The 121,896-nt window shown below is 42.0% G+C and overlaps 4 protein-coding genes across 6 annotated transcripts; 3 read left to right on the forward strand and 1 right to left on the reverse strand.

Moving 5' to 3' along the window:
- Nucleotides 1-19,014: 19,014 nt before the first annotated feature.
- On the forward strand, nucleotides 19,015-23,252 carry LOC128071571 (G-protein coupled receptor 183-like). The gene is made up of 2 exons (XM_052664436.1): nucleotides 19,015-19,196; nucleotides 20,060-23,252. Exon 2 carries the CDS (start codon nucleotides 20,086-20,088, stop codon nucleotides 21,139-21,141), a length of 1,056 nt encoding a protein of 351 aa, XP_052520396.1. The 5' UTR covers nucleotides 19,015-19,196; nucleotides 20,060-20,085; the 3' UTR covers nucleotides 21,142-23,252.
- Nucleotides 23,253-25,842: 2,590 nt separating this feature from the next.
- UBAC2 (UBA domain containing 2) lies at nucleotides 25,843-119,089 on the reverse strand. 3 transcript variants are annotated; one of them, XM_052664428.1, is made up of 10 exons: nucleotides 118,935-119,089; nucleotides 110,944-111,071; nucleotides 107,584-107,703; nucleotides 107,054-107,160; nucleotides 106,729-106,824; nucleotides 55,862-55,985; nucleotides 53,998-54,045; nucleotides 43,518-43,763; nucleotides 30,042-30,164; nucleotides 25,843-26,702 (listed from the first exon to the last, which is right to left on the reverse strand). In XM_052664428.1, the coding sequence occupies exons 1-10, from the start codon at nucleotides 118,963-118,965 to the stop codon at nucleotides 26,595-26,597; spliced, it is 1,131 nt and encodes a 376-aa protein (XP_052520388.1). In that variant the 5' UTR covers nucleotides 118,966-119,089; the 3' UTR covers nucleotides 25,843-26,594. The 3 variants fall into 3 exon arrangements, with proteins under 3 accessions (XP_052520388.1, XP_052520390.1, XP_052520389.1); XM_052664430.1 differs by lacking the exon at nucleotides 106,729-106,824 and having other exon boundaries at nucleotides 107,096-107,160; nucleotides 118,935-119,087; XM_052664429.1 differs by lacking the exon at nucleotides 106,729-106,824 and having other exon boundaries at nucleotides 118,935-119,086.
- LOC128071569 (G-protein coupled receptor 183-like) lies at nucleotides 64,754-76,817 on the forward strand. Its single transcript, XM_052664434.1, has 2 exons — nucleotides 64,754-64,855; nucleotides 73,843-76,817. Coding segments are annotated over exons 1-2 (1,116 nt in total). The 5' UTR covers nucleotides 64,754-64,853; the 3' UTR covers nucleotides 74,957-76,817.
- Nucleotides 101,008-105,562, forward strand: GPR18 (G protein-coupled receptor 18). The gene is made up of 2 exons (XM_052664437.1): nucleotides 101,008-101,172; nucleotides 104,501-105,562. Exons 1-2 carry the CDS (start codon nucleotides 101,131-101,133, stop codon nucleotides 105,506-105,508), a joined length of 1,050 nt encoding a protein of 349 aa, XP_052520397.1. The 5' UTR covers nucleotides 101,008-101,130; the 3' UTR covers nucleotides 105,509-105,562.
- Nucleotides 119,090-121,896: the final 2,807 nt, after the last annotated feature.

A 121,896-nucleotide genomic window follows, 5' to 3' on the forward strand; every position in this document is an offset into this window, starting at 1 on the left:
TCACAGTGAGTGCCCAGTGACAGGAGGCCGTACCTGCTGGCTTTAAGTTTGCTGCTGTCTAATGTGGGAAAACTGGTTGAAAGGCTGTTGCTGGAGGAGGGCAATCTGGGTGGAAGTGGTCACAAATCAGCTCAGCTCTTGTGCTTCAGGAGGGAAAGGAGAGAATGCAATGAAATAATGAACTTAAAACAGAAGTCTTCAACCCACTCTAAGAATTGCTAAATGCAGTCTTGTGGAAAGGAATTTTAATGGGAAAAAGAGCCCTGGAGAACTGCCGGTTCCTAAAAGAGACACTGAATATCCGATGAAAAACTGCTGTGATACAGGAGGCTCACAGCAAGCATGGGGAGAGACCGCTATGGCTGCAAAGGAAGATCTGTAATGACCTGATGATGAAAATGATGGTGCAAAAGGTGGCTTCGTTTCTGCATGCAAGCAATACGAGTAAAGCTTTTAGCAGTGTCCCTGGTGACACTCTCCTGGGTGTGCCAGGGAAGTGTGGTCTTCATTAAACTACCATTAAGTGGGAAAGAAGAGGCAAGGGATTGGCTAAGTGTGTGGGAGCAGAAGAGGAAGAAAGAGAAGGAAAACAGCACAGATCAGGGTACCTTTTTTTTTTGCTACAAGAATGATTATATGATCCAAATTAAAATGAACAAACAAACAAAAAAACCCAATATAATGTTACACATCTGGTGTTGTAGTCTCATGCACACACTGTTGTCTTCACAGCAATGCTATGTGATGGCATAATGGAACCTGATTTGTAAGACTGCTTAATACAGACCTGACCTTTGCTAATGAAAAGATTAAGACCCTTTGCATGAAGCTTTTTGTTTTCTCAGATGAGGGAGAAACCCTAGAAAAACTATTGCAACTGCTTCAATGATGAACTACACATTTACATTCTAAAGGCTGGGATCCCTGAATGCCAACATTTGAATGACTAAATAAATCACAAGGTGCATTTTTTTAATGGGTGACCTGTAGGGGTTCTGCAATAAGTAGTTTTGTCTGCTCCCACCCTCAAACGCTTTTAATAATGTTTTCGACCTCGTTTGCAACCAGACCTCTTTCATAGGTGCAGCCTTTGTCCTTTGCAAAGCAATTTGTGAGGAGTGCTTCCATGTCAGGAGAGTGCCAGGAGCAGGTGGTCCTCCTGTTCACTTCTGTGTAAGGTCTCCTCAGAACAGGGCCCAGCTGTAACTTTGCATGCTTTTAAGATTTTTATCATGATGACCCTATCAGAAATGAAATGGAGGTTCAGTCTAAAAGTTAATTAAAATATCAGCCAACGAGATTAGAATGTCAAAAATTGGTATAAAACTTCACCCAGGAGAGTTACCTTTGTTGTGTGTAACAAGTCTGTTATGAATTAGAGGAATTTATACACGAGAGACACAAATATTTACAGTTTTTTTGGTGAGCAGATACAGGTACTCTGAATGACCTTTTCTCTGATAATGGGAGGTGATCACCTGGGAGGATCACCTAACATACCTCACACGAGCACCATACAGGAGCAGAAAATGTTGTGAAAAGTATCTCACCTGATGTGTTAGTTTGCTAACAAGGCAAATCTCATGATACTTGCAAGAAAAAATCATCAGTAAACAGTCCTATGAGGTGGGTTGGTCTGTAAATGTTGCTTTGAGCTGCTTGAGAAGAGACATTTATTTGCCATTCTTTTATTTGAACAAGAAGGAGCACAGGGCAGTGCCACCATGAAGATGAAAGCTAGCACAATCCCAAAGCTTCCAGGGGCTTTGCAAGACAAAATAAGAGCAATCTGGGTGGCTTGGCCTGCGAAGCATTGGGAATCCGGAAGCAATTACAATTGGTAACTGCCCAGTGGTCTGGGCAATTTTCAAACCACTTGACAGCAACAGATATTCAGATCATCCAACAGACCTGCAGTCCAGACTTCTTCGCTTCCAAACGTATGACAGTGGCAGACAACGTCATACAGCTGTCTGCTGCTCATTCAGACCTGCTTCTTGTTTTGAATTGCCTTCTGATGCATGAGACAAGACGCAGAGACTGACGCAGCTGCTGTCATAAGGGTGTGTGGTTCATAGGCTTGATCTTTTAATGTTTCATTTATTTTTTTTTCCACAGGACACTGCTGACACTGTGATACAGCTCCAGGAACTACAAGTCTTCCAATGGCTCCAGTAGTCTCTGAGGCTGTATCTCATGATGCCATACCTACCTCAATCTCCTAGGAACATGGAAAAGCTCTATTCTGTTCTTTCTGTCTTGATTCCCCTTACCTGCCTTTGATTTTTAGGAGCCTCATATATGCATCTTCCTTCATTCTCCCTCTATCCACATATTCTTCCCTGAATGGTGCTCTCATCACGCACCACTGCTGGCCAGCCAACTCTGGCCCTCTCTCTGCCGCTGATACGAAGCATTGGGCTGGAGTTTCCAGAAAAAAGCAGCTCCCATGGGTGTGAAAATGTCTACAGGAAGGCATGGCCATGGCCCACTGCCCTCTCTCTTGCTCTTTGTTCCCGCATCAAGCCAAATAACAAAGCATTTGCTCTTGACAAGCAGATGGGTAAGAATTGGCAAGGAGCCCGGAATCCTTATAAGTTAATCTCTGTCTATTCAGCTGTAAGTAAAGAGAATTTTATCTCAAAAGAGCATCACTCCTTTGGCTTTGCCACCACATATTTGCTCACTATATCGTTTTGTCCCATACCATTCTCTCAAGGGAACACACAGAGAGTAAATATTTTTTAAATATTTCCAGGAGAAAAATTATGTGAGGGCAAAGGAGAATAAATGCGGGGCCATTCACAGATTACTTCTGATGAAGGTAGTGTGCTACTTACATGCTTTTATATCTCTGTAATACACTGTGCTGCCTCAGGTATTGTAATAGAAGGCAAACAAGTTACTTTAGATGTAGGAAGTGGGATCTTACGTTCACTTCAAGAAAATCACATTGAGAAAGGTAAGCTCAGGAGTTCCTGAGTAGAGATGGCAAAATGTCATGGGAGACTTCTCTGAGTAGTCTTGGAGACAATCCAGAGCTTTCATTGCATTGGAAAGCCTTTTTTTTTTTTTTCTTTTTTTTTGGTTATTGATGGACAATGATTGAAATCAGTAAGAAGTCATCAAGGGACATTGTGTTTCAACAAGCAAGAGACCGTAACTACATTTTTTTTACCTAAGTATGATAAAAGATCTGCAAACATCCATTTCTTTGGTGGACCAGCTGCATGTAGCACCATGTAAGTGCAAATTTACCCATCTTTTTCAACTCTTGTGTAACTAGGAAGATGGAAGGACTGGTGAAACTCCTGCAGGTGCCTTCCCTCTTTCCCATTTGCCTATTACTTTGAATGAGGAAGGGAGTGTTGGTTGAGGACTGGTGAGGAGCTCCTGACGGACCCATTCTGACAGTGAGAGAGAACAATTCCTGTTTAAGGATTCGGGTTTCGAAGTCCTGAGTTTACCCATGTTGGTGGCAGCAAGAGACCGGTTTATCTGATGTCACCTGGGCAGGAGCCTGCGTATGAATGGTTGGGAGGACTGCACAAAAACCCAGCCATCCCTTGCCTACTCTTGTCAGAGCTATAATTAGACTATCCAGTTAATGAGTAAAAGATACCTCAGAAAATAGCTGCTTGCTCCGTGCCTTGTGCCTAAGGCTACCCCAGAAAAATCAGGGGACTGTAGGTGCCCTAAGCACGGGGCTGTGCTTGTTTTCAGCTCCTGTACTGCTCCAAGCAGAGCAGACACACGCATCCTTGCTATCCTGCCAAGCAAGAGGCTGCAAATCCACTTGGGACTCTGGACCCCAAAGAGGGCTGCTAAGCTCTCCCCAGCTGTTTTCTGATAAGCTTTGGTGCTTTGCAATTCCCCTTTCCAATTACCAGCCCTGCTCCCCGCGCTGGCCAGGTCTGATGCATGCTGATGGCTCTGCAGCTACACAGGGGCTTCTGGGTTGAGTGATGGAGGAGGTGGGAGGCACGATGGTGCAGAGCAGGGACATACTCCAGGAATTCAGGTGGTGTCACCTCGCAGCTTTCTTTGGCAGAAGCCCCTAAAGTTGTCCTCGTGGCTGAGGATGGAGTCACCTGGGTGTATGGTGCAGCAATGGCCCTAATGAGAAACACCTGTCAGAAAAGACTTTAGCTGATAGAGGAGATTGAAGCATTGGAGTACTGAGTGTACTGTGGTGTGTCCATCACCAAAGTCAAATGGGAAAACAACATGTTGAAATGGCTTGAATAACTGACCTGTTTGGATACCCTTCGGTTCCCAAAGACAACATTCCCAAAGCTTCTTTTTATAGCAATATAGTTGAAGAGAACTCAAATTTAGCACTGAAATCATGATTTTGGGTATGGTGGGCTTCACACTTTCCCTTACCATAGGCACGTTCTGGTTTTTGTAAGATCTCCACAAAATTATTGGCAGCCCCTGCATCGATGTCCATCATCTCCCAGTCACCAAGAAGCTGTTCTGGTACTGCAGCCACTGGCAAGTTGCTGCCTCACCATGCTGTGGGGCCCCCTATGGGCACTGAGTGGAAACCTGGCTTCCTCTTGACGCAGGCAGAGGACAACCAGATTCCCTGCATCCCTACAGCAGGCTTTGTGCCTGAGACTGCTTTGCAAATAAGACGGCTGAGCTTGTGCTAAGTGTCTCGCGAAGGACGGATGAGCAACTGCAGAGGGCAGAGAACAAAAGTAGGGAGCTGCGGTCTTTGTTTTCCCCCTTCCCTAAATTCTCTCTTTACCCAGCCTGGTACCAAGATTTTATTGGTGTGAGACTGGAGTCAGGCTCAGGCTGCTGCTGCAGGTAACACACTGCAATTAGTTCAAAAAAGAGATCTCTGGGGAACAAAGAGCTTCTCGCCAGGAGAAAGAGCTCCCTACTGGTGTCAGCTCCAAAGCAGGTCTTGTCTGAGTTGAGAACAAAGAGGCTACAGGCTGGGTTACAATTTTTAATATTCTAGATAACTGATTTTTTACAGGTTATTATATTCTTGAAAAGCATCAGAGTGAATATGTGTGAATTGTGAAGATCTAGCCTCAGTTTTGAAAGAAAAGAGGCAACAAGCTTGACCCGACAACTATGCTGAGACCCCCGTGGAAAGTAATAATCTTGAAAAAGCCAGTGCAAGCTATGTTTTCAATTTATAAATTAAATGTATTTAAAATTTATGAACTTTGACTGCACGAGTAACTACTTCATTAGACTTTAAGGCTGCATGTTTCCTTGGCTTTTTGCGTGGTAAAGTGAAACACATTTCTAATAAACATGGAAAGAGATTTCAAGATAGAGTCACTACTTTTATGTAAAGCACCCTCCAGACTCATTAAAAAAGTTTACCACCTAAATAAAACAAGCACACTGTAATTCTTGAAGCCATAAAATTGTTAATATATACATAATATTAGTCTACTCTTGCATGTACACTGCTTGATATCAATGAACGACATACAGTAAGGGTTTTACTGTAAGGAAATTAGCATATAAAACTATGTTTTGCTAAGTCTCACACTGTAATGTGAACTTGAGAAACAAGAGAATGTAAGTTGGGTGCTGCTCTCATTTACTGAGTAGCTACAGCTAATGGCATGCACATCCTTAGGAGAGAGTGCTGTGGTGCTCTGACACCCAAGCTTCAGCTGTAAGTGACTCTGCCCTGTTTCTCCTAGTTTGTTGAACTTCATTACATTTTCATGGGGCCACTTCTGCTGCCTGTCCAGGTCACTGTGGATGGCTTCCTTTCCTTCCAAAGTATTGACTGCACTGCTCAGCTTGTTGTCATCCACAAACTTGCTGAGGGTGCACTTAATGCCACTGTCTATGTCACTGATAAAGGTGCTGAAGAGCACTGGTTCCAAGACTGAACCCTGAGGGACACTGCTTGTGACCAGCCTCCACCCTGACACAGAACCATTGATCACAACCCTTTGGCTGCGTCCAGCCAGCTGATTCCTAATCCATCAAACAGTCCATCCTTCAAATCCACACCTCTCCAATTTAGAGAGAAGGATGTGGTGACGGATCATGTCAAAGGCTTTGCAGAAGTTCAGGTAGATGACATCCATAGCCCTTCCCCCATCCACCAAAGCCGTCATTCCATCATAGAAGGCCACCAGATTGGTTAGGCACGATCTGCTGGCTGTCTTAAATCACCTCTTTATCCCATACGTGCCTTAACATAGCTTCTAGGAGGATCTGCTCCATGATCTTCCCAGACACGAAGGTGAAGCTCACCAGCCCATGCCCTTAAGGACAGTTTCCCAGGGGATCCCACTCAGCAGCCAGAAGTTCATTCTCCTAAAGTACAGGGTCCCAGCTCTGCTTTTTGCCAGGGCCACATACTTCAAGATCACAAACTCCACCAATTCGTGGTCACTACAGCCCAGGCTGCCTCCAATCTTAACCTCTCCAATGCTCTCCACTGCATTAATGAGCACCGGGTCCAGTAAGGCTTCATCTTGGGTTGGTCCATCTATTACCTGGACCAGGAAGTTGTCCTCAACAGACTCCAGGAACCTCCTGGATTGTCTGCCCCCTGCCATGCTGCTATCCCAGCAGATACCTGGGTGGTTGAAATCCCCCATCAGGACAAGAGCCTGCAAGCAAGAGCCATCAACCTGGATGCCCCTTGTTTGCCACCTTTCCTTTCCTTTTTCTGCCACTTACACGCTGCTGCATGGCATGGTGCAGGCAAAGCTTTGCTTCATTTTTAAGTCTCATGGTGACAAATCCCTCATCCTTTTCTGCTCAGATATCACTTCTATGTCCTGTCTTTCAGACTGAGCCTGTTTGTGTGCAGAAACTTTTCCTCTGCCCAAGCAAAGCTATCTGCTGGAAGACAATCCCTGCCTTGAACTTTATGTGAAGTCTTATCTGTGTGATTTGCAGCTGGTGCTGAATTCACCTTCAGTTCTTCTCCTACCTTGGGATTAGCAGTGTGAAAACCACGGGATTTGCTTTTTCTAGCAAAATATCTCCTCTGCACACACCCTTTCCCAGCTATCCTTGGAAAATTGCCCTCAAACCCTTTCCTGGCTGTCCCCAGCCTTTCAACAGCTCCAGGCTGCTGCTGCCACCCCTCTCCCAGCTCCCCACCTCCTGGGCCACAGCAGTGCTCCAAATAACACCATAAATCTCACTTCACAGGCTCTTGTCTGACAGCAAGCCACACAAACCACCCAAAGGAGAGCTTTCCTGAGCAATGTTTGCAGAAAGTATGGGGTCACGGAGCAAGCAGACCTGCTCCCACTCTGATTTCTTTGATATGGACACCAAGTGGGCCACCGAGCTGGTCCCCACTCCCTAGAGCCCTTGTTTGTGTGTATTGTAAGCGCCTCTTAAAAAAATAGTGAAAGCTCCAATGAGTTTCCTAAGTGAAACAAGAACCAAGCAGGTAAGGTAGAGCTGCACATGGCGCTAGTAAAACTAACAGTGAAAGTTGGCGAGAGCCGAGCAGCCTTTGTATTAATTCTCTGGAGCTTCAGGTAGAGCCTAATGTAATTACTTGCTCTACTTTGTAGCTTTTTAAGAGCAAAGTGCGTGTTTTAAAAAGTTAAATTTCCAAATAAAACAGTCAGGCCTGGAGCAGACAGAGTGCCTGATTCTTGTCCCTCTGAAATCAACAGCAAAACTCCTGTTGACTCAAATCAGAGCAGGATTATGTCTCAAATTTAAGAAATATAAACCAACAGAGCTGCTCTCTTTTAAAATTCACTGATTAAGCTTCAAGGCTGTACCCAATATTGCTCCCAGATTCAATTTCCCCTGCTTTCTTTTCCCCACTTGAGACTGCAGAAGATCTCAGCTTCACTGGTTGGGCCTCCATCAACATTAGAGTTTAAATTTGTTTCTCACGTGAAGACAGCTGCTCTGCAGATACCTGAGTGTAGGTGCTGCATCCAGAGACACCAACTCTCACTGGACAAATGTAATGGTTTAACGTGAGAAACATTCGTGCTGTACTTCTGTATTTCAAAAAGTCACTCTGTCAAAATATCATAAATTTCCTTTAACAAAACCAAGAACCTGTGCTATCCTCAGCCTTTTCCTGGCTTACATCTTGCCATGGTTTATCAACAGAGCAGTCAGAAGTGATGCAAAGCTGAACTGCACCAAGATCCTTGTGCTGTGTAAACGCTGGCTTAAGAAATGCTCTCCAAATCTCACTGAATAGCATACGTGGTGTGGACAGGCCCCTCTGCAGCCATTTGGTGCTGGGAGCAGCCTCCTATCAGCCTGCAATTCCTTGTGATTCACCTTCCCATATGGTTCCTAAGAGCAATGCGTGTTCCATCGCCTCAACTCACCCTGTTATTTCACTTCAGGTGTTTATGGTCTCTAATCAGCACCTGCCTCCCCATAATGGAGTTTGTCCCATACCCACAGTGGGTTTTTCATTTGGGCTTCTCCTGGCCTGCTTTCAATCAATCACTCTGGTCACACACCTCCAAGGTTAGATGAGAAGCAGATTTTATCAAATTGGCATAAAATGCAGTAAAGCTGCACTGGCTTTTGATAATTTCAGTCTTATGGTTCACAGGGTTTATTAGCAACATTTTCCTATTGATTTTCCACAGCTGTTGTAAGAGCTCTGTAGCACAGAGAAGGGAACACCACACAGCCCAGCACTTGCGCTCTGCCCCTGCAATGCCTAGCAAAGGATAGGGCTGGGGCACAGCACTGCAGTTTGCAGGAGCCAGTTCTGACCTGAGCTGTAAAAGTACGCACAGGCGCCCTAGTGAGAAGTGGCCTGCTGAGCTCACACCCAGCTGGACAAGAGGGGTATGTGAGCAAGGAATGGCTCTGGACCTTCACCTTCCTCTGCTTGATGTGCCCCACTGGCCAAAGAGATGCCCCGGGAAAGGCATCAGCATTTACCCTGGCTGTGGGGCAGCGTGGGCACCTCGAGGGGCTTTACGTGATGCACCGTGCACTGACCCTGCTGCCCTTGTAGAGGTGTGCATCCTCCTCTTGGCGTCTTTCCTTCTTCCTGCTCCACCTGTGTAACAACGACTATCTCTGACAATGAATTCAAATACAGCAGCTGCACTGGCACCTTTTTATTTACCAGGAAGCAAAGTTTGCTCTCGTGATGACTAATGTTAACGGAGGTAAAGAACAACAGCAGTGCTGCTGCTGCAGCCCAGCACTGTTCCTGCTTGGCTGCTGGGGCCCACCCACTGCCTGGGGACGTGGGCTCTGTGCCCAGGGTGAGAAACACGGCTGCCACTTTCTCCTTTGCAAATTCAGGCGGTAGCAAACCCTCTTCTATCTACCCCCTCTCACCACTATTCCTCCCACTCCCCCCATGAAGCCCAATGGGCTGCAGAGCTGTGCAGTGTGACTGCCTGTACAAATGCAGGTGGTTAAGATGTGCCTGCAAAGTTCAGGAGCGAGTTGGAATGCTCTGGGAACATCAAAGCGCCCACTGCAAGAGCAGTGTTTCCAATGGGGAATGCTGGGGTCCCTGTAGGGCAGTGCCATCCTTGTGCTGCACGACCCCACACATTCCCCCTCCCCACACAGTGCTGGCACAGGGGTGCAGGCAGCAGCAGCAGGGAAAGCAAGAGTGGGTTTGCTCTGTGTCAGCCGTGATTTGCTGCCTGCATTTCCGGCAGCAAGATGCAGAGCTAGTCACTGACAGCAAACCCCGCTCTCAGTTTCACCCCAAAACTGAGGGTGTTGTGTCTGGTTTCTAACAGGAGGGATGGCAGAGTGAAAGGGTTGCAAATGGCTTCCCTCTAGCCATAAGAGACGAGGTGCAACAGCCCGAGGCTTGAGTTCATGCGAGTTAGCCTGAGGCTTTGTCTCAGTTTGGCTTTGAGACAACCCAGCCATTCAAAGTGAAACCCGGCTCAGACCACGGCGGGGACTTTCAGACTTCACCCTACCCAGCAAGGTTTGAGGCATGCAAATGGAGGCCTGTCAGCCCCAGCGGCTGAGGACCGAACTCGAGGGCGGTGAAAACATCAAAGGAAGGAGGTTGGGGAAGCCCTGGGGCAGAGATAAACCCTCTGATCCCCTCTTTGAAGGTGTTCAAGGCCGGGTTGGATGGGCAGCCTGGTGTATTAAACATGGAGATCAGTGGCCCTACCTGTGGCAGGGGGGTTGTGGTTGGAGCTTCATGATTCTGGAGGTCCCTTCCAACCCTTGCCATTCTGTGACTCTGTGATTCTGTGACCGCCACGGTGATTAGATTTCATTGAAACACGTAATGTTGCTAACAACTAACAGCAGTACATCAAACAAGCGCCCCACGGCTCTGCCCACGGCCCGCCCGCAACGTCGTACAAACGGTGACCTCTAGCGGGGAAGCTGCTCTTCCTCCGCAACCCAGCGAAAATCTTGTAAGGACGGCTGCTGTTCGTTAGAGAGCGAAGGGAATCGGCGTTTGGGCGACGCGGGCTCTGCTGTTTGCACCCAAGGGTGCCCGTGGTTGCTGGCGGAGGCTTTGTGCGGGGCTGCTCCCCTGTTTTTTTCCTATTAACAGAGCTAGTTCTTTCAGAAAGTGGAGATTAATCCCGTGCTTAATCACAGCTACTGCCTAATCCCAAACTGACGTTCCTCACGTTCCTTGTGCCATTTCAATGGATCGTGCAGAACCGCAGATTGCACCTCTACCAATCCTAAAAACGGCACCCAAGGATTAACAAATACTTTTTGCTGTCTTCCCCTTTTACTGCCTCCTCACCATTTCTTTAGCATTCCCAGTTTTGCAGAGGATCTGGGTTGGGAGCCATCATCCCCATCTCCCCCTGCATTCTCTCCCTGCTCCAGGTGGGTCTGCGAGGAGGGGGAAGAAGAATTGGATGTCTCCTTCTCTTGCACTTCTTCCTGTACCTCCCAGCAGCCCGCTGGCCCTCTCACCTAAGACCAGATACCAGGGCAAACCCCAAGCACTTCAGCCAACATGGGCTGATTTGCTCAGCCCTTGTCTCCTTTCTGCACCTCCTGGGGTATGGAGCCATACACACCTCCCTCCTTGCCTATACAGGGTGAGTGCTGTTGCAGGGCTTTGCAATTGATGTGCAGCCCATCACCGGAGATGAGAACAATCACCTTTTGCCCACAACCTGTATGAATCTTTACCAGGACATGCTGACAGCTCTGTGTCACCGTCCTGAGCTCAAGCCTATCAGACAGATAAGTCACTGAGAGCTTCGTTGATTTGAGAGTGAAGAGAACTTGCTTAGGATGCAACTTGGATGGGAGCGCTCCTTGCTGGACTGTGACTGAAGAGAGGAGAATCAGAGTGCCAGCCCCCCAGTAGACACTGGGCATCTTATGAAGGGATAAAATCAGCATGGCTTAGGTTTGTCCAGAGCCCCCTGGAAGCCCTGCAGGTGTTGACATGTCACTGTGCCGAGGCTCATCCCAGCACTGGGTGGCTTTTATCCTGTGCTGCAGGAGCAGAGCAGCACTGGGGGTGCCCAGTGGATCTCCTCTACGCTTGTCCTGTGGAGAGCGTGGTCTCTGCTTGGGGATATTTCTTTTGAATATGAATCTCATTACACTTTCTCAGTGGACCTTGCTAAGGGACCTCAGTGTGAAACTTCTCTTTTACCTCAAACTGGTTTCTGGCATACTGCATCCAAGCAGTGCACGCTCTTTCCCTGTTCAGCATAATGCCTTTTCAAAGACTTTCTCCTTTCACAACAACCTTGTGGGCTCCTACACCCAGCTGGCTGCATGGAATCTGCCCACAGACATGCTATATCCAAAAAAGCAGGATGGAGATATCCACATCTCAAGAATAAAGCACATTTCTGAGCATAAAATCACCTTCACCCCAGCCTACACCCAATTACAGACATGAATTCCACTGTCAACATGAATCATACCAGAAAATGCCCTGTGCTTGGGGAGGATGGTGGGACCCACAGTTCTGCTGGTGGTGGTCCAGAATGGCCCAGTAGCCCTCATAACAGTGAGAAGGAGATTAATACAGAAATTGCTTTTTCAGGGGGAGACACAGTCTGACAGCCACAGCCACGCTATTGATATGTGAAACCAGTGTGATCATCTTTCAATATTCCAGTATTTAAGGGGAGTTTATAAACAGGAGGAAAATCAACTTTTTACATGGGTAGATAGTGATAGTGCAAGGCGAATGGTTTTAAATTAAAGGAGGGGACGTTTAGATAAGATGTCAGGTGGAAGTTTCTCACAGAGAGGGCAGTGAGGTGCTGGCACAGGCTGCTCAGAGAGGCTATGGATGCCCCATCCATGGAGGTGTTCAAGCCCAGGATGAATGGGGCCCTGGGCAATCTGATCTATTACTTAATCTAGCAGTTGGCAAGCCTGCCTGTGGCAGGGGGATGGAACTTAATGATCTTAGAGGTCTCTTCCAATCCAATCCAAGCTATTTCATGATTCTGTGATTGATTCTATGATTCTATGCTTCTGTGATCCTTATCTGCACCTCCCAAAGAGTGAGTAAGGCTAGCTGCTGAAACAACACTATCTTCATTTCTAGCGAGTACTGATTTTATCCTTCCTAGAAGTTGGTGCTCATGTCAGATCAGGACAATGACTCCATTGTCACAGCCTGATTGGATGTGCTCTCAGAAAGTGCTAAAGAGGCACGTCGGACATCTCATGTGAAGTTCCATGTTTAGTAATCAGTGGTCAAGGCCAACCAAAGTGATCAGATGACTACAGCTCTGGAGAGATGGGAAATTACTGTCCCCTTCAAATTTCCTTCAGAAACCCCCTTTGTTTCTTGTTCTTTTAGAACTATTCTGTGTGATTCCTGTTTGTTGTCAGATCAGCTCTGACCCATCACGATGCTGACCACCAGCACCCGGAGTGGTCCCAGCTGCCCTAAGGCAGCACAGGCAGAGGAGGGCCATGATGGCAGAGCCTTCCATGCATAAGGGCACAAATGCTGCCCTCTGCAGAGGTGTCAGCCCCAGGTGACATTGCACCAGGCACACGACAAAGCTGGGCACTGCTAAAGAACAGGTGGGATGCCATAGCAGTGCAGCACTGTAGCTGTGTGAGGATGGGGACCCGTTTCTGCATTTGAACATTATTTAAAAGTAACCACGATTTTAAATAACTTTGAGGTCAGGCTTTGATGAAGTGTGTGAAGAACCAAACGCTTCCCTCCAACTGAGCGTTTCAGAATGATGCATGTGGCAGCAGCGCAGCGCTGGTTGCTGCAGACAAGCTCAGAGAGCCAAGTGTTCTCAGTAAGCATTAGCAGCTAAAACATCAGTACACGTGAGGAGAGTGAAACCCCAGGAAGCAAAAGTACCACTATGAAGGGAATCATTTGGTAACCACACTCATGGGTGCATGAGGCAGGAGACCAGCTGCCGTGTGGGCTCAGGAGATGAGCATGGAGAAGGAAAGGTGTAAAATGAATGCATGGAAATGATCAAATCCAGTGGTTGTTTAAAGTGGTAAGGTTTAAGATCTATCTGTCTGATCTTGCAAGTAAAGCCCTAAAGAACATCATTTGCAGACTGGAAAAGAAATCCTTCAATGTAATCCAGATGTTTAAGGCATTACCAAAAAAAAAAAAAAAAAAATCAAACCAAAAAAAAAAGCACCAAAACCCATAATCTGATTAAATGTATGGATTTAAAATCAGTGTAGGTAAAATCGGACATTTTCTTGGGTAGTTGCACAGAATCGTGAGGGACAGAAAGAATGTGGGGCTGCTGAATGAAGTGCTCTGTCTGTCTGTCTGAGGTGGTCAGCAGGGCAACAGCCCAGCCAGGGAAGGGATCTGCAGAGGAATGCAGGACCCACGCAGAATTTGGTACTGTTTAACTGGGGGAAGACTCTCACCCTGTTTTGCCACGCAGCTGAAGAATGCCGGAACATCTCTGTTCTCTACCCCTAGTAACTTTCAACCTTTCTGAGGTTATAAAATAGCGTAGCTAAGCAAGAGAACCCCCCAGAAGCCTTTGTGGCCCATGAGAACTAACAGCCAATTTTTTTTGCAACCTTCTACAATGTGTTGCATGAATATGGTCCTCCGTGGGAAAGTTTAAAAGCAAAGCTGAGGGCACACCCAGAAATATTGTTTTCCATTTACCACTGAGTGTTAAAATTGCTTCTCTATTCCCATTTTCCCAGCTGCCTACGACATTCTCTGCTGTTTGGAGATCCCAGAACCCCAGTCTGGCTGAAGCAGGCAGGGCCCTCTGTGTCCCTCTGTGTCCCTGTGTCCCAGCCCCTGCTCCAGCAGCACCACCCAGAGCAGGGTGCCCAGGCCCACGGCCAGGCGGTTCTGGAGAGCTGCAGGGAGGAGACCCCACAGCCTCTGGGCAGCCTGTGCCAGTGCTGCCAGTGCTCCGGCACCCGCACAGCGCAGCACTGCTCCTGGTGTTCAGGGGGAGCCTCCGGGGATACAGTTTGTGTGCCCAGAGCCTCCTCTCCTGGCGTTGGGCCTCACTGGGAAGAGCTTCATCCTCTCTGCACCCTCCCTTCATGTATTAATTAATCATTAATATTAATCCAATGTTGTAATTAATGAAAGATCATTAATAGCATCCTCCTGAGGCTCCCCTACTGCAGGCTGAGCAGTCACAGCTCTCTCAGCCTTTTCTCATGGGGGAGATGCTCCAGTCCCTTCATCATCCTCATGGCTGTTTGCTGGAGCCTCCAGTAACCCCACATCTCTCCTGTACTGCGGAGCCCAGAACTGGATACAAGCCTACGTGTGAGATATGTACATCTGCACACACAAATAGGAGCATCCTCTGCTCTGGGAGCAGGGCAGGAGGTTGGGCTGCAGCACGCTCTGAGGTTACGCTTCCCCAGCACTTTCTGTTACGTGACGTCTTTCGGTTCTGTACAGCTTTGGCCCAGCAGGTATTGTTTGGGTTGGGGCTGTTGTGGAAACACAGCTAGGGGATGAATGCAGCTGGGAAATTCTACCAAAAAAACAGATTAGCAATTTCTCCCACTATAATTCAAGAGAAACATTCCATTTTCAGACATAAAAACAACAAGGCTGTGGTTTTGCAGGGAGGTGCGGGCCCCTGAGGAAGAGCACCTTGATGAGGCAGGGTGCTCACAGGGACGTGGCCGCCAACTTTGGCCATTTGGGATCCATTATATTGGATATAAGGAAAATGTTCTTAATGACAAGGGTGGTGAGGCACTGGAACAGGTTGCCCAGGGAGGCAGTGGATGCCCCATCCCTGGAGACATAGGCTGGCTGGATGTGGCTGTGAGCAAGCAGATCTAGCAGTGGGTGTCCCTGTTCATTGCCGGGGGTTGGAATAGGTGGCAATAGGTGACCCTTAAAAGTCCCTTCCAACTAAAACGATTCTACTATATTATGACGTGCCCCTCATCCACAGCAAGGCACCAAGGAGCCACCTTCAAGCTGCATTTAGCAAACCAGGAGAGGCCACTGGCAAGCCCACGTGCTGTGCCACATCCAGGCAGCCAGGCCCAGCAGAGTGCAGGCTGCTCCCCAGCAAACGGAGCCCAGCTCTCCAGCACCGCGCTGCTCTCGCCGGTGCCACAGCTGCACCCTACAAGTGTGTGTGCACGCATAGCGTGTGCACTGTGAGGAAAAACAGACAAAAATAGGACCTCTGATCTCCAAACCCGCCTTCTGATTGCTTTTTCTTTTCTTCTTTTTTTCTTAAACAAACGTTTTTACATTGTTTTTAACCACAGAAATCAGATACTCAGACAACTTTCATCTCATTCCTGCAGAATCAAAATGGAGCTTCTCAGCTGCGGGGCGGCGTGGGACCGGCACCGCTCAACTCAGCAGAGGAAGTTGCCTCATAATGCGAATTTCTCCCAGCTTGGGAGCCCAGGGCTGAGTGCTGTCAGGCCTTGGGACACCTCCTGCAGCCAACTGGTCTTGAGCAGTGCTGTGTGCTGCCTCTCAGCGATCCTCTACACTGTGTGGGAGTTCGGTGTCATCTCCTGAAGCATGCATCATTACATGTCTATCCCGACAAAGATTTAGGATGAGATCAGGTTTCGAGAATACCCAATTATTTTCTTGAGATTTTCTTCACAAAGTAGTAAGAATCTCAATAGTTTCCATTGAATTGATGCCTCCCAAATGCCTTGCTCCCCCCACAGCTGCTGCCAAAACCAGCTGCTCTCTTGGTGGTCCTGCTCCCCACCAGGTGAACAGCCAGGCACCCAGTGGGGAAAATCCCTGCCTCATGTGTTGAAACCAAAAGCACCTGGATGGAAGATTTTATGTATAAACCCCGAGCTTCCTGACAATGTTTTGCACCTGAAGACAAAAGCAGCAGCCACAGCTTAAGTGGGGAGGAAGCCAGGAGAGATGATGATACAATGGAAAGAAAGTGCAAAGCTTCCTGCCACCCCTGGCAGGAGGGGATGCTGCCTGCTCAACATGAGGCTCTTGGACAGGTTCTGCCAGCAACATTGCTTTGGGTATGGGGATCACAAGTGCGGCAAGCCTGGTGTCCTCATGTATGAGGCCTTTTCAAGCTCTCCCCAGTGACCCCATGGGCTCTGGTCCTGAGGAGCAAGGCCCCGCAGCCTGTGGGTCAAGAGGGAGATGGAGATAATGGTGGCTCTTGGTGGGACGACACAGGGGCTCAGGTGTGAGTAGGCTGGATAATAATAAAAGCTTCTTCTCAGAAAGAGTGGTGAGGCACAGCCTGCCCCAGGGATATGGTGGAGTCACTGTCCCTGGAGGTGTTCATGAATGGTGTGAATGCGGCACTGAGGGACATGGGCAGTGGGCACAGTGGGGATGGGCTGGTGGTTGGACTGGGTGATCTTAGAGGTCTCTTCCAACCTGAACTATTCTATGATTCTACGAAAGCCGCTGCACTGATGGAGCCAAACATGAGTGGAACAAGCAAACCAGACTTGAGGGGCTGAGTGATGGTGACATGTGTGACACTGGCTTGAGGGTCCAGCTCCCAGAGGAGTCACCGGCAGGCCCTTCTGCTGGGCAACACAAAGCTCATGGGTAAAGGCTTCCAGGATCGAAGACGGGGTGCAGGGAGCTCCAGAATACCTGGGCCAGCTTGCAGCCCTCATGTCATGCCCTCATGTCAGGGCCTCGCAGGGAGATTGGAGGGTGGGTAACACCAACATGTAACCATGCTGAACAGGCTGCACTATGGTGGGCTCTGCACCTCTGGCTGCCTTGGAGCTGCCAGACGCCACCTGCCCTGCACCCCGTGGGTGCTTCAGAGGCAGGAGCTCCACCAGAGCTTCTGGTCCACTGGGCCAGGTTTCTGGCCTGAAGGAGCTGTGGGTGCAGCATGGAAGGGTTTGGTGGGGCCATGCAGCGGGTGGGGCTGGGCTGCACGCCTGTAGGCTGCACCTGCTGCATGCAGGGCAGGTCTGTGTTTTGCACAGAAGAAGCCACTTCCTTTCTTCTGCACTGAAAAGAAATAAAATCAGGTGGAGCTCATTGCTTTCACCCTCCTTATTCCCAAGCATACATGCACTGGCCCTGGAAGAAACAGTGGGATCTTTGGGCTTCCTTGATTGTGATTGAGGCTGGTGGTGCCAGAAGGGCCCATCCCTCCTCTGGCTTCTCCTTCCCTTGGGAGATCTTTGGTCTCTGTCCAGCATCCTGGTGTTGTGGTGCCTTCTTGCACCCATCAAGCAGCCCTAGGGATGGATGGGGACAGCGGGTCTGGCCTGGGGATGATGCTTTTAGGTTTTCCACAGAAAACTCTCCTGATAAGCGCACCAGGAATGCAGCCAGGAACCTCTCCTGGGCCAGGCAGCACTCACCCTGGTGACCTCAGTGGGAGCATGGGATACCTCACAGCCCACGATGCATGCTGGCTAAAAGTCGGTCCCATATTTGCTCTGGGTGTGCACTCAGAAGTGCACTCCCTGGGCATTGCCATGATGGAGAAGGAAACTCAAGGACATCTGAGAACCATGCAGGTTTGGGTGGCTTAATTATTGCCAGCTGTGCAGGTAGAAAGCCCATCTTACTAAGGAATATTGTCTCCACAGCAGATCCTTCCTCTCAAGCAATACAGACCCCTAAGCTAGAGAAGTAGATCCATTCATAGATGGTTGCAAGCAGATTTTCACTATTAGTCTTTAAGTCATAGTGGTTCATGGCAATACCATTCACTGTGTAATTTCTATACGCATGACTCACCATCCACGAGTACAGAGATTAGTGCTGAGTTTAATGCTGTTCTGTTGTAAAGCATTACAAGTATTATGCAATTAAATAATTAGTTGAGCTTTACTACAATAAAGGGTAATTTAAGTTTAACTGTGACCTTAACCTTGACTTTTCTTGGCCTCAGTTTTTCAGTAGCACCATGAATGCCACTTGGTGGGAATTTCCTAGCTAATTGGGAGTTTTTGGAAGGAAGAAAACAAAGAAAATAAGCCAGATCATCACCGCCACCAAGGAAAAACCCCAAATCACTGAGAAGAGAATAAAAATCCTCCTGGGATTTGAAAGCTCCATCAGACTTCAGTAAATGGTGCCCATGGGGAAGCGCATCCCACCAGCAGCAGCCTAAGAATAAAGGGCAAATAATCTAACTTTCAGTCTGTGTCTCAAGAAGCAATGCCTGATGGTCTCTCCATCCCTCGAAAGAGGGAGATTTGCCCCCAGAAGTGCAATGAGGGACAGCCTGGGATGTTCCACACTATAGGCTGCACCAGGGTTTGTCCAGGCTTTGTTGGGGTCCCATCAGGCTTCTGTGGCCAAGGGGCTGAGCATGTGAAGTAGGGCTGGAGCTGCTTTCCTGGCTCACTTGCGTTTTGTGTCCTCACGGACGTTTTCAGACTAAAACCCAAAGTCGGCAGAGATGTCAGGAGCGATTGCTGTGCAGGTACAGTCATTTATCTGCTTCTACTCAGAATAACCCCGCAGCAGCCAAATGCCTCTCGTACATCGAGAAAGGAAGAAAAAAAAAAAAAAGCCCAGTGAGAACAGCTTTACTAAATCTAAGAAGGAAAAAAAAAAAAAAAGCCCAAACCTCCCAGTGCTTTTATAGCGTGAGCCAATACCGAGAGGCGCTCACTCACACAGCAGGAGCCCTGCAGGGAGGGTCCACGCGGAGCCAGGGCAAGAGGAAGGGGAGGAGGGCGAAGCGGAGTGGGTGTATGCCTGTGTCTGTCAGTGTGTCTCTCCGTCTGTTCACACCTCAGGGAGTGGGAGGTAGTGTGGGGCTGTGTGTCCGCAGGGCAACAGGACAGGGGACACGACCTCAAAACAGCAGTGGGAGGTAAGCAGTGTCCGCAAAGGATGGATAGGGTGGGGATGGATGGGATGGATGGGGCTGGATAGGGCAGGATGGGACAGGGAAGGGTGGGATGGGAATGGACAGGGGTGGATGGAATGGAGATGGGCAGGATGGGATGGAGATAGAGTGGATGAGAACAGACTAGGGTGGATGGAATGCAGATGGGTTGGAAGGGAACAGGCAGGGAGGGATGGGATGTGGATGGATAGGGCTGTTTTGGAATGGAGCAGTGTGATGGAGGACTCAGGAGGCACTGACCCACAGTCCGAAGCACATCAAGGAGAAGGAGGGTGTGTCATTCGGTAGCAGGGAATGCTCCTCTCACATCTGTGCATGGCATGGGGCATTGTGGAATCTCTCTTTTCTTTGAATTTTTTGTTTCTGCTTCTGCTCCCTTGCAATTATGCCTGCACCCCTGAGCTCCCCCCAGCCCCATCTCCATCTGGCTGTTTTCTCAGTGAATCTCCCCATTGCCCCTGTGGTGATGAATCAGTGATCTCACTGCCACAGGATGACTTTGGGACCTTGTTTGTACAAGATGCAACTGCTCTCCCCACGCACTGCCATCCTTTCTGGTATTGCTTGGATGTTTTAATAAAAAAAAAAAAAAAAGAAAGAAAAAGAGATGATGACAAGAAGCAGAAAGAAGACAATGAGTCACAGCCTTTGTTGCACCGCTCACACCGAAATCACGAGAGATGCATTTTTCCAAATGACTCGGGCTGTGTGCTGCTGGGGGTGGTGAGGAGCAGGACGGACAGGCGGGGGGTGGCAGGGAGCATGAAGGGACAGCCCTGAGGGTGCTGCTCCCGCTGCTGGGCTTTTACATCTGTTCCTATCCTCAGAGAGAAGGCTCACGAGACGCTCCAAAATGGCTGCAGTGGTGGCCATGTCCGCACCTGCCAACATCACCTCCAACCAGAGCAGCTGCAATGTGCATAACCATCACTTCTCTGCCAAGGTCACCTTCTCCCTCTTCTACACTGCCCTGCTGGTGTTCGGCGCCTGCGGAAACATCCTGGCCCTCTGCATCACCTTCCAGCGCAGGAAGAAGAAACTCAACTCCACCGACCTCTACCTGGTGAACCTGGCTCTGTCCGATGCCCTCTTCACACTGGCGCTGCCTGGCAGGATCGCCTACTACGTCCTGGAGTTTAACTGGCCCTTTGGGGACTGGTTCTGCCGGGTCACCGCCTTTGTCTTCTACATGAACACCTACGTGAGCATCTACTTCATGACCTGCGTCAGCGTGGACCGCTACATCGCTGTGGTGCGCACCAGGCACCCTGGCAGGACCCGCAGGGTCAGCCGTGCCAGGGCTGTCTGCGCCCTCGTCTGGTTCCTGGTGTTCCTGCAGACTGCACCGCTCCTGCTGCGGCCCATGACGCGCCGGATGGGTGACAAGCTGACGTGTATGGAGTACTTCAACTTCGAGGAGATTCCCAAGCTGCCCTACCTGCTCCTGGTGGCCTGTGTGCTCGGCTTCTTCCTGCCCGTAGGCATCATCTTGGTGTGCTATGTGCGGATCAACCTCAAGCTCTGCCAGACCGCCAAGGAGAACCCACTGACAGTGAGGAATGGGCACCACCGCCGGGCCTTCACAGTCATCTTGGTGGTGCTGCTGGCCCTCCTGCTTTGCTTCAGCCCTTACCACATCAACATCGTCCAGTTCATGGTCAGGAAGATCCTCCACCAGCCATCTTGCCATGAGCAGCAGGCCTTCAAGATGTCTCTGCAAGTCACCGTGGCATTCATGAACTTCAACTGCTGCATTGACCCCATCATCTACTTCTTCGCCTTCCGAGGCTATAAGCGGAGGCTTCTCCGCATCTTCAGGAACAGCGGCTCCATGGCCACCTCCTCCACTGCCAAGACCCCCTCTGAGAGCAACAGCAACAGCCAACCGCCCGGCTCCAGCTCTGTCTAACGTGACCCTCCTGTTCTCTCCATCTGGCAGCGTGTGGACCATTCCCTGCAGCAGCCGTGGGGCCGGGCTGCAGAGCAGGACCAGACCCCACCGCTCTGCCTGGAACCAGGGGCTTTTGCTCAGCTAACACAGCACCAACCCAGCTGCTGCCTGCAGCTCTTTCCCTGCAAGGATGAAGAGCAGCTTGCTGCTGTCCCTTCACCACGCACTGCACGGGATGGGTGGCAAGTGGGCACCATGTGAGCAGATCCTGGTCCCCTCTGTGGCACTGGGAGGAAGCGCATGGTTCCCTGCAACATTAATCCACCTCACTCTTCCCATAAAAGGGACTGATGGTGGTCTTGCTCTGCTTTGGCTGACCTTCCCTTGAAGATGAGGACTGGAACATGAGCCAAACCAGGCTGTTCCTGGGGCCTCGCTAAGGGTAGGTCACACATGACCCTCACCAGAGCCAGGAGGCATCTGGTTCCCATCAAAGCCTGTGCAGTAAGGAAAAGGTTGGCGTGATCAAGGAGCTCCACAGCTCCGCTCTGAAGCTGGACTACAGGGCTGGACACAAGCAAACCAGATTTCATGGTTTTGTACTGGAGGCTGGAAGGGACACAGATGTGCACAGAGATATGAAGAGGAGGAAAACCAGCTTTCTTTTGCTTAACTTTAAAGCAGTTCCATTAATGATACTTCTGATTAACAGAATTCGTTCTTGAAGGCAGTAACATTTCTTGCTTGGAGGTTAATAATACAGGTGTGTGCAGCTCTTTGAGTGTGCATGAGTTATCTTTTGGATGAAAATAGCTTCACCTGCACACAGGTGACTGCAGGGATGTACCTGAGGTTGGAAGGGCCTCCAGCAAAGCCCTGCAGGGTACCCGAGCCCTGCTCCCGGCAGTCTAAACTTAGTGCTGGCCTGAAGGGAGCCTGTGTCCAAAAAACACATTACAGTGGGCGTGGAAGAGCTGGTGGGCAGTAACCGAGAGGTATTTGTGGTCTGAGCACTGCAAAGGAGCCCAGTGTGGATGTCCAGCACACAACCTGCTGGGAGCTGGGCCACCATGCACACGAGGTTGGTGGCTTTGTTTGTCCAGCAGAGGGTCAGGGGTTGCAAGGAGGGTCTCCTCGCAGAGGTGTTACTCTGCTCTGTCTCCTCCCATGGAGGCACTCCTGGTGCTCTGCTCCACAGCTGATGCAGAAGTGTGAAAATGGGGCATTTCACCACAATAAGACAATCACAGTATCCTCCCCCATGGGCACAGAGCACCTTCTCCACATTTCATTCATTGCATAATGCTTGCCTCAGCCAGCACGTTTTCGCAGCACTGAGACATGCATGTTTCCTGCTGCTCACCTCACTCATGTGTGAACTCGCTGAGAACATTTCATCCCCCCTCTTATCAGCTCCTATCAGTAACTGCATTGCCACAGCTTTTGCTCCCTTCCTGACATCCTTCTCGGTGCAAACGTGCCTGCACCCAGCGCCATGCTGCTGCCATCAGATGAGAGATGCCTGCAGTTGCAGGCACCCGCCAAGATTACATCAGGGGAGCGAACGCAGCGGGAGGGAGCTGCTGGCCTGCTGGGAGCACGTGGCAACACTTGGCAGCACATCTTCTGCTGACAGGGGGAGCTGGGAGCTGCCTGGGGTTTCCAACAGTTCTATTTTCATACTAACTTTTCTTCTTTAAACCATACCTGGAACTCCCCGTTTCACACCAGGATACCCATCCTCGTATGGCACCATGATGTTGCCATGTGAAAGTGCGTGCATCAACCGAACCCAACAGCCTCTCACCGAGCAGCTCCTGCCTGCAGGTCTCCACCAGCTGCCATCAACACTCCATCACTTGCTGGGGTGACACTGGGCTCCACTTCACATCTGAGATTAGCTGGGACTGACCGTGCTGTGCTCCTCCCTGGGTAAAAGCAGCACCTCATGCAAAAGCAACCAAGTGAAATGGGTGGATGACCTTAGCAGACGTTCCTACAAGAAAAACCATGTGTGGATTTTCTGTACAGGCTCAGCCACACTGCTGATCTGCTCATGTTATTCCATCTCTCACTTATTCCTCTGAGCCCCATCTCACTCATGTCTTCTTCATTAAACTTAAATGCCGTGTTCGTTGCCTACTTTTCTCTGGCTGAAAGGCCAGATGCTGCCTTCAGTTCAGCCACGCAGTCCCTGTCCCCACCACCACTCCCCATCTCATGATTGGGCTGATGGCACCCAGTGGTGCACACCCTCTTGAATTTCAATGTAGAACTGCGTGCTCTTTCTGCAGCCATGGCCCCTCTTCCCAGCAAAGGAGGAACAATACCATGAAGTGTTAAACCAAGTCCTGTATGCTTTACAGAAACTCATACACACATATAATAAAATAGTGTGTGTGCATATATAAACACATGTAGTGCTTGTGTGCTCACGTGACTCTCCTAATAAAATAGTGTTTATGCTCCTTTATAAAAAACTCATTTCTATGACTATCCGCTTAAAGAAAGTCAATCTCACTTAGGAGAACACATACAAGAAATTAAAGCCATTCTATGATACTACCTTGCACTATACTTGCTTGCTTGGTTCTCGTTTCAGACAGAAGCCACGAGACGTCCATCCCGGGCTCCGGGACCAGAGGGAGGTAGCAGCCCTGGCACCCAACTGCTCACCTCAGCAGCACATGGTCTTTGCTTTGGGAGAGGGAAAAGTTTGGGTGAGGTACAGAGCCCAACCACTCTGTGTCTCAGCAAAGAGCTTGGGCTTGAGAACTGCTCACCAGGCAGTTTTCCACAAATGCAAACAACATTTCCAAGTCCCACAGTCATCTAGGAAAGTCCGCAGCGAAGTACTGTGATGCTGTTTCACGGTGACATTCCCATGCTGTTAGAGAAGTCTGAAAAGCAGCTACCATTACCTAGGGACTTAAAATCCTCTCCATAGAAAAGCATTCTGCTTTATCTCACAGCCTAAACATATCTTTGTGTCACACCTCAAAAAGGAACTGCATGATGACATTTAAAGCTGTGCTGGGCACTGTGAGGGCTGGAAGGACCACTCTCCTCATGCTCACAGATGTGTCACAATCAAGAGGAGACTGAGGTCTTCCCCAGCTCTGGTGCAGTGGAGCTTTCTTGTACAAAACAGGAACTCTGCTCAACTGCATCAGGGACCCCTCCTTTCACCACTTCTTTTTTTTTTCTTCTTTTTTCCCCGGTTGGAAATCACAGCCCTGGGAGCATTCTGAGCAATAGATTCTTCTGCAGAAGTCAGGTTTCTAGCTGACATCACCAAGACCTGAGCTTCACCCCTCATGTTTGATATGTTGTGAAATGGGGCTTTCCAAAGCGTGGCCTTCGGATACCCTCTGTTTAGATAACAGCAGTCAAGGATTGAGACTTGGACAATATCCACCAGTGTGCCCAGGATGCTTCCTTTATGCTTTAAAAGTCCATGTAAGAAATGCTTGTTGTGCCTGTCCCCAGAACAGGGCACGTGTCCATGTGTTCTGTTCAGTCCATCCAGGGAAGGTGGACCTTTATTTCCTTCAGACAACATTTTACGTCTGAAAGAATGTATTAGTCTTTATTGCTGATTATGATAAAATATTTGTGGAGGAAGAGTCTGATTATTTCAAACTTGAAAACTTTTGCTTACACAAATTACTGTATTTTTTTAAGAAGATATTCCAACAGTTGCCCTTCCTAAGGCAGCCAGTTTCCAGCCATTTGGGTATAGAAGCACCCCCAGCCTGCACACACACACACATGTACAGGACACTGGCTTTATTACAGAAGCATGTTATGTGCCTAAAGATGAAGAAGTTGGATGTTATGCCTGCATAAGGACTTGCATGCTGGAAGGACCATTTTTAGTCTTATCGGTGAACTAAAAAAACCCCTCAAACAAACAACATCAACAAAAAACCAATGTATCTCTCAGTTCCTAAATATTGTGCTGTGATTCCCCAGCAAATATTCCAAGCGAAATGCAACTGGACACATGTCCAGTATGAACACATATGAACACACGCATTCTGTTGGATTTCCCCAGCACCCTTCTCTTCCCAGTGTTCTTGCATCTCATTCCCTTTTCATCCACTATAGCCTCATGCTCCTGAGGACGTGTATCTTATTGTGAACACATGTATGTGTTAAATATGCCTGTACGTATATAAATAGACACATATATACTCAACATACCAACAAAAGTACATACACAACAGCTGACATTCAATGTCTGGGACACATGTATGCAGGGGTTTCATGGAGTTGCAGTTTGAAATACCGTATTACTTCAGCTTGGTGTCCTACCCACCTCCTAAAGCTCCTGAGGTGCTCACAATGAGCACTGCTGAGAGTCAAGCCACACAACTTTACCCATCCATCTACACTTCAAAGCCAGCATTATGCTACCTTGGCAGCAGTGTCCCGTCGACTCCTGTGTTACTCTGAGCCACTCTTATGGTTGGCACTCCATCTGCCATTAACTACTTCATACAGAAAAGATTCAGCAAATGAGGATCACCCACAACTCTGAAAGTAGAAAATTGGAACTACATAGAAAAGATAGCTTTGTATATTTTTCCTTGAAGACGGTGTGTAGTCAGCTCAAAATACAAACCTGGCGCATCAGACACAGCACACATCCACTGATGCAGAAGCCTGTCTGAATCAGACATGGATGTCATTCAAATTACTGCAGTTCTGACCTCGTTGTCTCATTCAATTCACCTTTATTGCTTCCAGTGAGTATCCTCATGCCCTGTGTCTGAACAGCAATCTACTCCATTTGCAAAATTTAAGTGTACAGTGGTCACTTATCATTGCTTGTAATACGCCATATAAATTTTCTTGTACCCTATCTGTGCATTATTATGTGCTGAATGATGACTTTTATTTAAAAAGGAATTCAGGAAACAAAATATTACAGGCATTAATAAAATTTTTGGAGTGACATTATAATCTCATAACACTTCAGTGAGTCGAACATGAAGTGACCGTTGAACACCTTATTACTGCAGTCAGAAATCAAGTACTGTAACATAACATGTAAGCTAGAGAAATCAGACGGGCAAACAAAGAAAGCACACCGTTCCTTAATGGGTCAATCTGGTTGTTGTGGTTGTAGGAGCATGTTTTCTTAGTCATTCAGTTTGATAACGTGTCTAACAACGATTTACAAGGAAAAAAACCACCTATTTTATTTAAAAAATAAATTTAGGTGATATCCAGTAATAAGTAGAAACTAAATTTACTTTGAAAAGGATAACCAGAATAGAAACCACCGGTTGATTCGAAGGCTTGGGAACAGCTCACGTCATTCACTAAGCAGTCACGCGGAGCCCACTTCTCCTTCCTGCCGGCTCGGCAGGGCCGACCTGCATCAGTCTGTCCAGCAGGTGGCTGTGTCCCCTTCGGGAGCGTACAAACCCACGGGGAGAGTTCCTTCATCGCTCACATCATCATCAGTGCTGCAGTAGAAAATTAGTGGCTACATTTAAGTCATTATTTGAAGCCCTCAAAGCTTCCAGCGCGTCTCCCCTGGAAAATCCCATCTCCATAAGTCGTGCAACCTGTAAGAGAAATAACATAAAACTACTGAACAGTTTTACTCGGATGATGTGTGCATTACCTATTTAACAGTGTCAGGGATCACTTGCTTTTCCACTGTTCAGAAGCTTATCTATCTGAAGAGCGTGCAAGCGCAGATGGGCACCGCCACAAAGACTTGTCTGTGACAGCATGCTTGAAAACACCGCCAGAGAGAGAGAGTGAGACGAGTGCTCTGCGACCACTTGTTCAGAACCAGTCTTTTGCTGTGTTTTCAACCCCGACCCAGTTTTGAAAGAAGAGTGAAATAGAAAGTAAGCTTTGTTGTCTGGCTGGCATTTTTTCTGTTGTTCACCTTGGCACCTTACATGACAAGGGCAGCCTGACCCCAGGGCTCACTGCTCTAGAGAAGAACGTGCCCTGCAGAGCCCAACGCTGACCCAAATAGGAAATCTTACAGCAGATGGGAAGACCTGTACAATTACACTTAGCTGTGCTCTGCTTGAAAAAAAACTGAACTCTCCAAAGGTCATTAAAAAGCCCAAAACGTTTGCTCCAGGTGGTTTTTACAGCCAGCCTGAAAGCTAATCCTGAAACAGAGGCACGGAGATACTTAAATCAGTTCAGTAAAATTCATGGGAGGATTCCAAATGTTTTCAGAACAGGGCAAGTCAATGCCATGTGATGGACGAGTTACCTCGAAATGGGCACACTGAGAGAATCATTTCGGTGATCAGTACTCAATTATCATTCTTTGCAACATCATGTTCTTGACACCTAACCTTTTCCCCTGTGCTAATAGATACTCAAAGTATCACAAATTACTACATGTTAAAAAAAGTACATACATCTAATTAAATCTATGGCTAAATTTTGATTGAAATTACAGTTGAAAACTATGGCTCTCCATTAGGTATAAGTGAAAGTCACAATGTAACTAATTCACTTTTATATTTAATCATCCAGAGAGGGGGGCAGCATGCAGAATGAAGCATGGCCAGGGGCAGCAGGAGGCACTCTCCATCCTGCTCATGCCTGCGGGTGGGCTGTGATGTGGGAGCTGCAGGTCCAGAGTGGCCTGGTAGCGCTGGTGGCCGTCCGGAGGCTGGCATGGAGCCTGTTGCACAGAACCAAGCAAGCAGGAATGCAGCTGAGATCCTCTGCATCCTGTGACACATTAACAATATGTGGTCGTATTTGAAATGCCTCTTGGAAGAAAGAACTCAGGATTTTTAATCTCTGCTGCTTCGGTGGCTTACTGAGAAATATAGTCTTGCTAAGTGTGGCCAGAGGTGGGAGTTCTGGTTCTCTTGATCTAAATTCGCTGTTACAAAATGTTTCAATACTGCTACCTTGGCTGTCAAAATATCAAAAATGCTACCATCTTTTTTTGCATTTCCCCTTCTCGCTCTATCACTTAGTGTCAGTTTCTCACCTTGTAGAGAGAGAAACAAATCGTTACTTTCAACATCACTGCAACATCAATCTGGATCTCATAACCAGTAACTTTCTGAAGTTCCCTTTTCTGACTTTTCACCTAAGATAACGATTTTTATGAGAAAGAGGTCAGGCAATGGAAATAAAAGCTAACCACAGCAATACAATTCAGATGAAAGGTTTTTATGGCAGTGGGCATGAATTGTAACTTTGGCTTTCAAGAAGCGGTGGATGGTGTTTTCAATGCTCCCATTTGCAGAAACATCCAGAGGGCATGATGGGAAATACATTTTAACAGCAGAAAGCTCTGTTTATCTGAGTATATTTTAACCACAGAATATAGCACCAGGAAACTGAGTTGAATGCTGGTAACAGTAATTGAAGGTGCTAAAAAATCCACGAGAAGCAGAGATTTTTCTACCAGACGTTGCTAACGCTTACAAATCTGAATCCAAAGAACAGGCACAACCTTGCACTTCTGCCATTCTGAGACGATTTACAGATTTATTAGCACAAATCTGAAAAATCAAAGGTGCTTGGGTAACTCTCTACCTCGCAAGGCAACCAGACAGCATTTCAGATGGCAGCAACTGGGTGATCTTTACAACTTCAGTGCATTACAACATGTAAGCATATACCGAAGTGCTTTCATACAGCTGAGCCTGGGCCAGGTTTGAGGTCAGAAGACAGCACAAGTTGGGTCAAAAACTGTTACATGAGTTCCAGCACAACAGTACAGTCCATACATACAGAATTTGTCACTTTACTCCTGGCACTGCATAGGCTTTTAGGCTGGTCAAAATTTCAGACTGGTCTCAGAAGGTGTTCTTTCGTGGGAGATTTTCTATTGTTTTTCTCTCCTCTCTCTCTCTCTCTCTCTCTTTCTTTCTTTCTTTCTTTCTTTCTTGTTGATTGGTTTATTTTTTAATTTTAAATTTTTTTTTTTTAACTTTTCTGATGTAGGCCAACAAGTTCTCAATCAAAACCACCAGTTCAGTTAATTTGGGACATAATCTAACATTGAATCAAAACTAGAAATTGGATCATAGCAAAGTTTTCTCTTTGGAACAATCTCATTTTAAACTAACTGGAAATAACAGCATGGCACTAGCAGGTATTGATTGGTCTCCTTGAAACAGAAAAAGGGGAAAGAGGAACTCACTCTTGGAACCTATTCTCACTGAAGAATAGCAGATACCTTAGAAAATAAAAAGGCCAGTGCAGCTAACTGCAGATGGGCTAAAACTCAGAGAACTTGACTGCACATAATAAATCCTGAATAAAGAAACAAGATTAATATCCAATTCTTAAACTTCCTAGCAAATCCTCTCTTTGGAGAAAACAAACTATCAACAGAAGTCTACATCTACACTACAGGTCTAAATCTACACTAGGCAGAAAAGACAAACTTCTCTGTGGCAACAGTATACAAAATCAGTCAACCATATTATGTAGGGAAATACCCCACAAGTGTCTGCTGCAGCCCAAGGCTGGCAGAACGTTTTTATTTCCAAACAGCCACATGACCAAGTTGGGAACTTAAGCTGGAGACCTCAGTGCAGGAAGAGCTGTATGTCTACAGGGAGAATGATGAAATCTATTTGCCATTCTTCCTTTTTTTTTTTTTTTTTTTTTTTAAACATATATCAGCCCCACTTGTGAAATTGTCTAACCTTTAAATATAAGGAATGAAAAGTTATGCATAAAAGCAGTAATTCCCAAGTTGACATGCAACTCTAGTTTGAAAGATAATGACGAGTCACCGTCCCTGTATTGTGGCTGTTAACTGGGATTTCTATTTATGCTGCTGCAGGGAATGATTAAGAAGTTGTGTCACCAGACAAAACAAACAAACAAACAAACCAAAAAACAGAGGTAATTCCTAAAAACAGCTTTTTTAATGAAATATTGAAAGAAAAAATTACCTGTTCTTCAGAAACCTCAGTAGGTGGAGGTGTGTCTTGATCAGATGGGTGATGATCTTGGTAATTCTCATTGTGTCTATGACGTAGAGGAGGAAATAGTCTATTCCAGTTAATCATCCCACCCTGAAACCAGACACTGCTGTCAGTCTTTTTAAAAAGAACTACGGGTTCTTTTACACATAAAGACCATCCATCCCACATAATACAGAAGGCAAACACTTGAGCGAAACGCTTATCTCAAACAAGAGCTGCTGAAGCTTTTTGTGAAGTGAAAACTGGGACTTGTTACCTCTTTCCTAGCTACTGGAAGTAGCTGCTGTAAGCTAAGGAAAAGTGCTAATAAAACAAAGAAAGGACTGCCTGATTTCTTGCTAATACTTCTTGTTTCACATATGTTGTGGGTGATATGGCTCACTACAGTGCTAGGTTTCTGAGGCTGAAGAGCCTGCTCTCTTTGTGACTTTGTGCCAGACTTCGTGTCTGGCAAGGGATGCAACAGCACGTCCTGCATGTGCTTGCTTTACGTGGGTAAGAGTGAAATAAAGAAGCAGGGAGAAGAAGCAAAGATGCTTTTCACTGCATCCACAAAAACACATCAGGAAACTCAGAGCACATGCTGCTGATCACAAGCTCAACTTGCAGGATACCCGTGATAGACTTTCCACGCCAGTGATTATTTCTGTGACACCAATATGACTGTGACAGACTTACCTAACTTCATTGCATTACTACCACTGCAGAAACTGGCTGTACTCCAGTGCCGAATCATTTTCTGACTACATGGTAATAACATAAATACACAGCAGTAACGTAAGTATGGCATAAATCACTGAACAGAAACTTTAACAGCTCAGCTTGAAGCCTTAAAACAGTAAGACACACAGAATGCAAAGTGCAAGCTTTATCATTGCCCGGGAATGATCCATCTTCGTTCCATGAGCTTGCACAAACATTCTGGAAGAGATGTGGTATGACACCAGAACCTGCAAATGGGCAAGAGCAGCACCACTTGCTCCCTCTGTTCTTTGCAATGCAGCTGGTGTCCTTCTCCTCCTGACCCACTCCCTCTGTTACCATGGAAGAGATCCCCCTCCCTTTCAGTATATATAGGACAAGGACTTCCTTCCTCTAGTTGCTCTGTTTTAGGTCTGTGCTGTCGTTTCTCAGAAAATCTTCCTCTTATGAGTTTTTTCTTCTCTCAGCTGGGGCTCTTCCTGCCTTTATGTACTCCTGCAGCATTAAAAGCTCTCTGCTTGATCAGATCAGCAGCAGCAGCTTAACCTACTCTCAGACACACACACACACACACACACACAAAATCATTTATTTCATTTTCCTGCCCTTTCCTTTGTTCTCTTCCATTGTCTCCCTGGGAGACCCAGTCAGCCCAGACACCACAGGAGGCAGTGCAAGAGCACACTTGAAAAAGCAGCTGGGGAGTCATGAGATGCGACCTGTTAGCTTCTAAAGTGTTCCATTCCCTTATGGCACAGTGCATCTTCCCTAAGAAGATCAGCACCAGCTATGAGTCACCACTCATCTTCAGTACAAAGTTTCCACTACTGGCAATTCGGAGTTTAAGACACTAGTACATATCCATATTTCTACTTTATAAGCTGCACTAAGCACCTACTTAAAGGTTTTATCTTGAAGGATTTCACATAAGCCTTGTGTTAACCAAACAGTATAGTGCAGCAAAAAGGAGAATTGGTTTCTAGTTTAAACCTGGAGAGGGATCTCACACCTTCTACTGACAAGCTGAACTCCTCTGTGGTCTTGGAAAATCACATGTCATGTACTTCCCCATCTCTAGTTTCCCCTAGCTCAGAATTATTTTAATTCATTAATTTTGAATTTCTGGAAGCCTACTAACCTCTATAGTTCAGCAAGAACATGGAACTGATGCTGCTTTGCCCGTGTGTGTTCTTTTCAAAGACTTGAGGCAGAGAAAGCAATGCTTCCAAGGGTAATTCATATAAAACTAGTGGATCGAAAAATGCCAGCAGGATCAAGGCATGTTTTTTGTAGCATCAGAATTCATAGAGAATAATGCATATTAAATATAAAATCTACAATAAATGCATTAATTTATCAGTATGCTGATGCATCTGAAGACTGAAATAAATGCACCTTTCCAGCTGTGCTCTCAGCTTCACCACCAAGCTACCTACTGCACCCCGTCCTGCGTGCTGACACATAACACTGCAAAGACATCTGCCTTTTTATCTTAAACTTAACAATACATGTTAAATTAATGTGCACCAAATGCATTACCTGCAGTAAGAAATCCAGATTCCCTAACAAAATATCTAGATCGTTTAGAAGGTTTACTATGGATAACTGGATGAATGCATATTATGGATTATTATGGATAACTGGATATGGATGGATGAATTCAGAACAGTTCCAGGCAAAGCTTGCTAACTCTATCCCAGAAATAACAGACAAGGCAAATTGGATCAAAATTCCTATGAAAGGATCCTTTTCAGTCGTCCTCAGAATATTTCAATTACTTTTGGAAGTTGTGACAAACGTCAGGTCTTGACAGTATTAATGATGAAAGAATATCTAAAGCACAACTAATGAAGCCCAAAGGTCTTAATGCTACGTGAGCGTTGACGTTTAGGATTAATTACAACTTCCTTTGGCTGGTCTATTTCTCAACTGCGTATTATTTCCTAGACTGCACCTAAGCCATGTAGTTATGCTTCTTGATCTGTAAATGCAAGGAAGTTGTTTCTTCTCGTGGGCTTGCCTCTAATCACATGATGGACATGTACAAAGTCAGACTGAAAAGAGCAGAGATTGAGGGAGTTGCAACAGGAACTGCTACTGTGGACCATTCCCCAAATATAAGAATACAGCAGGAACTGCTGCTAATGTCTCAGATACATAGAAAGCGGGGATCAAGGCTAAGGATTTGCAGTGTGCACGGTGAGTTCTGGACAATGTTACTATCACAGCAGAAATTGACCTAAGATCTGATTTTTAATTTGATTCAAAGTGAACAGAAAAAAAATGTCTTAAATTAACCAAACCTCTCAAATTCCAGTTAAAAATGTGCACAGATTTCCAGATCAATATTCTGCCATTCTCCCAGACGTTATTCTGTAGACCTTCTGTTCACAATTTTATGATACATTCTGTATTAGAGGGGTTTTTGACCATGCTAAGACACTTATTCTGAGAAAGGTCAGGAAGATTTCACATGAAGATATCCAATCTGTGAATCTACTTAAGCAATGCTTCTAAACCATCCAAAAGTCTCTATTGGAGAATGGTAAATAAGTATGCCTTTTGCAGGAGACTTGAAAAAAGCTAAAGCCATATTACCAGTGATGGTAACCACAGTCAGCCACCAGTCCAGATCACCAAGCAAACCCACAATGATGAGGCAGGTCTAAGATTAAGACCAGAAGTCAAATCAGTGGCTTAGGACCTGGACTTTGTACTAAAAAGCAGCGAACTCCCAGTTGAGGTGGGTGAGGCCCTAAAACTTCTCACAGATGTTTCTAACCACAGCTCTTTCTCACAAGTCTGCTCCAAGGCTGAAGAGCTGTACCGTGTCAGAGGAGGCCCTCAGTACAGGCAACACAACCCTCTGGAAAGCAGGTTGGTGTGCTCAGGATTGCAACTGGTAAACCAACTGCTTTCCCCAGTCAGTGCTCTGGGCAGAGAGAAACCACTCATCATGTTATCCACACAAAGGTAAGACTCACTGTTCATGCCTTCTTTCTTAGTCCAAATCTTTCATGACCAACTTGGTGAAGATTTTCTGCTTCTCTGCTAAAGGAAGGCAATCACTGAGAAAATCAGTCTATAAACTACCATTCATACAAATATTTTGTACAATTGGTGACTGGGCCCTGATTTCTGCCTGCAACAGTCTTCCACATGTCATCAGAGAAAACTCATGTCAAAAAGACTGCTTCATTCAGTAGCCAAAGAGCAGGATGGACACATTTAAGGAAAGGTCTATAAGCCTTCCCCATTCTATTCCTCCTACAGTTATGATTTTTTAACTAAAGAAAACAGCAGTTTCCTTTGATGCTAGCAGTGCAAAGACTGGGTAAATTGGTTGATGGCAAGTTCTTTGTTATTATCTGACAGGAGACAAAGAAATCAACGAGACCATCTATAGATCTCTGTTACATCACTAACAAAAGTGGATTAGGAAAACATTGATGATGTTGGAACTCCTGTTACAGGAAAACAACAAATCAGTCACAAGCTTCAGGCGACCAAACAATGAGATGGAGGAATGGGTTAAAGGAATGGGAAAATGGCATCTATCCATGATAGGAAATATTATAAGGAAATACTACATTGTTGAATTATTCTTGGTAACTGTCAGTACTTCAGTTGTTAGGTCACATACTAGATTTTATTTTTTTTCCTAAATGGTGTCTGGGATGATACTGTTTAAAGGAAAAGAGTATCCTCTTTTCCCACAGAACAAGACATTCGTATCAGTCCAGAGCTAGCAAATGTCTGATTGCATAACTTGCTGAAATCCCAACTGCACAACTATTTTTTCACATCATCTCCTTACTCTCTTTCAGAGATGACAGCTCTCCCTGCTTCCCGTTTACATACTTGCCATAGCATATTCTGTAAAACAATTTTCACACAAAGTCTGACAATCAAACATGTATTACACACCACTAATAAATATTCACTGAAGTAGCTACCACATGTGCTGGTATTACAATGAGATTAATTTCACTAGAACTGAAAATGCCTTATAGAAGTCCTCTTGATAATTTTTCATGTGGTTAAGATTTTTTGATAATGTTATCTCATGTATATGGTTAATGCCAACTTGCCATCTGTTTGCACAAACAGGAAACACCTCCTGATATCTGTCCTGTTCACCTTTTCTCAACACAACAACCACAGTCAAAAAAAAAAAAAAAAAAAAAAGGAAATTGCTTTGCATTTCATCTTTTAAAGTAACAACTTTAGAGCTTGCTTCCCTGCATAGTAGTCATTACTTGGTGCAGGTATAGATGCTGTCTTACTTCACTGATATAAAGACTTATTCTAAGAAACAAAAAACACTTGCCTTTCAGACACAATCTTTTTGTTAAAAATATTGACCCCAAGTGTATGTACTGATAATATAAAAAAACAACGTAGCCATGAATGGTACACTGATACCAGCTGCCTCAGTCTCTGAACACTGTAAAAAAGATCAATGGCAATGGTAAAATTTCCAGTGGACTTATTAAAATGTCTGGCCTGTCTCTTTTTGTGAGGTAAAAACTGTTCTGGGAGTTTATTTCATCTTAAACTTTTTTCTTTTTTAACCTTAATACCGTTCTTTTTTGAAAGGAGGCAGAAAAGTAATCATACTGGTGCTGTGAGCATCACTTCTAACGATGGAAAGAATTTTTCACCATGGAAAGTAGTGCAGCAATTTCTAAACATATTCCAATTTCCTCTGGAAATTTATGCTACAGACAAGTCTCCTTAGCCCAGAGGCTTTGTCTCCAACTCTTATTTGCTGTATCCTGAGCTTTGATGTCTGCATTCTCCCAGAGGAGCTCGTGTGTCACAAAAATTCACAAATCCACATGTGGTCTTTTCTGAAGCCTGATCAGTTATTTCCTTTGAAATCCAGGAGGAACACCTCAGTCTGGCCTCTGAAGCCACTAGAGAAACAATGGAAGGGACTTCAGCACAGGCTCAAAGCATTCACAGCAGCAGATGCCAAAGATGCCAAGTGGCAGGCCTATCTGTGCCTTGGGAGGCGAGTGGGCACAGCTGCTTCTGCGACTGTGTTCAAGGGAGGTGTAGGGAGTTTTGAATGCTTCTTAGTGTACTCATGCATGCCCAAGCATTTGGCCTTGCAGTCTGCTTGCCACACATTACAGGAAGGGGTGTTGTTATATCACTCAGGCACACAACTAGCTGGTAGTAAAAGTGAAAAGCTATGAAGGTGCCTCCCAAAACTGTAAGTTAGCTCAGGACAGTGGGAGAGTCAGATGGCTCTGCATTCAACTCATCACAGTACAGTTAAAAACCTATTCTGTACCAAACTGCACATTATTGTAACACTCACATTTCAGTACCGCTGTGATGCAATAGTTCAGCTGGAAAGTGATGGATTGCTACACCAACAAGAAAGAAAGACATTTGATATCAGTCAGATGCTAAAAGATGGCATTTCTGAGAACAGATGTTAACTCGTTCACCCAGCATTAGGAAAGTGTTGAGCAGGGCTCTCATACTTTGTCTGCACTAATAAATGGGGATTTTGATCTTGTCTAGTCAGCAGAGGCAAGGCTTCAAACACCTTTTCAAAGCACCTCCATTTGTGGACTTTCCACTTCACTTTCGCATGCTTGCATCAGTTGCTCTTCACCCAGACTGGGCTTTTCAACATCACAGACGTGGTCACAGCTACATCAGCTATCAGTCATAATCACAACCTGAATTTTAAGTAATTGAATGATTTGGAGCTGTTCTTATGTTGGTCCTTTAATATTTGCTAAGTGAGATAACCAGAGTGTGGCAGTCTGCTGTGCCAAATGCTGAAGGCAGATCCAGCAGCATGAACATCCTCTCTGGATTTAAGGAAACCATCTGTTACTCCATTTTTGACATTTTAGACAAAACAAAGGCAGTTCTGACCCTTCTTATTTGGCTCTTTGGATGCAAACTGGTGACAAGTGACTTATTAAAGCTTGATGGATGATTAGACAGATAATACCTCACTCACTTCCTGTGCACAAACATTTTCAAACATAAGTGAGAAATTAGAGTTTCAAAACTGTTTTGATTTGAGAAGCTTAGCTAGCAAACATTGGGTACAAAGAAACCTCAAAACCAGATTCTCCAATACACTAGCATAAACACACACTTGGGTACATAAAGGGCCAGTCTACCAACACATAGGAGGAAAAAAAAAGAGGTTAGTATCCCATTCAAGGGAGCAAAGATTCAGTTGCCAATGGGAAGAGCTTCCATCTGTTGACATCCTAAAGTTAACATTCAAGGTGACATACTGGCAATACTGCTTAGCAAAACCTTCCCATCTATTGTGCTTCAACAGGCTTTAGAAACAACCAGTGACACAGATCTGTAGTTGTTATGTGCTATTATCAACGTTCCAATCAGAAAAACTGAATACCAAGATGGACCACACACTATCTGAATTACATGTTTCTGGTCTCTATGAGCTACAAAAGAAGAGACTTAGAGGAAGAAATGACTTCCAAACAAGACTTCTGAGTGCAGATGAAGGGTAATAGAAAAAACTACTGACTTCTCAGCCCTGAAACTGGATGTCTAATTTGGTTCATGCTTGAAGCCGCAGATGGAAGAACACAAACAGCTAAAAAGAAACTTGCCTTCTGTGGACAGTGGTGGATCAGACAATAAAGAATTAAATGCTCTCAAAATGCTTGGGGAGATTTTTATGCTGTGAGCTTTTTTAATGGGGATTACCTCAAATTAAATTGTCAGAGTAAGAGAGAATAGAACAGTCACGTAGGAGAACAAACGTAATCTCTATCTCAAAAATTATTTGCTTTGTTTTGCTTTAGGAAGCATTCCACCATTGCTTCTGTAGGGAAATTGATTACCAACACTAACTCAAATTTAATCATTGTCTAAAGGCTACAGCTCAGAAGCCCAGTCAAACAGAAAGAGAACTGAATAATGGAGTCCAAGAAAAAAATGATAGTTCAGTGTGAGGGCAGGAGTGCTGCTGAGGAGTAGGAGCCTTGTGACTCTGACCACTGGCTGTTAAGGAGGTACATTAAGCTTACTCTAGTAGTACTACTCGTGTCTGTCAACTCCTGGAACTGCTGATTTCCATGAAAAAGACAGAAAATATAAAGTAGATACATAGAGGAAATAGTCATAAACTCATTACCTGGATCAGCACCCTGGAAATTCAACATTTTTCATGACGTCAAATCCATGAAAAAGTTATTTGAAAAAAAAAAAAAGAACAAAACAACATTGAAATATCTGAATAGTAGGGTTTAGCTCAAAATGGAGCAGTCAAAAAGATTTAATGTATACCAACATCAGCAGAATACACAGCTCTACAGCTGACTAAGCATAAAGCTCACCTTTTGGAATACAAACAAGCATTATTCTCAACACAGAGAAAACATTAAAAAATTACAGAGGAAAAAAAAAAAAGAGGTTTGAAAACACCAGAAGAATGTCAAAAAGCAAAGGATGAGTTAACAGGTCACCGAGGTCTGAAAAAATATTGTTTTCTTTGCAAAAATGGGAAAAAAAAAAAAAGGCTGATGGTATGTCCCCAATGCATAAGGGAAGATGGATTCTCAATTTAGGCAGTGATTATTGCTGCAGCATAAATAAACCCCTAGATCACTTATTAGCAGAATTTGTAAAAATATGACGACAGTGCTGTAGAAACATGCCTCAGAGATCAGAGCTCAAGTAACTCTTTTATTCTGTGAGTATCCCACCTACAGTTGTGTTTAAAATTTATGGTAACGTTGTAAATAGCACTTTCTATTCAATTATGCCACAAAATCCCAGAGTTCCTATAGGTAACACACATTGGAGTGAAAAGCCTAATTAGAGAAAAGGATTTTGCATCGCACTGGGTGAAAACCTCCCTCATTTATTCAGGTAAAGTTGTCTGGTACATTCTTCTCTGACAATGATAGATATATCCATGGGTCAGTATGAACAAACTCCTTCCATCTAACTTTCTGTGAGAATTTCCAGGGAGCTGGCAATGTGTAAAGGTTGCAAGACATCTCAGGCCCAAGAGGCCTCTGGAAGCATTTGTAGTTGGTACTCAAGCTTCTCAAGCTATTTCAGAAGACTTTGCTAAAGTAGCACCTCTCTGCACCAGTGGGAAAATGAAGTATGTTCAGATGTGGTTCTTCCTCGGGAAGGCAGAAATAGACTGTCGGTATTCACTGAGGGATTTGTTTCTAGCATCATGAGCAAGGACAACATTCCTAAAGAGGAATTCTTGTCTTAGGAAAGTCACTGCTCCATTAAATTCTGCTTTCCAAGGTCAGAAGTTTGCTACTTAAATAAAACTGAAAGGTAAATTGGTAATCTAGCCTCAGTCCTTAGCTCACAAAATAAGTAAGTTGCAAATTTCTCAGGATATGAGACGCCCAGTAACAATAAAGACACTCAATGCATCTCCCCACAGAGCATCTCTCCAGTGTCCCAGGAGGAAGACATCCAGTGAATGAACAATTAGGGGAAGCAGCATTGTTACAGAAGTCTGGTCTCTGCAAGCAGGGGAATCAGAGATATGAATCAAAGGGGGTCCGGCCTCACTAAAAAGTACCAGGAGCTGGAACAGAAAAACAAAGACAGGAGGGAGAACAACACCCACCCCACAAAAAAAGCTTAAAAGTAGAGGAAATAGTAGAAAAGATTTTCATATATTGCTGTAGGCTTATCACAGACCCTTGAGCACCTCCGTGATACTCTTTTTTGAACCAAAAAGTTAAGAGAAACCAGGAGGCAGGCAACAGTGTCTTCAACATGCTCAATGTGAATGAAGGCTACTGAGAGCATTTTTTTAAGATGAATGGACCAGGATTCATTCTCCAATCTCATAGACAGAATGGGCACAGGAATGAGCACTAAAAGGAGAACTGGTATCTAACAGCCAACAGAAGATGCTGACCACCTTTTCTGCAGTCTTCCACAACCTTCCTACAACCCAGTGACATCAGTGCTGCCAGCAACACCTCGCACGCACTCCTCCCTCATCTATTTACAGTTTGGTTATCTGCAGCCTCCCTCTAAGCTTGACAATGGGAAGTGAAAGTCAGGCTGGCTCCCTGCTAGCACCCCAGTGCACACATGCAGCAATTTCTTCCCCTTTCTCACCAGGGCTTTCATTTGGGTTACAGAAAGACAAACTTCAGAAAAGAGTTGGGAAATGAAACAGATCCAGAAATGCAAAAGTCAGGAGAGAAAGACCAAAAAGATCCATTGATATTACATAATAAAAAGGATAAAATAGTGCCTGAAGATATAAACTATCTCCTGTTTGGAGCGAGAGAAAGGGAAGTTGCATCGACGCCTTCAGGATGCATTGCAAATGCCGACTGATGGGTAAGATGTGATGGGAAAGAATTTTCTCCAGAGCAAAGAAGAACGTAGAGGAGGAAACACAAAGTATGGGAAATAATAGAAATGAAGGGGAAGAGATGAAAATCTGGGAGGAAAATGACATAGTGGGGAATGAAAACGTGAAAATGATACAAAGGAAAAAAAGAGATCAGATTTATGGGAAAAAAGGGAAAAGAAGAGGATACATTACTAAAATGAGAAAAGAGGACTGACAAAAGAAAGAAACGAATTAAGAAACTGGAGTTTAAAAAGGAAAAATTAGCAAGCTGATATTTTTTGAGGGCATGAATACATGTGGCACACGTTATTTCACTGCCTCAAAAGGTGATGGAGGTGATGTTCAGTAATTCTGAACTGACAGGTTCAGAATTTGTCAGGATTATCAGTGGAAGGGAAAAAAAGGACAAAATTTTTTCAACATGCACACCACCATCTGGTTAAGGATTGTATCCATAGCAACTAGAAAGCAAGACAAAAATCAGACACCGTGTAACCACACTCCCCTGTGAAACTAGCAACGTAAGGTGATTTTTCAGTTTCTAACAACACGTTCAGACACAGCAGCACTGCACAACTCAGGGCTAAATCAAAACCACGTACATCAAGTAATGAAGCTGGTGGCTTATGCTCAGGCTGTGTCCCTCACTCAACCTGCTCCTGGGAGCTGTGAGTGGCTGGCAGCCCAGCAGCCACAAGCACACCTCTCTGCTTCAGCATCCTGCAGGCAACATTTCTGGGAGAAAAAGACTGGGCAAGGCAAAGCTCTAAGAACTGCCAGCAAGGAAATTCTGTGTTCTTTTTGGTTTTTGTTTTTTTTTTTTTCTTCCCATAGAAAACACCCAAAATTAATTCTGTTTCAAATAAAAGAACTCTGTAAATGTGAACAGAAAAAAAAAAACAACAACAAACCCTCTATATTTTAGTATCTTAGACATATAGTTTAAACAACTTAAGAAAGTTTTTTTCCCCTATTTTTTCCCTGTTGTTTTTAAGCTTTCTTTTTTTTTTTTTGTACATCAGGCTCACATTCTTCAGAATTTCTTGTAAAACCTGAAGAATGAGCTTAGTACAAAAAGGGCCCATTTAAGAAAGGGGCTTCTTTACAGCCAGAGGACAGTTTGCCACATTCTGCAAGACAATGCAGCACTGTTAAAACCACACATTGCATTCCTGTGTTTTCCATATGCTAACAGTACACAGGGAAAGTGCACTGCCTCTTCCCAAACAGAAGAATTGTAGAGTAAAGGAAAAGGAAGAACAAACAGAATGCCTCCCCAAGGGATAACAAGAAAATAGTTGCACAATGATGTGCAGAGGAAAGTTAAAGTTTCCTTTCCTTGGCAAACAACATGGAAAGCAGGAGAGAAAACATTCATTTATCTCATCTATGGACAGCATATTGGGATGCCAAAAATCTGCACAATATTCCCTTGCAATGTAACTCTAACTTGTATTTGACAACTTGATTGATACACTTCACAGCTTTTATTACTGTTAGTTTCACAAAAAACCTCCCAGTGGCACTGACTGGTGTCCTTTACCAGCTTCAGCCCCAGCGGTAGCATTTACCATCTAAATTCCATCTGCAGTGCGATGCGTTCAACTCCACTGTCTTCAAATTATACCTTTGTAAGCTTCTAAAAGCAAAAGAATTGCACAGTTACAACAATCTGGAAAACTGTTTTCGAGTTTTGAACACTGAGACTGAAATTATCCTGTTTGTCTTTTTGTACCATTGCATCTCAGCTTTTGTGAAGGGCACTATTCATGGTTTTGCTGACATCCAGTAAATTTTGTGAGCCATAAGCAAAGCCCAGCAAATGCTTTCCTAACACACCTTTTCTGAAGAACTTTTCTGAAACGTTCACACATGGAATCCTTTGCCTTCTGCTCACCGGTTTCACAATTGAGCACTATCAGATCACAAAATGCCGCTCTGAAGTTCAAGACCAGTCAATGTAGGCGATTTGAAAGAGTTTCAGCAACTTTTAAGGTAAACCATGTCACCGCTGCTCAAACAACACTCATTTATTTTACTTAAACTCCCCCATATTTTATAAAAAACCTCTATTTGAAGTCAATAGTGAAAAGACATTTTGCCAATTTCATTGTTTGTAATCCCAGGAAAAGGAGAAGGATAGGAAGAAAACATTATCAACTCTTAACATTTATAATTCTGAACTTATTTAATGCTTGTTGCAGTTCAAAATATATTATAAAGATTGTCTTTCATAATTGGCAATTTCTTTCTCTTCTCATTTGAAGAAACTTAGCTGAATCTTCACAACAGCTTGTGGCCCGAAAGACGCCTTCAAAGAGCCTTCTATCAGAACACTGTTGTTGAATTATTTCTAGTTCATTTCTTACATTAAAACTGGTAAATGTTGTGATGGGGATAGAGATTAGAATCTTTCCACCTGAGGAACAATTTATTCAGATCAAAATGTTAAGAAATGGAAGAAAACCAAATTCCAGGGAAACAAAGATATATACTCTAGTTGTTGGCCAAAGCCTAAGCTTTATGCTATCCTACATCTGATTCTGCCAACATATTAATGGTAACATAGGTGTACCTACAAGCTACCATAAACATACTAAGAATTCATATATCAGCACAGAGCTGCATTTCAGTCGGAGAAAACTCAATAAAGATCACAAATTGTCAGACTGTAACAAAATAATGAACAAGGTATGCTCACATAGAGAAATCTAAGGCACATATCTGCTAAGTTTGATAGAGCAGCAACATATATTTTTAAGGCATAGGAAGAAGTTAATTGAGACACTGTCTGCCTTGTTCTGCAGTACAACAGAAAACATGTGAACGTCTTTCACTGCCTTGACTAAAACAGAGAAAACAAAGGGCTCTGCTATTCCATTCAGTAAGGAAATAAAATGAACACTAAATGCAGCAAAGAGAAAGTTCCTGTGGTTGACCTCTGTAAGGGAGTTAGATGATTGAATTTCAGAACTTTCTCAAAGATGCAAGCCTTATTCAAAGTACATTTGCAAATAAAGTTATTGTGTAGATAATTTTCTCCGAAAAGGATGCGAACAATACTCAGAACAGACAGAACTTGCTAATTTTCACCAGCAGCTTACTGTCTTTAGTAAAAGGAGAGGCAGGCACTTTACTTTCCGGCTGACTTTTGGAGAAAGAAATGCCAGATGTATCGATATCCTTACAGGACTGTCTGATGCTCTGCTTCTATCTTGCAAAACGATTTTAACATTAAAGTTACAGAAACACCTGAATGGCCAATAGCCAGTGTATGAAAAACCAATTGAGAAGAATATATCAAGCAGGAAACATAAAATATACAAACTGAAAACATATGTTTCCCATAAACATAATCTTTATGGAGCATGCATCAGTACCTGCTGCTGCCTTTGTCTCCTCATTTGGGCAACCTGAGACATCATGATTTGTCGATCCAGGAGCTCCATTCTCTGCTGCCTCTGGATGTCGACTGTTGCTCCCATTCCCACTCGGATTTCATTCGTTGGTTCCGCAGACGAGAAGATTGGTTCAAGAGTCCAGGAAAATATCTTTGCTACCCAGCTGGGTACACAAAGAATTCGATGAACTTTTAATATACTGCTATTGTAGCAAATCCCAGAAATCTAAAAGTCAAAATGAAATGTTAAAAAAATAAAGACTTTAAATACAGCAAATGTACTTTGTACTTAGCTGCAGATGGCCTTTCTATTTTAAAAGTACATTTTAATGTTTTCACCCAGAGTCTTAGGTCAAGAACCAAGAATAGGGGATTTCTTTACCTTCAACTTCCTCACAACTACAGCCTGTTACATTTCAAAATCTGTGTACTGCACTGCCTATGACTCAGAAAGTTGCTCTTTTTTTTTTTCAGAACTTCAATCCAAACCAAGTGACTGTTTCTCAATCTGGTTGAGAAAGATTTATTCTACCTGAAACCAGCTTTATTTTATTCAAATAAAACTTTGATTTCTAGTAAAGGAACTGGTCAGAATATGCTGCATGCTGACCTGAGAAGACAAAGGCTGCCCTTGAGAATGCTGAAGCACTGTAAACATTCCTTAACAAAAAACAAGTCCCTCATAGTTTCTGTCAGCATTTCCAAGTCTGCCTTTCAGAGAATCACAGAATGGCCAGGGTCGGAAGGGACCTCAAGGACCATGAATCTCCAATCCCTTGCCACATGCAGGGCCAAAAACCTCCACATTTAATGCTAGACCAGGCTGCCCAGGGCCCCATCCAACCTGGCCTTGAACACCTCCAGGGATGTTGCACCTCACCACTCTCATAGTAACGAACCTCCCCCCGACATCCAACCTAAATCTCCCCTCTCTCAACTTAAAACCATTTCCCCTTGTCCTGCTGTTATCAACCCTTTCAAAGAGTTGATTCCCCTCCTGTTTGTAGGTTCCCTTTAGGTACTGAAAGGCTACAATGAGGTCACCCTGCAGCCTTCTTTTCTCCAGGCTGAACAAGCCCAGTTCCCTCAGCCTGTCCTCATAGAGGAGATGCTCCAGCCCCCTGATCATATTTGTGGCCCTCCTCTGGACCCTCTCCAACAGCTCCCTGTCTTTCTTGTATTGGAGGCTTCAGACCTGGACACAGTACTCCAGATGGGGCCTCACGAGGGCAGAGTAAAGAGGAACAATCACCTCCCTGTCCCTGCTGGGCACCCCTCTTCTGATGAAGCCCAGAATACCGTTTGAGTAAAGACAAAAGTAAAATAGCTGATTTAAAGTTTAACCAAAAAGTATGCACAGACTTTTTCCAGTCTACCTTCTAGGGAAAAAATAAAATAAAAAGAACAGTTCATTAAAAACTGACATTGAAGAAAATCAGCCTTTGTGGTGCCCTTATTAAAAAAAATTAAACAACATTCCTGTGCTCGTGCTCATGCTTGCCTTAGGACTTGATTTCATTGCAGATGATCTACTGTCATCACTCAGGCATCACTTTTAATCCCACTGCAAAACTCTGAAGGCCAAAGTGGTACTCAGAAAGGTGAAGTTCTTCCTCAAGTTCTGCCATTCTGCTTTATGCTACTTTTCTGTAGTTATGACTATTTAACATCTGCTGTTCCTCAAGAATTATGGTAGACAGCAGAGTGAAATGAACAGAAAGAGATAAGGACCATCCAAAATACATAAACGGTATATATCAAATTAGTGCATTAAATTACATTACATTAAAAACAATGTAGAAACTTCATGTCTGGGCAATTTATCTATCTAAGGATTCTTATCTTATCCTCTGACATTTGTATAAACATACAGAAAGCATTTCATTGCTGCAAGTAGAAAGGGAGACAGTTTAGAAAAAAATAATATTTCTTGGAAGAGAAAACTTTTTCAGATTATTTACAAGGTTGTTATTAATAATCTAGTGAGAAAATGAAACTTTCAGAATAATAATTTCAGTTCTGCTGTGGGAAATACTGATTTTCTTTTTATTCTATCATATTTTATGACTTCTCATGGGGTTGGATGTAACACCAAACACAGGCCATAGTTCTAAGATGAGAAAGAAAAACTTAGACTGCCTTTAACCCCTTATCTTTTCATGCTATGAAGAAGTTAAATGAGATTTGACAAGAGGAAGGCCATCATCTATGGCATCTTAGTGAAGGCTGCCTTTAACAAAACATGTCTGCATTTAAAGAAAGGTTTTCAAAGGACTCCGGGAATGACAGGGCACTGGAACACAAGCTTCTTCATGACCTCAGTTCTCTCCTCAACTCTAGTGAAACAGTTCCAGAAGACCGTAAATCCATGACGAAAACTTGGGCACATCAACTGGAAACTAAGATAAAACTCCAGTGAATACATAAGAAGAGTAGTATTCATATCATTTCTGTGATCATCTACTTTTGGCATGTAGTACTTTAGATACCTACCCAGCAAAGAAGGTACCTCAGAAGTTAGCCATCGGCTACTATGGGTGTCAGGGTATATAGGCTCCTTACTCAGCACTTAGATTGTATGGCTACCAGGAAGGTCACTCTTTTGGGAGCAAGAACGACTGAACTTTGTTGCACATATTACATAAAATTTCATCTGATGATTTCAGAGATCCTTTCTCCCACTCTGTATCATTAGGCTACAGAGCCAGGCTCCACCTTTGGTCCCAGTAATTTTGCAAGGAAAGGCAGAAGAGAAGAAAAGGACTCAGAATACTTGGTCAGAAACCACACCAGTATTCCTTCAACTCTTTCACATGTCCTTTCCAACTATCAATCTCTGCCCACCAATCACCTGCAGTCTTTTGTGAAGGCTTAAAATTTTCACCATAATCTATAAAGAGTTCAGAAAGTCACAAGAACAAAACAATGCAAGCAGTGATAGGAAAATCTATATCTTCCTGAATGTATGACAAATCTTGACACGTGTTTGAACATGTTAACCACAAACAGTTCTCATATCAACTCAACACAGAAAGTGCAGCAAATAGGACAGCACCGGCATGAATTTGTGCCAGCACTTTGGGATTTGTTTGTCTCAGAAGAGGAAATGTACATTCTCACATTTTTCTAAGTAGAGATTGCTAGTCAATCAAGAGAATTTAATCAGAAGAGAAGGCTTTAGGAGCCTAAATTTTATGGACAACACTAAGATGGAGCATGCTAAGTGTGAGACTTACACACGTCTCCTATCTCCCTTCCCAGATTTAACGAGCTCACTGGAGTAGCACGGCTGGTTTATGGCCAGTGCAGCACCAGGTGCAGAGGGCTGTCTTCTTTCTCTCTCCTCTCTTTCCCCAACAGCAGACTAATGTCTTGGCCCCTCCTTGTCCTGCCTTAGTTAGAAAAACTCATTGCATACCCCAAACGGGATCTTCCATGCTCACAGAGTAGAAGATCAAGAAATCTGACAATATGAAGCTCAGAGGAAAATCTGAAATAAAATGAATCTCGTGAAGGAAGAAGATAAATCTATTTATCTGTATATCTTCTACATGTAGTTGCCAAGAAACATACTGTAGGCTAATAACTGTGCAGAGCAATGACAAGACTGCAATTCTTGGTAAATAAAAACAGATTGAAGGACAGATTCAGCTGTGATAGGTACTATGTGTACATGGCCTACATCCATCTCGTTACCTTTATACTTGCTAGGACTTCAGCATCACTCCCACTCCTCTTTCCCTTGATTTACTACCCCAATTGTAAAGCTATTAGATGTAAAAGCTTCAAATACTGTGCTTAGCTTCAAGAAGTTTCACGTGGTGACAAAGAGACACCTATTTGCATACTTCCAATAAACCCTAGATGGAGGCTTGTGTAGTTAAAATACGTCTTGTGATTCAGTCTGGTTTAGTGTCATATATTCATCTTAACGTCAAGTATTTCCAAGGAACTTCTTTTTTAGCTGGTTCGTATGCAGAACTTTCTAAGTGTCATTAAAAAAAAGAAAAAAAAGCTTTAATGAAGTGTAAAGTTCTTTCTTACACCAGTTTTTCTCATGGTTGTAGTGTATTTCTAGTATTTAAGTGAACAACTTAGCATTTAAATAAACAACTTAGTTTATTCAGTGAATATAAGATTATATCGTTATATCTTGATTTGAACACTGTGCATCAGGTTAAAGGGCTACTTTCCCCAAACAGATGATCATCCAGAGTATTCTAGGTTCTAGAAAGTTATCAAGGGAAGACGTGGCAGTCAAGTTCACACTGATAAAATGGAGAATTTTTGGCTAGCAATATCATTTTCTTTCCATCCCTATAAGAAAGGTCAACTTCCTCTCCCCTTCCCTCATGTCTCTCTAAAGAGACATTTTTAAGAAAAAGGAAGTAGCTGTAGTTTCTCTTTTTCATTAGGTAGACCAAACACGGAAGTTCTCCAAGACTTTACAAGACAAGGACACACATGCATCATTACTAAATAAGACATTTTAAATTCTTTACTTGATTGACATTAAGAAGAAAATCGAACAAAGATAAGGAAGGCAGATTAGTATCAAAATTATGTGAAAAATTATTTTGCATAGTGGTTAGAGCTTGACAGAATTGTTTACCTTCATGACCAAGCACAATCACTGCAAGATCTCAAAACATTTTTTCTGTATGTGCAGGCATGGATGTACTGCCATTTCAGCACAATATATCTACCTTAACTTGTACTTTTCTCCTTGTGTCACTGCTACAGTTCTACAGGCAACAGAAATCATATTGTTAAAAACATTTAATTTTTTAAAATATTACTGTTAAAAAATTGTCAATGCCTTAATGCAGACATCTCCAATTTAAAAGTCTACATATGAGTTAGTAATTTAAAGCTGGCTTTACAAGTCGACAAAGAGAAGTAGAAGTTGTTGAGATGTGACTCATTCTACAGCAGAAGCTTCAAAATACTCAGCTGAATAACTCTCACGGATTCCCTGTCAAATCAGTGAAGAAGTAGGTGCTTCTAGGACACAACTCACCTCATCCTAAGCTAGCTGTAGCACTGTAGTCACAGTGAATCATAGAATCATAGAATCATAGAATCACAAGGTTGGAAACGACCTATAAGATCATCCAGTCCAACCGTCTCCCCATCACCATTGCCACCACAAGCACTAAACCACATCTCGCAGCTCCTCATCCAGGCACCTCTTGAACACTGCCAGGGACGGCGACTCCACCACCTCCCTGGGCAGCCATTGCAGTGCCTGACCACTCTCTGAGAGAAAAAGTTCTTCCTTATGTCCAACCTAAACCTCCTCTGGTACAACTTGCGGCCATTACCCTGTGTCCTGCTCGTTGCCTGGGAGAAGAGGCCAAATCCTCCTCCACCACAGCCTCCCTTCAGGAAATTGTACAGTGCAATGCGGTCTCCCCTGAGCCTCCTCTTCTCCACACTGAACAATCCCAGCTCCGTCAGCCGCTCCTCATCAGACTTGTGCTCCAGACCCCTCACCAGTTTCGTTGCCCTTCTCTGGACACGTTCCAGGGCCTCAATGTCTTTCTTATAGTGAGGGGCCCAAAACTGAACACAGTACTCGAGGTGCGGCCTCACCAGTGCTGAGTACAGGGGGATGATCACCTCCCTGCTCCTGCTGGCCACACTATTTCTAATGCAGGCCAGGATGCCTTTGGCCCTCTTGGCCACCTGGGCACACTGTCAGCTCGTGTTCAGCCAAGCATCAACCAACACCCCCAGGTCTTTCTCTTCTTCACACTCATCCAGCCACTCATCCCCAAGCCTGTAGCGCTGCATGGGGTTGTTGTGCCCAAAGTGCAGGACCTGGCACTTGGCCTTGTTGAACCTCATCCCATTCACCTCAGGCCAGCGATCCAGCCTGTCTAAACCCTTCTGAAGGGCCTCCCTGCCCTCAGGCAGATCAACACCATCTCCCAGCTTGGTGTCATCTGCAAACTTACTGAGGGTAACAGGGTGTAAGTGCATAGCTAAGAAAGGTTCATAAGCAGTATGCCACTTCCTGAACCAACTGGCACAACTGGCAATGTGGAGCAGACATCGTGCACACAAATTCTTCCTCTGATCTTAGAGAAAAATTGAAAGCTTCACACTAAAAGCTAAAATCCATTCTGCAGGATCTCAGAAGTCATGGATAAAACAGTATCTTAAGATATACACATAATTACCTTCTCCTTTCCTTTCCCAATTCTTTCTTCTTCTTCCAGAGCTGGAAGAAACTGTATACCCTCCTGCACAAACAGATATGACCTCTCATTCACACTAAGATCCCTTGTATGACAGGGATCATATTTCTCTTTTCAGATGCTTCACCTGATGTAGGAGTATATGTGTCAGCTACCTGTGCAGACATGAGCGTCTAAGCTCACACCACAAAGGAGATCAAGTCAGAAAAGTGAGCATTTCACATGTCAAAGTTAGTCACCTATGCTCATTCAACTGAATATCAACCATTGCCTAAATGCAAGCCACTTTATGTTAGTTTTGGGTGGGATTCAGCAAATTTAGGTGGATATTTGGACATTTGTACCTGCCCAGAATTTAGCACAAACAAACAGACAATGCTTCTTCCTCATTTCCTAATCCCTCTTACTCTAGTGTTGAACATCCTGAACTGTTGCCAGCAGGTCAAGGGAAGTGATCTTTCCTCTCTCGTCTCAGCTCTGATGAGGATGCGTCTGGAATATTGCACCCAGTACTGCACCAAGTACAAGAAAGATACAGACTGGCTGGCTGGAGTAAATCCAGCACAGGTCCAGGATGACGATGAGGAAATTAGAGTGTCTTTCACAGGATGAGAGAGAGGCTGAGAGAGCTGGGAGCCTTGGAGAAGAAAAGACAGTAGATTTTATCAATGCATACAAAAGCCTGAAGGTAGGGAATGAAGACGGAGCCATTTTCTTCTCAGTAGTGCTCAATGGTAGAACAAGAGCCAATGGTTACGAATTAAATTCCTTGAAATTTCATCTGAACATAGGAAAAAAACCCTTTTTTTTTACTGTGAAAATGGTAAAAAACTAGAACAGGTTGCTTGGAAAGATTGTAGAATTTTCCTCCTTGGAAGTACTCAAAATCTAATGAGACATGGTGCTGAACAACCTGTTGTAGCTGACTCTGCCTCATTTGGAGGGTTGGACCAGATGTCAATCTCAGTGCAACTTTTCAAACAATCTGAGAACTAAACCTGACAAAATACAAAGTCATATTTCACTCCTGCAAAATTATTCCAATGACAAATATAAGATATATAAGATGAGAACCTGGGAACTTTTTTTATTTTTTTTTTAAGTGGAAAAGGAGAGAGGATGGGCTGATGTATATGTATGTGTCCAATACAACATTCAAATGGATACTATTTTCTAAGGTGTTTCGACTGATCTAAGGAAAAAATAGGCAATTTTTTTCTAAGCTTCACTAAAATAAACGATATGCACTGCAGGGAAACACTTCTGTATTCAGCTAATCCAGTTTTAAGTGAAATGGAATTAGGCTGCATCCATCTGACTTTCAAGATATACCTGGACCTCTAATCTGAAGCTCCCTAATTTTATGATAATAAAAGAAACTTATTATAAAAAACAAATCTGGACTATATGTGCCAAGTATGGTATATACCTGGCAAAGTAAACTGCAAGAAACTAAGAGTCATAAACAATAAGAAGATTAACAATGCAGATTACTTATAAGATATGTAAATATTCAAGATATGTGAATTTGTTCACAATATACTTTTTTTTTTCTTTTCTTTTTAAATAAACACTATGTATTTATACAGCATGCTTTACACAACATACCAGCAATGGAAACTACTAGGACCACACTGACATACTGAAAAAATGGAAATTAAGTGGTACTACAGCTTCATCTGGAGAGTAAAAAGTTGACTTGAACAGAGTATTCATATGCTGATTTGAAGTTAGTGACCTAGGAAGATATCTTTTACGTCACAGACAGCCACACACAGCTTCTGTATTCTGATAACACAGAATATGTACTCTAAAATTCCCCATCACCAGGCATATTACAGCAACGCCTACCTGTCATATGCCTACAGTCATACACATGTGCAAACACATACAAAAACAAAAACCACAGAAAACATGAACTCATGACGTTCTTTTACATCCTGACATTTATAGAGAAGAGCATTAGCAAGGATGAATGCAGAAACCTGCAGTGCCACGTCTTGTAGCTAAAAAGCCAGGTCTCATTTAAGAGCATTCACTGTGTGTTAAAAATATACAAATTGTGAATTTCAATAAACCTAAAATGGGAACATCCTGAGGAGAAAGTGGGAAGCTGAAAACAATTCAGAAATCATGCAGGCTCAGTTCATTTTAACATTCCAGATAGGCAGAAGTGGAGTCAAAGCTAAATGGCAGCAGCATCACATACATTCAGTCATATGAGTGTGTAAGTGCTAAAAGGTGTTCTTATGGTGATTCACATTCCTCTTCAGATTACTTAATGTACTTGGAAACATCACTTCTTTATCCGCTTTCTCAAGAGAAACCAAATTATCATCACTAACAGATGAGAAAATGAGACCTCCTATTCACAAAAGTATGACAGATATGCTGTGTAAAAATGGCTGAAATTCATAACATGAACTTTTTTGCAAATTGCAGCACTTGTTACTTATCTGCACTTATTATGGCAGAGTGCAGATATCTGCTCGTTGCAGAAAAAAAACTTGAGACCGAAAAGAGCATGATGACTTAATTCATCCTGACTGATCCTGACAGTTTATTCCTGAGGGCTTATACCTATGTAGAACATACTGTCAACCTGCAATTAAAAAATGATCATTCACGAAAAAGAATCCTAAGAAAACTGCATTATAGATCTGAATAAAACTGTAAATTAAAAAGCAATTAAAGTAAGAACTGGAATGAAAAAAATGCTTGATCCATTCTTTCAAAGTCTGTATAACCAAGTATACACACTTCCTACTACCAGGAAAGAGGGGGTTGAAATGCCTTTCCTTTTCTTTTCCTCTCCTTTCCTTTCCTCCATAACGAACACCTGTTCAAAAGGAAGGGCTATTAAAAGAGCTAGAAGAGTAACAGGAAGGGTAGAGTGTTTGGAGGAAGTCACAGATTCTCAATTGGATTCAGAGGAATGTGATGGTCTCCAGGAGAGGAATTCTGGTTTGTTAGTTACGCTGTTGTCATCTATATTTACGGTGAGACCAAACTGCTGACAGACTACACCATATACAGCTCCATCTCTCACATCAGTCATTTGGAGTACACAAAAATGGTAAGAGACCATACCACTGAACTATAGCAGCAATATGTGACACATTCACAGACATTCCACTCTGAGTTTATCTAAATTCTAATCAGTAGGTTCTAAAAACAAGGGTAGAATTTGAGTTATTTGTAAGATTGCATCAACCTAATAATCAGAGAATCATAGAATGGTTTGGGTTGGAAGGGACCTTTAAGATCATGTAGTTCCGACCCCCCTGCTATAGGCAGGAACACCTTCCTCTAGACCAGGTTGCTCACAGCCCCATCCAGCCTGGCCTTGAATGCTTCCAGGGAGGGAGCATCCACAGCCTCTCTGGGCAACCTGTTCCAGTGTTGCATCATTCTCATAATAAAGAATTTCTTTCTAATATCTAGTCTAAATCCACCTTCTTCCAGTTTAAAACCATTTCCCCTTCTCCTGTCACTATATGTTCTTAAAAATCATCTATTTTAGAAGAGGAGGCACTTTCACTGTTTGAAAAGCAAACAATATTTTGAGTCAATGAATCACAGGTAGAGCTCCTAATTTGTAAGTTTGTAATTTTTTTCAAAAAGCTTATCATCATTTAACAATCTCAAGAAGTCAGTACAATGTGTTTTAGCAGTAAGTGCTTTAATACTAAGAACAGAGTCAGAAAGGAAAAAGATAGACCACATCAACTTTATCTGAATGACACAAATAAAGTGATTTCCCACTCCTACTGCCTCCATCACAGTATGAAATGGCTATATGCATGTGTTCTAGGAGGAGAGCAAAACATGAAATCCCACCAGTAAAAAGTTAAAAGTTGCTTTCTGAAATAGATTTGAGGCTTGCTAAAAAAAAGTATAAATACCGGGGTAAATAGAGTATACAAGCAAACAGAAATGTAATGGGTATTTACACCATTTCCACCAAAGCTTCTTTTATAGCTGTGGGTCTATGCCTGAGACAGTGAATTTAATTGCAGGGCTCAGACAACACTGGCAAACTGCAAACACTACCCATTTTGTTGTTTCATATCAGTTGTATGTCAGTTTATCACCAGCCAATCAGTATTTCACACTTTTAAAGACAAACTATTTACTGTTATAATCAAAAACATTCCTTAGTAATTGCAGCTCTTTTTTGAGTCCAAATGTACTGCCCTGATTGTACATATAACACAGTGCTTCAGATCATGCAATTTTTAAAACAGTAAGACTTACCAATCCACTTAAGGCTAAAATCCAGATGTAGGAACCAGAGGTTAAGAGCTAGAAGGTAAGAGTAGCAATTAAAAATTTTCATTTTACATAGCTGATGTTTCCTGAGCTACTACATACAACATTATGTAGGCTAAATACTTATCATGACCATTGGCAAAGTCACACCTTTATTTCTATGAAAATCATGTTTAACATTAACAAGTATACATTCCAAAAGTAGAACTGGAAAAAAAACACAGGGATAACAATTGTTCTTCTTCTACAGAACAATACATTTTATTTTCATACAGTATACTAAGTATAACAGGATGTCAGTTATAGGCTGCACAGAAAAACAAGTCTGAAAGACAGACTGAAGCAAAGGAAATGACTCAGCAGCAGAAGGAGAAGAGTTCCAAGCTGGGCAGTGCAAATGAAGCTCTTAGACATACAGCCACAGAGAGCTGAAGCATGAGTGTCAAAATTAAAGAATTAAAGTGCTCACCCAGTGACATACTTGCAGGCATGAAATCACACAAATTGGTCAAAGTGAATTAAAAAAAATCTAGATATGCCAACAGGGTGGCCCACCCTTTCCAGTAAAGTGTACGTGACTCATCACCTGGAGAAGGTTATTCTTAGCTGGGAAAACAGGGTGAAAATTAGACTGATACTGATTACTAAAAGCTCTGTGAGATGCTGCCTGAATTGTGAGAACACCTCTCTGGGCTCACTATGGAAAGAGTGACTTGAGATAAGGGCAGAGTTTGCAAATGAGGAGAAGGCAAATGAGTTTCCTTTGACCTCTGTGTGACGGCAGTGACAGTTCTGCATGCAGGAGGGAAAGATCCTGTGGAGATGCAGCGATGAGTACCTGGTCTTGTATGTGTGAAAGCAAGAGGCAAGGGGCACAAGGGAAAAGAGCTCAGACAGTATCACCATTTTCACAAGGACTGGAGTTATAGTGATGTTGATGGTTTTGGGAGAGAGGAAACAATATCTCCAATGGATGGGGAAAACAGGGTGCTGGAGCAGAAATCAACAGAATCCAAATGTTGAACAGCAATGCAGGTGAATGAAACGCTCAAGCAGAGTGGGAACCACAGTTCTGAAACTGACCGCTCATTCTAAAATGCTCTGTACCACATTGCATAATTATGGTGCTTTCCACTACTACTTTTAGAACTATGTTTGAGTCCCTGGAATATATAAAAATGAGTACAATTTCTCATCATTTCACACATGCATAATTCAGATTGTGACATTAGAGTCACTTCTAGGCCACTGGGGGCTCACTACCGTATATCTGAACCAGATACCCATATTTTTCCATTCACATTTAACACAACACTACTTGAAAGTACTGTGCAACATGTTACACTAAATTATCTGCTACATGGCAACGCTTGGTATAAAAATAACAAATTTATATGAAAGTGTAATACAACCAAATCCTTGGTTATTTATTAACAGTCTTAACCATAGAAAAATACTGCCTTCTATCTACAGTTTTGCTTGAGCAATATCAAACAAGGCAAAAATAAAAACAAAAATGCTAGCAGATTAGAAAGGTGAAAAATACATGGGTGTTTGAACCAGGTCCTGTTTTCATCTGGCTCATTTCACTGAATCCCTCTCAAATTTACAAAACTTTAATATTATGTTTTCCTATGCGTGACAATCAAGACTGAAAACTGTGGAATAGAAGATAATCTCCCCACCACTTCACCCAAAAATATGTATCAGAATATATTGTTCAATATTGTAGCTCATGGGAAAGCACTAGCTAGACACAATCATGCACTAGAAGCATCAAAATCACACATTCAGAAATACTAACTGCTATTAAGTCACTAAAAGATGAACAAGCAAGTACATACCATACCTGTAAACCCAGTATATAGACCAATGTCTTGTTTGTAATAGAAAAAAAGCCTAGTACTTGTGTCACCTGCACTCTTGGAATGGAGCAATAGAACGGTACAAACAGAGCAAACACGGGACCCAAGCTGCAAATAGAAAGATACAGATGGTTAATAAGAATGATGTTAGTAATAACAGTATGTAATTTGTAATGTAACAAAATGTAATTAACCCCATGTACATGATAAACAAAAACATGATAAACACTGCCTTGCAAAAAAGATTATTCCTTGGGAACTGGTGACTTTGTAATCTGTGGCATTTAGGACAACAGATCCAACTACCAAATCATCTACTATTACTATCTACTAAGTAAGCCTGCCAAGAAGAAACAGGTGATGAAAAGCATATTATTTCCAAGTATTCAGGAGAGGGGACAGCAGAGAAGGCAACATTTTAGCTTTAATAGCTGATTGTTTCCACAAAATACAGCCCACAAAAAGAACAGCAGTGGTCTTCCGCATCAGAACAAAATGTATTTGATCTGGACAAAAGGATTATATATATCCCCAGAGGTCAGGAAAATCACTTCACATACGAAGTTGAGCTCCCACTATTCACCCAGGTTTAAGGTGTTGCAGTATTGAAAACAGGATGCAATAACGCAATATCTAAAATGGGATAATCAACAGTTTGATTTAAGTTCCATTTTGCCAGTGACTCCCGTGGCCCTAGAAACATCTATGATGGAGATGGGAAAAAAAGGTCAGTGAAGGAAAATGCTTTCAGATTTTAATGGGGTGGCTGGACATCTGTAAGCAAGGCATTATCAGCCCTCATTTCAGACTATGAAGAGAAACCTCCCATGGAGCTTAGTGCTTTGCTATAACTAGACACCCTCCATCCCAAAGCACTGTTTGCACAGGTTTGCCAGAATACTGCTCTGCCCAGGCTACTACATCCTAAAAACAAAGATCCTGTCCGGTTGAATTCCCCCCACCCCCTCACATCTGAGCAATCCTGGTATCATTCCCTGGTGCATCTTGCTGCAGTGCAGCAGGGAGCAGCACCATGGGCGCTGAGATGCAGCCAACAGCTGGGCTGAGGGGTTCTGCAAAGCACACGTCCACCCCAGCTGGCTCATCACTGCTTCTTCTGACAGATCCAGGATCAAAGCAGAATTTTACATCATTTACCAGCTTATCAAAAGCTCCAAGACTTACAGTTTCCAAAGACCTTTATAGGACAGGGATCTTATTGCTCTCAGTGGGATTTCTGCACACGGCATAAATCAGAGTACAAGAACCTCAAGTGTTCACTCAGAAATCATTTCCCTTCCAGAGGAGCTACCAATAGGCGTAATGCTATGTGAAATGATGGTCTGAATATTAAAACTTTCATTTCCTGGATAACTGCCAAATGCAACACCCACAGCTATGAAGAAAACCTAATGATTAAGTACACAGTTAAAATATGTTGACTTGTTTAATGGGCAGTGGCTTAACAATTTTTCATTATCATTTTGATTGCTGTTTTTGAAGTTTAGCTTGCTGAAAACCTTCCTCTCTGAGGACTTAAATGTCTTTTAGATAGACAAAATGCCATTTAGATAGAAGACATTAGAAACATTTTTAGTACCATCTGTTTCAGATAAGGCCAGGTGCATGTGGGTGTATGGAGGACACAAACTCATGAACTACTGAAAGATGTTCAATTTTACAGAGGATCCCTCTTATGTAAACTGAGAGCACCCGTACAAACACACGTAACACATTCTTAAAATACATCCACATTATTTAAGTTGTAGGGATTGACAGACACAACTACACAACTGCCACATAAAAAATAACTCTTCATTGGAACCGCTCCCATTGCCGACAAAATTCACCATAGTAAATTGGGATTCATAAGCAAAGAGAGAACAAAAAGAAAGAAAAATAAACTTTTCTGCTCTTAGAAAAGCCAGGATAAATTATTTCTGTCTAAAGAATGTGATTCTTTCTATTCTTACCAAATTATCTGAGGGAGTACCAAAATCATGGCATGCTTTTCAGGTTTTATTCTTCTTGTGATAAATAGTGACTCAGATCAAGAAATTTTGCATGCAAGCCTGCACTCAATCATAGCATGGGAAAATACAAAAGGGAAATTCTCATGCTGTTGCAGCTCCCATTCCAAAAGGTCAGGCTGCTTAAGACTAGCGAATGACTAGGGCCATTAGCGACACATACATCAACATGATGGAGAGGCAAATAGCGTTTATTGCAACTGCACAGTGGTTTATATACCCTACATGCTTCGTCTACGCCCCTAAAGCATGCGCCATAAATCCATCACAGAGTAGGGGAGGTCCTGACACGTCACATTCCGATAACCCTGCTTTACGCCTACTACAACATCATGCCTAGAACTGTATTCTAGAAGAAGATTACAGAATGCTGAAAGGTTCCCTCAATGTTAATATTCACCACTAATGTCAGCAGAAAACATAGAAAGCACCATCTCAGATCGTGGTACTAATCTGAGTAACTCAAAGTCCAGCATTTGACACAGCTCTCTACCTAATAATCTTGAGGAGCTTGAAGAAACAACAGATTTTTATAAAATTACTTATTTGTTAGAAAGACTTCTCATCTCCTATGAACAGGTATTACAAATGTATCAGGTATCCCACAAGTGCAGGAGGAGATGGCCAATGTTACTGCCAGTTGTTCTCATTATTACTGAAATGTCATGGTGGTCAGGTCCTAATGACTGGAAAAATGCAAATGCCAACACCATCTTCAAGGAGGGAAGGAAGATGATTCAGGTAGCACCTCACCTCAGTCCCTAGAAAAGTTACAGAGCAGTTTTCTTCACAGCCTTTTCCGGACACGTGAAGGACAAACTGATAGGCCATGTTGATTTACCAAGGTCAACCCATGTCCAGTCAAACTGATTAGTTTCTATGATGAGGTGACTGGCATCATGGACAACAGTCAACACATTGGAACACAAGGCTACATTCAGGTACATCTTGACAGAGAAATGGGCTGATAAGAATTTTATGGATTTCAACAAAAGCAACTGTGAAATCTTCCACTAGGGTTGGAATAACCCTGTGCAGCATTATAAGCTTTCTATTCAGCAAATAGTCACAAAAGAGGCTGGAAAACAATTTTTTTTGCCTGTAACTGGATGGTAACTGATGAGTGACTTTCCTGTCCTGCAAGGTTTTCCATCTTACTATCCCCATCATCCTGCTGAGGAAGCTGGAAGAGAGAGCGGCATGGTGGGTACCTGGTGACCAGTCAAAGCTGACCCACCACACTTGCTGCAAATCTAAGGGCTGGTACTTAACTAGTTTCATTGAGTTAATTAATTGTTTAGCAGTATATGGTCAGATTTGGTATCTACTCTTTTGAAGGACTATTTTAGTTCTCTCTGTTCCTTCATTTCCTTCTCCTCTCCTCTTTGCTTTTAATCTTCTTTCCCTCCCTCTCCTCTTTACTTTCCTCTTTACTTTCCTCTTTACTTTCAAAGATCCTGGTCCCAGCCTTTTGCTCCTTATGCTTACAACAATATCAGAAACAACATGGTTAATTAACACCCTGCCAATCAGTTTCTACTAGAAACTTGAGATATTCATGTGCAAAGAAGAAACACAGAGTCAAACATACGCAGACTCTGTTTTTCTGCTCACCTCATGTTTAGGAAATTAGTTTCAGTCACATGGGTTAGAAAATAACATTTTCAAACAGAACAAAATACTCTCAGTCCCAAAAGATTAAATTCTGAAGTCTGAACACTTGACATGGACACAATGTCCACCTCAAAGGCCTACTGTAGGCTCTGGAATGATTATATCCTCATTTTGAAGCATGTTAGATTTCAACATGTGCAGGGGAAAAGAAAAAAAAACACAGCAAAACAGAAGGGAACTTTTTCATGGAGGAAAAAAATGAAGAAACAATAACGTTGGAAAGAAAGCACCTGTATCCGTTACTGTACAGACTTCTGACAGAGAACAAAGACTCAAGGATAAGGATTCATCACTGAGTGAAATGGGTTACTCAGAGTTTAAAAGGGTGAATATTAAAAGCAGATTAAAACCTTTCATATTAGTAAGTATATGCACAAAATGTAGGAAACAATAGTTCTAAACCATAAGAAGAGACGGGTAGTAAGAGACACGTTACTTCTGCAAAAATATCTGCTGCTGTCAATGGAAGTTCTGTGGGATTCAAATTTGCAGAAACAACCTGTTGTTTTATTCAGAATGACTCACTACATTTACTAACTGCGGTACCGTATTTTTCTTTAGTTCACATTATTTAAGTTCTTTATAAAAACATTAGCCCGACAAACCCACAACCGCTTAGTTTTTTTGGGGGACTGAAAATGTCAGCTCTAAAAGCAGCTACACATAATACGGAGAGATACTGCTTGCTCAGTAACTCAAGTTATCAAGTTTGTTGAGTGCTCTATATTCCTACAGGCTGTCCAGGCACTGCCAAACTATGCATAAAGTAGCTGCCTTTGTTCTGAAAATGCTAAACTTTTTCTTGATGACATTTCTTAAAATTGGGTAGCTGCCTGACATATGACAGCCCTTGACAGCTGTGATCTTCTCACTGATGAAGCCCAGGATGACAAGCACCATCTATTGTACCCAACCTTTCTGCCACACATGAGCAAAACCAGTAGGTTACGTTACCCAATGCTGTATCTGATTGCCAATATTTTGTAGGAATGCAGGAAAATGGAGAAAAAAAAATACCCCAAACAAGACAGCCAAATGAAAACATTAAGTGAAGTCATGCGTCTTGAGGGGAAAAGAGAGTTTCCAGCTCTCCGTGAATATCCCAACAGAATAACTGCAACTTTGGGTTCACTACAGTATGTGACCAATGAACCAACAGAATGCAGATATCTACTGCTTCTATGAAAAGCTTTAAAGGCTTTGAAACAATTTATTCCATAAGCTGCTTGGTTCCATTTTAAACCATTAATGCTTTCTGTTCTCTCCCTTACCATCAGCAAGATGACTAACAAAGAACTTTCCTCTTCTGCTGGTAAGAGACTTTCTTCTAATTTCAGTTTTATTTATCATTAATAAGATGTTACCATTGTCCTTTATCACTTTCTACAAATGTCAGTTAGTGATATCTCCCCCCAGCTTTTGTTTGCAAAGCTCAAGATAGTATCTGGTACTCTTTCACAAAACCCTTCTCCATCCCCCTGTTAGTATCTCCTGGCTGACCTAGGGTAAGTGACTGTTTCTATACTACCAGTCTGTTACAATAGGTTAACATAAAAATCCTTCACTTAGGTATTCTTAATATGCAGTCATCATGCAAGTAATTTTTGCAGAACAACAAACACTTATTCAGCTTATGGTACTATAATGATTTAAAAATAAATAAATCATTGTCCCTGTTCTTTCTCTAATATGATTAGCATGCTGCCATTCACATGAAGACCAAAACCAACCCGTCCTGGGAAATACCAATGAAACTGAGAGGTATAAGAACAGCTGGCCAAGCCATGCATCCCAACTGAGGACAGCATCACAGCAACAGCTATGATCCCTGGTAATGCCAACTAGGTGTTACACAGTCAGCTACCTCTGCCTACCCACTGTCAGTTGCTGCTCTGCATCAGACATCTGCAGCAAGTGATTGGTAGAGACAGCTACAAGGCAGTTCTGCTTTCGTGACTGTTTTCATTAACCCTTGCTTGAGTTCAGCAAGCAAGAGGAGCCTGTACCCTAAAAGGCAGGCTCTCCCAGTGAATCCCACCAAGTCTGGCACAGAAAATGGGGTTAGGCAGAAAACAAATGAAGGCACGAGAAAGCACTAAAGGGGTTCGGATGGCTATTTTGTCGAAGAAGTATGGTCAAATAGCTGTGTTTAAATTTTTGTGTCACAAGTTCATTTAGCTTGAGCATTTAACTACATCTTCTTTATCCAGTTTAGCCTGACACATTTCATTTGGCCTCTGGAGAGCAGACAGCAACCGTGACTCACCGAGGAGTCATCACTTGCTGTTCCTCAAACTCAAGTCACTTGAGAAATAACATTTGTTTGCAAAAGGACAGGATTCAGCTGGACACTAGTTCGAGACACCTGAACCTGCCTAGAAAAAAAAAGGTGTTAATTTTGGAAGGAAAAGCAGTTTTCTAGTAAAGAAACTGAACTGAGACTCAGGCTGGCTGGGTTCATTTTCTAGTTGATCCATGAACACCTTGTGTAATTTCAGAAGTCACTCCTTACCTTGCATAGTAGCTGTCTAGATACAGAATAGTAAAGCTAAATCCAGTATCTTTCGTAAACTGCTCAAACAGAGCATGAACTAAGCAAGCAGACTGTTTTCATAGGCATCATGACACAGCACTCAAAATATTAACTGTACTGCTTTAATGTAACCATCTCTGAAAGTAATATCTCAGTGTACTAATTTATGTTACTCTCCTTGCATGCCAAAAGCAAAACAGTCAACTTGTGTATTCCAATGGCAAAAACAAACAAATCACACTTTCTGACACATGCCACTTTTTGGTTTAGATTTTCACATTCTGGGTCAGTTGGATGGACTGGAAGGATGCTGTCTACGAGGGTGGATAGTGATAGGACAAGGGGGAATGGGTTTAAACTGAGGTAAGGGAAGTTTAGGTTAGATATTAGGAGGAAGTTTTTCACACACAGGGTGGTGACGCACTGGAACAGGTTGCCCAAGGAGGCTGTGGATGCCCCATCCCTGAAGGCATTCAAGGCCAGGCTGGATGTGGCTCTGGGCAGCCTGATCTAATGGTTGATGACCTTGCACATAGCAGGGGGGTGGAAACTAGATGATCATTGTGGTCCTTTTCAACCCAGGCCATTCTATGATTCTATGATGCAATCTGTGCCATTCTGCTCAAGCAATTAACATCCCATAAGGCTGGAATGGTGGCTAATGTACATGCGTGGCTCCATGGGCACAATCTAGTAATGCATCTTAACCAAAAAAAGATATATTTTAATTTTATCTGATCAAAGCAGGAAGCACATATTGGTATTATTTTTTATAATGCTAAAGCTATTATGAGATAAACATTTCCCTTAATGTGAAGTTGAGTTATTAATGTCAGTACTCGAGCAAAGACTACTACAAGTCTCGAGAAATTTCTCACTTCTACCACAACTTTTTGCTGCTGGACAGAGAACCACATTGCGGTATTACTTTATGACGTATGGAGCAAGTTCCCTATATGGTTGTTCTTGAATCAGTAGTTAATTCTCTTCATTTAAAGAGATTCTACTCTGCGATGAAGATAATATATAAAATAATTGAAAAAGAAGGAAGAAGTCTGCAGCAAGCCCAGTAAGTTTTCTGAAAGGCTTCCTGAGCCTGGTTTTGGAAGAGGAGTGCCTATCAACAACTGAGGAGCTGGTAGTACTTGAAGCAGTTCAGCTCCCTGGCATCTCGGGAGAACCAAGTCATGTCTGCAGTGTGGGGTTCAGTACTGAAAACCACGTTCTGAAGTCTACTAAATGTTCCAAGTATGCACAGACGCATCTAGCAAGGTTCTATGTCATTTTCTATAGCAAGAACATAGAAGACAAGGTATGTTTAAAAAGGTTTAACTTCATCATTAAATCTGCAGTTACTTAAGACTTCCTGATGAGACAGATATGTTACTTGAGATCTGATCTGCACACCTCTAGCACGGCAGCAGCAGCAGCAGTTTGTCCTATGAGCACAGCCGAGCCTTCCCAAAACACTGTTCCATCTCTGCATTGGCTGGAGTCACTAACATCAGCATCACCGTGCCTGCTTGCTCATTTTTGAGAATCAGGATGCTGAACGAGGCCACCTGAAACACAAACTGCCTTTTGCAGTCACGAATGATCAGTATGAGTTTGTGGGGAAAATCCCAGGTAATTCCCAGCCACTGCATCTAACAGCAAAGGGCAGGGCTTTCCATCTATCTCTGATCTATTTCAGCCTTCTTAGCAAACATACCATTTCACTGATAGATCAAGGCTTCACATCCAGAAACAACGTTTTTCCAGGTACCAACACATGACCTCACAATTTGGCCTTCCATTCTTCTCCCCATTCCCATCTATACGCATCAATGTATTTTTATCAGAATCAGATCTGTGTTTTAAAAGCCATTTATTCATGTTAATGTGTTTGCCTTGCATGTGTATTGTAAATGTATATATTACTATCGTGATTATCTGTAGCCTTGCTCAAAATGCAATCAACTCAGGCACACAGCCTCACTAATCTCTAGAACCGCTCATGTTCTTCAACTCCCTCATCTATTTTTAAAGGGCATTTCTGTAAAGCCTCATCATTATGATACTAGAACAGTGCTGGGAATGTACATGGGCTGTTGAGACGACTGTTTCTACACGGCCTATCGATATGCCTAAAGTTTGACTTTTTTGTGCTGTGTCAGATTTCAGCAGGAGGAATTCATTTGAAAGCGTGTACCGATGATCCAACCCCAAACTAAATTTAAGCCTTCTTTTAATCGAGATATACTATGTTTAAAGTCTGAGGTTTTCCTGGGCTGTGTCAGGTCTTATCCATAGTGGCCAGCGTAAAAGTGTGCAATCCTCATAGGATTCTACTCCAGGATAAATGTAAGCCTTTTTTTTTAAATGCAGACGTCATAAAAACAAGGTTTTTCACTCAGGATTTTTTGGTTGGTCAAGTAAACTTCTGGGTAAAGTCCCTTCTGCGACAGTCAGTAATACGCAACTTGTGGGTCGGGGGGAGGAGGGGAGGTGCTCCTAATTACTCTTTTTGAGCGGACTAATTGTAAAAGAAGTAAAAATAGACACTTTCACATCCCATATGACAGCAGCCAGCAAATCAAGACCAGCACACAAACAAGTTTTTTTTTGAAGCACATGAACAAATCTACCCCTCCCACAAAAGGGACTCACGTAATCACTCTTGAAAACAATGTGCAAGGGTAAACTTTCACAGTCAGGCTATCTTAACTAACTGCTCACAGGATCTAAGAAGCTGCAGATATGTAAGTACAGAAAAGATATATATATATTTCTTTTTTTCATGTCAGCAAACAACTCCAGAAAGATGCTTTCTTTTTGCATTATACTGAACATTTTCATGTGGCAGGAGAGAAGAGGCTTGTGGAGGAAATTCTGTCAGATTTTGTATTGCTATCTTAATATGCCTTTTGTTCATTTTCATTTAATGACGATCCATAATATCAAGTTATTTCTAATGCTTTCTTATAATAACAAATTCTCATAAGAAAATTTCTAATTAATTTAACAATCAAAAAGAAATACTTGATACTATATTATCTCAGGGTTTTGTTTAGTTTAAGTAATTTAAATTATACTAATGCAAAAGAACTGCTGTTGAAGTAGTAAGTGGAACACTGGAATTCACAAGTCATTCACTGAATACTGCAGAATACTTTAATATTAGGAGAGAGCCTTAAAACAAATCTGTAACATGGTAATGAATCCACAGCTTGCTCATTCAGATGTGCTCCTTGTCTCTATTCTCAGCTCAAGAGCTCCTCAGTCGCTCTTCCTATATTTGAATATTGTAGCAGAGTGTTTTAAGAATCTAAAATGTTAGGAGCTAATTCCTTTTCTACATTTCTTTGAAAGCTTTCTGAAGGCATTCTTTTTCTGAATCATAGTCAGCTTTCCCCTTATTACTGATGTTCATAACATAAAACTAAATAAATATTACTAGTAATTTGACTTTTTTACACCTTCATGTTAAACACTTTTTCATGTTATAATGGTAAAACCAGATAGGCTGTTAAAAAAGCAAGCATTTACCAGGAAAAAAATAGATGCATGCATGCCCTTGAACACAGAATAGAAGAGGTCTGAGATTTCTATGGCTCCTCCAGAATAGAGCCAAAGGTACTGAAAACGGAGCTGGGAACTCGCCTTTAACAGCTGAAGTCTTATCCCTTTTTGTTCAAAGAATGAGGAGTGTGGATACATGCAAGGAATAATAAATTTAAGCTAAAGTTGTGAAGTTTTAATCCCTGAAATTAATTAAAGCCGGCGCCTGCCCAGGTTCCATATCACTCCTTCAGGAAACATATATGTATATACATACATATATACACATATGTTCAAGGTTTGCATTTTTCTAGTTTCTAAGATACAAAGTCTTTATTTGTATCTTATTATATTTGTATCTTATTAGACCATTTTTTCCTCTTCTACTTGCAGAAGTGCAATTGTTAGTGGCTTTTATTTATTTGCCATATTTCGGAGCCTCTCCGTTTCATACTAAGTAGACTTGGGCAGGTAAACTGAAGGAAGGTTAATCTTCTCAGCACCAGCATCGCTGTAAAAATTAACATGCATCTATGATCAATATAATTTAGGTCAGATAATTCTTATACTTTTCGTAGTTATCACATTTGGAAAGAAAGATCCAACAGATACGAGCCAGACACTTACATGTTTTCTTCTTTGCCTTTAACTATTTATGTAGCATTTCAACTCCTTCACTTCCATTTCACTTATTTTACTGTAACTGTTATTATTTTAGAATACAAAATGAAATTGTCATGCAATTTGGTAAAGCAGGTAGTAATAGATAAAAGCTGAACCAGAAAGATCCTACATAGCATGCATCCAAAAATCCTGTTACAGAATTCACTTAAAGAATATTTTAATTCTTCCTATTCATCTTTAAGAGAATTTAACTCATGCAATGCACACTTTGGGTTCTCCATGGAGTAATTTAAACATTTTGCTTTAGTATTCCAACAAATTTGATTTCTACTAGGAAAAAGTACTAGACTGGAACTATCTCACTAAAATCAGCCATGAGTAGTGAGGATTCAGTCATTGTAAGTTTGGACATGAAACTTAACAGCTTTGAAAATAATGTACTAAAAGAATACGAGAATTACAGCACTAGAAAGAAACAGGAAGCTTTAGGAAACGCCTGTCTCTTGCTTCAGCTTTTGTGAAGCCACGTGTTGTCCCAAGCCTAGATAAATGCAGCTTTCTCAGATAAATGTACCTTCCCCTATTAGCAAAGCATTCTGCTATGCAACTTGACGTGCATACTTTTTAATATATGTAAGATGGTTGGCAAAAACTCATTTTTCAAGTACATAGAACACATAATACAGTGAGGATCACAATAATGGTAAATTAAGATTTCAGACAGAAAATATTACTGGTCAAAAGAAAACAATTAATTTCAGAAATTAAGAAAAAAAATAAACACGTTACCCGCAGCACTGCATATTTCCCATCTTTCTCTGTTTTTAAACTCACTAAAGCTTACACAGCTTTGATCTATAGAGGGCTGCAGAGCTCAGTAAAGTCCTCAAATTAGGCAGTACAAGGAAATAGAAATCTATTTCCCAACCATTTCTCCTAAATCATTTATACATACCCCAAAGTTTTATTCCCCAGTACAGTTTGTTCATCCACCTCAAAGTGATGCAAAAAATCATGCTATGTGAAGAGCAAGGACAGATCTATGATTTGCCATGCCTTACCAAGAAAGGTAATTATATTGTTCTTAGACTAGATAGTGGACAGGTGGACCAGAGATTTACCTCAAGGAGTAAAAAGTATTAAAGAGACAGACAGACAAATCGCATATTAAATTACAACACCCAGTTAAAGCCTTTGATAGTATTTCCCATAGTGCAAAAAAATAAAATAAAATAAAAAATAAAAAAGCAAACAAACAAACCAAAAAATTCCACAGATGGTGTTCCTCTACCAAAAGCAGGAGTTAAAAGCAAGGAGAAAACTCATTTAGCTCACAGAGAGAGCTTTTTATCACTGCTTGCACATGATTTAAACGGTGTAATCTAAGTTTGTAATACTATAATTGTAGGCTTATAGCTTAGGTTTACCACTACCATAGTTCAATGAACGCAACACAGTATTCCATGTTTAAAGGCCATCACAGGTAAACACGTGAAGGAAGCCAGGGTAGGGGTGATACCTGTGTGGTTATTATTGCTATAAAATATCTATCAACCGCATAGAACAGGTTAAAAGCAAGCTATCTAACAAATCTCATGAAGTCACTGGCTAAAGAAAAACTCACAACTGAGTGTGTGTATTTCAACACTTGTCCATTCATTATCAGAAAGCAAATGCAACACTAAAACTAGAAGAGAGCAAGGGACAGAACACCTAGAAACAAATGGCACCGCTTGGAAGACACAATACTATTGGGCACAATACTAACTTCATACTCTGCCAGGTGCATGTTCCTCCCAGGTAGAAGCACAGAACAAGAGCCATGCCATAGACTGCAGTTATCCCAGGATCCAGTGAATCTGGGAAGCACTCAGGATTGCAGGTAGATCATGTCATAAGCTCTCTAGCAAATGCTGCCCAATTCTGCCTCAAACACACAGTCCACTGAGCAAAAAAGGGGGGGTCACAGTGGTGAGCATGTTTCGTGGAAGGTGAGGGCCATCTGGAACCCCATTCTCCCTTACTGGAATTGAACTGGAGTGGGAGCAGAAGTCCCAAGACTATTCTTTCTCACTGAGACATTTGAGAAGCTCACTTTGAATTGTCAAAACAATGAGACTATGCAAATACTCCTGCAGGTGGACAGGGGCTATTAAAGCAATCTTTATTCCGAGAGGAAAGTCTCAACAAAAACAGCAACTGCAAACTGCTTTTGGAGAAATTTATTTAAATAAGAGGCAACCACGATGTAGGAGGGAGGTTGACTAAACACTACTACAGCACAAAGGGCTAATTCTCCTTCTCTCAAGTCCTCCAAATGAAGACCAAACACCCTTGTGGAAAATATGCTTTAAGTGAATAGCTAGTGGGATCTATATGCAAATAACTAAAACGTTAACACTGACCTCTTGCAATATCAATGAGTAAGTGGTTTTTTTGCATTAGAGCTTTATCCGTGTCACTGAATCCTGCGTATCTGCAGACAAACTTTCTCTACAATACTGATAAAGGCACTGATAAAGAGACAAGAATTTTAAATATTTAATGCATTAAAATCACATACCCCTATGAAAAAAAAAGTGGCAATATCTTACAAAATAATTAAATTGCTAAAGTAAATTTACTGATGTATTCATAAACTACAACGAGGGCATATAACTCAGTAACTCCACTATGAATCAAGTCAATGCACTGATCAGCTGCTGTGAGGTTTGCAGCAATAAGGAGGCAACACTCTCCAGTTTTGCTCTAGGAATCTAAAAACAAGTGCCACCCAAACTGGGGCCACTGTTGTTTTCTTCAGATATGTTCTGTGGAAGATGACATATGTTCTGTAAGTGTAACAGATAGATCATGAACGACTGCTGCAAAGAAATATTGACTTGATAGAAAACACGAGACTCAAAATAACCTTATTTTACTTAATAGTCCAGACACCCTTTATGAAGAAATTGTTTTAAGTGCAGCCCCGTTCAAGATTGACAAGAAAAGCTGAAAAACTTGCTGATGTCAGTAGAGTTCATCTAACAACAGTCAGAAGTCACAGAATCACAGAATCACAGAATTGTAGGAGTTGGAAGGGACCTCCAGAGATCATCGAGTCCAACCCCCCTGCCAAAGCAGGTTCCCTACAGCAGGTCAACTCAGATGTACCAAGAAGCTCAGCTGATGTATATTACATTTTCAGATGGCAGCAACTTTATCATCTGCTTGAGCTTCAAGATGGATATAGAATCTCAAGGGTTTTTAAGAAATATTAAATATATTCAGGAAATGTAGCACTTAGACATTATGGTGACTGCTCAAAATGTCCAGACATACCTATATAGAAACAGAACTCATCTAGACTATTGTAAAATGTGTACCCTACATTAACATGCCAAATACTTTGGGGATAGCAGAAGACCAAATGGACCCCCAGCCCAGGGCTGACTCCCACAACCAGCAGAAGAGCCTGCTGGCATCCTCCTTTAAGGAGCACCAATGTGTGCATCTGGGAGGTACATTAGCTGTGGTTCTACAGCACTCTTCTCATTCGCTTGTGGCCAGTTTGTCCCACTGTGGAACCAGAAAACTTCACTAAGAATCAGGAATGTAGCTCTAGTGGTCTTGTGTCAAGGGTAAAGAGAAGGAAGAATTGTCTGAGGTGGCTGCTCCCTGTGTGTGTCCATGCACTAGGGATGGATACAAGCACTCTCCTGGCTGCAACTCCTGTTCAACAGAGCCATGCTTCTATGCAAGGGTGAACATCCTACTTTGAGCAACATTACGTTCTAACATTAAGGTAGATGATCCTACTTTATCATGCAAAAGTAGATTTTATAAAATCTATATAAAAATCTATATAAAATCTATATAAAAAAGGTTTTATAAAATTCTACTATTGATGTCAGAAGAAATGACTAAAATTACAGAATTTTGCCTAAACCATACAAACACTGACAGACAGAAGAATGGATGTGACAAATATACATTATTTATGAGTAAAAACTACCATAACTTTACAGAGAACAGGAAATAAAATTATGCTGTGAATGTATTGTAGTTTGTCACTGCAATAAAACAGTTTATCATACACCTTAATCATATGCAAAGAGAAGCTCTGAAGAAATGATTTTACCTAAATATCAAGGGAGACAGGAGTAGAAAATAAATGTCATGCTGGGAATCTGAACAAGTAATCAGAAGCATTCAAATAAGAGAAACAGAACAAACTGAAATCTCTCACTGACTCTTATCCAGATGCCTACACAAACCCAAATGACTTTCTATGAAAAGCAGCCTGTTTTACTTTAGTAAATCAAGCCATGCTACATGCTCCTATAAGAGACACTCTAAGGTATTTGAGATATTCCTAAAACTGCACTGCAGTCACAGAGCTGATAATTAGCAATTCAATTTCTCTGTTCAAGTCACAATACTCCCAGTTCAGATTTGACTTCCAACCCTGAAAGCAGTGTTCGCATTTCTTGACGTGCTACTTATTTCCTTGAGATGTTTAAGAATCAGACCACCATACATTAATCCATAAGAAATCTCCCACCTGTCTATCCTACAACCTGTGCATGAATGGACTTGATAGAGTATCCACATGCTACATTTCTTCCTACCACATGTAATGTAACTTACTCATGTATCTTACTGCATTGAGTCCACCGCGATATAAAGATCAGGAATTTGAGATCCATCACCAGCTCGCAGGTTTACTCTTTAAAAAGAGAACCTTGAATGCCCCAGCCAATCTAAGCCAAAGTCTGATCAAACTGTATAATTCAAAAAGCGCTGCAGGTAAATTAATTGTGAACAACCCGAAGTAAATAGGATAATCTCATCAAAACATGAAAGAAGATACTAACCTTTTAATGCTTCCACAAGTTAATAAAAAGGTAATGAATACTTCATTAAAGGTGTAGCTTAAAACCCAAAAAATGGAGAGGTATTTTACTGGAAGTCTTCTTTAAGGTACAGAATGTTGTAGCTGTTTGTAAATATTGACTGTTGAAAGGCAAATCCTTCAGAAATAATCCAGATACTTTAATTAAAGATATCAGATGGATTTAACATTTAAGTTTATAACAGCTCTTCTCTCCAGATAATATTCTGCATTAAAGTAGAAGCAATCATGACTCCTATTTTAACCCATAACTGCAGATAAGCAGGCTGACAGGTTTTATGAGTCATCCAGATGGAAAAGATGTCTGATATCAAAACTAGCATTAATATTTACTATCTAGAAACGTCTCTCCATTACAATCATAACAACACAAGCAGCCCGAAGAGTTTGAAAAGGAATAGCTAGCATGATTGCTGAGAGCATGTCACGATTACACATAAGAATAATTTATTCAGGGTTTGTTTTTCTTCTTTTTAAGTACATAAATAGAGCACCGTATAATTCTGAAGTTATGGTGCTTTCAACAGTGTTGAGAGACTTTTATAAGAGCGTTCTGTGGCAGTCACCTTCTTACAACTGGGTATGAACACATAGAAAAAGTCTAAGATTGCAGTGTGCCTGGTTGGCTGTTGGAAGTTTTCCTGAAGTTTTTTAGAGAACTAAAGTTTTTTAGGAACTAAAATCATCTCACTTCTTTTCACAAGCAGTCTCACCAACAAGAACTGAAAGACACAACTAATCTTCACAGACAAGAGTGGGAAACATGCCTTTTCTTTAAAAACTCAGTGTGATCAAATACGTAGTCTGAGTGAAGACCAACTAAGAAGGAATACTATGAAAATGACAAATACCTTAAGGATGGTACTAATCAACAGTAGATTTCTCACTTTGATTTGTGAGCTAAATTCTTCAGACTTTAGGTAATATTTTGCAGAACAGCTGCTCAAGGGGTAAAATCAGATGCCCCCCATCCTTTCCGACGCTTTTGCTGTGCAACTATTAGGTGTAACATCACACTTAAAAGCATTCTGTACTAGAAGCAATATCAACAGGACGGTGTCCTTTCCACTTCTAAAATTCTGCTAAATTATTTTTTTCTATTTTGAGTTCCCCCAAGTCATTGCCACTTTGCAGATCTATCATGTCATTTCTGACTATGCAGGTTAAGCAATTTTTAAAATCTGCTAAATTATAATGTATGTGAAATACTTCAGAGAGGTTATATCTCTTTTGCAGCACCACCTAACAGAGACATTAAATTAGTAGTCTTAGGAATTTATGGATATAAACAATATCTCAATTAGATTTCCAAAGTCAGTTCTTAGCACTACTATTAAATAGGCTGAATTGTTATTATTCAAACACTGCAACGGCTGTCCAGGAGTGCTGGAGTCTCCATACCTGAGAGGTGTTCAAGAAATGTGAAGATGTGTCACTGTGGGTCGTGGGTTAAAAATTGGTATGGCAGGATGGCCTGACAGTTGGACTTCATGATCTTAAAGGTCTTTTCTAAGTCTTTAATGACTCTATGATTATAATCATATAATTATATAATTTTCAAGCTGAGAGAATTGGGACTCTGGAGAAGAGAAGGTTGTGAGGTGACCTGATAACAGCCTTTCAGTATCTAAAGGGAAGCTACAGGAAAAAAGGAGCAGACCCTTTAGCAAGGTCTGTGGTGACAGAAAAAGGGGAAATGGCTTCAAGCTCAAAGAGGGTAGATTCAGGTTAGATATAAGGAAAAGGTCTTCTACAGTGAGAGTGGTGAGGCACTGGAACAGGTTGCCTAGAGATGTAGTTGATGCCCCGTCCCGAGACTTTCAACGTGAGGGTGGATCAGGTTCTGGGCAAACTGATCTGGCTCTGGTGTCCATGTTCATCGCAGGGGAGTTGGACTAGATGGTTGGAAGTTAGACCTCTAAAGGTCTCTTCCAACTGTAAGGATTCTATGAGTAATGCCAATAAGATAAGCAACAACACTGAAAGAAATTAGTTTCCCCAAACAATTTAAACCATTGCAAAGTGCATCTTTAGAAACAACTGCCTAAAAAATAAACTGTAATACATTATAAGATTTTATTTTTATATCTGACCCTTGGGGATTTCATATAGTCATTTATCACATTATTTCTTCAGACTTCTTTTTCCTCTCAGACTGGTTTCACTAGTTGTCGACTTCCTGATCATCTGTCAGCTTCACTTCCAAGTACATGGGGAGTTACAGGGGAGATTTAGGTTAGGAATTTTTTCACTCAGAGGCCTGTGAACAGGCTGTCCAAGGAGGTGTGGATGCCCCAGCTAGATGTGGCTCTGGGCAGCCTGGTATAGGGATGGCACCCCTGCACGTAGCAGGGGGTTGAAACTAAATGATTCTTGAGGTCCTTTTCAACCCAGGCCATTCTATGATTCTATGACGTCTCTGGTATGTTATTTGCCCACTGTCTGATTTTATTTTTCGGTAGTGAAAGGATTGAGATCAAAAATATAAAAGCTGGGGAAAGTCGTCTTTTTGTTTGTTTTTGGAAGCAGGCTCGAAAAAGTATTTCAACCAAGGTTTCATTTCAGCTTTTTAGAATCTTGCTTTTTTCTGATACAGAGTGGCCACTGTTATGCAGAACTAGTTTATCTACATTTATTACAAAATGTCCCCTTTTGTTTTTTTCATGTAAGGTCCACTGAGCTTCCTGCAGAAACACCAGTTGCAGAAATGGACACTTTCACAACTTCTCAGACAAACAGTTCTACCTGCGACTTGTATGAACATAAGGATACAGCAAGGATAATCCTATCTGTGTTCTACAGCCTCATCTTAATTCTTGGAGTACTCGGAAACACAATTGCCCTCACTGTCATTTTTAAAAACAGAAAGAAGATAAATTCTACTACCCTCTATTCAACAAATCTCGTCCTCTCAGATCTACTGTTCTGTATTGCCCTGCCTATAAGGATAGCCTACTATGCCATGGGATTCCACTGGCCTTTTGGAGAAGCACTATGTCGAATAACTGCTCTCTTGTTTTACATTAACACTTATGCAGGTGTGAACTTCATGACATGTCTGAGTATCGACAGATTTTTCGCCGTTGTCCATCCATTCCGATACAAGATCAGAAGGATTAAATATGCCAAGGGCATTTGTGTATTTATCTGGTTTCTTGTATTCAGCCAAACGTTCCCATTGCTTATACAGCCTATGACACATGAAGAAAATGAAAGGACTACATGTATGGAATATCCAAACTTTGAAAAAATAGCCCATTTACCATTTATACTTCTTGCTGCCTGCTTAGTAGGATACCTTATTCCCCTTGGAATTATACTATTTTGTTATTCTCAAATTAGCTGCAAACTTTTTCAAACAGCCAAGGAAAATCCACTGACTGAAAAATCAGGGATAAACAAAAAAGCTATCAATACAATCCTATTTGTAATTATAGTGTTCATCATTTGCTTTACCCCTTATCATGTTGCAATCATACAACACATGATTAAGAAGCTCCAGTATCAACCCTTATGCAATGAAAACCAAATTTTCCAGAAATCACTCCATTATACCGTGTTTCTGATGAATTTTAATTGCTGCCTAGATCCCTTCATCTATTTCTTTGCATGCAAAGGATACAAAAGGACTGTACTGAAAATACTGAGGCGACAAGTGAGCGTATCAATTTCAAGTGCTGCCAGATCACACCATGAAGAAAGCTCACGCGATGTGGGAGAAACACAGATGATGGTACTCGCAAAATCTGCCAATGGGAAGTTACCTGAAAAATCAAGTCTGTAGTATACTGCAGTGAAGTGGGCTTAAAAATCCAGGCTCCATGGTAAAAATTCTTAGCATTCCCTGTACAGTAGCTTCAGGAAGATTCTGTTTCTCAGGATGTCAGGAAATCGAGGACTGTTGTTAGACCGAAAAAGAAATATCACACGACAGCAGGAAGACTCAAAATTACAACTTCCTAGCTACATCATTTTGACTGATCTCATTAGTTTTTCCAGGAAATGCACACCATTGTGAACGTCCAAATTCCATACTCCTGGATGTCATCAACTCAAGCAAAGACTTGACTCAGTTTAACTGGATGCCTGAGAAAGGATTAAACCAAAAATAGCTTATAACTCACGAGTTACAACTAGCACACCTGAAAATTACAAGAGCTCTAGCTGAGCTACAAGTACATCAGTGGGTTTGTTATCTCAATCACAGAAGTCAAGCAGTCAAATTTTTAGATAAAATGGACAGCTTCTATGCACAGTTTCACTACTGCAAGTGTTGATAGTCATTTGGAGGTAAAAGTGTATTTTATAGTACTTATGGATCATGGAGTACTATATAGATTATGTATGTCTTACTGAAAAATTCACAGATAGTTTTGTCAAATATTACAGATGAAAATTTAATGCACTCTTCAATTCTCCCCAATACTGACTGTGCCCCACACATTCAATCTCTTGTCTTTTCAAGGTCTATTACCTCTTGAATCCTTTTTCTAAGGGAGAACTTTTCTTTCCAGTATGTATTATAAAGAGACTCTAAGTTGTATATAAACTATTTATGAACGCAGAAATAAGTTGATGCTAGAGATTGAAACACAAAAAGTGCACTGTTTTGGTTAAAAGTACAGGGATACAGGTTTAAAAGGCATGGGGAGGAGCAGCTGAGGGTTAGGGAAAGGGTCTGCACCAGAGGACTATGGGCACAGAATGGGCTGTCCAGGGCTGTGGGCACGGCTCCATGCTGCCAGAGTTCATGGAGCATCTGGACACTGCTTTCAGACAAACGGTCTCATTTTTGTGTGGTCCTGTGTGAAGCTGGGAGTTGGACTCGATGATCCTTATGGGTCCCTTTGGAGTTGGGATATTCTACGATTCTATGATCGATCAATGGCATCAGCAGGATTGGCTGGGAAAGAACAAACTTTTCTACTGTGCCTTCACAGAGCACACCTGGAATGCATTTGGGCACATTGAAATGGTGCCCAAAGAGACCGAATGACATAAAAATATCCTACTGGAATTGGCTGACTACCAACATACATCCAGGATGTGGGTCTTGGTTTCCTGCTGTCATGTCCTTCCATAACATGTCAATTTCCTTCCCTGCTTTATTTCTGGCCCCTGTGTCTTTTCTTTTGTCTTCTGTCTTATTAATATACCTTCACTCGCCAACACAACTTGGTAATTGCGCCATGTGATGAAAAAGGAAATCTAAAGAATGCCTGATAATTACTGGCAAAAGGTAGGCCAGATGTCAGAATAAATTTTATTTATTGCAGCTATATCTCTCCAGCATTGAGACTATTCTGAAAAGCAATCAAATAAAACAATTACATTTGCCATCTTTGCAATTTCTTCCTTCCTCATGTGTTGACCTCCGCTTACCTCCTAACGTGGAAGGTTTGTAGCTGAAAAGCAGTACGGAAAAATTAATTAATGATTACTTTATTATGGGAAAGAAAAAGCAAAGGACCCTATATTTCATACCACTCAGACTGTCAAAATTTAATTTCCAGTTCCAGAAGACACTATGTTGCCACAGGAAAGTAGAATACAAAAATTTGTTTTTAACATGAGAAGTTTCACTTAATTCTGTATATTATAGCAATTTCGTTCTCACCAGTTTTTTTTAATAAACTATTTAAGAATTTGTTGCTATAGGAGTCAATAAATGATAACTTGATAAAGTCAAAGACTACTCATGATTGCCTAGAAGTTCTAAAAATAAACTATATATATTAACACCATAGCAATACAAGCTCTTTTTACTCTACTAATGTCTGTTTTTTTCACTTCTGGCATGCATTTATGGTCATAAAGCCTTAAGGCTAGAAATCCATAAAATACAACTCAAGTAAATATCACAACACTATTAAAACACAATGTTCGGGGTCATAGAAGGCCCTGTGCAGGCATACAGGGACAATTCAGCAGGACAGCATCCTAGCTGGAGCTGAGCTTGCTTGTAAGGAACCCTAAGGAACCCTTGCACTGTGTTTCAGAAGCATGTTATGACACATGGCCTTCAGGAGGGGCTTCAGGGCTGGGCTGTGGTGCTAGACCGGGGTTGGCTCCATCTTCACGGCTTTAAACTGGAAGAAGGTAGATTTAGATTAGATGTTAGGGTGAAATTCTTCACTGTGAGGGTGGTGAGACACTGGAACAGGTTGCCCAGAGAGGCTGCGGATGCCCCCTCTGTGGAGGCATTCAAAGTCAGGCTGGATGGGGCTTTGAGCAACCTGGTCTAGAGGGAGGTGTCCTGCCTATAGCAGGGGGTTGGAACTACATGATTGTAAAGATCCTTTCCAACCCAAACCGTTCTATGATTCTATGATTCTATAACGTACATATTTACTCATTTTTAAGCAGAAACAAAGTGAAGGGCTGCATTGACAACTTCAGTTTCTCTGTCCCTGTTTTCTCATGTTAGCAATTCTGTTATTTTCAAGTCCACACTCTGAGAATATTGACATGATTTTAAAAACAAACAGCTAACTTCATACAAAAACACTGCTTTTGCTCAAATAAACAAAACAATAATGATTATAAAATAAAAATAAAAACAATAAACAACTTAAAAAATAAGCTCAGCTTCCTGACAAAAGTCCTGAAGACAAAGTGACAATTTACAGTGGAGGTAGCTGATGCCACTGCTTCCCCTCAATGCTCATCAGTACTTAACCGATCACGCAAACTCCTATTAGTGAGATTCTTTTATATGAAATTTGAAACTGCCTATTAGAAACTGCCAAAAGCAGTGGTGGTGATTTCAGCTGGCCCACGACTCTGTATTAAAGGAGCTGTCTTTCTTCTAGCAGATGTGCTGTGGGGCCATCACCAGAGCGGTGGTAAGAAGCTGCTGTATAGGAGCAAGGGAGGCTGAAAAATTCTGAAAGCTTGCAGCTCTTCCCAAATGACTGATTTTCTGCAAGAAGCCTTTTCCTGTTCATTTTACAGGCGCCCTTTCCCTGGTATTGTTTGTTGGAATATTTTTAGAACAGAATTTTTACCCATCAAAGCACACCTCCAGTCCCTCTCCTCCTGCATGCCTCAAACACATGAAAAAAGGGAGTAAAACTGTAGCTGGTACCTCTTCTCCTCTCCAACACTGAGTAGACAACACGCTGAAAAAGTAGGAAGCGAAAGGGCTCTGAACACATAAAGAGACTGCTGAAACAAAAGAATGAAAATTAAGTATCCTGACTTTTTCCTTCGAAAGAAGGTTAGTCATTAACACTGAGGAAGTTCACACCAGCAAATTCCCAGAGCAAAATGGAGATTGGCAGCCAGTTATTCCAAAGGTAGCACATAACATTTAGCAAACATGACTGGCACTGGTAGATGTCCAGGAAATATCCACTGCCAGTGTTTCTCATGAGTAGGAACTTCAAACTACTTCTGTATTTCTTGTTTGAGATATCATGGAACACTGTCTGAAAGTAAACCAGAGTTCTTTTCTAATGAAACAGATACATTAGTGCAAGACACATCACAGAGTAAGATTCCCTTGGATCTTGTACTTTCCACAAAGAGAAAGGAAAGATCTGATTCTGTTGGTCTGAGAATAAAAGAGAATGCCACGTTATGCAGCATTGGCTGAAGCAGTATGAACTTTGCAAGAGAAAATCAGAATCCATCTTTGGTAAAAGGTTTTGATGAGCTTTTTGGTATGACAAGCTGAGAACCGGTTGTACAGATCTGGATCTTCTTCTCCCTTTTCACACATGAAGCAAGTAGCTGACAAGCAGCATTAGATAGTAGCTTAACTCAGGAGGATTTCAATGAAGTTCTATTGACAAACGGTCCTTATTTGGAGGGCAAAGTCCAGTAGGACCTTAAAAACTCTTCATGACAAAATAATGGAACATCTTTCAATTCAAAACTTAGCAGGGTATGGCTAGGGCAGCTGCTAAAAGGACTAAAATAAGCTTGTATGAAAAGTTATGTTTCTTTAGTTCCACTACATAATCAAAGGTAAGTGGAAGAGCTAATGATGGGGAAGACAACTTCAAAGAACCATCATTTTACAAGTCTCTTTGCTAAGTTAGAACAAGTAGTCTTTTTTGCTGTTTCTTCCTGCAAAAGGACTTTCCTGAGATGTCTGGCATTCGGGTAGTGAAGGAAAAACGTTTTAGACTTAGGTGAAAATCTGCAACCTTAGCAGAAAGCAGGTCTGATAAGAGGAGAGCAGCATTCTGGGTTTCCAAATAGACATAGTCACTAGATCATGAAACCAAACTACCCAAGCCATACCAAGCTTTTCTATTGGAGATTCAAAGCTCCTGGAAAGCTGATAGAAGGGACACAATTATCTCCAAATACGTACTGTTTCCTTTCAGGACTGAGATGATCTCACATTATGCAGTCTGTTGATATACAACAAGTATATGGTCTCTAAATAACAAAATTGAAAAAGCAGGGGAAGAGAAAGGCAGGGTGCTTTGCCTTCCATGGTATCTATTCAGAAACTGGCTGGGCATCAGCCTGCTTTGGGTAGGTGGTGAGCAACTGCTTTCACACTGCTTGTTTTTTTCTCACTTATTGAATTGTCTTCACCTCCACCTATGACTTTTCTCACTTTTAGTCTTCCTATTCTCTTCATATCCATCTGGGGAGGAAAGAATGAGCCAGCAGCAGCATGGGTGTTTAGCTGCTGGCCAGCATCAAGCCACCATACAGGCCTATACGGAATATGTATGCTCTAAGACACTGATATATAATCTGCACTTAGCTTCCACAGACTATGTTAGCATGCTCACTAACCAAATGGACAGAGCTGCAGTTATCCTCCACATTCAAACTCTGTGGCTTTTTGGAATGTTGTCTGGAGACAAACTGACATTCAGCTTGGACAGAAACAAAGACATTAGAAAGATCTTAGCAAAGTCTAATGGGAGAAAACTTAAAAAAACCCCAACCAATTAAAAGAAACAAAAGAAGAAAAAAATCCCAGCTGTCAGAATTGTATCTGGCTAGCAACACTACCTTAGAATTAGCCTAAAAGAAACTGGTCTTTGTCAAACTAGTTGTAATGGTTCCAGCAAACCCCTGTTGACTCAAAATGACAACATCAGAATGGAAGAATGAGGTAGGATGTCCATCAGTGACTGGAACAGTACTCAGGAGAGCTGGGGGACACTAACTCCTGCAGGAACTGCTGCCTAACTCTTGCTATCATCCTAAAAGCTACACAGATGAGGAACTTGTCAGCTACATTCATCTCTTAGCAAAAGCCAATAACAGCAGCTGTGTGAAATAGTAAACATGCTACCACAAATAGCACAGTTCCTGAAGCTGCTTAATGACTCCTCTTTTACCAGCTAGCTTATTAATATAAAAAGGTTGCAGTAATGACTAATCTAGTCCTGAAATTCAAAAGCTTTCAGGTAAGCAAGGAATGCATAGGCTCCATGAAGACTATGAACCTCTAATAAAGTGAAAATGAATGTGGCACAGCTGAAGAGAATGAGGAAAGAAACTCTGCCTTATACAATCAGTTTTAGAGAACCTGAAAAGCAGAGATGTAGTCTGTCTCTTCTACCTTCTTGCCTGTGATACAGAGAAGAAAAAGAGCTCAAGACAACAGTTTGTATTTTAGCAGTATCTCACTATGCTGTCTCAGTACAGACAAGGTGAAGGGACATCAAGAATCTTGATACAACATGGAATTAATGTTAGAGGAACATCTCCTATTCCCATCTGTAGACTAAGGCTACAGTACAAAACAAACACAATCAAGCTGCAATTCTTCTCTGAAGAAAAACTAGGTTTTCTGTAACAAATGCTCAAACATATTTCCTCTTTTTATTTTTATTTTTTTCTCCTCTCAGAATACTGCCTTGGTTTCCTGCAATGTCTAACTTTGGACCTCTTGAGGCAGATATCTTATCTTTGCATATAACAGTCCACAGTCAGTCTTTCTTCCATCAGTTTGTCTGGCCCCTTTTTGAACTCACATAAAAGTCTGTAGCATCTTGAAGCAAGAAGTTCCACTCTGTGCATGGTGTCTAGGACCATTTCATTTTGTTTGTGACACCTGCCAGTTTCATTTGAAGTCCTCTGTTTGCTGTACTGGAAATGAGTGAACATGCTGACTCTATGTTTACCCAGTCCACATCCCTCATGATTTCAGACATGCCACGAAACCCCTTCTTTCGAGTCATCTAATCTCTTAGCACATGAACCCCAAGCTATCAGTCACTTCATACAAACTGCAGAGAGAAGGAAAGAAGGCCAAAACACAGAAAAAACGCACATTTGAATGTGCTAGGGCCGGTGGCAGAAGAGAGCAGGCTATCCAACAGTGCACCATATTACTTTTCCTACCACAGGAGCACACAGATGACTCTCAAAAATGGGATGCCAATTCATTACTGCCAAATTTGGACCGCCTTGCTCAAACACATAAAATAAAGAAGAACCAGACCTCAAATGTCTGGAAAAACAGGCTCAAAGGAATTTCAACAAATCAGAGAAGTCAAATGTGAAGTCCTGTACCTGGAAGATGGAATCATACAACAGAGCAGACTGGGCACAGGCTGGATAGCAGGCAGCTTGGCAAAAAGGGCTTGAGTCTTGGCAGACAGTAAGTTCAAAAGGAGTCAGTACTGTGGCCTCTTAGCCAAATATGTACATGACCATGTTAGAAAGAATGTCAAGGGAAGCAATCCTTCTCTAGTCAGCATGTGTGAGATCATACTTGGAGTACCCTGACCCTTGTTTTGCTCCTGGGGGGCAAAGCAAAGATGGAGACACACAGTTGCAGTAAATAACAATCAGACAGGAGGCAGCATTTTTTCACCATGACATTAGGTGGAAAAGGTGGCTCAGAAAGGCTGTGCAATTTCTATCCTTTAGAGATTTTCAACATCTACTGGACACAGCTCTAAATCAGTACTACCAGGGAAAGACAATCTCCTGAAATTCCTTCCAACCTGCATCCTTCTATGACTGTAACAAATTTGGTCAAAACACTGATCAAGTCAGACAAGAAGGCAGCATGGAACTCACTGTTCTTGGGGCAAAACTAGCAAATAATAACTGAAAATACTGTCTAGTATTGTCCTCTAAGCTCACTGTCACTGGTATCCTCCTGAAATAAAAAATGGTCAAGACACAGCTTAGATTTCTTTCCAAAAGGCTGCATCCATTTTTTTTCTCAGTGCAAAAATATGAGTTTCTCCTCTTCCCCTTTTCCTCACTTGTGACAGATGTTGTGCAAAGTGCTAAACTAAAAAAGCAAGCTTTGCACCTGTTCTGAACGCAGCAACATTTGTGGTTATCCTACCCTCTCCAGAAAAGTATGCAGTTTTATACCATGCACAAGGAGAAATATGTTCCTCACTCTAATAAGCTAGACATAGCAGTTTCATCCTTCCTGTGGCATGTAACTTTCGAGGGAAGTTGTGGTTAGTTAGCAGAAGGCACATCGATGCAGCCTACTTTAAATATAGAGATGCTGAAAACTGATTATTCTCAATTTACTAGGCTACTAAGCAGTCAAATAATGTTTTGACAACAGCTAATGATACCAAGCAATCTGGTGAAACCTTCATAATGCAATTTCTAAGAATGGAAAGTTACAATAATGCTGTTTAGTTGTAGTAACAATATAGATCCCTTTGCCCCGTTGGACAGGAAGAGATGAAGCAGCTGTGTCAGCGGCATCTATGAGGTATTTTTGACAGTGAAAGAAAGGAAGACCCCAGTTTTTGGGGTCTTTCCATGCTAGAAAACACATTTTTGCATGCTGGAAAAAACTGAAAAAAGAAGTACAGTGCATTTTCAATGGAAGCTATTTGAAACAACACAGGTACCCATCAAAATCATATTCCTTCACTTAGCTGAGCACAGATCAACTATTTTAAATGTGTCTGGGATAGCAAATAAGAAAAATATATAGTAGTTTATTTTTATGCTAAAGGAGGGACAAGAGGGCAAAGTTTCATATTCATATTAGTTTAGATAAACTACAGAATGATCCCATTATTTGGGTTTTCTCCTAAATCACCACTTACATTCCACAAGAGCTCAAAGTTGAAAATCCAAGTTAAAGCCCAGAAAGATACCATTTGTTTGAGCAATTTTTTCTGATAGAACAAACAGAAAGTCTGCCTTCTGTCTTTCCATCTATAATCATTTGTCTATGATTCTGCTCTTTGTACTTACAAATATATGTTTTTTCTGAAGTACTCCTCTGTTGTTATGTTTAAACACAGTAAGGAGATGGTGCTTAGGAACACAGCTTAGTAGCGGACTTGGTCTCTGCGTGGATGGTTGGACTGGATGATCTTAAGGATCTTTTCAAACCTACATGATCCTATGTTTCTCTTTGTATATCTCTGATTCTTGACAACATCTCCTTATCTCTCCTCATGGCTTTGTTCTAGACAAAAAACCAATGTAATTTATCAGACAGGATATCTGGCTAGAGGTCTCTAAGAACACAATGTCTTGCGTATCACTAAAAAACTGTGGCCTGGAAGAAAGTATCTCAGTTCTATGGAGAAACAAAATATCAAGCCATCTGAATTTGTTGGTATAACACATTATGTTTGTATAAATATCACCAAAGAAGGATCTTTCATTTTTAACTCCTCCTTAACCCACGAGCTACAGCAGAATAATAAGCAACGTGCTCTGATACCACCAGCAGCAGCGCAACTAGTGATGGCTACAAAATGAGCAGCTTTCAATTCTGGGCACAGCTAGGCTACCTCTTCATCCTCTTCTGCTACTTTTCTCTTGCACCAGTAAGGCCATTCAGCCAGTATCCTCATCCCATGCCTTTGGCCTCAAGCAGTCTCTGCATACATGTGAGCACCAGGGAAGCTACCAACAGCTAAGCAAAACCTACCCAGCTAGACAGACCACCCCATGGACCACCACAGATAGTGAATCTAAGGGGAAATGCCTCCCGCTGCCCAAACTTGTTTTACTGCTTCCATTAAAGGCCGCTGTATGTTGCCTCCAGTTTTCTGTTGTGTGTGGAAGTTGAATTTGGAAAAGTCAGTTCCTCTTGCTGTAGTTCTGCATTTCTAATAGAATAAATTCATTGCTGGTGATGAGTGGACACTTACTGTACAGCTCAGCATCTCCATTCAAGCAGCCAAGCACCACCATCATCCTATAACGCTTTTGCAGTGCTTCTTATGCTACAGCTTGCAAATTCCTGCTGAAATTAAATGACTCACAATTAGAATTCTAATAAAAATGCCCACTATAATATTTTTGGAACAGAAATCAGTGAAGAGTTAGTAACATACTGTATTTTGCACTGGAACAGTCTGCGCAGAGAGGCTGTGGATGCCCCATCCCTGAAGGTTCTCAAGGCCTGATTGGAAGGGCCCTGACGTAGCAGGAGGCATCCCCACCCACAAGGGGGAGTTGGGACTGGGTGGAGTTTAAGGTCCCTTCCGACCAAAGCCCTTCTGTGATTCTGTGCTTTTAGCAACAGATAAAGCCTCTTCAGCCTCTTCAGCCTAAGATAAGTTCTTCAGAGCTTTTTTATTTTTTTTTATAAAGTGGTGTTTGTCTTTACAGTTTGAATCAGTTTTCCAAGAGACAGCAATGTTTACTATTAATTTATATCCTCTGTAAAAAGTGATGTGAATATCAGGGCAAAACTGCGGGGTTTGAACTCTGAACTCTCTTCTCAGAAATCTGATTCTAATGCTCTTTCACAAGGTGTCACTTTCTATTTCCAAGCAAAAACAGGAAACAAGTGCACCTCATTGGTCACAGACACACTTGGGTGGAAGAAATTTTTGGTTCTCTCTTCAGAGTTTGCCAGCATCTCAAAAAATGAAATAAAATAAAACAAAAAACCCAGTTCAAAATAAGAATGATGATTAATGCTCCATCTAATTCACCTACTCACAGCAAACTCTTCCATACATATAAGAATGACAGCAGTTGCAAAGAAGGGAAAAACATTGGGGTGTATCAGTAAGATACACCAAAAATTACAGAGCATTAAAGAAATAAAGGTTAGGGTCTTAAGTGTCCTTTGCTTAGAACAGCAACACTTTTCTGACCCATAACATATATAAAAAAAAAAAAAGAGCAGAACTTCGAATCAGGCTGCAGCAGTAACTTCACCAATAATTATTTGTTTCACTGTGGTAGAAGCCAGCAGTGGACAACTGTTCCATAAAGGGTGAGGGAGCCACACAACCACTAATGCAGGTGTATGCCTCATAGACACCATGGAACTACTACTTAATCAAGGTGTACCTAGTCAATAACACAGTCAACCAATGTGTGCTTAAGCAATGCATAATTTGTTGATGTACAAGTAGTCAATGCATATTTAATCGTAAGTACAGGTATAATGTATTGTCTCCTCCAAATGAAATTCAGATTATGCACATTTGTTCTAGGACTGTAGCTTTATTAATGAGACGAGTAATGGAGCATATTGTCCAAGAGAATCTGAAAAGCTAAGTCCTCACTCAAGGCTTGACTGCTGACAGTTATGGTAGATTCTGCACCATGAGAAAGACCCTGCAGAAACATCAGTTATCTCAGAGCTGGTGAACCTCACCACAGGAAGGCACTGACCGAAGGCCTACCCAATGCTCTTATCAGCTCAGGGCTCTCAGCATCAGAAGAGACATAAGGTTTCACCACTTGTTATTAGCTTTTCTTGGCTAGTAATAAACAGCTATGTGCATTTAGGTGCTTGCGCCTTCCTTGCAAGGAAGCAGAAAGAACCAGCCTCTCCTTGATGCAAAATGCTTGCTATTTCATTTATTGCTTTTCTGACTAATACCAGAATGATAAAGCTGATTACAATCCCTTCCCTCCAAAAAGAAAAAGTGTTCTTTCAAACCAAAAAGACCAAAGTGATTAGGTTAAAAAATTAAATGAATGAATTTTTGTTGCAAACAGAACCAAAGTCGGACAGCTAATGATAAGGCTATAAGAGAATATAGGAAAAAAATGCAAGCAAATTGCTGGTCATGGAGAGTGTAACAGTGAGCTATCCTAAAATTTGACAGAGTTTCAAGCAGTGTTGACTCTGATAGGAACTGGAATGAAGTGGTGATTGTAAGAAAAGAAAAATATAAAATCTGAATGTTAAAAATAGTCCCATCTTTTCGGGTGATGAGGATGGCCAACAAATACACAGAAATATAGTAACTACTTAACACCTTTAGAGAAAGTATCTGTTTTCATTTCAGAAAGTTTAGTAGAAATACAAAATATGGTAACCATCCGTTTATTTTTCCACTTTTTTCAGTCCCATATTCCTCTCTATCTGCTACTCTGATTCTGATGGACAAGTAACAAACCATTCAGAGAGATGTAAGTAGTGCAGCTTCTTTTTAACAATTATTGGTTCTTCTAATAATCTTTGTTTAAAACTATCTAGTACATAAATCCAATTACAACTCATTTATTTTTAGAAAGGTTAAGATAGTTGGCAATATTTAACTAAGTTGGCAAAGGCTCACATAATGTTTATTTCCATAAGCTACTTCCAGAATGCTGACTGCAGCAATTAAACCTGCTGCAGTGCGGGCCAGTTTCTCTCCCTTTAAAAATAAAATATTTCCAACTTGAATAATCACACTTACTTCACAGAGCTCTAATAATAGCATCCTTATTGCTTGTGACTGATAAAAGTAACAAAAAAGTAAGTGTGGAAGTGGTGACACTTACTTCTCTAAGTGTCTGCCTGCAGATACAAACGCCACTTAGGACTCTCTGCTTGCATCTGCCAGAATCAGAAATAGCAGCCAGAAGGACCAGGGAAGCGATTGCCCCCTTCTACGCAGCACTGGTGAGCCTGCACTTTGAGTGCTGTGCTCAGTTTTGGGCCCCTCACCTCAAGAACCATACTGAGTTGCTTCAGTGTGTGTGAAAGAAGGGTATTGAAGCTGGTCAAGGGACTGGACACATGACTTGTGAGGAGTGGCTGCAGGAACTGGGGTTATTTAGTGTGGGGAAAAGAGCTTCAGCGGAGACCTTATTGCACTCTGCTACTACCTAAAAGGAAGTCGTGGTGAGCAGGGTGTCAATCTCTTTTCTCAGGCGACAAATGACAGGATGCAAGGAAATGGTGTTGTGCCAGGGTGGGATTTGATTGAATATTATTACAAGGAATTTCTTCACATTTTCTCAAGCTTTGGGACAGGCTGCCCAGGGAAGTGGTGGAGGCCCCATGACTGGAGGTATTGAAGAGACCTGGGGATGTGGCACTAAGGGATGTGGTTTAGTGATGGTGCTCAGTAGGTCTGGCAGATGGCTGGACTTGATGACCTCAAAGGTCATTCCCAAACAAAAGGAAAAACCTTTCAAAGCTGCATTGCTTTGCTTCTAAATTCATTCAACCGTTTGCAACACTTTCTTTATCAAAATACCTCCTCCACCTTCCTTTTCTCTTAAGTAACATTAAATAACATCTAACTATCAATTTTGTGTGCATGCACGTGTGCTCATCTGAAAAGCGTGATATCAGCAACACAGAAGTAAGCCTAACATCTCAGATGGCACAGCTTTGTATAGGGCAGATTTTGGCTGATAACAGTATTTCGGTCTCTTATCGCCCTTAAATACAGGGCTTGTAGCAACAAAACGTGTAGAACCCTGTCAGGCAGGTTACAGGGTTCTTCCTCATCTGTCTCCCTCCTCTGGCAAAGGTTACTGGTGCTAGAGCAGCCAATGCTTTACTGACAAGCATCCCAGCAATCAAACCTGAATCTTGTGATACAGTCACAGAGAGACAAAGTCCTTCCTCTGCCCTCCAGCTACACACTCCCGTTGCTTTCCTTGCTTTGGTCCTGGTATTCATCCACCCACAAGTGAGAAGGTTCAGAAACTTCAGGCAGAGCAGAATGATATACGTGTGCTTTTATAACATTGTTTTACCTCCCTATAACTACTGCCTGTATGAAGCCAGATGACTGCAAGTTGCAGATAGGAAAGTGCAGGCTGCACGGCTCCGTAAGCAGCACCCTGCACTTCATCAACTCACTCACGTATTAAAACTGCACCTTCAGCAGGTGAGGAAAAGCCACACGTTTATTCTTGCAGACTTCTTTAGAAGGCTCTGGTAGAGGGATGGAGAACACAGCTGAGGAAGTGATAATTACATTTTGAATTAACACAGCTCTTTCCATCAGGCAAATACGTCAGAGCCCTCAGGTCAGATAATGTGTCACTTCCGAGATAATAAAAAACATCAGCTCTCATTTTCTGATCTAGTCCCTTGATTCTAGCTCCTTTTCACTTTTACTACTGCACTGAGCAGAAATTATTTTAATGGAGTTTACTGGCATGTATTGCAGATTTTTTTTGGAGGTGGGATAAACTATAGATGGAAGAAAGTATGCACAGAGGCAAAAGAAAGGAAGGAGTATTTGCTATTAAGTGTACATTTGCATGAACATTCACTAGGATTACTGCAAACACTCACCTCTCATAAATGCAGCCTAAAAGAAATTAACTGAAGAAGGAATGTAGACTTCTTAGCATACGAGAGGTTAGATTGCACAGAAGCTAGCTACTGTGACAGACCATAGCTACTGTCTTGGGCCTTTTATGTACACTAAAGTGTGAATAAAACATGAGCTTTTCTATTTCTGGAATGGAAACGCTCCTTGACTCCACAGTGGACACAGAGGTTCATTTCTGGTATTTACTGCTAACTACCCTGTCTTCCCACAGTTTGCTGTTCACTGTGACAATCTGTCCAATTCTGAGCCACTCAATAAAAAAGAGACATGAACACAGTGAACAAAGCCCAACCAAAGTGATGATGATGATGCCCCGGAGGCTGTGGGGTCTCCTCCCTGGAGAGCTCCAGAAGCTGCTTGGCCATGGGTCTGGGCACCCTGCTGTGCTTGGGTCCAGAGCTCCCGATCAGCCATCCCGAGATTCTCTGACACTGTGAAATATATGAACTTAGATGAAATAACAATCAAGCAGTTGATTTCTGAGAAGTGATGCAGGAATTTAGGCTGAATTCTGGGTAAAACGTTAAGAAGAAAAGAGGGAAAGCACAAGATGTTACACTGCTTCAGCGACATATTTAAATGTTCTTTCATACCTCTGCCATAGTGCACAGCTATTAAAACACTATGTTAATCAAAAGGTGAAAAAAAAATGGTAGTCACAGACCCAGAGAACTACAGTGTGATAAAGGACATAACCAAATTAACATCTCATTATGGAATATGACCCTTAAGTGAAGGAAAACAAACAACCAAACATCAAGTCCTTGAAAAAACGACAAGTGACAGAAAAGCCATCCACAGAAAAGCACACGTTATTTTGAGCAGCTCTTAATGGAGATGGCTTTATTTTCCTAAGTTTATAAGACACTTAAAAAAAAATGTATACACGTTTTTTTTAAAAGAAGGAAAATACAGTTTTAAAACACATCAAGTATTTCGTAATACACCAAGATAATACTGGACTATTTAAGAGCTGCAAAAAAATAACTTCTTTTTTATTTACTATTTTACCAGAGTGAAGTGGATGTGTTTTACCAATCTAAAAATCTTTTTCTTCACCAGAACGCAGTGGCAAAAAAAGAAAAAGGTAGATATGGAATAGCTGCTGTGTTTGCTGAGATAGTCTTGGGAACAAAGCTGCCTCTCAGATAGAGCGGTGCCATCACAATTAATTCATTTGCATCTTGCCCCATCTCTCCGTATTGTCAGAAAATTGGAAAAGGTGGCCTCAAGTCTGACTGGCTCTAGAACAGAAGATAATTTTTTTTAAAAACAGTTCTGAGACATCATCTCTGATCATCTGCTCATGACACATTTGACTTAAGCACTCAAAATCCCACTCAGTAATTTGCCAGTAAGTAAAGTAAGTTCCAGCTGGCTAAAAAGAAGGTGATACATCACTTGTCATGTGTATGCAACACATCGTGGTATTGCCAGCTACCACTAAGCAATAATTGAATATTAATGGACAGAAGGATTACCTATCCCAATCTGGCACATGGACTGAGAAACTCAATATCCAAGGTCTCTGTTCCTTTTGAAGCTATCAGAATAAGCTCCCTAGACTAGGTAACAGAAATCTGTGACTATATATCTGAAAATGCCTGAGAACAAGAGGCATGCTTTAATCCTTCAGACTAATGTGAATCCTTCAGGTAATGTGAATTACCACTGCTATACACTCCTTGAAACAATACAAAAACAATACAAACAATTCCAGTTGAGCGATAAGGAAAGAACCATAGAATCATAGAATGGCCTGAGTTGAAAAGGACCACAGTGATCATCTAGTTTCAACCCCCCTGCTATGTGCAGGGTCACCAACCACCAGACCAGGCTGCCCAGGGCCACATCCAGAGCCACATCCAGCCTGGCCTTGAATGCCTCCAGGGATGGGGCATCCACAACCTCCTTGGGCAACCTGTTCCAGTGCGTCATCACCCTCTGTGTGAAAAATATGTATGGCCATACTGCCATGTAGCTCACTAAAGCTACAGAAGTCCACAGGGACATGCTGGCAAACACTGGAGCCTGAGTAAAAATGTCCTCCAAGTCTTGGGGCTGGGGGGAAAGAAAGTAGAAAGTACAACCTGGTAACAATCAAAATCATGTTTCTATGAAGGGCAGCTGAGGCTTTTACAGTTTTTATGAATCTAAAGAGCAGAGACCAGTCTAACAGCTGCTTAAGACCATGACACTTATTTTGGTAAGCTGCCCCTCAGGAGCCACTCTACTGAGCCAAAAAGCGTGGGCAACTTTTCTTCATTTAAGACTGCTACTTCAAGAGGTCTTTGAGAAGCACAGACGCATATTGCCTTAAAAGTGTAACCTTTTATCAGGAATGGTCCAACTTATTATGGGCATTGCTTTTTTCTCTGTATCGAACATACACATTTTGTACATATCTTTGGACCATACATTGTCTTGGACAACACTCTTGTACAGTTTGAATAGAGCTGGGAGAGGGATTCAATGATCCTCCCTTATGTTCACCTGTTTTTTTTTTGTGTGTTTCTACCATAATAGAAGGGCAGAGAGAGGCACAGGGTCGCATCAACCTCCTAGAACTATTTGCACAGATAAGTTTGACTGCTGTGTGAGCTAGGCAGGGAGGGGTGGGCACCACAACTAAACAAACTTTGGACTTCCTTTTCGGCTTCTGACACCTGACCCTGGATTCAGCTACCAGGCCTCGCGTTCCAGCACAGACACACCAGTTCTCTGCACTCTCCTGATTCATACAGCCAGCACATGACCTAGTCCACACCCAAGCAAGGCAAGGGAACACCCAGTTACACGATGAGCTGAAGAGGGGCTTGTACTCCCAACTCCCCAGTGATTTCACCGCTAAACAACGACCTTTCATCAGATCCTGTATTTAGCGTAAAGCTTGGGTAGAGCGGAGCCACAAAGGACAGCAATTCACGATGACCATTCTGACAAGCACAGATATTTCTGTATCATTTATTACGGCACGTTCTCATGGTAGCAATATGTTGGAGCCAACTATTGAGACACGATGCATACATCCTCCGTTCCAAGATTTTGAGTGCAGTTCTGCAGAACAGGTCAGCAATTGGCTACCCCTTGATGCCCTTCCACAGTGAACATAATTCACTATTTCTTGGGTGAGACTTTTCAAAACCTCATTGGTCAAAAAGGAAATCAAATTTCTTCTCATAACTTATCACATTATAATCAGAACATTGTAACAGATACCATAACATTTTTTCAAACCTCCTTTTACTAGTCCTTAATACCCATCTTGCTCACACAGTTTGCTAGATCCACAGTACATGAAAATTAGTGTTTCCCACATTTTTGGGGTGGTTTTATTGTTCCTGTCAGGTTTGTCTGATGGTTTTTTTGTGTTTTTTTTTTTTTGTTAAGACATTTCATACTTTGTTTTGGTCCCTGGCTTTAGCTCATGTTTGCTTTTTACACAGACAACTTTGGATATTCTAAGGCCCAAGCTGCTGGCAGGAAACTATTTAGCTTGTTCATGAGAAAACAGAAACAAAATAGAAAAGCTGTGGCAAAGAAGTGATTTCTTCGCAAAAATACTTCCCCATTAAGACCACCAAATAATCCTCTTCTTTTTCCTTTTTTTTTTTTCCAACTATAGACCCAGGTGTCTGAAGCAAAAGTGATGACTGCACACAACTAGTATATTTAGTAAGCATAAAATACAAGCAAGGAAGAAATTTTAAAATAAAGTCACACTGAAAATTCTTGTTCTTTGCACATAGGGTCTGCAAAGTCCTTTAATTCTGAAAAAGACACATTCTGATTTCTTAATACTTCAAAGAGCAACCACAGTAGTTTTCTTACTACACCTATATGCACTGTCTTTCCTCATGCCTATTTGTTTATTAAAGACTCAATCACACAACTGTACCTTCTCAGAAAACCACTGAACTTAGTGAATCAACTTATTTTTACATCAAGAGGAGATCTTTTAAAGAACCCACCCTTACGAGACCTCCTTTGTGAAGTTACTCAGTCACCCTCTCTGCCCTAAGACAGCAATCACATACATTTTATTATTACAGAAATATATAACACAAAATCACAGAATGGCCAGGGTTGGGAGGGACCCCAAGGATCATGAATCTCCAACCCCCTGCCACAGGCAGGGCCACCAACCTCCCCATTTCACACTAGACCAGGCTGCCCAGGGCCCCATCCAACCTGGCCTTGAACACCTTCAGGGATGGGGCATCCACAACCTCTCTGGGCAGCCTGTTCCAGCACCTCACCACTCTCTCTGTAAAGAACTTCCCCCTGACATCCAACCTAAATCTCCCCTCCCTCAACTTAAAACCATTTCCCCTTGTCCTGCTGTTATCAACCCTTTCAAAGAGTTGATTCTCCTCCTGTTTGTAGGCTCCCTTTAGGTACTGAAAGGCTGCAATGAGGTCAGCCCACTGCCTTCTTTTCTCCAGGCTGAACAAGCCCAGCTCCCTGTCTTTGTAACACAGTATTCCATAACACCAAAACATCTCCAACTGCTTTGAAGAATCACCCATCCTTTCTTTTCTTCTTTCCCCTACCCCAATAAAAAAATTAGATACCCCAATCAAACAATTGCCCTTCAGATCGGAGGAGAGGGAAGGAAGAGTCACAGATCATCATCTGAACAAAGGCAGTCCATTTTGAAATGGTGAGGGATATTTCACCTGCTTTACAAAAGGATACCAGATCCTTAATAAAAAAAACATTCTAGCAATACAGGCTCATAGCAGAACTTGCACCAATATCAGACAACTGGTATTTTTAGAACATAATGACTACTCCAAGACTGTTTTCAAAGTAACATGGGGCACTACCATCAGTAAGCCAAGTTACAAACAATAGCCAAAATTATCATTTGTTCAGAATTGTTTGGCACAGACATCTACAATTAGCTACAGGATTTCCTTCTGAATTCCAAAGGGACTTCCACTTTCCTGTCTTCCTTTACCGGGGTTGAACATCAGGAACAAACAAGGTGCTGCTGCTTCCCGAAAGAGGAAGAGAAGGGGTAAAAAAAATAACCAAACACAGTGCTGACAGTAAGAAAAGAAAGAAAAGTCAATTTTCTTAGAATTAATCATCCGCAGGTAGACTGAAAATAACCTTTAAGAATCAACTTCTAAGCTAAAAAGGAGGCTTCCTACTTCCATTAGTAAGAAAGCATCATTCCTTTTCATGAAATAATTTAAATGCTTACAATGCAAACACTCAGTCTTCCAGAAAAGCAATGTGCTGCAGTATGAAAGTTGTTGCTACCACATCTAATTTTGATAGAGAGTTATCAGACAAACAAAATAAAATAAAACTTGGGGGTGGCCGGCTTTAAAAGCTCAAGGATGTTTAATTTATTAATCTTTATCCTCATGTTACATAATAACTCCAAAAGAGTGACAAACACTGTTTCCCTTTCCTTTCCCATTCCTCACCAAAGCATCTTCTAATTCTCCACTTTCACAGGGTAAAATCAGACTCTAAGTAAGGATGTATTCACCTACAATTCATTCTCAGGACTGCATCTTATTGTTCAAAAATGAAATGCAAGAAGGTGACATTGCAAGATGAAAAATACAACTCTTTGTACAGTAAAAGAATTTGCAATTCCACAATTGCAAATTCTAAGCTAACAAATAATGAGGTAGCTTACTTCCCCAGGAAGGTCCAAATGGTTTTCCTGCGTAATTGGCTAAGTAGAGGTGCATAAAGGAATGATCTAGTTATACCTGTATTTTGCTGTGTCAAAGATCTGTTGCTACACTAGCTTAAGACCCATAGATGGCAGCATTGACACAGTAATTAATCATCACCACACCCCACGTCAAAATGCATTTCACACCGTCTTTTATTGGAAGCTAAATCCTGTTTCCAACTGTCAAATCTATTAGCACCAGGCAATATAAGCACCAAGCCATGAACTGCATGACAGTACAGAGAAGCCAGATTCAACACCACTATCAGAAGGTACTATATTAAATAGTCAAGTAATTGTGACACCATCATCTTGGAAATAAAATACAACATTAGATAAAATTAAGCGCTATAGGCAACTGGTATATTTCTTGATTATCTACACATGCTGTCTAATTAGAAAGAAGGAACAGAGATATGTCCCACATCTATTCACTTTTACTGCCCTTCCTTCTTTCCTTCCTTCACTGCACCTAAATCAAAATAGAGCCTTACATTTCCTCCAGGTTCTGCTGCAGTGCCGTTAGAGCCCCACCAGCACACAGTTCACAGCTCAATTACAGGCAAATGAAAACACAGACTCACACGCTGGCTGAGGCTGGCAGGAAGATCTGGACCCATCTGCTCCAGCAGCACCACCCAGAGCAGGGTGCCCAGGCCCACGGCCAGGCGGTTCTGGAGAGCTGCAGGGAGGAGACCCCACAGCCTCTGGGCAGCCTGTGCCAGTGCTGCCAGTGCTCCGGCACCCGCACAGCGCAGCACTGCTCCTGGTGTTCAGGGGGAGCCTCCGGGGATACAGTCTGTGCCCAGGGCCTCCTCTCTTGGCACAGGGCACCTGTGAACAGAGACTGTCTCTGTTCTTTGTGCAACCTCCCTCCAGGTGTTTATAGACATCAGTGAGCCTCCTCTTCTCCAGGCTGGGCAGTTCCAGCTCCCACAGCCTGTTTAATAAATGTTCCAGCCCCCTGGCTGCTCTGGTAGCCATCTCCTGGGATCCCCGCAGTTATGCCCAAGTCTCTCTTGTATTCTGGGGCTCAGAACTGGACACAACTCAGGATCTTCTGTTTAACAATATACCACATGTTCTGGGATAAGAATGAAAATGCATAGCATGAATGTGTTCAGAAAAGGATAGCTACACAAGCTTAGCTTTAGCTGCCTTTCTTTTCTTATTGCCATCATTACTAACACAACACTTTCACAAAGAAACTCAGTGCCTACATTATTGAATTTAAAATCCATGTCCTACCTTATTCTGCTAGGCTCCTTGCTGCAATAAGCCTCAATAGTTTCACCTCCTCTCTCTCTCTCTCTCAGATCTGTAAATGCATATTTGGTAAGAAAGAACAGAGCTCACTAACAGGGCAGATACAGACTTGGGATGCGATGGAAAAGATAAGAGCCTTTATTTCTTGCCTTGCAGAAGTTCATTTCGAAGTGCAAAAAAGAATGACATGCAAATAATCAGCCTTCACAATGTGTTTGAGTAGCACACCTCCATTGGCACTTTTCATACAGCATTAACAGCAAAAAGATAGACAGAATGGCAAGCCTGCATGTCAGGTGCAAAGACAGTGACTTCTCTGCAACCATTTGGCAGCAGCCAACTCTGCTGTCTTGCTTTGCCAGCTCTCAGCATCAGCTGGACCTGTCCCAGTGCCCAGGTGCCTGTTCCATGCCCTGAGCACGCTTGTGCTCACCTTATCCTCCACTCCTTTCCAAGAACAGTGCTGAGGACACACCAAGCAACCCTGCTCTGTGGAGACCCGCTGTTCCATGGCAGGACCTGAGCTGCTTTGGCCTGTCCATATGGTTAGCAAGAACCCCTCCTCTCCTGAATACTTCTTTTCGTATCAGCTCATCCTCACCGACTGCAGCAAACCAAGCTTCACAACGTCAACACATCTCTGTATTCATTAATTTGTGCCAGAGACAGGTGGCATGGAAGAATAGTACAGGAGTGACAGAAGACTGTCACTTCATGACAGCAAGCTACCTGCCAGGGCTGGGCACCAAGCACAGGAATGCCACATGGAGAAAGGTGTCCTTGAACTTAAAGGACATTGCTTGTTCTAATTCTGCAGCTCTTCTGATTTCTGGCACTTCACTGATGTGCTAAAGCATATGGAGCACTTCTTTGTTATTTAATTTATAATTATATATCCTCTGGCTGGTAACCAAGCAGAGGTTGTCAAAGCTCCTGAGCTCTGGAGAAGTCAAAATGATTTTCTCTACCTTCTGCACCAGACTTCATCAAACATCTTGAATATAACAGCTCTCAGTAAAGAAATATCTTTTGAAACACTAACTCCATGTCTGGGAGGCATACTAAGTTTCGAAACACTACTCCTACACACTTGAGTGGTTCAACAGTAAAAATATCACACACTGCATAATCAGTCCGGAAGGAATATTTGAACATAGTCACCTGGACAGTGCCTAACAGGAGCAAATACCACATTGGATAGCACAGCCCTGACAATTTCAGTCATTTTTAAAAAAAAAGCTTAATACTCATATCGATTTTAAATAGTTACAAAATATTTGTGATGGGAAATCTGTACTTCTGGCAAAAGAAAAGCTGTTTCTCAATGTAACAGAACAAAGGTGGAAAGCTGAACACAGACCCAACATTTTAAGAAATCTGCCATAGGCAATATGGATTTCATCAACAAGCATGGAGCTGTTTTGTCTCCATCAGAAAAGGGGTGGCCAGCAGGGAGGTGATTGTCCCTCTCTACTCTGCTGTTGTGAGGCCCCATCTGGAGTACTGTGTCCAGGCCTGGAGCCCCCAGTACAAGAAAGACAGAGAGCTGTTGGAGAGGGTCCAGAGGAGGGCCACAACGATGATCAGGGGACTGGAGCACCTCCTCTATGAGGACAGGCTGAGGGAGCTGGGCTTGTTCAGCCTGGAGAAAAGAAGGCTGCGGGGTGACCTCATTGCAGCCTTTCAGTACCTAAAGGGAGCCTACAAACAGGAGGGGAATCAACTCTTCGAAAGGGTTGATAACAGCAGGACAAGGGGAAATGGTTTTAAGTTGAGGGAGGGGAGATTTAGGTTGGATGTCAGGGGGAAGTTCTTCACAGAGAGAGTGGTGAGGTGCTGGAACAGGCTGCCCAGGGTGGCTGTGGATGCCCCGTCCCTGGAGGTGTTCAAGGCCAGATTGGATGGGACCCTGGGCAGCCTGGGCTAGCACTAAATGGGGAGATTGGTAATCCTGCACGTGGCAGGGGGTTGGAGATTCATGATCCTTGAGGTCCCTTCCAACCATGGCCATTCTGAGATTCTGTTTTGGTATTTGGCATGGGGTAATATCATAGAATCCTCAGAGCTGGAAGGGACCTTTAAAGGTCATCTAGTCCAGCTTCCCTGCAATGAACAGAGACATCCACATAGATCAGGTAGCCCAGGGCCTGATTCAGCCTCACCTTGAAAGTCTCCAGGCATGGGATATCAACCATTTGCAAATACACAGATGGTGAGATTGCTGCAGTGTAACAAACTGCTGTCTCTAGTCCACTACTAGACATCTCAGAGTTGCAAATTTCAATACATCTCAACAAATTTTTGAAATACTGCTTCTTTCAAAGGCTGATGTTGCCAAGCAGAGGAACTGTCAGTCTGATGCACTGCGTACTTTTAGGGTATTCAGTGACATGGGATGTGTCCTGGCTGCACAGAAACAAACAAAACCTTAGGAGAAATACAGAATAGCAATTTCATTACTGATATTATTTTTTTTTCAAAAGGGAAAACCAGTAACTCCGTCCTCAAACTACACCATATTTTAGCCAAACCCAGAATAGAAAGCAATACACCACAGCAAGCAGAACGTGCCAGGTATGGCTAGCTAGGCTGCAGCCCCTTTTCAGCTGCTCTGTTTCCCATCCCAGCAGCTCTGCTGCACACAGCATTTATAATTACTCCATGTTGTTGCACATGAGAAGAGGGACAGCTATGCCAGAACCCAGCCTCTGAGTAACATACGCCAAAGCCAGAAAAAAACCTGCAAGGAATTTATGCATTTATTGCCTCCACAATTTTAACTGGTGGTCTATTATTCATGGCCTTCACCACGGTACAACACAATATGAGTAAAAAAAAGCGAGACACAATTTCATCATGTTTGAGAACTGTAACCCGAAATTGCATTTGTGAACTCACCCACAACAGCAGGCTGGTAAGTGAACAGGCTGGCTCATGTGGACAGCTGCTTCCTGTACCATTGGCTGTGCAAGAAGCTTCAGTTCATTCTTTCCAACCAGTCCAAACGATGCCAAGTTTAGAAAGAAATGGAAAACACAAGCTCAAGCCAAAGCAGAGGGTAAATATTCTGCCCCTTCAGTGCAGAACTTCAGCTTACACGACGTGGTAAGCAGATAGGCAAAATGCACTCTGCTGCATTATAAGTAAACAACCGAGAAAGAAAACCAAGCACTACCTGTCTCCTGCAAGAACAACAGCATGAAGACAATCCCCTCAGTGATGCATTTTGACATCATTGCAAGTGATCTGACTGACTTCTTTTAAGGCTTACCAGTGAAGTCAGGGCAGCACACCACACACGCACCGTGCTTTACTCTCAGACATGAAGCACGTTGGCTTGGCTTTGAACTACTCAAAGGTGGCTTTAACAGAAGCTAGCATTCTCCCTGAACATCAGAACAAAACAAAACAAAAAAACAGCCGTGGATGGAACCGAACATTCATTTCAGTAAACACTCCCTTCAGAGGAAAACCACTGTGAGACACTCATCTCTAGCTGACAAAACAGTACAGAATAAGAGGCAAACAGAAAGAACAGCAGGTGCTTCCTACAACAGAAGCTGCAGCACCAGGGGAATGCAGCACAGCAGAGAGACCAGCTACCTCCCTCAAACCACAGCCAGTGCAAGTGTTCACACCCAGCATGCACCCAGAATTAATTCTGCGCTCTCTCTTTAGCTCTGGTATGCCCTTAAGTTGAAGGTGCCTCAAGAGTTTTGTAGATTGGTTACCAAAGAATAAAATGCTCCTGTCCACAAGAGCTGAAAAGCCAGGTATTCTTTTTCAGGAGCTGCATACTCTTTTTTTAAACATTTCAACAATATCTGTGTCACTGGACTTCAGTGACCTTTCACTAAACTCGAAAACAGCATGAGTGACTCATCCTTCTGGAGCATGCTCCAGAGTTGTTATGTTAAGGATAAAGCCTTAGTTTTCAACACTGTTTAGTCCTTCACATGTTCTTTTGTAAAACACATCTTTTTAAAATAGTCTTTAACCCAAACTATTGATATTTCTATAGGATGGACTGGGCAGGATTTATAGCTCGTTGCACCTGAGAGATCTTTAAAATGATTACAAAAAATAAGTATCAGCCAATCTGAAAAGGGAAGTCCAAATGTTTAAAGATATCACCGATCTACATACTGGAAACTATACCAAACTCCACCTTGTGGTTAGGTCATCTGTCACTGATGTGTGCAAATATCTATGCACTACCATAAGCCCATTGAACAGAGACAGATTACATGATTCCAGAGCAGAGCATATTCTTCACAGAAGTTACTTTCAGTACTAGGGGGAGATCACCTGCTGACATTACTCTTACAGTCAGTGAAAAAGGATGATCCCACAAACAAACCTGATTCCAGCTGTGTCTGGGCTGTAGGACTTTGTTGCTTCTGGAACCACGTGCAATCCTGGTAAATTCTTGACTGCATGTCAGGAGGAGATCAAAATACTGTGCCCTTCCTCAACACATATCTCTTGTCTGTTCCTTGGCAGAGGAAAAAAAATGGAGGCAAACAGAGGTAACAAGCTCTCCATGGCCTGCTTCAACATCCTAATGACAGCCTGAGAACTGCCACTGATGAAAACTCTGCAGAGAATCTGGAATATCTCCTTCTCTGAATGGCTCTTTTGAAGTTTGGCTCTTTTTTTTGACTGATTTCTTGACTGACTCCCTTAGCTATTAGCTACTGAGGATATTCCCATCCCACCACAGGTGTCTGTTGGGACACAGTTGATAGATTTTATTCCATTTCAATAATGGCTGAACATTCTTTACAAAGCCTATTTCTGCAAACCTGTTAAATAGGAGAGCCATTATTTTTCAGACATCAAGGCACTGCTGCAGCGTTAGTAAATTACGGTTGGTGCAGATTTAAACAAAGCAAAGTCTTCCAGAGAATCAAACTTCTCACTTCAAACACACACAGTGAGCTCCTGTCACTTTCAGGCTGAATACTACCCCAGCCAATTTAAATAAAACGGGGATTTCCATGAAAATGACTGCAGTCTAAAGAGAATATTTTAGCACCGTGCTTATTAGAAACTTTCCACAACCAAGATGTGTATTTTTTGTCCTTACCCTTTTGTAAAAATATCAACCCAAAGCAGGCTTCTTCACAATTGAATCAAAGAATGATTTGGGTTGGAAGGGACCTTTAAGATCATGTAATTCCAACCCCCTGCTATAGGCAGGGACACCTCCCTCCAGACCAGGTTGCTCACAGCCCCATCCAACCTGGCCTTTATCACAAACAATTCAGAAAGTATTTTAACATGATATTTAGTACAATTGGCTTGGCCACAGTGGAAATATTATATCAGGTATGAGAACTACGAGGTCACAAATCCTGCAAGTTACCTTGTATGCGTATGAAATGTTAAAAAGACACTTTTAAGTATGACCAATAGCAAGCTCAAAACTAGCTAGATTGCGTCACTGCTTCCTGCTGTGAAGAGCTATTTTATAGCATAGCGAGGCTGAGCAGAAAAGAGGAAGTCTAAAGCTTCTACAGACGAGGGACTATGAAACAAACATGGCAGCAGACACTTTGTACTGCACAAAACGTAAGTTACAAACCATTACTTTGCATCAGTAATGTAACTTGGATGTATATGCATAGTGTTAAGATTTACTTCTTTCTTCAGAAACTGAACACAGGTGTATATTCTGGGACTAATGAACTGAAATCTAATTCTTTAGAGTGCTTAATGCCTTCAAACCATAAGCAGCATTCTCTAAATAATGTTCAAAGCAAAATGAATGTTTGTATAAATAACAGTCCCCTAATCGTTGTTCAGGTTTTTTACAATGAATTTAAAAATATGTCGTAACTAAAGCAGTAAATATGTTATCACTAAATAAAAAAAAAAAACCAACCTCGTTTTCATTAAATGAAAAACACAAAACTATCTTGTTGCTTGGTCTCTCTATGATCCACTGAAAGCCCTGACCTCCTTGATGAAATGTGAGGAAATGTAAAGGGATAGAAGGAGATAAAAAATGTAGGAGGAGAGTTGAGGGTTTGGGAAGAGAGATACACAGAAAATCCTTAGAATGGGATTTACTCATACTAAAACTCTAAAGGAAAATAATTAATTCTAGTTTTGCCCTGAAAGTCTCTGTTCTTGCTCATGAAATCTAGATAGACTTTACAATTCTTGTTAGTTACAAAGAACCTCAGCCATAATTAAAATATAAAGCATGTTGACATAACATATGGACCGATGTCAGCTCAATAATTCAAGATTAGCACAGACAGCTGGAAACCAGTTATTCCAGGAGCTATTCAGAAAGTGTTCAGCCTAGAGAAGAGAAGGCTCCAGGGGCACCTGAGAGTGGCTGTCCAGCAAAGGAGGGTGATAAGAAAGAAAGGGACAGACTCTGCTATAATAGTAATAATATAATACTATATAATGTAATATATATATAACATATACAATATATATTATAATAAGTATTATAATTATAATGATATTATATATTATAATAATACATATTATAATAATATATAATATGTATTATATATATTATATATAATAATATAATAGTCTGCTATAATAGCACAAAGCAAAGGACTAAAGAAGGGGAGATTTAGATTGGGTATGAGGAGGAAGTTTTTTTAAATGAGGGTGGTGAGTCTGCCCAGAGAGGTGGTAGATGCCCCATCCTTGGAGACATTCAAGGATAGGGCTCTGAGCAACCTAGTCCAGCTGTGGATGCCCCTTTCATTGCAGGGGAGTTGGACGAGATGACCTTTAAGGGGTCCTTTTCAACTGAAATGATTCCACAATTTTAAGCGCTTTTATAAACAGAACAAATTAAATGCTCTCATTATGAAAGATAGCAACCCAGGCAAAACTGTCCAATCAGAGATGCATGAAGACCTACTTGGGCTGATCTCAACTTGGAATCCAGGTTGACAAGTACACACAAGACAAGTACTGACAAGAGAAAAACAACCAAAAATAACTGAATCATTGTACCTGTGTATAAATGCAGAGAGGCTCTTTTTTTTTCCCCCAAACATAATTAATTCTTAACTGCATAAATGTCAAATTTCGGATTCCTAAAAAGTAAATTTACAATAAATACATAACATTTGGCAACACTGACTACTACAACTAAATTGAAGAAAAAACAAAACACTTTCTGTTAGAGTATGTCCATTCTCTGAAACAATTGGCACCACTTCAAAATAATCTGCAAATAAGCCACACAGCCCCAGTTTTCCAGTTACAAGTTCAAACCAGATTCAGCTTCCTCTCTTCCCATCAACATCAACATGCTAGTTATTACAGAAACAAGACTTGACTAGAAATGACTACAGTTACTGCAAGCCCAAAGGGGAGAGCAAAACCAAAACTCATGTCCCTTATTAACATTCATCTATAAAAACTGAATTCTTCTACCTGTCTTATATTCAGTTTACAGACTGGTCAGGATCTGGATATAGGTAGTAATGAACTATGTCATAAACAACCATCAGCAACAGAAAATACGAGGGGAAAAAATTGGATTTTTTTTTTTTAATTAAATCTTATGAGGACTTTATTCCACAATCTTAAGAATATTTTTAATATTAAACATTGGCATGAGTGTACACAGCCACAAAGCTTTGCTGAAGAACTATTTTGAAATAAAGTTTCTGAATCGTTTCCAACAATGCAAAAAGAACTTATTTAAATGTGTGGGATTTTTTTCTAGCAATATGTAGACAAATTTATGTAATAGTAATAAAACTGGGACAGTACAATAAATATTACTTCAGATGTGCTACAAGCACGTGCTACAATATTTTCTGTCACACATATGCCATCTACCCAAAACAGACACTGGAGGTGTTCAAGGCCAGGTTGTATGGGTCCTAAGCAGCCTGAGCTGGTGGGGGGCTGCCCTGCCATAACAGGAGGGTTGGGATAGAAGGGCTTTGAGGTCCCTTCCAACCCACACCATTCTGTGATTCTGTGAAATTATGCTGCTGGAGTTAGTCAGATGCTTGTCACAAATTGGAAGATCAGTCAAACAACCAACTCACTCTTTCCTCCTCCTCTTCAGAAAGTTGCCACATGGCTGGGTAAAAGGCCAAACCAGAGAAGCTCCCCCATGCGAAGTCGCAGTGCAATAAAACAGAGAGCCAGGAAAGAGGGGGAAGGGTGGGCTCACAAAAACACCCCTGCAGGTATCAGGCAACACCCGCCTTCTGCAAGGGACTCCAGAATAAGATGGGGGACAATCTTATCAGTTGAGTCTGCACAATGAAATTTGAGATTTCAGACTCCCAGCTGAAAGAAGGAACAGTGGATGGTTCATTCTGAAGCTCTGGGAATAAAGACTTTACTCAACCCGCAGAGCCATTAAGATAGATTTTTAATGTCTTTCATGAGCAACAGCATGCACACACATATTCTTTTGAGATCTACGTAGTTTCTACACCATTAAAATGCAATGTAAATACCTCACTTAGCATATCCAAATGTTACTACATGTCATGCTCACTTCTTTCTTTTCATAACTAGCCAATTTTTTCAGCAGGAACAAGCTGAAGAAATATTCTTTAGAAAATAGCTCTGTTACTACAATTACAGCCATTTCTATCTAATTATCGGCTATTGGAACGCATTCAAAAATAGTTGAGCAATCTTGACTTTCTCATTCCTCTTAAGTAACTGTATATTTAATTAATATAGCTTATCAAAACTATTTCTCATAAATCTGACAGCACATGTACTTTCTTCATGGCATTGTATGTATTCAGTCAGAAAAAGCAACAAAAGTAGCACACTTTTCCCTACCAGACAATACAAAACCCCATTCTACAAAAATTTGCATTTGTTTTTTTAAAGAAAGTTTTTACTTGAAGGAGAATAATCTTCCTCTGTCATCTATTTTCAGGGTTTTAATGGGCGTGCAACAACTATTCCTAAAACCAATTACGACATGATGCTTGAGAATCACTACCCTGAAGAATACAGGATTTCATCACTGGTCTTCTACAGTTTTGTATTCACAGTAGGACTGGTAGTGAATGCCACAGCACTATGGGTTTTCAGCTGCACTACCAAGAAGAGAACCACTATAACCATATACATGATGAATGTGGCATTCCTTGACATAGCCTTTATACTTTCCTTGCCTTTTCGGATAATCTACCATGGGAAAGAAACATGGCCTTTTGGAGATATATTCTGTCGGATTATCAGTGCTTTCACTGTATTTTATCCAGCCATTGCTCTGTGGTTGCTTGCTTTCATAAGTGTAGACAGATTTATGGCTATTGTCCAGCCCAAACATATCAAAGAACTGAAAAATACAAAAAAAGCCCTGCTGGCTTGTACGGGGATCTGGATAATGACCCTTGCAACAACTTCCCCATTGCTCTTCCTACGTTCTGATCCAGACAAAGCCTGCAATATCACCACCTGCAAGAAAATGCTCGATATCATCCATTTAAGGGAAGTAAATATGTTGAACTTTTCTCGCTTGATATTTTTCTTTTTGATTCCCTTGCTTATTATGATGGGGTGCTACCTAGTCATTATTTACAATTTTATCCATGGCAAGACTTCCAAGTTGAAGCCTAAGGCCAAAGAGAGATCCATAAGAATCATAGTTACTTTGATTGCTCAAGTACTTGTGTGCTTTGTACCCTTTCACATTTGCTTCGCCCTCATGATGTTAAATGAAGGTACAAGTTACAATCCATGGGCAGCCTTTACCACCTTTCTCATGAACCTCAGCACTTGCTTGGATGTCATACTGTACTATATTGTTTCTAAACAATTTCAGGCTAGAGTCATCAGTGTCATCCTTTATCGCAATTACCTCCGAAGTGTGCGCAGGAAGAGTTTTCGAACTGCAAGTGTAAGATCACTCAATAATATCAACAGTGAAATGATATAAAAAAAAAAAAAAACAAAAAGTAAAAACATTAGAGGGATTCTCTCATGAAAACAAGAGATTATTCTTCCAAATTCCAGAATTTTGGCTCCGCTGGAAAATGTTCTGTGCCCGGAAGTAACAGATGTTTGTTGCACTGTAACTATGCAAGACGTACAATGATAATGGCACTTCTGCATGTTTGCTCAACAGCCTTTGTAAATCTGAAATGAACTAAAACTTAGTATCAGTGTTAAACTGCCCACCACTTTTGTCATCTTAACAAATTGTAGCTATCACCAGACAAGAAATAACCATTAGTGTAATAAAGCACTAACATTGAAAAACTGTGATGCAGGGTATCATCTATTGTTCATAATTACACAGCCTAACAATCTTAAACTACTATATATCCCACTCTTCTAAAATCAGCTTCATTTTCTCCTGACCAATATGTCAGTATGACTTAAAAAGTACAAATATTTCACCAAAATATTTACTTGACGCAAATTTCCTTCTAACAGCTTATGCAGACATAGATAAAAAGTCATAAAAAATTAGTAGCTGAAGTGCTCGTTAGTTCACTGTGTGATATGTACACTTATTACACTCAACACTTTTTATACAGATGAAAATGCTAAATTTGCTTAGATACTCTAGCAGCTTATGCGTGCCTAGCAGCTGTGTTCCAGCACAAAAACATTGCAGTGTTATTCAAGCTTTAGACTCCTTTTGAATCCTCACACATCACGAGGAATGTATACTTGTAACAACAAAACACATGCTTTATCTTTATTATTAGATCAGCCTTTTGCTACTTTCAAAGGATACACTAAAAAAGTAAAGCTCTGTAATCTTAGCATGGTGCTCAGCATCTAAACTCTTGCCTCATGAGCTTCTATTACTACCTCAGAGCATGTGACATCTGGAAACTCAAGTCTATATGAGGCTGATGTCTCTTAACCACAAAGGCTCTGCAAGCTCTATGGTTCTACTACAACAGATACACCTCCTATTATTAATGGCAGAAATGTCAAATACAGATGACACAAAATTCAACCACTAAATACCTTAAAGCTTTAAGAACTTTAAATGCAAACAAATTAAATAATATGCTCAAGCTTTGAAATACACACGTATGAAATACCAGAATGAAATGCATATAACTGCATTTAAAAGTGAACATAAAGATACGAATTAGAGTTAAGCTTTCTTTGGCATTTAAGAAAGAAATCAGTACCAACCTGATTTCATTTACAGGTTTATTGAACAAAAATAAATATGGTGCTAATTTGTGCACTGTAAGCCACTTCTCAGTCATGCTGACAATGGATCTGGCGCTAACAGAAAGGAAAATCATCATCAGGTGGATAAATTTTAAGAACCTTAGCCTCAGATCACAATTAGAAAATGAGTGTTAGAAAATATTTCTACCACAAAACATTTACACTGGAGTTCAAAAGGATTATACTTAATTTAAAAGGTTACATGAAGAAAAGCTTTTAAATTCAAATCTACACAAAATATTCCCTTAAAATCCTATCTAAAATAACACTAGGAGCTACTTACAAACCAGAAGGCAAGCTGTTGATGGTGATGCCAAATACATACTGAGCAGCTTCTACAAGGAGAAGATCAAACAAAGTTGACAGCATCCAAGCACCCAGTAGAAAGGACTAGAAAGAAAAAGGTTAATTTTAATTCAATTGCTTAAAAATAAGATTTTAATATATCTCTTAAATAAGAAAATCACTACACTAGTTCAGTCAAGACAAATATAATATTTAGCACAGCGTAAATTCAGATGTAAATGTTTAAATGCTGAAGAATGAAAAAGAGTTTGATTCGTTACCAAAAATAAATTCTGTGGATGCAGTAACTTTCAACTGATACAGATGCAAACTTAGAATAACCCACTGATTGCAAGATGAACTTAAATTCTGACTTACAGAAACTCAAATCACCTTAAAACTCTTAAACATATATTTCTATATGGAATATTAGTAATAAAAACCACAATATTAATCTAAGACTACAAGATTCAAAACAGTGTAGAAAGTAATTTCTGATAAAAGGAGAAAAGCAACTCCAGAACTTACTGAAAATTTTCTGCTGCCGTATCTTCTTTCAAATATTCTGAAGTTGTAAATGAGCAGACTGCTGCAGAATGTGTCTTTCAGATCAAGGCATATCACTCTCCCACATACAAGTCTCCAAATCTAGAAGGTTGAAGATTGTTACATTAAGTCTCTCTAACCTCACAGAAATTCTTCAGAGCACTTGTGCTCAGAGTGAAGAAATATAAGACTAAACTCAGACAGCAGGAAGGCAGTATGGCATTAAAAGAGGGAAATAAAGAACTAGAATTCTATAGAGATTTCAAGAAGACTGTTTAAAAATGTCTTCAAACAAGAAGTCTATCTATTAAAACAGATCTACAATTTAAATCAAGTCAACCCCGATTTTCATGATCCTAGTTTGTGTTTACAAATAAAAATGGAAACACTAACCCTAGTAAATTGTATACATTATCAAAAAATTATTTTTAAGTGACCTCCAGAGACCATCTAAACCAGTGTACTGCACAAAGTACGTTTAATCAGTTCAGTCTGCTTGCAACCATGTCCAGTCAAGACTTGAACATCCACAAAAAATGGAAGCTCCACAACCTCCCTAGGCAACTTGTTGCAGTACTTGGCCAATCTCACAGATAAGAAAAATAAACCAAGCATTTTTATCTATGCAGAAGTTCCTAAGTTCCAACTTTTGTTTGTTACCTCTTGTTCTAATCAAAGTGCACTTCCAAGCAGAGTCTGGCTCCAGCTCTTCTGTAATCATTTATCAGGTACTTTGCAGACAGGACTAAGGTATCTTCTCTCCACCTTCTTTTCTCAAGGCTTTTCACCAAGTTCTCTCAGTCTCTCCTAGAGCATACCACATGCTCTAACCCTCTGTCATTCTTGGTGGACCCACTCCAGTGGGGTTCCTGAGTTCCTTGCACTGATGATCCCAGAACAGGGTACTTGTGAGACCACATCTGAGCACTATGTCAGCCAGCAGGGAAGGATGGCTTGCCTGGATCTACTGCCACACTGTCACTAACACAGCCCAGGAAGTGGTTGGTGTTCTTGGATGCATGAGCACACTGCTTACTCCTGTTTAACTTGTTGTCCACCAAGATCTGTAGGTCTCCTCTACAGGGCTGCTTCCTAAGCACTTGCTCTCCAACCTGCATTCTTACTGCCTGGAGTTATTCTGTCCCAGAGAAGGACTCTGTACTTCACAAAGCTCCCATTTCTTCAGTTTTCCATGGTCTTTCTCAACAGCAGCCCTGTCTTCCGGCATATTGCCCACACCCCAAAATTGGGGTCACCCACTAATTTGCTGAGAGTTTAGTCCATGCCGTCATTCAGGTGGTTAATGAAGTCACTAAACAGTTCTGGTTCCAGTACTGAACCCTGAGAAGCCCTCCCCTAATTACTACCTGACAGGTTGACTTTGTACCAGTAACCACAACACCAATTTTCCATCGATCTATTAATCCATTTATTCAGTATATACCTCACCAATTTGGCACAAAATTAAGGACACTATGGGAGATGGGTTAAAAGCCTTCCTAAAGTCAAGGTATACAAAATCCACTGATTTCTCCTTATTCACAGTACCACTTGCCTCACAGAAAGTAATCATTTGGTCAGGCACTGCTTCATAGAAATAGAGAACTGTGGAGATGAGACTGTCCAGTCCAACACACTTGTTCTAAACAAAGTCAGCTAGAAGGGTATGTTAATTGGCCATCTCCAGACTGGTTTTGAATACCTCCAAGGATGGAGACTATGCAACTTGTTTGGGAAACCTGTTCCTCCATTCTATCAGACTTACCTTAAAATACATTTCTCTTTAAGTGAAATTCATTGTATTTCAATGAATCATCTCTTGTTATGTAAATGAACAGCACTGAGAAGAGTCTGGCACCCTCATCTTTATTATTCCTTCTCCCATTAGGTATTCACACATACTGGAAAATCCACCCTAAGCCTCTTCTTCAGGCTAAGCAATCCCAGTCTCTCCTTGTACATCAAATGATCCAGCTCCTGGCTGTACCCATGTACCCAGTTCTATCTTATAATCATAAACCTAGAACAAAGGACAGCACTCTGTATGTGGCTTCACCAGGGCTGAGAAGAAGGGAAGGAGAGTCCCACTCAAACTCCCTGTGATGGATATTATACTCCATAGGTGTCTTCCAAGTTTGTTCTCCTACAACTCCCTGCAACTGGCCTTATTCCCTCCTCTAGGGAACCTGAATTCCATCAGGAAATTCATGGTCACTGCAACCAAGGCTGCACCTGTTCCTCACACACCCCCAGTCAGACCTTTCTTGGTTTTAAGTAAGAGATCCGGTCAAAACATTTTCCCTCCTCAACTCCTTGAATATCTGTGCTAGGAATTTGTCACCAAAGCACCTCAGAAACCTCCTTCAGAAACTCCGCTGTATTGGCCCCCGCAAGCACATATCAGCATAGTTAAATCCCTCCATGAGAGCCAGGGCCTGAAAATGTAAGGCTTCTTTCAATTGTCTGAAGTCCTCATCTACTTCATAGTCACAGGGTCAGTCTGTAACAAAGTTACAGACCACAAAGTTGCCTGTGCTAGTCTGCCCCCTAATCCTGACCCACAAATTTTCAACTTCCCCCATCATCCGTCAGTTCTGCACAGTCCCAGTCCTCTTTTGCACTCCTTGCCTACCTGGCCTTTTCTTCCTAAAGAGCCTGTACCTGCCTGTTGCAGCACTCTCGTCACATCTCCAGGACTACAGTGAGATTATGGCACATTAAAGGTAACACAGCTCTCCTACTTGACAAGAAAGATCACAGAGTGCAACAACATGCAGAATCACCAGCTAGGCCTCATAATTGTTAAGGCTTGTAGATGAGGAACAGCAGTTCTCTTCAACAGAAAAATTTCAGTTTCTCATAATTCACTATAGCAGAAGGTACAGCGTGACATTTATGTCCTCTGTCCTTAAAATAAACGGTAGGTTATCAAGAGTAGCTGATCACAATAGTCTTGTCCAACCTCAAAAAAATTAAGCACAAGAGGATAACTGACATTCATATCAGAACACCTCTATGACTATTTGGGTTAAGTCACACTTTGCTCAAAGCAAGCTTCCCAACTGCAAGGAGAGATGACACAAACAATCATTTCCCAGGCAAAAGAAAGAAGTGAAAGGCTTATGTTGACAGTTTCAGATCAAGTTTTTCTCGCTTCAAACAAAAAGCAGGTAATGGCCTGCTACACTCTGCTGCAGACTACTAGGGTAACTTAAAAGCTAAGAACAAGCTGGTCTACAGCAGTAAACAAAGGTAAAGAATCAGAAGAGAAAAAGAAAGGAAAAAATGCACAGAAGAGAGTCTCTTGCAGTCTCTTTCCACAAAAAATTGACTGATCCTTACCTGAAAATCCTCTTTTATAGCTTGTAGGTTATACACAAAGAACTTCTGATAATGTTGGAAGAGCAGAGTCAACAGAATGGAGATGGCACTTGGGACTAATAACAGACTCTTTGACAAAGGTGCTTTATCTTAAAGAGAAAATAAACAGAAAAACACTTTAGAGGAAAATCTCTTCCATTTAAAAAGTGCCATATTTAGACAGGCGATCAGCAAACAATAGTGCATCATCTCAGTTTTATCTAATCAACTTCCCTTGCAAACAGATAGTAAAAACACCTCAACCCGAGGAAGTCTTCGGAGATACTAATGACAATTAAATATTCATTAGACATCTCGTCTTCAACATTCTCTCATGAAATTAATTGTTTGGTTATAATTATTCAAAGCTCTCCATACCTATGGAGATCACCTCTCCCACACAGCTCTCCTAACACTCAATGATGTTTCAGGAAACAAAACAATTACTTGTTACTAGCAAAATAGTCATGTAAATGGACTTCAAACAAATACAGTTGTTTCTTTTGTGTTTGAGATCAACCTTTATTCTCAAGGCTATGAATAAACATTGTGAATAAATTTCCTTTCTCTTCACCATGCTTGGATCCACCATTCAAGGAGGAACATTTAAGCTAGCTTACACAACATTCATCCTCCTTCCATTCAAACACTGTAACTATTAACAAAGAAATTAATAAAACTGCACGTGTGAAATCATAACTTCTTCCCCTCTAAGAGCAGGAATTTCAAAAACAACATTCCAAAGAAAGCATGCAGACAACAGTGAACACCTTCAATGCGCATTTACTAAAATCCATCAAGTGGAACATCCAGCACAAGTACATGCAGCAATTCATCCTAAGCACTTGGTGCAGCTGCTGCAAAAAAATCAGGCATTGATACAGCCATTCAAACCAGTATAAAATCTCTGAAATACCACTCTATGACTTCTCCCTTTTTCACAGCTGCAATTTTTATCATATTTACTTCTTTCCCAGCACCCCATTTATAACACAGAATCCACTCATCTATGCATCTGCATTTTTGCAGGGTTCTATCACAAAACACGTAGCTCCGCTGTCATTATTCTTAGATAACAAAAGGAATAACATGATTAAAACTACTAAAGGGAAGTAAACACAGTGATCACTTAGCACATAACCCAGATAAACCATCATAAATGATTCAGTCAACAACATCTGCCACGTACCAAAAGACTGAACTGCCAGAAAAGGAAGATGATAATAAGCACCAAAGCCAAGATTTTAATCATAGTACAATCTCACTACCATCAAAAATAGGTTATTACTGAGTAATCGAAGCAGGATCCTCACCCAAGTGCTAACTGATAGCTTCAGGAACTTTCGCTGTCAACTGTCTGCAGTTCACACCACCTTGAGATTCTCAGTCTTCTGTCTCTCACCAGGTGGGGGAAACATCTTCCGATGTGCATCGTATCATCTACTTGTGCTTATAATTATTATTTCAGATCCCGACTGTACTTTTGAGTTCAGCACTTACAGACTCGCTTTCCTTACTCCATTTAAATAATCAATGCCTTGGAAGTACGACCCTTTTGGAGAAATTAAGCAGTGACTTGGAACAACACAGGCTCTACTCCCACAAACAGATTTTCTTCGGGAATTGGATCAGGAGAGTGGCAACATCTGGTCGTTTTTTTCAGGTTTTTTTAGTACAGGAAAATTATCCAGCTTTCAATTTACCCATTTGTTTTTATTTCTCTAGTAACAAGGTTTTCTATAGTCTTTAGATGTCCCTTTTTCAATTATTCATTCAACTGATTCATTTTAATGCTTAAAAAAAAGAAAGAAAAAAAAAGCCAGCGTTCCATTAGTAAACTTAACTTAGATAATACTTAATATGAAAAGGTCAGTTTTATAACCGGAATACAAGAGAAAGTAGAAAGCAAAGACTAATCAGACCCATTAGAGTAGTCACAATGGTAGACCTTCCTGAGCCAAAGTTTGATAACACTTGGCATTTCACATTATTGAAGGAGTTTAAACACATTTTATAAGAACTCTTTAATCCCACGATGTACACATAACAATCCTGTTACCATAAAAAACACAGTAAGCAAATCACTAGATATCTCTCCATACCTTTATATTCCTACACAGGTTTTATACCTGTTTTCAGATTTCATTGTAATTTTCCATGCCATCAGATCATTATCAGAATCATAGAATCCCTAAGGTGGAAGAGACCTCCAAGATCATCCATTCACGTACCACCAACGTTGCCCACTACACCACGTTCCTCAGTACAACATCTAACTTCCTTGAACACTTCCAGGGTCAGTGACTCAACCATCTCCCCAGGCAGCCCATTCCAGTGCCTAGCATTGCTTTACAGTTAATACACAAAGTTCATTTCTAATTTGTGCATGTTCAAAAATCACCCACAGAACACCATCCAAAAGTACAAACATGCCATTTTACCACAGTCTCCCTTTTAGCTTTCAGATGAGACACTTTAAATCCTATTACAGAGGATAGAATTTAATTTTTAAGCCCGTCACCTAGTGAAAAACCACATAAGTAACCAAGCCATTACTGTGACAGCTCCCCACAGGGAAAGTCACATGAGTAACGGAAACTTCTACTCTCAAGTTTCTCAAAATGTCATCCTACTTGAGAAGTGTATTGCTGGCCAGTTAAATGAAGAAAGATTACCTATATCAGATGAACAACACAACTTCCAAAACACTTTTTTTCAAGTGTTTCTGGTACACCCAGTATAAGCCAGTAGTTTGCCTTACCATTCAGCACCATACAGATCCTTACCAAGGACTGCTGCTGTGAGGCCACCAGTGAGAGAACCCCCCTGCTGCTGCCTGTACCATCTGCATCTACCTGTAAGACCAAAAACAACTCAAGAGGCCAGATACTGCACAACTAGGCATTCTGACATCCAGATTAAATACCTTGATTAGAATGGAAAGGTAACACTCAGGAAGCAGAATTCTGGTCTGATAGATCTGCAACGCCATGCGGGATGCAAACATGTCCTGCCAGTCCCCATGGTATTGCTGTCTACAGGCAGCACTAACATCTATGTGCACAGGGAGGAAAACACACCTCCGTTCCTCTGTGTCATGTAAAGAATGTAGAATGAAAGAATAAACTCTCATTTTGACCCTGAAAAGCTAAAATGTACCAAATATTATCTTCAAAGATCTCAGAATATATTTGCAATCCCAAAGCACTTTTTAAGTGACTATTTATCCAAGCAACAGGCGATAACAGCATCACTGCTGTGACAGATAAGTGAACAGAGCAATTCTGTAACACTGGTGAAGCATGCCAAAACCACAACGAAAAACACAGAACCAGCCTTCACTGCAGATCTTTGCTTCTCTCTGGTGCACTGGAGAAGATCTCACCAAAACTATCCTCATAAATTCCCAGAAGCATTGCAGCCTACCACTTTCTTGGTGACACTGCCACATTCAAAGGACAGAACTGAGGAACAAGAGGTGTCCCTGGAGACTTTCAAAGCAAGGCTGGATCAGGCCCTGGGCTACCCGATCTAGCTGTGGTGTCCCTATTCGTTGCAAGGGAGTTAAACTAGACAGCCTTCAAAGGTCTCTTCCAACTCCAAGGATTTTATGATCTCTCACAGAGGGGGAGGCTGATGGCACAAGCTGTTGCAGCTTCAGAAGCCACCACTGCATTAAGAAGAATACGAGAGCTGCAGTAGCAGAGTTTTTGAAATGTTTTTCTGTTCCTTGCCTGTTCAGCACTCATCGGTGAGGAGATGCAGCAGCTGAGAATACCAAAAGAGGCAGCAAGACTAACCTGCTGTTCAAGAATGACTTTTCAGGGAACAGGTTCACCCCTTAGACTGCTATTGTGGGCCCAAGACTCAAGTGTTGACTTGTGAGAGGATCTCACTGCAAACCCCAGCTGACAGGCCGTGGCTGCAGAAGCTCAGGTTAGCTCAGGACATTTCTCTGCAGATCCTAAGTGAACACACACCAGAGCTGCAGAAGAAACATGATCTGTAATGGCTTTTTAAACTGTCACCTGGAAACATCCCCACATGAACTGCCTGAGGCAGCCTCATCACTTCCATACAGACAAATTAACTGTTGGGGACCACGACAATTGCATGAAGTACACATGAACTATCTGATAATGCCTATACACATTGATACACATGAGATACATGAGTCTTTCAAATCATAACTGATGGACATGCAAACGCACAGTTTTTCCTATATCAAGTGCACTGGCAGAGTCAGTAGTCTGTGGGGCTTTTTTTCATTTTTTCCTGCCTTCAGCTGTCATTCAGCTATTCATCCACTGTGTTTCATGATCTGAACAAGAACCAGCAGCACATCCACTTGCCTAAAGTGGCATTTCAAAACAGTTTTCAAGGAGTCTTACTTTTCTCCCTTCAGACGCAAGTCTGCTAGCACACCACACAGAAATACCATTAAGAGCATGAACGATTCATTTTGAGTATTAGGAAACCTTGCTTATCCTTTATTGTAATGGTTGTTGAAACTCACTATCTGAATTAATATCCAAATACTTTTTAAGTGTTTATCAGACACCACGTGCCTCTGGGAAACCAGAATAATTGTATCAGATCTGAGGATCTGAGATCTAAGTCTGTTCTTTGCTATCATGGTGCACTGGGTCCTGAACAGCAGCTGAAAGCAAATCAGAACATGCTGTGGAGGGAGGACAACACGAGATACTGACACGTGTAATGCTGCTGGAGGAAGGAGGAAGATGTCACAAGCCGACACACCAGCTGTGAGGAATGAACTCTTCCAAGTGATCACTTTTTAGGTCAGTTGATCCAGTAATTATTTTTCCAGTGCCTCATCCTTTGGAATAGAACATGCAACACGAGAGGACCCTGCAAAAATACTGGAGTTATTGCTCCAAGGATGATATGACTGAATGACATATCCTTGCTCACAAAAGCAACTCCTGCCCCTAGGCACGCAGCACAGGCACAGGAAGGGGATGTTCTGCTCAGCCTGCCTCATCACAGCGTACTCTGGTGGTTAATCAGCATGACGTCTGCAAGTGAATGCAGTCATAAGAGTGTCACAACAGGAAGGGATTTTCACCAGAAGCTTATGAACTTAGTGCAGAACCTTAGCATACATCCTCTTAACATGGCAAGAAAAATCTAGTCTGTGCTCCTGTTACGCTACAAAAGACCAAAGGATTTCAGTCCTGCAGCAGAAACGCATTTGGCAGGAAGAAAGTCAGAAAAGAAACCAACGGTGATCACATTTTACATCTGTTTTCACAAGACATTGGTAGGACTGTAATCAAACCTATAACCTATACACTTACTGTCTAAGGAGGAGTTGGTGTTAGCCTAGGTTACAAACTGCAACAGATACCAAAAAAAAAAAAAAAAAGAAGAAGAAGAAGGAAAGAAAATCTTTGTTTTAAATGGAACATTTGAAAAAAGAAAAAAAAAAAAAAAATAGAAAGTGAAACAGTGGTTATCTAGTTGAGCAGTCTCTTCTTCCTCCCTTCCTCCCAGCCACAGAGCATATTACCCTACTACTATTAATACACAATGCCGGAGACATCAGGTACAGCTACAGCACTGTGCTGCACAGATCCCCACGGTGGTCTGAAATTAGCTAGCTCTGTGGCACAAGTGCAACAGCCACATTTTTGCAGCACGCAATGACTGGCTAATTGAGCTCCTGTGGCCGCACCGTTCCCAGGACTCAAGCTCATGTTTTGAGCCACACTGCTCTCTAGCATGCTGTTGTACAAGCTGAACTGTTTTCCCAGATACCACTAAACTGCTTAAAACTTATGCACACAAGCCAGATATAGTCAATACATACTCCATTTTTCCTTTAGTCACATCACAGAGCATCAGCTGATGTAGTTTAATTATTTTCCTAATGCCTGCACACAGCACACTTCAGGTTACACAAGCTGAAGAGCACATTACTGCACTTCTGTCTTGGGGACAACCAACCTTGAGCATTCCACCACAAGGTTCACAGAGAGGTTAATGCCTACGTAGCGTTAGAGGAAACCCTTACATTAACGTTCAAAGAGCTCGCCTTCCAACTGCTGCACAAAGTACTTTGTGCACAGTAGGCACATTTTCAGGTGTAGCAAGTGGATGTGCTTTAAACTTAGACTTCGGTTTTACCTTAAAACCAAAGATTAGCTCCAGCTGACTCTCCTACTATCCATACCCATGGACAGCAGTGAACATAGCAGCACTACAGCTCTGAGCAGCTAGCCCCACACCAGCCCTGATACACTCATGCTGGCCTCTGCTGAGCCACAGAAGCATTTCAGTAGCATTATTCATGGGATGTGAGCATCTGGCAAAATGTGACAGACAGAATCGTAAGACAGTTCGGGTAAGAAGCTGATCCTGAATTTGTTCTAGACACTGCACTGAATACAATGTAACAATACTCAAATTGCTTCTCCCTTGGCAACACAAACTATTACACTCATCTTTGCATCTTTGTACCGTTTCCAGAGTCTGCAGTAGTCCACAGTCACTTACTTTGCTTTATTCCAAAATTAGCAAAGTGAATAATAAACTAAGAATTCAAAGAATGACTATAACATCTTAGTCCAAGGTGCTACCAATCTTCCTTGGATCATTATTACCAGATGGAGTAAAAAGTTTAAAGCCAGCTGCAATTGCAGCCACTAGGAGTCAAGTTATATTCTCCCGTCTGTTTCAGACGAGGATTAAACATGACGTACAAGAACCAAAGAACTTCAGATGAGTTAAAGAACTATTTAAGTTCTGATTAAAAGTTTCAGAATAAAAAATAAGTTTTTTAAAAAAGGTGACCGGGCCAAACCACTACACACCTGCTCCTGGAAAACTGACTGGTGAAACTGGTGGAACACTTTGCCTAAGGAGCCCATTCAGACTCACATTACCAACACCCGGTGGAGCTCTGGGGTCACTGGTTGTCCATTTTGGTATAGCTAACGATGAGAACCTCGCTGGAAGGTGTGACAACAAGGTGATGGGACAGAATGCAACAGAATGCAGAAGCCACTGGCATTTCTGACATGTCAGAAGACACTAAAATCCTTACTCTGTGATAGATAAAACAACAAGTAGGTCAATTTCTAAATGACCTAAGATAGGAATTCAAGGCCAGGCTGGATGCGGCTCTGGGCAGCCTGGTCTGGCGGCTGGCGACCCTGCACATAGCAGGGGGTTGAAACTAGATGGTCATTGTAGTCCTTTTCAACCCAGGCCATTCTGTGATTCTATGATAAGTGACTGAAAAAAAAAACCACCACCACCACCAACAAAAAAGATTTACCAAACTGTATCACTACGTGGCTTGTACCAAACACTACAGGTGTTATAAAGGCACTCAGAGGTGGCACATTGGGCTATGAGAGACTTCAGCTTGACCCGCCGCATCAGTTGTACTGCAGTCTAACTGGCATCTGGTTGTCCTACCTGGGGTGAGTTGGTGAGGAGCGCACTTTGTACCAGTTTATCAGAGAAAACTGGAGGTTTTCTCTGATAACCTCCTTTCTTTTCAGAGGTTGAACTGCGCACGCTGTACCAGCAGAACGGCATCTCCGCGGGGCCAGCACGGATCATTCTGCTGACCACAGTTCACCCACTCAGCCAAACCAGGCACCTTCTCACGCCACGTACTTTCTCGCAGCTTTACACATCGTCTCGCACCTCCGAAGAGCTGTTCTACGGCGCGGAAACAATCGCCCACCGGGAGCCGTCATTGCAGCACGACTTTACCAGACCCCTCCCCCCCGTCGGTGCTCCCCGTGACACAGTCAGGACCCATAGCAACAGTCGGCTCTCGGCCCGCGCCTCGCACCGGCCCGGTCGGAGCGCCCCCCGCTGCGGAGCTCCCGCCGGCAGCGCGGCCCCGTCCCGCCCCGTCCCCCGGCGGAGGGGCCGGCCGTCCGCCACGCTGAGACGCCGACACACTCCTCGCCGCCGCCAGGGCCGGTACTCACAGAGCCCGTTGGAGCCGGTGCTGGTGAACATGGTGGTGGCCCGGCGGCGGCCCAGCCGCGGCGGGCGCCGCTAGCGGAACCCCCGGAGGCCGGGCAAACCCCGCGGAACCGCGGCGGGCCCAGGGACGCGCGAGTAAGGCGGCCGCGACGGGCCAAACGCCGCCGCCAGCGAGCGGGCAGCGCCCCCTACCGGGACCGCCGGGAGGGGAAGGCGGCGGCGGGTGCGGGGAGCCGGGCGGGGGCGCGCTGGAGCGGATGCCGTGGTCAGGATCGGGGAGAAGGGAGGTCTGTGAGAGGCAGGGGAAGCCGAGACCGTGGAAGTGGTGGTGTTCGAGCGACTGGGTCGTTTGCACGGTCGGGAGGGGTGTTGTCTTTGCTGTGAACCTCATGGCTATAGGGAATCTTGGGTCACGGTAGATGAGCTGTTTGCTGTACAGCCGTCACACAGCGCCAAGTGGTTTAGGCTGGAACGGACCTCAAAGCCCGCCCAGCCCAACCCACAGGCAGGGCTGCCGTCCACCAGCTCAGGCTGCACAGCGCCCATCCAGCTGCCTTGAGTGCCTCCAGGGATGTGGCACCACAGCCTCCCCGGGCAGCTGTGCCAGCGCCTCACCGCCCTCTGAGCAAAGAATTACTTCTTCCTAACATTCAACCTAAATCTCCTCTCCTGTAGTTTGACAGCTCCACTATCTTATCACTACACTGCCTGACAGTCCCTCTCCAGCTTTCTTGTAGGCACCGTCAAATACTGGAAGGCCTCAGTGAGGTCTCCCCAGAGCCTTTCTTCTCCAGCCTGAACTAGCTCAGCCCTCAGCCTGTGTCCACAGAAGAGGTTCTCCAGTCTTCTAATCATCCTCGTGGCCCTCCTGTGGACTCACTCCAATAGCTCCATGTCCTTTTGGTGCTGAAAGCCCCTTCTATCTCAATGCACCTTCCATTTAGTGATATTTAGGGATATACAATAACCAAAACAGGCAAAGTACACTGTTAATTAACCTGCAGCACAGACAGGGGGCAGATTCAGAAGGCAGGTGTAGGCCAAACGCAGCAGCAGGGGACATCTTGAGGCCACAGCAGAAGACCACCTTGTTTGCACAGGGTTTGAGAGGTACACAGTCAGCACTCAGACATTCCAGGCATGGGGGAGGCCAAGCACTGCTAGACTGATATAATGTATGTGAGTCCAGGTATTTCTATCTAATTACTTGCCCCTTTCTAAAGATGAGTTAAATTTGAAAACTGAGGACCCTTCAATCCATAAGTTTTGGAAAAGTACAACACCTGGCTCATCCCAGGAGCCCACAGTGTGTCTGCACAACAGCCAAGTATACGTGCTTATTACAGCTAATGGAGGCGCAGTCCATAGGTTCAGTGGAGACTGGAGAGACTTTCGGATGATCAGAGGAATGTGTCTATTTTGGGATGAAATGAACTACCCCCTAAAGGCCAGCAACTATTGATCAGAGAGCCTCTAGCTGTAACAGTATAGATATCAACATTTAAGGTAGGATGAGGCAAAATCCACCCTCAATTTCATTCAAAGCCTGAATCCACCCTCAGTTTCATTCAAATATGGTATAATAAGACAGAAAATTGGGGCACCCAATTTCAGTGAAATGGTCAAGTCTGCACAGAAACCTGACCTTACTGAAAAAAGTTATACAAGGCACTTAGAGAGGGATAGTGCTCTGCTCTGTGTCACAGATGTGAGTGTCAGGAAGAAAGAGGATGATGTCTGTGAATTTAGAACCGAGAGCCCCAAAGTCCTATTTTTTAGCACACTGAACTGTAAGCCTTAACTTTGATTATTTCCCTTGATTTATGTTCTCATATCGTGTCATATTAGAGAGATTCTTTTCTGTTCAGAACTGGTATTGGATGGAAATCAGAATCATTAAACATCCAAGAGTCTTAAATGCATTCTGCTGAATAAGGCTGAATTTGGGCAAACACTTAAATTCTCTTTTGAAAGCAGCTCTGCAGATTTGCTATCAGAGATACTGAATGAGTAGCAAGCAGTAGTGCAGCATCATACCATAATACGTACTTGCAGATTTATCAATACTGCTGAGATACTGGGAGCTGGCTTTGGATTTCTGTGCTATTTTGTGTAAGTCTACAAATACACTACTGAGTCTATAAAGCATCTAAAGATCTAGCATCTAATGTCTCTGTTTCAAAAAATAAAAAAGATTGAGTTATTTTTTCTGAGATTAGATTGGATGAGATGCATAATGTGTTTTTGAGAAAACTGTCTACCCAGTGCTAATAATTACTCCTTTATGTACCAATTGAATGGTACAGGAAATGTAGCTTTTGCCTTCAGACACAGTGGCAACCAGAGACTTCATTAAAGAAGAGAGCTTTCCTGCTGACATTGGCAGCTCCAGCTGATAGCTTGTCATAAGAATTATGTGAATGATTTGCATTATTTAAATATGAAGTGTTGTCCTCTTTGGAGTTAAATGAAATCGTCAGTGCTTGTGCTTGCCTTGGAACATATCCCAGAATAGGAAAGCTACCACTTATCTGCTAATCTACTCAGAACAAGCTTAGAAGGCTTTGACACTGCTCAAATGTCAGCTTAAATATCTGCATTTGTTTTTTACATCTAGTTAGCGAGGTCAATTTGCTATGTTCAAAATAAACTTATTTAGATGTTCTGCTAAAAAAAAAATAAAAATCCCAGGAGACTGAAAATCTGAAAATTATATTTCTCTTATCTAATACAATTAGATTTCTTTCTTTTCGAACTTGCAGTGTTTTTAAACCAACTCTTAATTACTAATTAATCTCCAAGAGTCAGGTGCTCCCCTGCCACAAAGAATGAAGGATAGCAGCAGAGTAGAACAGGATGGAAATGCAACACCTCACACGGGAATCTGCTGTCTTAACTCAGTGCTATCAGAATTCTGCAGGTTCATGGGTGATGGTCCCTCATGTCTGAGGTTTCTGTGGCTTT

Source organism: Tympanuchus pallidicinctus, unplaced genomic scaffold, assembly GCF_026119805.1.
Source record: "Tympanuchus pallidicinctus isolate F22 unplaced genomic scaffold, pur_lepc_1.0 scaffold6, whole genome shotgun sequence".
Lineage (NCBI taxonomy): Eukaryota > Metazoa > Chordata > Aves > Galliformes > Phasianidae > Tympanuchus > Tympanuchus pallidicinctus.

Excerpts from the sequence above, each read along its gene's own strand:
- GPR18 (XM_052664437.1), top strand. The coding sequence starts at position 101,131 with ATGAAACAAACATGGCAGCAGACACTTTGTACTGCACAAAAC. Across the intron at positions 101,173-104,500 it reads CACTTTGTACTGCACAAAAC|GGTTTTAATGGGCGTGCAAC; the intron begins GTAAGTTACAAA and ends ATCTATTTTCAG.
- UBAC2 (XM_052664428.1), bottom strand. The coding sequence starts at position 118,965 with ATGTTCACCAGCACCGGCTCCAACGGGCTCT. Across the intron at positions 107,161-107,583 it reads ACGGCAGCAGAAAATTTTCA|TCCTTTCTACTGGGTGCTTG; the intron begins GTAAGTTCTGGA and ends TTTTCTTTCTAG. Across the intron at positions 30,165-43,517 it reads GGAGACAAAGGCAGCAGCAG|GGTGGGATGATTAACTGGAA; the intron begins GTACTGATGCAT and ends GTCTGGTTTCAG.
- LOC128071571 (XM_052664436.1), top strand. The coding sequence starts at position 20,086 with ATGGCTGCAGTGGTGGCCATGTCCGCACCTGCCAACATCACCTCCAAC.